The sequence below is a fragment of the Ictidomys tridecemlineatus genome, chromosome 6 (assembly GCF_052094955.1).
Source record: "Ictidomys tridecemlineatus isolate mIctTri1 chromosome 6, mIctTri1.hap1, whole genome shotgun sequence".
NCBI lineage: Eukaryota > Metazoa > Chordata > Mammalia > Rodentia > Sciuridae > Ictidomys > Ictidomys tridecemlineatus.
The window spans coordinates 106,232,356-106,376,534 of NC_135482.1; the positions used below are offsets into that span (position 1 = coordinate 106,232,356).

General features: G+C 37.9%; 1 protein-coding gene across 1 annotated transcript; it reads left to right on the forward strand.

Moving 5' to 3' along the window:
- Positions 1-12,702: 12,702 nt before the first annotated feature.
- Positions 12,703-103,616, forward strand: Parp11 (poly(ADP-ribose) polymerase family member 11). Its single transcript, XM_078015388.1, is given in 10 exon segments — positions 12,703-12,908; positions 50,138-50,266; positions 51,177-51,297; positions 53,805-53,848; positions 53,850-53,877; positions 54,326-54,401; positions 57,364-57,436; positions 57,516-57,646; positions 65,170-65,321; positions 67,027-103,616. Coding segments are annotated over 10 exon segments (1,263 nt in total). The 5' UTR covers positions 12,703-12,716; the 3' UTR covers positions 67,344-103,616.
- The last annotated feature ends 40,563 nt before the right edge of the window (positions 103,617-144,179 follow it).

The window sequence follows — 144,179 nt, forward strand, 5'->3', positions numbered from 1 at the left end:
ACTGAGAACTTCTGTGGATGGAAGGAAGCTGAGGTGAAGAAATCGAGGCTCAGCCTCTGACTGCATGTAGGGAGCAATTCTGAGACTAAGAAAGTAGGTCTGAGCCCTGCTTCTGAACCCGAGTCCTACCAGGCCCTTTCTGAGAAGTGTGACCTTGGACAAGGGACTACATTTTTGTGGGCCTCAATTCCTGAGGTTAAAAAAGGGGTGGTCCCACCTCTGCTGCCCAGCCTCATGAGAATCACAACCCTGAGGGATACAGCTGAGAAGTGAGAAAGAAGACCCTCCCCATCTTCTGGAGGTGACAAAGTAGAAGGAGAAGAGAAGAGATTGGTGGGGAAACCATGGTCCAGTCATGGGCTGGCCAGGCACTGGTAACCAGAGCAAGGCTGGGTGTCATGGGTTCAGGCATGTGAAGGATGTGGTTGGCTTCCAAGGGATAAAATTTCCCAGGGAAATTACTTTCCTTGACAAGGTTAGACAGTGCTCTTTGGGGAGGTATGGTTTAGGTGTTATAATTTCTGGATGACTGATGCTTAAGATGGGGCTGGGGGTTGGGAGCTGATATTCCCATGCCTGATGATGATGTGGCAGTCTAGGTGGCTGGACTGTTTCTTCACACACTTTTATAAGTTCCAGTTTTATCATGACATTTAACAGTTATAAACAATCCTATTTGTTCAGAGCTTACTAAACACCAGCTTTATTTATATTTGCCTGGGAAATTTGTGCTTATCACCTCCAACCAGTGTAATGAAAGGTCCAAATACATACCACTGTGTGGACCTTGGACTAACCTGGTATTTTTCAGTTTCTCACTATAATGTCCACATCTTTGGCCTTTTGGCCTCTTTTCATGGCGATTGATAACTGCCTCAAAGGCAGAGGTAATGACCACAAAATAAGTCAGTGTGTCTCTTTTGGGGAAGTTTCCAGAATAGGAAGAAGGATGAGTATTTGCAAATGCCATACAGGGCCCGCCCTTCAGGAGCAGATATGCTCATGTCCCCCTGGCCACAGTGGACACACAGATCACTATGATAGCATTTCTGTTACCACAGAGTGTTATCCATTTATTTGTTTTTACCCCAACTGAACATTTTGTAAGCAAGACCCATGTATCTTTTATAAATCTCCACTGCATAGGAGATGCTCAGCACATGTTAAACAAATGAAAGATTTTACTGTCTCAGCTGTTTCTGACATACTTCACAATCTTATACGCAACTGATTTCTGGAAAGACTTTATTTTTCTTGTGTTAAAGTCTTATCACAAGTCTTTTCTAATGCCCTAGTACTGTTATGACAATGATGTAATTCTAAATGTTAAGATTATTTAATACAACTTATAATTTCATGGATGTTTGGGGGGAGGACGAATTCTCCCTTTCTATTCACTAACATTTTTGTACAATTTGTGTTTGCTGGGAGGTATGCCCGGTATAATGTAGGGTACACAAAAGTAGTTTTCCCATTGCTAATAAATGTAACTATTCTTCTTACTGGTAAAATATAAACCTGGCTTCAATCCAGAGATTTAGGCTGCTTTGGGACTAGGGTTATAACTCAGTCATGGAGCATTTGCTCTTCATGCATGAGGCCCTGTGATCCTTAACCAGCACTGCCCCAAAAAAGAACCAAAGGAAGGAGGAGAAGGAGAAGGAGAAGGAAAGGGTTTAAGTTTCTTTGGCCAATATAGGAAAAGTTAGGTTAGAACAGGCACCAATGAGTTGAACTTGATCCTGAACATACTAGCAATTTTGCATATTCTACAACTTTCTTCAGATCCCACATCAATTGTATAATAGAATTCTTGTCTTGTCTTCAAAGGAAATGTTATTTTAGTATAAAGTTACCTGAGCAATGACTTGCCTTTCTATGAATCCTAAGATGAAAAAGAAATTTCCGTTTATTAGATAATTACTCAAATGTTCTGATTAGGGAAGAAACTGATAATAGCTTCAAATCCATGTCATTTTCTTTGAAAGTTTATTGAACATCCCAGAATAGTGCTCAACATGCAGAAGGTAATAGGGTAGGGAGAAGCGACCCAAGCATTAAATCAATAGCAATACAATCCAACAGCACACTCATAATCAAATGCCACAAGGCCTTCTTGTTATTTAAGTATCAAAAGATCTGCAGGGAATGCATGGGAAATTTAGAAAAAGGAGGATCCTGCCACATGAAATGGTTACAAAACAACTTTAGAGAGGAGAATTTATAACTTGATGGGGTCTGGAAGGGGAAGTGGAGTGTGACTGAAAGATGTTTGGGCAGATTCTCCACTTTAGGTAGAAGATGACTTAGTAAAAAGCCAGAGGAGCATTCAGAAATGAAAACATAGGGATCAACTAGTTTTGTACCCTGATTGCCATTGTAAGGTGTTTGGATTCTAAATAAAAACATATGTTCAAAATTTTTAAAGATGAAATTTTATGATGAGGATACTGAAAGCTAGGATAAAGGAGAAAAGTCAGCAGGAAAATATTCAATTATATGAGACATTGAGGAGAGGCTGTCCATCAGACCTTGAAGTGACCTTCAATTTCATTGGATCCAAATGTCTTATTTCACAGATGGGGAAATTCAGGCTAAAATAAGACCCAAATCTGCCCATGCTCCCTCTGCTAGTAAATGGCAAAGCCAGAGCTAGAAACCAGAGTGGTGCTCTTTTCACCCCCCTTAATAAATTCAAATTTCCAGACTTAGACAAATCACGTCCCAGGTTTGCTCAAAGAACTCCCAGAACCATTGTCAATAATCTTTGAAAAAGCATGGAGAATAGGAGAACTGTTAACAGACAAGAGAAGGACAAAGTTGTCCCCATTTTCAAAAGAGGGGAAAGGGGCATATTATAAAAACTATAAGCCAGTCAGCTTGACAATTATCCCTGGCAGAATTCTAGAACAGAATTTTAAAAAGCTATTTACTCCACAAACATTATTATAATAATAGAAACGAAGGGGGAAATAACCCACAATTTCGCCACTTTAGCCCATCAACTGAACAGATTATTAAGTAGACTCTTTGTACGTCTTTAGAAAAGCAGAGATCACTCAGAGCCAACCCCAAATCTGAGAAACAAAACATGTCTTCATTTATTCCTTTTTTGATAGGGATATGAGATTGGTGGAAAGAAGAAGCATCAAAACCATCCTTGCTTTCAGCATGAGCTTTGAGGAGATCTGTCATAATTACTCTGTGATAAGACCCACTGGCTGGTGGCCCATGGGGACAATCAGGACTAGGGTAAAAATTACACCTACAGAGGGAGATTTAATGTGCAGATCTGTCTGAAGAAAAGCTGTGGAGGTGAGCCATGGAGAGCTCCCTCGTACCCTTTCAGACTAGTGTGTAAGACTGTGTTAGAGAAGATGTTTGTCAGATTTTCCTATGACACAGACAAAGAGGGACAGTTAGTATAAAGGATGCTAGGCTATTAACAATAGAAACAAACACTTACTGAGCACTTACTGAGTGCCATGAATTGTTTAATATACTTTCCCCACAAAATTATACCATTGAACTTGAACCACCTGGTGGAAGAGTAATAGTATCTCCATTTTAGTGATGAGGAAATTGATATTTTAAGAAATCTAGTGTTTTGCCTAAGATGACACATGCTGCTTGTGAGGGGAGGAAAAGAATTCTGGACCCACATGTGTCTGGCATCAGAGCCAGACTAAAAGATTCTAAGTAATTTTGACAAAAACAGCTTAAATTCCTTTGATCTCATAGGGCCTAACACCTGCATTTTAATTCTAAAAATCAATTGCATATATGAAGATGTGGAAGATCTTGGAGATCACACCTATGCCCTGGAAGCTTTAGTTGACCACAAGCTCCAAAGAGAAAGTAGTGTGTGACACAACTGTATGTATAGTGAACCAAATTTTTGCTCCAAATTTTTGGATTTTATTTTCGTTTTGGATTAAACTGAAGATTTTCACATCTAAGCACACATGCTTCACCACTGAGCTGCATCCCCAGCCCTAAGCATTGTGTTTAAAGAAAGGCAACTAACAGAGGCCTGTTGGTTCTGTGATCAGAACATGTTTTATGATAAAATTACCACATTGTGGCTCTAAGGAAGAATAGTCTATCTCTTGAAACTACCCCATATGCTTCTCTAAGTCATTTTTCTGTTACTTTAAGAGTTTAAACAGACCAGACCACCCCCTATAATGTGGAGGAGATTACTTTGGGAGCAGAGAGGAAGTTAGAAGCCTTGTAAGCATTCCAAATCCCAAATTTTTAGATGTTAGCTTATCAGAACTTGGTTGGTGGTTATAGTTCAAATAGTGAATCTCATCAAACGACTCATCAAATAATCCTCAAATAATTCTACAAACATTAAAACAATTATCTTGTTAGGAAGTACGAAATTGACTTAACTGTAAGCTACCTGAATCCACCTTGGCATTAATTGGCAACGACCATCCATATCATAATAAGAATTTAAAACTTATTAAATTTAAAACTTATTATCTTTTATTATAGCACTCAGTAAAGTTTCCTGACCTCTTATCTCTGCTTTGGACACTACTGAGTTAAGGGACTGATAGTTCCTGTTAAATATCTTTACTCTAAAATAGGCATTAGATCACTTTCATTAAGCCTTGATCATTCGGTTAATTGAGGCTAGAGTGGCACAATTGGATGACTGCTGGGACAGAAAGCCCTTCCAAATTGTGCTTAACAAAAGCTGGTCTTGCTCATCTGGAAACAAAGGAATTCTCTGGCTTATTAGAAACTTTGTGCTCATGGTTTGTTTTTATTTATGTTTTGTTTTTAATTTTAATCAGAGCGGTTGCCTGTGCAACACCGCCATCTTGTGTTGGAAATGATTGCACTGTCCAGTCATGGAGGGGAAAAAAAAAATTGCAGTTTGGGACAATGCAAGGGACCACTCCTCCTTTCTGCAATCTGTAATATTTAGAATGGAAGAAATCCCCACAGATTGAATTCTGAATGCCCCTGTGTCGCCTAGGCAAGATTTCTGTAAGATCCCTCTGAGAGGTAGAGATTGTTCGTCCCTAGAACAAGCGTAAACCTAGAAGACTAGGTGGATTATATATATATAAATAAAAGAGATTCTCCCAGGACACATGAAAATGAAAGACACCGCAAGAAGCTATACCCTTTCTATTTTATTTTACTTTAACTTTTTTAGAACCCCTGGCATGTTAAGGCTGGCGAAACATGTAACTGGAGAACTGGAGATGGTTAGAAGTTGCTTTAGGAAGTGAAATGAAAGGATGAGATCAGAAAATGCATTAAATGCCCACAACACAAGATGAGAAACTTAATTTTTTAGGGCAATGCCTTTTGAGAAATGGTTATCACGCAAATCTTGTTCAACCCTGTAACCATGATAAGACTTAGACTTAAAGTCATTCCATATATAATCTACTGGGTTTTGAAGAGTAGGATATTATATATATTCCTGTTCCAGATACAGGATTATTTAGGATTTGAGAAAATGTTAACAATCTTCTACCAAATAAAAATATTATAAGCTCGAGACAAGCATTATCTCAAGTTTTCCCTGTAGACAAAGGTATTTGGATTGGATGATTGCTGAGATCATTTTTTTTTTCCCTTCGAGTTCTTACTCTTTTACTTGGGTCCATCCACAGTATCCACAAGGAGTGCCTCTGGTTCAGGGTGATCTGGCCCTAAGAGCCCAGGGGTTAGCAGAGTAAGAACTTCCATCTCACTTTAGTTGTACCAAAGCAAGGGATCTGGTCATTCATTTTTTTGAGCTCCTTCTTACACCTAGGGTTCTTCAGATGGCTTGTGTATTTACTCTATATTGTTCTTAAGTTCTACATGTAGGATGGTTTAATCTCCTTCAGGATATGGAAAATTTCTCAAAGACAGGACTGGATCTTTTGCTTCCCACTTTTCAGGGCATCTTGTTGCAGATGTATCTGAGCTTTGCATCTGATTGTATCTCAATATGATATTAAATTATGGACTTCAAGAGATGGCAGCAAACTTAGAGAAAACCTGATCCAATTATCTCATTTTTTAAAGATGGAAAATTGGGTATCCAAAATGGGGGATGAGATTTATTCAATATCATGCAGCTAATTATGGCCAGAAACTCCTGGGGTTCCTGGTTTAACCATGAACAGTGCGTCTTAGCCTCTCTCTCCTGACTGTGGCAGAGAATATGTGTCCTCCTCATTCTAACCTAAAGCATCTAGCCACCTGCTTTAAAAATCTTACGTAAGTGAAGTCTTTGTACTCCATAATAAACATATTTGTTTTAACATAAAAACAATGTTAGAATTTTTTTACTTTTTATCTTTTTTTTTTCTTTTTGTTACTGGGAACTGAGCACAGGAGTGCTCTACTGATGAACTACATCCCCATTCCTTTTTATTTTTTATTATAACAGGGTCTCTCTGAGTTACTGAGGCTGGCCTCAATATTGCCTCAGTTGCCAAGTAGCTGGGATTATAGGTGTGTACCACCACGCCCAGAGAAAACTTTTTTTTCTAATATGGGAAATGGGTATTGAAGGTATAATGGGAAAGAGTCATTTATTTTTCTTGGCATAACGGTGTAATCCTGCAGTCAATAAAAGGTAATTCTGGGTGGAGCACTTGGGGCTTAGCAAAGATGAATATCTTTCAGAGTATGGTTCTGCACCCCCTGAAGCTATGTGAAGGAGGATAGCGGTCAGAGGCAGGGCAAATAGGGTAGGAGAAAGTCAAGATTCTTTTTTAAAAAATAAATTGTCTTAACAGCTTCATTGAGGTAAAATTCACATACCTTCCAATGCATCCATTTAAAGTATGCAGTTCACTGGTTTTCAGTATAAACATGCAGTGTCTTAAGAAAACAAATTAGAGAACATAAAGAGTTGTTACAAAGACCCCACCACCACTTAATATCTTTTGGATTGGAAGAAACGGCAATACCTACTTTTAAAATTCAACTGATGTGAACTAAGTGATCTGTAGAGCACTATTAATTCACAGAAGCACCTCCCAACCCCACAAACTGAACCAAAGCTCTGCCTGTAGACCTTAGCTTGGTTTGCTAGGAAGATGCAATGGACTCCAGAAATTAAATTGCAGAAAAGAGAAGTTCTTGAGTTGGGGGTTGGGGAAAGGAAGAAAAGGCCAGGGAAAGGGTCCTAGGTGATTTTAAAAAACACTATAAATTTGGGCTAGGGATATAGCTCAGTTGGTAGAGTGCTTGCCCTGGGTTCAGTCCCTAGAACTACACACACACACTCAAAAAAAAAAAAAAAAAACCCCACCAGAAATTTATCCTAGGAGGGCACCTCAGTCTAAATGAGGTTGAGCAATCAGGGTTGGTATCAGAAGTATATGACATTGAGAGATGACACAAGGTGGCAGCCACCAAAGGCTCCTTCACCTTAGGTGAGATGATTTCTCTCTCTGTGCCTCAGTTCCTTTGCCTGTAAAATTGGGTTAATAAAGAGTAGCTACCTTATAGGATGTTCGGGAGAATTATATTTGTTAATATGTATGCATACATGTGTATGTGTGTGTGTCTGTGTGTGTGTACACACACTTACAACAGTATCAGGCACATACTTAGCACCATGTATTTGCTAATGCTAGCATGTAATTTTCATTATAACAAGGATTTTTAAAATCTGTTTTGTTCAATGACCTATTCAAGAGACAAGAAACAGTGTCTGGAATGTAGAGATTGCTTGCTAAATATTTGTTCAATGAAGAATTGAAGAACAATTCATATTAGATAATCTGCTGTAATTTCTTGACATCCCTGGGTGTGCTCATTAGGAAAGGCTAACCCTCCAAATGCCTGGAATGACCTAAGCCCAGGCGGTACACCCTCTGGCTGCCCTTTTCACCTACCAAGACTTTTATTTACCTCCCTCTTCTCCTAATTTTTAAAATATTTCTTATGTTTTCCTGCTTTCTGCTTTTAACCTCAAAACTTCTAACACTCTTTTCTAAGTCCTGTCTATTGTCCCCTGCCGGATCATTCCTATTAAGTTCTTTTTTTACAACGTGATGACCAAAACCCTAATGTGGCATTCCTGGAAGGAAAGCCCCAGCCAGGAATGTCACAGCTCCAGAGTCTTTTCAGAATTCTCCATCCTCTAATTAGGATGGCCACACATCTCAGCTGCTGCTTTTGACTGCTGCTGTGAGCTGAATGTTGATGCCCATCTTTGTGCTTAGATAATTTCCCTGAGCAGCTAAAACTAATAATCAGTGGTATTTTCAATAGGGCCTTTCCATTTAGTGTGGCTGAGTTATTTTGCCCTTCATTTTTTTTAAGGTTGAATTTAATTCCTTGTCATGTTTCCTAATTAAGAAGATTTGTGAGATTCATTTTGATTTTTTGAAAAATTCCTTCCCAGGAATGCTTATCTTCACTTCACTCAGTGTTTCATCTGCTTATTCCACCTCTTAATTCCTGCTGGGGTTGTTAACGTGTCAGACTTCAACAGCAGGGTTGGTTCTGGGGCCGCCTCATTGTTGGCTCTTTTTCAGACTGAGGCTGGGTCTTTATATTCAAGGCTGATGGGCACAAATGCAGCTTTCTCTCCACTACTCCTTCACCCTGTTTTGGCCCCTAGTCTCTCTTTTTGCGCCTTCTTACAGGTTCCTATTTCTTCTTTCTGTCTAACACAGCCTGTCTCTCATATCCATTCCTAGTGCTCCCCAAACGCTGGCTGCAACTGTGATCTCCTAAAACAAAAACAATTATGATCATAACATTAAAATAATAGTTAATATTGTATCTTGGACTCACCACTTCTTTTCTTTTGTTTTCTTCTATCGTCTTAGGGGTGACTGATCCCCCTCTCCCCTAAGTTCAATTTGCCCTGCTTTTCATATGTCAACCCGTTTTCTCCATTAGATTATTTTCATGTTTGCCAATGAGATGTCGCCTCTGCTCTTTTTCTTCTCCTCTCTCCTTTCCCCTAAGGCATTTTCTCCTAACCCTCTTGACATTGGAAGATCTATAAAATACTTAGAATCATTCAAGAATCCCTAGGCTGGGTTTAGCATGGCTTAAGATATCTCCACCCAGAACACAGAGAAAATGTGAAAGATAAAGCCAAATGTCTGATCTTCCTGAGAAAACTAGTGACCATGGTCAGTATACATAGTTTCCACTACTGTGGCACCCTGCCTGGAACAATGATGCAGAGGGAAATGTTGCTGTTCTGGGCACTATGTAACAGGGGGAATGGCAGGCATGACACACAGAAAGTAATCTTCTGAAAGACTGTGAGAGGTTGGGCTCAAACGATGAGGCCATCCTTGAGAAAGCTGTGGGAGAGTGTGGGCCAAGTCATTTTCTATGAGGATATTTGGCAAAATCCTAGATCCATTACATTTCCTCAGCCAAATGGGGTGGATCCATCACTGGTTGCAAACTAAGATACCTAAAATGGACCAGGCAGGTAATGAGACAGAGAACCCATTTCTAGTGTAAAATGGTCAGAGTGGCTCCGTCTAGCTGTTGGCACAGGGGAATACAGTTCCAAGGTGAAACTAGAGTTGCATATAGTAAAGGGTGAAATTTCCCAGTTTTAAAAACGTAGCCATTTTTTAATCAAAAAATTAAATATTCTCTGTGCATTCATTAAATCTCACCAATTTGTGACCCTAGTACTAAGTAATCATTTGCACAATTCCTTCCCATAATTAACTCTTAAACTCATTAGTTCTAAATCAGTAATAATAAGAAAAAATTAACACTAAAATTTGTATAGCTATTTTTAGTTCCCTTCATGTTACTTTGGTATATAGCAGTATATTTTAAAGGTCTATCCACCTAATATATATTAATATTCATTGCATTCTCTCTATCCTGTTCTCCTATCACTAGCCAGACAACACCAACATCACGTCTTCAAGGAAATGAAATATAACTGAGAGAGAGAGGGGGTGGGGAGGAGGGAAACACAGAGAGTTGAAGAAAAGATTGAGGACCTGGTTCTAATCTTCCTAGACTTACTTTATAAAAATCCACTGCACCTTTAAGAAAAAGCTAATTTCTAAATTAATTAAAATGCTGCTATTTACTAGCATTATTTTGATGCCAAAACTTGTTAAAGATAATCACAAAAATGACAGTAGTGATGAAAGATTTTCATTCATTGTAAGTAATTTTTTTTTCAGTGTTAGGGATTGAATCCCTCATGTGTATGCTTAGCACATGCTCTGCCACTATACTACACCCCCCAAACCAGTTACAAGTACAATTTAATCCTAAATAAGAGAGGAACAAACTGAATCAAGCATGATATTCAAGATATAATTTAACAAAACAGAGGATGAAATGTAAGGATGTAATGGAATGTAAGGATGGCCTGAACATTAGATATATTAGTGTAATTCATTATATTTACTTAGAGTAAAAATAGTAATATAATAATAGAGTCTAAGAGACAGTTGATAACAATTAATATCCTTTTCCAATTAGAAGCTTAGAGTAAACTAGTAATAGAAAGAATTTTTTAAAAGATAATAATGTATTTAGGGGCCGGGGATGTGGCTCAAGTGGTAGCGCGCTTGCCTGGCATGCGTGCGGCCCGGGTTCGATTCTCAGCACCACATACCAATAACTAAAAAATAAATATTAAAAAAATGTATTTAAAGAATATGTATCATCATCTAGGAGCACAAACTTGTTCTATTGCATTACAACTGAGTGCCAATTATCTAGTTCTACATTATTCAAAAATTTCCTGGTATTTTGGAGAGTGCAATAAGGAAAAAGAAAACTAAATTACTTGCTGATGATATAATTTTCTATATACATTTAAGAGAAAAGCTTATAAACTATTGGAATTAATTAGGTATTTTCACAGTTGAAAATGATAATTACACAAAACTCAATGGTTTTTCTAAATTGCAGAAGTGAAAAATATCTCATTCACAAAAACTGTAAAATATTTACAAACAAACTTCACAATAATTGTGCGAACTTACATGAAAGATATTTTAAAAATACATTTAATGATGTAAAAGACCTAGGGTTGAGGTATATACAGCTCAGTGGTAGAGCATGTGCTTGGACGTTTGGGACTCTAGGTTCAATTCTAAGCACTGAAAGAAACAAAGAAACAAAACACCACCTAATATGTTTAGTGATGTGTTCCTGAATGAGAAGACTCATGATTTTGAAAACTCTAAAAAAAAAAAAAAAAGGTCAGGAAAGGAGTTCTTTATGAAAGAGCAAATATATTACTAAGCTATAACAGGCATGGCATAGGAAAAAGCATATATTTAATAGAATAAATAATAAAAATGTTTAAACATGTATGTATATATACATATATATGCAAATTTTACTTGTGATTAAGAATGGCTCTCCTAGCTGGGTATGGTGGTGCATGCCTGTAATACCAGCATCTCTGGAGGCTGAGTCAGGAGGATCAAAAGTTCAAAGCCAACCTCGCACCAGGGAGGCAGTTAGCAAATCAGTGAGACACTGTCTCTAAATAAAATACAAAAATAGGGCTGGGGATGTGGCTCAGTGGTTGAGTGCCTGAGTTCAACCCCCAGTACCAACAAAAGAAAAAAAAAAAGAATGGCTTTTCTAAGTAGTGGGAAAGGAATGAATTTTTGATACAACTGATTAACCACTGGCAAAATTTCTGTAATCTTTTATTGAACAATTTCATTTCTGAGAATTAATTCTAAGGAGGTTAATGGACAAATGTGAAAAAATGCCTGAATGTTTATTGCAGTATATTTTTAAGAGTAAAAAACTAAAAACCACTTAAATATCTATCCACAGTAGATTATTACAAATATGTGGGTACATACCAACTATGGAATGCCATCAGTCTACTTGGAATGGAGGATATCATAAAAAAATCACTAAATTATGTTAGTTACATGTACTGATATGTAACAATGAAGCCCAATATTATGTACAATTATAGTGCACCAAAAACTGATATTTAAAAAAAAGAAAATCAGTCCTTAAATCTATAGGTATTTTTTGATCACTTGAAATATGTGAAAGTATAAACATGTCCAGAAGAATATATAACAAGCTGTTATTTTTCATTTTCTCTAGGCAAATACTACTTCTTTGCCTTTCTCTTAGCTCTCTTTACCCAGTAACTAAAGTAGGAGTACATATTGTGCTCATAACTTCAACTTCTTGCAGGAGCTTTGAGACATTCTATCCTAGATAAGAATTACTCTCATAGAACCCTATACTTGCTATACTATTTATGAGCCATATTGTACCTTTTTGCTGCTTCTCTAGATTCCAAAATCCATGAAGGCAGTGACTGCGTATTGATCAGTGTCATTTGAGAACCTAGTAATGTCTATTAACTGTCACTTTTTAAACTTTACTATATGCCAAACAGTGTGCTATCTATACTCATCTTCCAAATAGCCCCTGGTCACGCTGTGATCAATTTTCAAGCCTGTGTGATTCCTGGCTACTACACTCACTAAAAGGTGCTCAATAAATATCGGTCTTACAGGAAAGAAACACAACCAGCCACAGCTCGGTGGAGGTGTAGCAGTGGAGATCTGGCGCTGGAGGACGTTGGTTGGATTAGAAGTCTTTTAAACTCCTTCACAGGCCAGGTATTCCCAAGCCCCGCCCACGAAGACCCACCGGTGGAAGCCCGGAAGGGAGCGACTGGGGCAGGGCTAGCTTCCGGGAGTGGGGCGGGGCCATCGCTGATTGGCTGGTTTCGGGCGGAAGTCGGGATGTTAGGTGGTCTGAAGACGCTAGCTTGTGACAGGGAGGGGGAGAAGGAAGGCCTGCGTAAACTGTGCCTCTCGGTCCCTACGCTCCCGGGGACCCTTGGAAAAATCACAACACCCCGGCCCCCGCAGCTAGCTCCTTCCCCCAGGCTCTCTCCGCTCGATTTCGCCACCGTTATGTTGGAAGCGAATCCAGTGAGTAGCCGGGCGGGACGGGGCGGACCCAGTGGGCGGGGTTGATGGGAGAGGGGCGGGAGGGGGTTCCTGGGAACTGCCCCCCTCACCCCAGTCAGGCTGGGTGTTTGAGTTCCGATGGCGCCAAGGTCCCAGACTTTCTGGAGGGGCTTTTGCCTTTTTTAGTGGTAGAGATAGCTCCGTGGGTTCTTCAACGCGTTTTTTGCTTTCTTTTTCGAGTTATTTATTTTACTTTCGTTGGTTTCTCCACCTTCCTTCCTTCAAGGGTCTTTACTTTTTGAAACTTTGTATTTTTCTTTCTAATTGGAATTGCTGGTCGTGGAACCTGTTCTCCCTTTTCCTCAGGAGTACCTTTCAGCCCCACCCCACTAAAGCGAGGGAATTCAACCCCTATGGTTTGAACAGACCCAGGGAGAACAATCAGTACCCCTTTTCCCTTCTTAGTGGAAACCATTTAACACTCGAGGATCAACTGTTTTTTTCCTAAACTTCTGGATGGTGAAGTTTTTAGATGTTTTCTTCTGTCTCCTTCCTTGTTTGACTCGGATATTTGCATTATTCCTGCATGTGTTTTGTCTACTTTGCTTTTATCCATTTATTTTTTTAAGGTGCAGCCCACAAGCAATGGAATCTGTTTGCCAAGAGTATTCCGTTCTTCTCTTGTTACCGTTGAAACCACCTAGTATTATGGCACCTATACACTTTACAACTTAGGAGTTGACTGGGAAAATAACAATCATATTTCAAGTTTCTGGACTCAATATGTGAAACTAAGCCATATGCTGAGATAACTGCCAAAATGTACTCTAAAACCCCTCAATATCGATACTTGAATTAATTTTCTACAAATAGTACTCCTCTCTTTTTATTTCTGGAATGTATTTCCAGAGAAGTTAGTTTATCAATACATTCTTTTATGTTTTCATCCAGTAGAACTAAACTAGTGTTTTGGTCAGGATTTGATAGTTGCCTGTTGTGGTTCCATCCCAATCCATCATATAAAAGTAGTCTTCATTGAAGTTTATTTTTTGATTCATACATATAATATTGTAATCAGGTCATATTAAAGGAAAATAATTGCTTGTATTTAACTTTAGTAAAAATAATTTGGAATTATGAGAACATGTTCATATATACTTATATTCAGTTTCACAGTTATCAATAATCTTCATTTTATATGTTATCTGCACATTTCTATATATGTGTGTGCATATTATAGACGTATTCAGTTGTTATGAGCAGTCTGTTTTGATTCTTCATAACAACTTCTTTAGTCATCTTTATATTTGTCTTGCTCAAGGTTACATGTTCTAAATTCTTCAGTGTATTGTAAGCTCCAGAGGAGCATGAATTTTTTTATGCTTACTATAGTATCTTCATCTAGAGAATAGATGCTGGTGCTTAATAAATATTTGTGAATTCATAACGGTGATTGGATCAGTACTGTACTAGGGTTCTTTGCTTTTTATGTTCATTTTCTTCCTGTATCACACATACATCAGAATTTACAGATCATTTGTTTGTGAGAATTATAAATGCATTTGTGAATGTTTCACATTTGGTTTGTAAAATTATGATCCTGTTTCTTTGTAAGAAATGTTCAGTTTTCTCTGAAATTACTTTGATGATTTTTTAAAAAAAATTTCAGCAGAACAGGCTGACTTTTGTTTAATAGAAATGAACCTTCCATATTTTCTTCTTTTGAACTTTATGGCACCCTCATATGGCTTAATGCTTCTGTGTTTTATTACTTACCAATAATGTTTTTTGTGTGAGCATAGGAATGCTGTGAACAAATGAAGTTTACTTTTATTAGCTTAAATTTTTTAAAGATAAATATTCTACTGGGCTTTCTCTAGTAATTTGTTAATTTCTTTTAGTAGAAGGGGTTTTTGGATAGTCTAATTGTGTTCATGGAATAAAAATTAATGGTACCCTAAGTCATATACAACTGGGAAGATTTCAAAATGCCACTAAGCAAAAAACATAGTGGATAAATGCAGATGACTTTTGCATTACAAATCAGTGTAAGTCACTGTTTATCATTCTTTCCATTGAATGAAATAAATGTTGTTTTGTGAAGGAAGGCTATTGTTAACTGCTTTAATTGAAGAATTTTATTTAGTTCCTTTCTGTATATTCTGGTAGCATCCATGACCTTAATATATACCACCTATGGCCTGCAAATATACCTCCTGTTGCTCCTATTGCAAATATACTTACTTTGTGATATTGCATTCCACTCACAAGTATTCTGATAAAATATTACACTGACCCTGGCCATGTTCCTAATCAGAATCAGCCTCCCCTTCCCTGTGAAAAGTTTTCAGGAAATGGTTTGAGTGTGGAAAATCACCACTGACCTTTCAACATTTCCTTTGGCATGGTGGAGACCTAAAACAAGGGAACCAAGGAATAAAATAAATTTTATACCTGTCTTCAAATATAAAATTGTGAACTCAGATAATATTTGAAGACAGATATAAGGTCTGTGGTGATGCCTTTCACTGACCAGGAACTATGAGGTAAGCATAAAGTTCTTGCCAAGGTAGGTCAGATTGACAGAAGCAGGAGGCAGTTCTCATATGTGCTCTTGGCATTTCTCTACCCACCTGGGGGAGGGAGCCCATGACTAACATCTCCCAGTTTAGGAAAGTGGTGTAGTCTGTGGGATGAAGTTGGAGGGGTTGCCATCACTGTTTTGACTTTATGTACCCTGATTTTATCCTGCTTCTCTCTTTCTCTTTTCTTCCTTGTCTTCTGTCTCTTTGCTGGGATTGGAATAAGTAGTTCCTTGGAATTAAACTAGATAGAAGTTAATTTTAGCTTTTTGTTATTACACTGATGAAGAGAATTATGAGCTTACAAACATTTGTTCATGAGAATAAACTGTCAATTTCAAAAATAGTATCTTACTTCATAGAAAGTACTCTTCCAAAATTGTTTTTCATTTATTAACTCATTATTAGAATAATTTAATATGTTAGTTAAGAGAGAAGAAAATGGTTTTCCCAAGATCATGGAGCAAGTAAGCAGTGTGTCGGTACCCAAGTCATCTTTCCACTGCATTCTGACTCTGCTGGTGACAATGATAACATTTGTTTATAGTGTGATGCTTTTTCTGCAGAGCCAACATCTTCTGTGTTATTTTACATTCATGGCTGTTTCTCACCTACCATTCAATATCTTCTTTTTCTGTTAAACTGCTTGAAAAAATAATCTTATGCTTTTGTCATTCTTACCCATACCTCAGCTCCTTCAGTCTAACTTCTTCCCCTAACACTTGTCAAAAGGTCATCAAGAACTTTGAGTCACCACATAAAATAGCAACTTACTTTTATCTTTTAGCAACTTTGATGCAATCACAGGTTTTCCTCAAAACTTTTCCTTTTTGGTGTCCTTGGAATTGTACTCCTTAGGGTTTCTTTTTATGATTTGTCCTTGAATTATAATCCCCACATGGCTGCATGGCTTTCTGCCCCCGAAATGTCCTACCTTTTATCTTATTTTTTTTTCAGCATATCATTTTTTGGTGAGCTCCAAGGCTTGAAAATATTATTATAATAAGTATTCCTGTCAGGTGTACATCTTTAGTCCTAAGTTCGTCTGAGCAAGGTGGTGGACACCTCTATTGGATGTCCTCTAATAGTACAAACTTAGGATGTATGAACCAAAATGACTCAGACATTAATTCATTTATTCATTTCACTCAGCAAATAATGTAAGTATCTAACACATGAAAGAAACACTATTTTAGATATTAGGGATGGGGGATATAAACATGGATCAAATCAGAACCTACTCCTGAGGGGGCTTGCAGTATAGTTTTGGGAGAGAAAGTGATATCTGGGTACTTCAAGCATTCACTGAAATGATTTATATTTAAGCTAGCTCTTTAAATTATAGAAGTGGTTTTATGGGAATATCAAAGGAAGCAAAATAACCAAAGCCTATGAAAGTAAAAGAGAATGGCAAGTACAGTTTGGATAAAGGAATGAAGTGGAGAAAGTACAGATCTCATGATTAATTTCTCAGAATGGGCATTATTAGAGAGAGAAGATGGAAAGGTATGGGCAGTGGTAACTAACATGGAATTTTTCTTTTGAGTCTGGCAGTATATTATACAGAGATACTCACAGACTGAGTTGAGAACCGAGGTAGGATGTGTTCCTGGAAATAACAGTTCTTTAGGAAACATAGTATCTATGAAGATGTGTTCCTGACAGTGTAATTTATTACAGGACCAATCAACAATTCCTTTAATCATATCTTTATTTTCTTGTAATTCTTTGTAACTGTTCTAACAGTGATTAACTAAGCTTAAAGTATGACCTATATCTATCTGAGGCTCAAAACAAATTATTTTCTGGGAAACAGAAATCCTTTACCTGGGAGATAAGATGTTAATGACAAAGTATCCACACAAGAGTGGACTTTTGGGGGTCTGGGGCAGTGCTAAGTAAGGTATGTCTTTACCTGAATCATCTAATACTTCTATTTTGAGGAAATTATTAAATTATTTTTTAGTGATGATACCAAGGTTCAAAGTTTGGTGAACTTTATGAATTTAAGGGATCCAGGTTTTAAACATAGAACTTTCCAGTTCTAGCATACATACTTCCTAGTCTAACAAAGGCTATAAGATATGTGGTGAGTAGAAAAGGATCTTTGAGGATAATCACAGGGAGTCAGGGATTAAAAGAAAATTCTTAAACTTCAAGAAATACTTGGCTTTAACATGGCACCAGTGTTCATGTTTTTGGAACATTTTTTTCTATTGGTGCAGCACATGAACAAGAGTGGCAAGGATTGGTATGGCAGGTCCAGTGCAAGGTAAAGGAAATGAGTCTAATAATTTTCAATCAAGTAAGATAACAGAATTTGGTATATAGGCTGAAGGCTCAGGTTTGTAAAAGAGGTTTGAGGGTGTGTGTGGTGGAGGGTAATGAAAAGACTGGCTGAGTGTGACCCACTGGACCGGAAATGCTGAAGCACATTGAGGTCTTTGGCTTATGAAGTTCACCCTCCAAGAGTTATTCTTGCTTTTGAAATAACATTGTTGGCACTCATTTAGTTATTGAGCATCTGTCTACTGCAAGTCCATTAGTGCTAAGTCCTGGAGTTTATTGTGGTGAACAAAACAGATTAGGCCTCAGCCCTCATGGGTGTACTTTTTGATGCAGGCAGGCAGATATTACACAATAATTACATAATTAAATTCATCTGCAACTGTGATAAAAGCAGGAAGGTAAAAGTGCAATGACAATGTAGAAGGAGCTAGTATAGACTGGAAATTCAGGGAAGACCACCATGTGAAAGTAACTTTTAACAGAGATCTGGAGGATCAGTCAAAAGTTAGTCAGATAATGATTGCATGGGAAGTGGGAAGATTGTCCAGACAGCAGAAGTAGAGTGAGCAAAGACTTTGAGGCCAAAAGGAGGTTGGTGTGTGAGAACCAAGAGAAGCCTGTGTGGTTGGAGCACAGAGAACCAGGAGAAGAGCATAGGAAATGGGAACCAGGCCATGCTTGGCTCTATGGCAAAAGAGAATTGAACAACTAATCAGCTTACTATAAAATAGGGAGATTATTTTTTATTATCTGGAGGGTTAGAGGGGACCAATCTAATCATAAGGGTCCTTAAAAGTAGAAAATGGGGGCAAAGAGATGTGACTGTGGATGAATGTTCAAAGAGATAATGTTGCTGCTTTGAAAGGGGGAGGGGTTCAACAAGCTTCTAGAAGTTTGAAAATTTGTGTTGTTTTAAGCCACTAATTTTATGGTAATCTGTTCCAGAAGCAATAAAAAAAAAACTATTTAGAGGCATGTAAGAGATTCTGAAAAGACCAGTGAGGAGGCTATAGCATAGTCCAAGGTAAAGATGAAGAAGATTGGATTGAGTGGGAAGAGAGAAAGAAGTAGATCAATTCTAGCTGCTCTTTGGATCATGAATGCCAGGTTTTTGGCACAGGCAACCAGAAACTGAGATGTATTTTCACTGATATGAGAAAACCTAGAAAGGGGGAAGATGGGAGGATATTAAGAATCTGGTTTTTGGCCCATTAGGTTCAGTGTGCTCATATGATTTGGATATGGTCTAATTTTATCCACCAAAGGCACATGTGTTAAAGGCTTGGTCCCCAGGATGGCACTGTTGGGTCATTTAAGAGATGGCCTTACGTGAGAGGCCCTTACGTCAGTGGGGCATAAGGAGTTCTTATAACCCCCTAAGTTTCTGTAAGAAGGTAGTTATGAAAGGAGAAAGCATGGCCCATTTCATCCCCTTTGTTCCTAGTTTGGGATATATTCCTTGCTCTTGAGTGCTCCCTCCATTGCCATCTACTATCCATCATTGGTGAAGAGGCCCTCACCAGATCTGAACTGGTACAGGTGCCTTGCTCTTGAACCTTTAAAACTGTAAACTTTTTATAGGTTGAAGTATATTGTAACAGTGATGAAAAGCTGACTTATTTGTGCACCTCTGAAACATCAAGTATTGAAGTGAGGAAGGCAGTTGAATAGGTAGTAAATGGAGAAGACTAGACTATTGAAATTTAGGCCTCAGCTTTTATAGATAGCCTTTAAAATCATCAGAGTGTATGAGATCTCCAGGAAGGTGTTTTTCAAATGTTCAGCACCCATGCAGACTACTAAATAATAAAGCAGTATTTAAAAAACTGACTTTTTTATTATCATTGAAAATGGCCATTTTTTGTAGCCCTTCATGAAGTAACTATGTCTAATTTGATTATAGGTAGCTTGAAGTTTTGATTTTTTTACCCTATATTTCTACTAGATTAGGAAATCTCATTCCACAATTATAGATTATCAATATTTATAACTTGTGTTTCCTGGCTTTGAGATGTTTTGAACTATCAAGATCAAACAGAGCCTGAGAAGGTAAAGGATTTCTCCCTGAAGACGATTTCTAGTGCTCTGTCAGTTGCCAAACTGACACTTAAAATGTTAAACAATAGGTATGAATGTTTTAACCAGGCTGAATATTTGGAAAATAGGAGCAAATGGATTCTTAAGTCATTTTTTGACTCCATCATTTTCTACAAAGTGTTTCCTCATGTTTTATTGTAACATTTGAATGTATTCTTTATATATTCACAATAATGTTACTAGCCTCAGTCCTCCATGAGTGAAGAAAACCATTAGATTTGGAGAAGGAATCAGACTGGAGCAGTGGAAACATTTGTACCATAGTTTGGTGACTTCGAAATCTGATCTCTTATTCTCAGCATTAAAAATTGGGGTGTTTTGACCCTGAAATAGTAGTTTCAGGTTATTTACAATTCTAAATCTATCTCCACTCTCCTACATGTAAGCAAGTCTCTAAAAATCATAGGATGACTTTGTTGTTATTAATTAGCATTATGAAAAAATTTATCTGATTCCTCATTTCAGAAACTCATGTCAGCACTTTTGTCTTTGGCAGTTAGCAAATTCAAGTAGGAAGGAGAGTAATCTTGCAAACATTGCCATTTCTTTCCACATCTGAGAGTACAACCCATTGTCAAGATTTGATGATATTCAATTTCCATTATTTCCTTCAACACTCACTTATAATCAGAAGGCATATTTTTGTCTCCTAACTGTTCCATATGTTTAAAGGATCTTTTAGTTATAGCAGCACATTTTCTTGCTATCTGTATAGCTCATGCTCTGTTAGTTTTGAATGTTAGACCTGTTTCAGCCTGTGCCACAGCTCATAAAAATGTTATTGTCTAAATGAAAACTGTCTTTCCTTATACTATGGATTTTCAATGATAATCAGAACAAAAAGTTGTTGAGTACTTTTACCTCAATATATATTGTACATATGTCAAGGACTAATTCATATTTTCTCCACAAATAGTTGGTTCAATTATTAAACAGAATATACACGGAAACCCTCATGTGGTAGTAATTGCTCTCCATATCATTTGTCATTGACAGTATATGATATCCAACAGAATCATTTAGTAAAGAAATTTTTCCAGGCATAAAATTTGAATTTACAAGCTTCTCAGAAGTATCAAGATTTTATCTGTTTAAGCTGAGGAGGAGCCCTTTTATCTTGATGGGGTTTTTTGTCCTTGCTAACAAAGCAAGTGGATTTTGTGCTTTGTGTGCAAAAGATGTGAAAGATAACTTTGTTTTATTTCCCCATATTTGACTACTAGGTGATATGAACCAACCAAAAAGACCATAATAAAATTTTACAGTGAGTGATAGCTTTAAAGAAAGTAGATTTTCATGAAAGTCTTCATTAATTTTAAATTTTAACTGTGTGAAGTGTATATGAACAAATTTCTTTCATTACTTTTGTATCCAAAAATGCCTTTCAACTTTCTTATAATCCCTGAGGAATTTTTTTTTGGTAATTAGCACATTATAGTTATACATAATATTAGATTTGTTTTGACAAAATCATACATGCATAAAATTTGATTTATTCCATTTCAGTCCCTGGTCCTCCTCTTTCCCCATAGTTTCCTTTCTGAAGACTCTGTTTTAAGAATGCCACAAAAGGAAAAAAAAGGGGGCTAGTCCTCAGGAGCTCTAAATATTACAGGCTAAGTAGAAGTTAAGGAACAAAGGCATTGAGAATTTGTGGACAGAGATATAACATAATCTGGAGAGTGTGCTGTCATGGACCAAGAGAAGAGTAATTTAGGACAGGGATTAAAATTATAAAATGTTACTGAGAGTTTAAGGTGGGGAGTGAAATTTTTGTATAGGATTTAATTTCATGAAGCTTATCACAAACTCTAACAAGAAAGTTTTTTTAATTTGGTCAGTTTTTGTTTTGTTCATTTGTTTGTTTTAATTTTAAATGGTGTTTGGGTTGAGAGAAGTTAGTCCAGAAGTTAGAAAAGTTAAATTGGAGTGGATGTGAGAGTGCATAGAAAGTGAAGAAATGAAGTGCAGTGTGTATGGACAGACAAGTGTTACAGTTACTAAGCCACTGAAGAAGATAAAATTGAATCCTAAACGTACCCAATCTGAAAGAAGGTAGCAAAACATTAAACAGGGAACAAAGAACAGGTGGTACCCAAACCAGCAAATAGCAAGATGATAAACTTAAACCTAACCTTGTCAATAATTGTACTATAAGTAAATGCTCTGAGCACCCCAATTAAAAGACAGATTGGATTAACAATAAGATCTAAATATAAGTTTTCTTCAAGAAGCACATTTTGAGTGTAAATACACAAACAGGATAGAACTAAATAAAGATATAATGTTGACACTATTCAAGAAAAAGCTTCAGTGATATGAAAGTAGATTTCAGAGATAATATCGTAAGATATTATTAGATAAAAAATATCATTTCCTGGGGCTGGGGTTGTGGCTCAGCGGTAGAGTGTGCGCCTAGCGCGTGTAAGGCCCTGGGTTCGATCCTAGCACCACATAAAAATAAATAAAATAAAGGTACTGTGTCCAACCCCAACTAAAAAATAAATATTAAAAAAGTAATTTCCTAATGATAAAGAGGTCAGTTAATCAATAACAATCACAAACATTTATATACCTAGTAATAGAACTTCAAATTATGTGACACAAAATTAATGGGGGCTGGGATTGTGGCTTAGCGGTAGAGTGCTTGACAGCACCACGATCCTCAGCACCACGTAAAAAACAAAAATAAATAAAGGTATTGTGTTCAACTACAACTAAAAAGTAAATATATTAAAAAAACTAATGGAATGTTAATAGAGAAGAATCGCCCATTATGGTAGACTTCAATAGTTCTTTCTCACTGACTGAAGGATCAAATAGATAGAAAGTAATAAATGCTAGAGAAAACTGTAACAACACTATCAACTTGACCTAATTGACATTTGTAGAACATTCTATCCTCCAAAGTTTGAATGGGTTTGTTTGTTTTACCAACTAAAAATAGAACATTTAATAAGATATATCATATTCAGGGCCATAAACCATGTCTCCTATAAAATGTGCTTTTAGACCAAAATTGAATTAAGCTAGGATTAATAACTGAAAGATACTTGTGAAATTTTCAAGTATTTGGCAAATAAATAACAGTTTAACCCATGGGCCAAAGAACTAAAAAGGGGAAATATTATGAAAACATAGCCTATCAAGTTTGTAAAATGCTGTGAAAACAGTTGAGAGGGAAATTTATAGCTAAAAGAAGAAATGTCACAAATCAATTGACCACAGCTTCCTTTTGAAGGAACAAGAAAAAAACTCAAGTAAGAGCAAGGAACTGAAAGGTTAGAGTAGACATCATCAAAACTGAAAACAGTAGTGAAAATTAATGAAATCAAAAGCTGGTTATTTGTGAGCATTGGTACTATTGATGAACTTCTAGACAGACATCAGGAGGAAAAGAAAACACAAATTACCATATTGAGAGTAAGAGAAGTCACATCTCACATACTCTAAAGACATTGAAAGAATAATAAGGATACATTAAAAACAAATTTATAGTCAATCAGTATGACAACTTGGATGAACTGGACACACTCCTACAAAGACATGAACTACCAAAGCTTGTTTAAGAAGTAATTCACATTATTTAAAGAATTTCAATTTGTAGAAAAAACCTACTTTCAAAGAAAACTCCAGGCCCGGGAAGTTTGACTGACTAATTCTACCAAGTTTTTAAGGAAGAAGTAATACTAACTCTATACATAGTTATGGAAAATTAAGGTGTAGGTAATATTTTGTAATAGAGTACAATATATCAAAACCAGTCAAAGAAAACTACAAACACAAATGCAAAAATTCTAAGAAGAAATTTGGCAAAATGAATATAACAGTATATAGAAGAATTAATACATCATGACCCAGATGTTGAAAAATGCAAGGTTGTTTTAATATTTGAACAACAATTGTGTCATCACCATATAAAATAAAATAAATGATTGTTTCAATACATGCAGAAAAAATATTTGACAAAATTTATTTATTTATTTATTTTGGTGCTATGGATTGGATCCAGACATACTCTACTAATAAGCTATATCTGCAGCTCTTTTTACTTTTTGTTTTGAGACAGGGTGTCACTAGTTACCCATACGGGCTTTGAACTTACTATCCTCCTGCCTCAGCCTTCCCAGTAGCTGGGATAATAAGTGTGTGCCATTGGCAATTGGTCAGCAGTATGTGAAGTTTTTCATTGTAATGACTTGCACATCTTCTGTTAAATTATACCTAAATATTCTGTTCTTTTGGTGTTTCAAGTAGAATTTAAATTTTTTTGAATATTCCTTGTTAATGTATGTGTATATAATTGAGACAGATACAGATGTATATAATTGAGACAGATCTTGTGTGTTGATGAACTTGTTTAATGGTTCTGTTTTTTAACTGTATTCCGAAGAAGTATCTACACAAAATTATGCCATCTGCCAAGAGATAGTTTTACTCTTTCCTTTCCAATCTTGATGCATTTTATTTCTTTTTCTTGGATAATTGCCCTGGTTAGCACTTTCAGTACAATGTTAAATAGAGGAGGTTGTTATGCTCGAATTCAGGACCCCCAAAAGACCACCAGAGACCAAGATCAATGTAAACAGCAAAGAGGTGTTTATTGCGAGCTAGCTCAGTCCTCCCTGCACACACAGCAACTGGTGACGCTGAGAGGCCCGGAGCCCAGAGTTTGCAGCAGTTTTATACACTGTTTGGAGAAGGCAGGGACCCCCACATACATCATAGCATCTCTTAGCAAATCATCACACACCACGGGAAAATCAAATAACAACTCTAAAACATGATTAGCACATTTACTGGCGGGAACAGGTTGGGTAGTGGTGATTGGTTACTACAAGAGGGGGATTCATTTGAACTGATTGGTTTAAACCCAGAGGGGTGTTCCTGCTGAACTTCATGGTTTCCCAACACCATAAACTACTGGGAGAGTCATCTGGCATCCCAGGTATTTCCCTGTCTCATGCTGATTGGTGGCTGCTAGGGGGTTGCTATGGATCCCCACCTAGCCTGACTGAATCAGGGACACCTAGCGCAGCAGATCTCTCCTGTTATTTGTAGATAAACAACTTAGCAGGGTGGGAAAGTGCCTAGGAGTGCTCTGTGGGTCTTTTCAAGGACAAAGGTCATTGTCCCTTCCTTGGACGGGCTTTGTTCTGAGGTAGAGGCTGGTTTTTCAGAGGTAAGAGCGAACATTCTTGTCTCTACTTTTAGGGGAAATATATTGTTTTTCAATAGCAAGCTTTAGCTCTGGATTTTTGTAAATGCTGTCTGACTGGAAAAGGTGTCTCTAGGGTCCCTTGCCCCCTGGAGTTGGTCAGGGGAGTTGGCTGAACTCCACCATTGGCCAGGGGGTCCTGCTGATTGACAGGCATTAGTCAGGAGATCTGGCTGATTGACAGGCGTTTCCGCTGGCATCTGATTGCTGTTCTTTTCCGGGGCAGGCTCCTTTGTTCTAAGTCGCCACTAACCTAATGCTGTCTATCAAGTTGGGGAAATTTCATTCTGTTTCTATTTTGTTGATTATTTTCATTGGAGTTAGTTGAATTATTTTTGTCTGCATTGAGATGATGTTAATTTTTTTTGTTCCAGTAATATGCATATATCTTAGTCTGCTCAGTGATCATAACAGAATACCATAGACTGGGGGCTTATCAACTTCAGAAATTTATTTCTTATAATTCTATAAGCTGTGAAATGAAAAATCAAATTTGTATATGCTGGGAACCTTTTATTCTGGTTCATACATGGTTGTCTTTTAGTGTCCTTATGTACCAGAAGGGACAGGGAGGGAAGTTCTCTCTGGGGTGTTTGTGTGTGTGTGTGTGTGTGTGTGTGTTGTTTTGTACTGGCCACTCTATCACTTGCCTATATCCCCAGACCTTTTTATTTTTTATTTTAAGACAGTTGCCTATACTAGTTTTAAAATCTTCCTGCCTCAACCTCCCTAGTCACTGATATTACAAGCCTGTGTTTTGTATGGTCATTAATTCCATCCACGAGGGCTCTGCCCTCTTACTTAATCATTTCCTAAAGGCCTTACCTCCAAATATCATTGTGGTTAAAATTGGGATTAAAATTTGAAATTATAAATGTTTGGGGAGTTATAGATATTCAGTCTGTAGCATTCTGCCCCTCGCCTCCCCAAACTTCAAGTCACTCTTACATGCAAAATGCATTCTCTTCATCCCATTTACCCCCCAAAGTCTTAACTCATTCTATAAAGTTTAAAGTTTTACTTCTCATCTCAATATCTTCTAAATCAGATATGGGTGAGGGGTGAGACTCAAGGTGTGATTCTTGAGGCAAATTCTCCTCCAGTTAGCACTCTCTGAAACCAGATGTTATGTGTTGCCAAGTTGCAGTAGTATGATAGGACAGACATTCCCTTTATAGGTATAGGATAGGCATACCCATTCTAAAAGGGAGATAAAAGAACGAGGTCTCAAGAAAGCTCAGAGATCTCAAGACTGATGAATAATTCTCTTTGGCTTGATGCTGTGCGTTTTAGGCCCACTGAGCTTTGGTTAGTCCTGCCCTTGTGACTTTGGGGAGAGGCCATCTAATTTTTTTAAAAGTAAGATGATGGTTTCCCTTGTGAAAGGAGGAAGCCAGCCTGATCCTTGAATGACCTCTAGGGTCATTCTTTGCTAATCTTGAAGGATTACACATATTTGAAGCTGAACAGCTTTAGGGTTCCATCCTGTAAAATCGGAGAAGACTAACAGCCCTTCCTTCATTCCTTCTTGTCTTTCTTCCTCAGTTCAAACTGGCAATTTTCCTTTGTGGTGGCTTATTAAATCTGCTATGACACAGATTTATCTTTTCAAACGGACATTTGGCGACACACTTAATGTGGTCTTCTGAACAGGTTTTCTCAATTATTTTCTATGTGGATAGGTTAAGAATTTTCTAAATAACCAACAGCTCCCTTTTACTTAACAGTTTTTTCACTTAGTGCAGGCTCTTTTGAGCATGCACCTCTAAACTCTAATAGCTTCTACCTGTTTCCCAGCATCAGAGTTGATTTTACATTTTTAGGTTTTTGTTTCAGTAGCATCTCATTTCTGGTACCAATTTCTCTCTTAGCCATTTGAGCTTGTATAACCATAGACTGGGTGGTTTATATATAACGATTTAGTGTTCACTGTTGTAGAGCTCTGGCATATTCAGTGTGTTGTGAAGACCTTTTTCCTGATTTATAGATGGCCATACATCCTTGTTACTGCTGTTGACCGGTGATGAGTCCTTGCTTCCCCAATGTTGAAGAATAACACCAGAGAAGCATGCCGAGGCAAGGTCAGAGTGGAAAGTAGAAGTTTATTAAAGGACAGCAGAAAAGACTTCTCCCAGAGGAAGAAGGGGACCCAAGAGATGGAATCCATGGAAGTGCGGTTGTTTCCCCTTTTTATAGTTCTTTCAGTGATGGGATGTAGGTGGGAAGGCCGGAGGGGTGAGACACAGGTGGGCCAAAGAAGTAATCTGGTCAGGAAGGACTTCTGAGTCAGCACCTTCAAGTTTGCTGGGGGCTGTTCATTAACACTTCTTTGGGATGGGCTCTGGCCTTGGGCTTTTGGGGGACTTCATTAACATTCCAAGAGTTGTTCAACTTTTCCCGGAATTCATTCTAAACATGGCCTCCATTTTAAATCTTACTTGATATTAGACCCGATTTACCTAACTACACTGACTACCTAACTTAAATCTGGCTTCATCCTTACCTGGTAAAAGGAACAAAGGGTACCCCAGAGTGTACTGATCCCATTCATGAGGACAAGCCCTTGTGACTTAATCACCTCTCAAAGGCCCCATCTAAATACCATCAGTTGGGGCTAGGATCTTAGCATATGAATTCTGGAAAACACAACTTGTAGTAATATATTATTTATTTGTTTGTTTATTTATTTATGGGGGAAGGAGTAATGTAAACCAGCCTTGCCAATCTCATTTGTAATATATGTCAGATCAGGCTGGGCAGGCATCAACCAAAGAGGCAGATTTAAAAGGGCCTCTGAACAGGCTTTATTGAGATATCACTCCCGGGCGGAACTCGATCAGACCCACAAGAGGGGACACGAGAAGGGTCTGAGGAGAAACCTCATGGAAACTCCACCGGACTGGACTTTTATGGGGCTTACAGCAGGAAGAGAAGGGCTTGGGACAGGAAAAGGTGTTCTTAGAGTCCCTTGCCCCCTTAGAGTTGGTCAGGGGAGTTGGCTGAACTCCAGGATTGGCCAGGGGGTCCTGCTGATTGACAGGCATTAGTCAGGAGATCTGGCTGATTGACAGGCGTTTCCGCAGGCATCTGATTGATGTTCTTTTCCAGGGAAGGCTGCTTTTTTCTAAGTTGCCACTAAGTTGCCACCAAGTCGCCACTGACCTAACATTATATATTCCAATTTATATGTTGTTGTGTTGCCAAAAGCTCAGTCCTTGTCTCTGTTGCCAATTTAATAATGAGGACATGATTTTGAGAAAAAGGAAAAGGATTTATTGCTTTGCTAGCAATAAACTCAAGTCCCAAAGGCTCTGTTTGCCCTTCAGCAGGAACAGGGAGCTTTTAAAAAGGTGATCAAAGGCTGTATTCCATGTATTCTCTGTCTGGAGTTGTAATTCACTTGTTAATTTGGGAGATAGTCATTTCTGAGATCCTCTGGTACTATCCCCAAAGTCTGGATTACTTTGTTCCTATGGTGAGTATGTATTGGGGACAAATAACTTTGCCTCCATCCAAAAGAAAAGCAATCCTGTTTCCCCTTAGGGAGTGAGTGGGAGAGACTAGGGAGGAGTAGGGAGAGAGAAAGAGAAAGAAATGTCTATTTTAAAAATAAGTTTCAGTGGCAGATCAACAAGGGTTATATTCAAAACATAAAGTGAACCACTGTTACAGCTGGATTCCTTTTGTTGAGGACCCTCTTGCCCCCAATATTCATAAGAGATAATAGTGTCTAGTTTTGTTGTATTGTGATGTCTTTTTCTGGTTTTGTGTCAGGGTGCTATCAACCTTATAGATTGGTTGAGAAGTGATCCTTTCTGTACTGTTTTTTGGGAGACTTTATGAAGCATTTATATTGATTTTTTTAATGAAATATTTGACAGATTTTACCAGTGAAGCCATCTAGGACTAGACTTTTCATTTTCTTTATGTATTGTTTTTAGATATACATGATATAGAGGGTATTTTGACATATGATACATACATGGATAACTTATTAGGATTCCATTCTTGTTGTTGAACATGCTATGGAGTTACTTTGGTAGTGTATTCATATATGCACATAGGAAAGTTATGTTCAATTCATTCTACTCTTTCCTATTCCCATCTCCCTCCCTTCCCTTCATTCCCCTTTGTCTAATCCACTGAACCTCTATACTTCCCCTCCTTATCCTCCCTTTTATAGGTTAGCATCCACATATCATAGAGAACATTTGACTTTTGACTGTTCTTTGTGGAAAAATTTAAACAACTAATTTGATCTCTTTATTTTCTGTAAACCTATTCAAATTTTCTTTTATAAATCAGTTTCAATAGTAGTGTTCATCTACAAATTTGCTGATTTATGTGGATTATTGGCTTTATAATACAACTACTGTTAGTTGTTCATTGTATTCCTTTATATTCTTTTTATTTCTCTCCCATCATTAGTAATTTCCTCACTTTTTGTTCCTTATTTGAGTCTTCTTTTTTGTTTCTGTCCAGTCTAGCCAAAGTGTCATATTTTTTCGAATAAAGAAACTTTGGAATTTGTTGATTTTTCTATTTTCTACTCTCTATTTTTTTTCCTAACTCTAAAACTTACCTTTTCTTCCTTTGGATTTAGTTTGCTCATCTTTTTCTAGTTTAATGTAGACTGTTGTTAGGTTGTTGATTTGAAATTTTTCTTTCTTAGTATAGTCCTTTACAACTATGAATTTCCTTCTAAGCACTGTTTAGCTGCATACAATCAGCATGTTATATTTTGATTTTCATTCATCTGAACATATTTTAAAATTTCCCTGGTAATTTATTATTTTACCTTTTAGTTATTTACAGTGTGTCATTTAATTTCATATATTTGTGAATTTCCCCAATTTCTTTTAAAAATATTCTTTATTGATTTTTCTAATATGTGACAGCAGAATGCATTATAATTCATATTACACATACAGAGCACAATTTTTTATATCTCTGCTTGTATATAAAGTATGTTCACACCATTCGTGACTTCATACATGTACATAGGGTAATAATGTCCATCTCATTCCACCTCTTGCCCCCTCCCTTCTCCATCCTCCCCTTTGCCCTATCTAGAATTCCTCTAATCTTCCCATGTTCCCCCTCCCAACACTACTGTGAATCAGCTTCCTTATATCAGAGAAAACATTTGGCATTTGGTTTTTGGGAATTGACTAATTTCACTTAGTGTTATATTCTCCAGCCCCACCTATTTACCTGCAAATGTCATGATTTTATTATCTTTTATTGCTGAATGATATTCCATTGTGTATGTATACCACCTTTTCTTTATCCGTTCATCTACTGATGGGCATCTAGGTTGGTTCCACAGTGTAGCTATTGTGAATTGTGCTGCTGTAATCATTGATGTGGCTGGGTCCCTGTAATATGCTCTTTTTAAGTCCTTTGGATATAGACCAAGGAGAGGGATAGCTGGGTCAAATAGTGGTTTCATTCCCAGTTTTCCAAGGAATCTCCTCACTGCTTTCCGTATTGGCTGCATCAATTTACAGTCCCACCAGCAATGTGTACCTTTTCCCCATGTCCTTGCCAGCACTTGTTGTTTATCTTCATAATAGCTGCCATTCTGACAGGAGTGAGATGAAATCTTAGAGTAGTTTTGATTTGCATTTCTCTAATTGCTAGAGATGATGAACATTTTTTTCATGTATTTGTTGATTGATTATGTATCATCTTCTGAGAAGTATCTGTTTAGTTCCTTGGCCCATTTACTGATTGAGTTATTTGTTTTTTTGGTGCTTAGCTTTTTGAGTTCTTTATATATCCTAGAGATTAGTGCTCTTTCTGATATGTGAGGGGTAAAAATTTGCTCCCAAGATGTAGGCTCTCTATTCACCTCACTGATTGATTGTTTCTTTTGCTGAGAAGAAATGTTTTAGTTTGAATCTATCCCATTTAATAATCTTGATTTTAATTCTTGTGCTATAGGAGTCTTATTAAGGAAGTAGAGGCCTAACTCTATATGATGGAGATTTGGGCCTAGTTTTTCTTCTATTAGACATAGGGTCTCTGGTTTAATTCCTAGGTCCTTGATCCACTTTGAGTTGAGTTTTGTGCATGGTGAGAGATAGGGGTTTAATTTCATTTTGTTGGATATGGATTTCCAGTTTTCCTAGCACCATTTGTTAAAGAAGCTATCTTTTCTCCAACGTATGTTTTTGGTGCCTTTGTCTAATATAACTGTAATTGTATGGGTTAGTCTCTGTGTCCTCTATTCTGTACCATTGGTCTACCAGTCTATTTTGATGCCAATACCATGCTATTTTTGTTACTCTTGCTATGTAGTATAGTTTAAGGTCTGGTATAGTGATGCCACCTGCTTTACTCTTCCTGCTCAGTATTGCTTTAGTTATTCTGGGTCTCTTATTTTTCCAGATGAATTTCATGATTGCTTTTTCTATTTCTCTGAGGAATGCCATTGGGATTTTGATCGGAATTGCATTAAATCTGTATAATGCTTTTGGTAATATGGTCATTTTGACAATATTAATTCTGCCTATCCAAGAGCAGGATAGATTTTTTTCATCTTATAAGGTTACTTATTTGATTTCTTTATTTAGTGTCCTGTAGTTTTTGTTGTGTAGATTGTTCACCTCGTTCGTTAAGTTGATTCCCAAGTATTTTATTAATTTTTTTTGTGTGTGTGGGCATTGTAAATGGGGTGTTTTCCTCATTTCCCTTTCAGAGGATTTGTCACTGATATACAGAAATGTCTTTGAATTCTGTGTGTTGATTTTGTATCCTGCTACTTTGCTAAATTCATTTACTAATTCTAGAAGTTTTCTGGTGGAACTTTTAGGGACTTTTAGGTATAGAATCATATCATCAGCAAATAGTGCTAGTTTAAGTTCTTCTTTTCCTATGCGTATCCCTTTAATTTATTTCATCTGTCTAATTGCTCTGGCCAGTGTTTTAAGAACTATGTTAAATAGAAGTGGTGAAAGAAGGACATTGCTGTCTTGTTCCAGTTTTTAGAGGGAATGCCTTAAAATTTTCTTCATTTAGAATGATGTTGACCCAGGGCTTAGTGTAGATAGCCTTTGCAATGTTGAGATATGTTCCTACTATCCCTGGTTTTTCCTAGTGTTTTGAACATGAAGGGATGCCCTATTTTGTCAAGTGCTTTTTCTGTGTCTATTGAGATAATCATATGATTCTTATCTTTAAGTCTGTATTGCTGTGATGAATTACATTTATTGATTTCTGTATGTTGAACCAACCTAGCATCCCTGGGATGAATCCCACTCGATCGTGCTACAGGAACTTTTTGATATGTTTTTGTATTTGATTTGCCAGAATTTTATTGAGAATTTTTGCATGTATGTTCATTAGAGACATTGGTCTGAAGTTTTCTTTCTTTGATGTGTCTTTGCCTGATTTTTGAATCCGGATGAAATTGGCCTCATAGACTTCTATTTCCTGAAATAAACTGAAGAGTATTGGTATTAATTCTTCTTTAAAGGTCTTGTAGAACTCAGCTGTGTATCCATCTGGTCCTGGGCTTTTCTTGGTTGGTAAGCTTCTGATGGCATCTTCTATTTCATTGCTTGATATTGGTCTGTTTAAATTGTGTATATCATCCTGATTCAATTTGGGCAAATCATATGACTTAAGAAAATTGTCGATGCCTTCAATATCTTCTGTTTTATCGGAGTACAAGTTTTCATAATAATTTCTAATCATCTTCTGTATTTCTGGAGTGTCTGTTGTGATATTTCCTCTTTTTTATCACCTATCTTAGTAATTGGATTTTTCTCTCTTTTTCTTCATTACTGTAACTAAAGGTTTGTCAATTTTATTCATTTTTTCAAAGAAGCAACTTTCTGTTTTGTCAATTTTTTTAATTGTTTCTTTGTTTCAATTTCATTGGTTACAGCTCTGATTTTAATTATTTCCTGTCTTCTGCTATTGGTGTTGGTTTGTTCTTCTTTTTCTAGGGCTTTGAGATGTACTGTTAGGTCATATATTTGTTTAAGGAATGAACTCCATGCAATGAACTTTCCTCTTAGTACTGCCTTCATAGTGTCCCAGAGATTTCGATATGTTGTATCTGTGTTCTCATTCATCTCTAAGAATCCTTTAATCTCCTCCTTGATGTCTTTTGCAACCCATTGTTCATTCAGTAGCATATTGTTTGGTCTCCAGGTGTTGGAGTAATTTTTATTTTTATTTTGTCATTGATTTCTAATTTCATTCCATTATGATCTGATAAAATGCAGGGTAGTATCTCTACTTTTTGTATTTGCTAAGCGTTGCTTTGTGGCATATTATATGGTCTATTTTAGAGAAGGATCCATGTGCTGCTGAGAAGAAAGTATATTCACTTGATGAAGGCTGAAATATTGTATGTATGTCAGTTAAGTCAAAGTTATTGATTGTATTATTGAGATCTATAGTTTCTTTATTCAACTTTTGTTTGGAAGATCTATCCAGTGGTGAGAGAGATGTTAATGTCACCCAAGATTATTGTGTTGTGGTCTATTTAACTCTTGAACTTGAGAAGAATTTGTTTTATGAACACAGTTGCTCCATTGTTTGGGGCATATATATTTATAATTGTTATGTCGTATTGGTGTATGGTTCCTTTGAGCAGTATGAAGTGATCTCCTTTATCCCTTTTGATTAACTTTGGCTTGAAGTCTACTTTATTTGATATGAGGATGGAAACCTCTGCTTGCTTCTGTAGTCTATGTGAGTGGTATGCTTTTTCTCAACCTTTCCTCTTCAGTCTGTGTGTGTGTTTTCCTATCAGATGAGTCTCCTGGAGGCAGCATATTGTTGGGTCTTTTTTTAAAATCCAATCTGCTATCCTATATCTTTTGATTGGTGACTTTAGGCCATTAACATTCAGGGTTATTATTGAGACATGATCTGTATTCCTAGCCATATTCCTTTATTTTTGCTATTTAACTTGACTTATTTTCTTCTTTGATTAGTTTTTCCTTTAGGGCATTATCACCCTTTGTTGGTTTTCATTATTGTTTTTTGTTTCCTCTTCATGGAATATTTTTCCAAGGATATTTTGTAATGCTGGTTTTCTAGCTGTAAATTCTTTTAACTTTTGTTTATCATGGAAGGTTTTTTTTTTCATCATCAAATGTAAAGCTATTTTTGCTGGAAACAAGATTCTTGGTTGGCATCCATTTTCTTTCAGAGCTTGATATATGTTGTTCCAGGATCTTCTCATTTTCAGGGTCTGGGTTGAAAAATCTGCCATTATCCTAATTTTTTCCCCCTATATGTAATTTGATTCCTTTCTCTCATGGCTTTTAATATTCTCTCCTTATTCTGTATGTTGAATATTTTTATTATAATGTGCCTTGGTGTCGATCTGTTGTGATTTTGTACATTCAGCATCCTGTAGGCTTCTTGAATTTTGTTTTCCAGTTCATTCTTTATGTTTGGAAATTTTTCTGATATTATTTAATTGAATAGATTGTTCATTCCTTTGGTTTGGACCTCTATGCCTTTCTCTATCCCAATAACTCTTAAATTTGTTCTTTTTATGCTATCCCATATTTCTTGAATGTTCTGCTCATGGTCTTCACTGTGTGGTCTACATTCTTTTCAAGATTGTGAATTTTATCTTCATTGTCTGATGTCCTATCTTCCAAGTGGTCTACTCTCTTGGTGATGCTTTCAATTGAACTTTTAATTTGATTTATTGTTTCTTTCATTTCATGGATTTCTGTTTTTTGTTTTTGTTTTTTTGAACCTCTATCTCCCTGTTGAGGTGATCTTTTGCTTCTTGTATTTGTTTATGTAGCTCTTTGTCAAAATGATCTTTTGCTGCCTGAGAGTGACAGAGGACCTCTGTACAGCTCAGAAATCACCAGTGCTGTGCCCCCTCACAGAGCTCTGGGCCTCAGCATTCCAGAAGTACTCCCAGCTCCTGACACCACTCCTGAAGTTCCTCTTATATCTTCCTTCAGTTCACAGAACATTTTAATCATGGACATCCTGAACTCCTCTGTTATTTCTTCTGCTGTGGTTGCCATGGATTCTAAAAATGTGGTATCTTGATTTGTTTGGGGCATTTTCTTCCCTTGTCTTTTCATGTTGCTTGTATGTCTTCCCTTCTAGTTCTGTGGGTCTGGGGAATTATTGTTTTTACCCTGTAGGTTTGTAGTGCTCCTATAGAGTTCTAAAATCTCTCCTTTGTGGGAAAGGAAATGTTAACAGGTCAACAATATAACACCTATGAACAAATAATTGCTATTAAAACATTTATGGTTTGGTCCCAATGTACAGAAATGTTGAATTCAATTATTATCTATAACATAATCAGTAGGCTTTTAAAAGGTTTACACTTTCTAATTGTGGACAATGAACGGGGGGTGAGGCATAGGATGATAAGCTGAGGAGGTAGGATGTGAGGATATAGAGTTAATATAACTTAGGAAGTGTGAAAGACTAATCTAATGAAGAAGGTTAGTAGCAAGAGAATAGACAAGAAGTAGTTTGGGTAGACAAGTACGTGGGAAGACAGTAGAGTGCATAAAACAAACATGCATATCTATTTAGAAAAATAAAGGATGTTAAAATAGTAAAAATTGGAAGGGAAAAGAAAAATACAAGAAGAGGAAAAAATAGAGCATATACAATACCTCTATATTATATTATTAAGATGTCCCAGTCTTCAACATCCTAATTCATGCAGAGTTCTTGGTTTCACATATGTTGGGGATGTGAGGGCAGGAGGATAGAGAGAGAGAAGGAAAAAAAGAATTCCTGAAGAAGAAAACTAGGATTGTTGCTAATTTTAGAGATCCATATCTTTTCTGCTTCCCTTCTCATCCAGTAGGTAGAGTTGACTGTTGTTAGCTGGTGTCTGTGCCCTCAGGATGGTGAAGGTAACTAGGGTGGGAAGGCTGGTCCTCCTGCAAGGTGCCTGGAAGTGAGGAGTAGCACCCGCCAGTTCTTGCAAGGAGAATGCACCTCAAGGGTCTCTTTTAGGGTCTGCTAATAGGACTTGAGCACCCGGTCCTATCTCCCTATCTTGCCTGAAGATTTCCTGGTTCTTGGTCTCTCTGTTATTCTCCAAACTTTTGCCCCATTTCCCTCTCCCTTAGCAGTTCCCAATTGAGAGACCTCTCTCCCCAGGGCTACGTATCCTGGTTGCACTGTGCACCTGTCCCACTAAGAGCTGTTTTGTGTTGGGAAGCTGCTCTTGCTAGATTACCACCACTGGAAGAGGGGAGTGTTAGAAACCAGGTACCAGGCCAGCTGAAGTACCAATTTGGGAGCTGTCCCCACCAAATATGTCAAGGAAGGTGAGCCAAGATGGAGGCAGTCTGCTTCCAGAACCGTGGTGTTGGGTAGGGTGGGGGAAGCTGTTTGATGGTGTTGTGCTAAGGATAGGTAATAGCTGAGTGACCTGTGTGGAAGTGGAGCAACGCTGAGAGTTCTGCAGCAGTGCTGATAAATGATCCTGCTAATATACTGGTGAGCCCTGTTGGCTAGAACTTCAGGAGTTGGGTGTCAGGAGCCAGGAGTATTGCTGGAATGTAGAGGTCCAGAGCCCTGTGCGGGGGCACAGCGCTGGTGATTTATGCATGAGAGCAGCTAAAAGGGGTCCTCTGTCACTCTTAGAGATGCAGAATTCCCACTAGGTGAGATCCGGGTCATGAAGTGACACAGAATGCTGCTTTCCCTCTGGCCCGCCATCTTAGATTCCTCCCAATTTCTTTTTTGTTATCAATTTGTAATTGAATTCCATTTGGTTAGAAAACATTTTATATGATTTAATTCCTTTTAAATATATTAACACTTATTTTTTGGCATACTGTATGTTTTAACATGGAGAATGTTCCATGTGCACTGAATAAGAATTTGTATTCTGCCACGTATATTGCCGAAAGCTCAGTCCTTGGCTGCAATGCCAATCTAATAACAAGGATATGGTTTTGAGAAAAAGGAAAAAGAAGGTTTATTGCTTTGCTGGCAAAGGAGAAACACAGGGGACTCCTGTTCCAAAGGCTGTGATCCTGACCATCAGCAGGAATAGAGGGCTTTTATACAGGTGATTCAGAGAAAATGAGATTAAGGAGGAGAGATTAGGAAGGAGAAGATCAGGAAAAAGAAGATCAGACAAGATCAGAGAAAAGGTTAGGGAAAAGAAGATCAGGAAGGAGAAGATTAGGAAAATATCAGGAAGGAGAAGATCTTTCAGAAGAAGGTTGGGAAAAAGAAAAAAAAACACATAGTTTCAAAGCCACAAGGGATGTAGTCAGAGCATCAAGTGAATCCCTGTTACAGTGCCCCACTGTCAATTTCTAGCTTCCATTTCTATGGAAAGTTAGTGATGACATCTCTAAGCTAGTACTTGCCGAGAGGGGGTGAAGATTGGGGAAGTAACCCCAAATCCCTATTCTCTATTGGATAGGGCATGGGCAGTTAAGGGCATTCAGTATTAGAGCAGTCCAGAGGCCCATAGTGGAAGATGGCAGGTGACTGGACAAAGCATAAGAGCATGGCTCATGTTAACACAACAATAAATGCAGCAAAGCATTACTTTTTTGTAAAAAATTAGCACAAAACAATTGTATTTCAGCTAGTCTCTGAAAACCATGAGGACAGTAACTTACAATCTTATCAGTTAAAAACAAATCAAGTTCATCAATGTAGGAGGTTAGGAAGATTTGTACGTCTGTAAAATCAGACTCAAATTAACTCAGGACAAATTTGCATCTCTTGTGATTTTTTTTTTTTTGTGTGTGTGTGTGTGTGTGTGTATATTATATATATATTTGATATTTGTATATTATATATTATATATATATATATATATATATTATACATATAATAATATAGGACCTTTATTTATTTATATGTGGTACTGAGAATCAAACCCAGTGCTTCACACATGCCGGACAAGTGTGCTACTGCTGAGCCCCAGCCCCAGCCCTGTGATCATTATTTTTAGTCACTCTGACACAAGAACCCTTCCTTTATAGCCTCCAGCCTTACTTTTGGTAGGGCTGACACAAATGTACATCTTAAGTTAAATTAAAAACAATCATTGTTTTTCCTTTTAAATGCCCATGTAGGCTGTGCTTAGTCTGTACTCTCCTGCCAGGTATCTAAAACGAAGTTGGTCAAAACTGACCTGTTCCTATCTATTCTTAAGAGTCAGCTGAGATTCCTCAGAGATCACTCTTGGGGACATGTGCGAAGCCTCCTGGCTCCTTTAGCTTTCTTTTACAGTGGTGCCACTTGCCAGGATGGGTTGGGGTCTGACTGACCATATGTGGCCTCTCTTGGGAGCATCGGGGACATTTCTGTCTCCAATGACCCTCCTCTTTGTAGAATGTGCACTGGTTGGCTTCCTGTTCTCAAGGTTCCTTTCGATTGCCTTGATGAGACTTATTAGAGTTGCAGGGCCCAGAGTAGAGTCCCTTCTTTCTCTGCATCCTGGCTGAACTTAGAGGGCAAGGGCCAAAGTGTTGGCTGCTTTTTTCTTGGCCTTTTTACATTCTTGACTTTGCTCTCCAAGTTTTTGGTTTTAAACAGCCAGCAGGCCAGTTTCACCAGTTTTAAAAAGGGACTAACAAGTTATAACTTAAATCTATAATTTTACAGATATCCCTTTTGTTTAATTAGGATTAGTATTATTACTGGAAGTCAGCATTTTATACTATCTGTATTTATAATTATATAATAGGTAATGGCTTATTATCTCAAAATAACTGAGGTTTTTTTTTTTTTGTTTTTGTTTTCCAAGAAGCATTCCCTCCCAAAACAGTAACAGGCAACAATTATAAAATTTACAAGGAACATGCAAAGTTTAATTAGCAGAGCAAAAACATTCAGTTTGTGTAATCTTGAACCTTTACTTATGTTATATATTACATTACCTGTTTGAGATCACAGTAATCCTTACAACAAAAATGAATCTTTTGAACACAACTTTAAATGAGCTGAAGTCTATACTATTTTGAAGCCATTCTAATAAGGAATAAGGGGGAAACAGAGCCTTATCTCAGGTAAGGCAGGGCTCTTCACAAATAAGCAATACAACATTACATCTGATATAAAGAAAGGCTAAGAGAGCTTTTAACTTTCTTTTAATGGAAAGAGTAGCAGAATGCTTCCATGTTTTACAATGTCACCTTTAAATAGATCACACTCTCCTTAATACCTTCCAAAATACATTCAAATTCCATTTTCAGTGTGAAGAGTAACACAAAATTGTATGTATAACTTATTGACAACAGGTTACTTTATTCAGTTATAAGACATCACATACATGAATAAATACCAATCAAATTTGTTATTTGCATACAAACCCAAGACTTCTGCTACATCTAATTTTAGTTTGGAGAACACCAACTTGGCAAAGTGCTCTCTGAAGTTTTACATTTAACTAAGTTTAACTTCTAAAGTACAATTTAGAATTCATAGTGTATGGTAATGACAATCACAGGTCTGTAAGGGTTAACCAAAATCAAAGGATAACTTTAAATATCTTATACATTTAGGAAAGAATGTTAATGATCAGAAATTGACTTAGTCAAAGCAAACAAATGTAAGACAGGTCTTCAATGACAGAGTGGCCCTTTTACTTCAGATAAAATATATAAAAGAGAGCACTTATTGGTTATCTTACTTTTAAACTTACATAAACTTTTATTTTATAAGCTTTTACATTATACTTAGACAAGGGTTAGTGAGATAGAGTTCTCAGATGCATACGTATACCTAGTCAAGTATATTTAGGGTGTCAACCATATTGTTATAACCTAAGTAACAGTTGATTTTTAACCAGTTACAAAGTAGTCATTTATGACTTTAAAACAGGTACAAACCCAATTCCTTTAAGACTTGGTTTCTCCAAGTTATAAAACCTAACAGGTACAAGAAAATTATCTCAATAGATAAGAGCAGATCAATGTTTCAGATGTTGCTTCATATCAATACATTAAAGTCAAGTAACTTTGTGCTAATTATAGCCAATTTAATCACAAACACAAACTTTTTGAGATTTACCTTCTACAAACCTTCTGCAACATATTTAGACATTCACAACTTTACATCCTTAGTTTTGTCCTTTTTCATCTTGGAATTTAGCCCAAGAATATTACTTCACCAGACAAAATACTTTCTCACGTAGAAACATTTCTTCTAATTTTCCATACTAAAATATATTTCCATGCCTATAGCTTTCTTTTATCTTTTCTAGTTTTGGACCCTTTCTTAAATTTATATTCTGAAATAGACCTTATATTCTGAAATAGACCTTATAAATGTTATCTATGCATTTAATTTACATAGCAGATTTTATCCCAGGAGAGGGTTGGATAATCCAGCATATGCAAACACACGCGCGCTCGCGCACACACACACACACACACACACACACACACACACACAAACAAAAACAAAAAAACAAAACAAAAAAACAACTGTGCCTTAATCTTTTTTCTCCCAGGTTGCATTCCAGGGGTTGGAGCATAGGATATTTTTGAGCCTGACCTGTCTCCATTATCATTATCACAATGCCATCAACTTTAAGTGAATTCCTCACTGTCACTTGTACCCAGAGGCTTCTTTTGGGCCTTTTCTTATACTAAGCATACTGATATGCAGTGGAGGAGGCCCATTCCATCCTTTTCTTTAGGTTTCCTTGAGATCCTTTTACAGAAGCTGCCTACAAAACAAAGGTTGGCCTTAGTTTCTTTCTTGTATTTTTTCTGGGTACAGTTATTTATTCTGCCAGTTTCCCCAGGCATTTAGTTTGATGGGATACTGTTATAGCAAGAATTGCTTTGCCCCAGTGATGACTATCCCCTGGACAAATGGGGTATTGGGGTGTCCTGTCAGATCTTAAAAGGGGAGACTATTCCTATCCCCAAGTCATAAGCTATGATAGTACTAGAACCTACTACCACATACTTTGTGTCCAGCAGCTTCCACCTCCCCACCCCCAGGGGTAAAGGGGGCTGAAAGGTAGGGCAGAGGCCAGGTTCTCTTTGGCATTTTTCTGTAGCCCAGGCAGCTTTTCTGAGATTTTTTTCTCCCCCAGTTGAGGGCTGGTTCCTTGACCCACAGTGAGATGATCTGTGGCTGTTTGAGGCTAGGCTGAGAAACAGTGCTGGAGTGCCAGCACTAGGTTTAAAAGATTGAAATCTTTTTAACCCTTTGTTCTACTAGTATCTTGCTATCTTACACACCAGAGGTACTTTCTTTTGGCACCTTCAACTTTGTTCCTGACAGTTCAGACCTCTTATCATGCAACTGCATAAATGCCTGTACATCCAGAATCTCTTTCATATACTTTACCCCTGACAGACCAACTTCAACTTGAAGATTGTATAATAATCTAGAAAAACCATTCAAAGTCCAGATTGTGTTACATACAGTAAACCATCTTTCTCTTAGACAGGCTTATCCCTATAGGTGGCCCACACAGCCAAGATCTCTCTGTTCAGGAGAAAGCAGCTTGGCTGCTTTTAAAGGGCCAGTAAAATACAAAAAAAAAACCACAGATGAGAGGATCACTGAAACCAGCACTGACAGACAGAAACCTTTAAAACAAACCTGAATGTACAAATTTCTTCCACTTACTTTACCTTTGACAGAACAACTCCAGCTGCAAGATTATACAATAATCTTGAAAGCTATTTAAAAGCCAAATTGTTATAGTAAAACATTATCTTAGACTTATAGTTGACTTTCAACTCAGTTTACCTCTGACTGATGAACTCCAATTGCAAGATTGTACAAAAAGAAACAGAGACAACCAGAGAGGAGTCTCAAAACCATGGATGACAGATGGGAACCTTTAAATTGACCAGCTAAGATCTTTTCCAAGAGACTACCCAGAGAATCAGTGAGGTACTGGCCATGTCTTAAAAGGGGCAGTAGCCGATTCAAACAAAACAGGCAACCAGAGGGAATTCCCAAACCATGGCCAAAAGATGGGATCCTTTAAAACAGACTAGATAGGGGAAAATCCCAAGTTCCCAACTCTCACTTAACTGTGAATTCTACCTCAGTGGAACCATAGATGTCCCCATGAAGAGGGACCAGTTGTTCCCACAAAGGGGAACCAGATGTGTAGAATTGAGTGTCTCAGTATGCACACCAGGGGAGCTTACTGAATGGCTAAAGTTGTCATGACTTTACCTAGTTTAGTTTCCTTTTTCTCAAGAGTGGATCATGATGGAGCAATCTGTACTGTTCAAGGAGAGAAGGTAGGAGTTTCCTGAAGCAAAAGGAGCTTTGGCAGCTGCTAGGGAGGTCCCTTAGTCCCTCCCTTTACTAACAGGATCAGCTCTTCTGGTTTGACCCGAGACTGACTCACCTGTCTCCTAACACTCCTGCAGTTGGCCCTCACAAGTTCACCAGCACCATGAATCCTCCACCAATAATCATGCAACTACATAAACGATGAGGACATGGTTTTGAGAAAAGGAAAACGAAGGTTTATTGCTTTGCTAGCAAAGAGAAACACAGGGGACTCCTCTCCAAAGGCTGTGATCCTGCCCATCAGCAGGAACAGAGGGCTTTTATAGAGGTGATTCAGAGAAAGTGAGATTGGGGAGGAGAGATTTAGGAAGGAGAAGATTAGGACAAAGAAGATCAGGGAGAAGAAGGTTGGGAACAAGAAGAAAAAACATGTAAATTTCAAAGCCATGAGAGATTTAGTCAAAGCATCAAGTGAACCCCTATTACATGTGTAGTATTCCATATATGTCTGTACATCTAATTGGTTTATAGGGGCTTTTTTCCCCAAGTCTCCTAATCTTGATAATCTTTTACCTAGTTTTTCTATCCAGTGAAAACTGGGTATTGGAGTCTTCAACCTGTTTTGGAGGGAAAGGTAGGAGTCCCTCAAAATTAAGCAAACATGGTTTTAATAAGAGATATATTTATGGAAACAGAAGAAAAACAAAATAATAATTAGAGCTGTCTGTAAACTGGTTGAGTCTGAAAGGCAGTCAGCTAAAAAGATTTTTTGATTTTCAGTTTGAAGCATCTTCAATTGCAGTGGTACAAGATGGTGGAAGTAGGGGAGATTTTCCTGGATGCAGTTTGTAGTGATTTCTCTGGAGTCTAGATTTATTATCAACCTCAACTTGTAGGGCTTTAGGAGAAGCAGTTTTAATTTCAATGAATCCAAGTCAGAAAATTTGAAGAGAAATTTGACATATTAGTTTTATAGCTAGGAAAGAAATCACTATACAACCCAAATTGAAGTAAAATCATGATTAAAAATGCAGGACTAGAAAATAGTAACAAATACAATGAAACGTAATTTTCCTTTCTCCAGACCCTTAATCCAATTTTACCAGAGATAACCACAGAAAGATCAATTTGTAAAATAAGTTTAGTCTCATTATGGGAGATTTACTTTCATAAAGTACAGCAAGAAATGATTGACTATGAGGCACTTCTGAAATTTGCTTTACTGGAACTTTTAATAAATCTTAGATTAGAATCTCAGACTTTTCAAGAAGCCTCTCAAGAGTAGGAAGCCAAGGCAAGAGCTTGTCATTAGTTTTAACACATAGTATCTAAATGAATTCTTTTCCTCAAGTTCTTGGTGTATCAGAAGTAACTTTTTGTTTTTTTTTCAAGACCTTGTCTTGCTAGATTGTACAGGCTCTTCTTGGGTCTTGAACTCCTATATTATGATGCCCCCTGCCTCAGCCACCCGAGAGCTAGAACTATAGGCTCTTGCGACACTGTCCAGCTGAAATGACATTATTTAATGCAAAGTCATGAAGCCTGTAGGGGAAAACATCCAGGTCATTTTTCCTGGGAGCTCCTGTTGGCTTTAGAATACAACTGTGATTTACAGATTGTTTATTTCTTCCTTTAATTCTGTCAGTTTTTAGTTTTACTTGTTTTATTTTTCTGTTGTTAGGTATATATCTGTTTATAATTGTTATATATTTATGGTGGGTTGACACTTTTATGATATCACTGTTTATTTCTAGTAACTCTTTTAGAATTTATTTTGTCTGACTTCAGTACTGACACTGTAGTTCTTTTATGATCGGTGTTTACGTGGTGTATAGACTTTCCGCATTTTCTACCTATTTGTATCTTTGGATCTAAAGTGTATTCCTGGAGATGGCTTTTAGTTGAATCTTTTAAAAAAATGTACCTGAACTCTGTCTTTGAATTAGATTGTTTAATTCACTCACATTTAATTCTATTGTTTATTTCCACATTATATTATTAATTACTTGTGCCATTTTGCTTTTGGTTTTTCATATTTTTATGTCATTTGTTCCTCCATTTCTCCTTTATTTCCTTTTTTATATTCAGTAGATATATTCTGGTGTAACATTTTGATTTCTTTTTATTAACTTGAAAGTAATATTTGGAAGCATTTTCTTAGTGGCTACTCTAGGACTTAAAATCTTCATCTTAACTTATTGGAATATTCTTTAGACTTACACTGACTTTAAGTAAAATATAGGAATTGTACTCATAATACTTCCATTCCTTCTCTCCCTTTTTAATGCTGTTACTTCTGTATATATTACAGTCTTGTGTGGTATAATGATTTTTAGTCAACAGTGGACCACAAAGATGACAGTGAACCCATAAGATTATAATGGATCTGAAAGTTCCTGTCACACACTTATAACCATTATAACATGATAGCATAAAAACATCACTCATATGTTTGTTGTAATGCTGATATAAACAAACCTGCTTCACTTGGGCAGTAATATAAAAGTATAGCAATAAAATTATGTAGAGTACATAATAATTGATAAGTGACTATATTTCTGTTTTATTTATTTACTATCAATAGTTTTATCATTATTTTAGAGTGTACTCCTACTTATAAAAAGAATTAACTATAAAGCAGTATTCCCCATTACACCAGCAGCAACCTCAAATATCTCATGTTTAGTGTCTTTCTTAATTGCATCAAGAGGCCACATCAAGTGACTGACTTATACTATCTAGATGTGTGTAAGTATACTTTATGGATGTTTGCACAGCTACAAAATCACTTAATGACTTTCTCAGAATGTACCTGTGTCATTAAGAAATGCATAACTGTATATATGTGACATAGTACCTATTGATCTCTTTTAAGTGTTCCGCCTCCTTTTGAGAGCTCCAATCTAATATTGAGCCTCTTTGGTGACATTTTTATATTGGCTATTGTATTTCTCAACTCCATAATTTTAAAAAATTTTTTTATTTAATTAGTTTTTGTTCTGATTACTTATACATGACAGTAGAATACATTTTGACACAACATACATAAATGGAGTATAAGCTTCTCATTCCTCTGGTTGTATATGATATAGAGTCATAACAGTTGTGTAATCATATATGCACATAGGGTAATAATGTCCAATTTATTCTACTATCATCCCTCTCCCCATTTTCTCTCCCCTTCTTTCACTCCCCTCTGTCTAATCCAAAGTATCTCTATTCTTCCTACCCCCCCTCCTTATTGTGAATTAGCATCCCTGCATATCAGATAAAATATTCAGCCTTTGTTCTCCAGAATTTCTTTTTGGTAGTATTTAATAATTTATTTCTCTTTATTGATATTCTCTATATGCTCAAACATTGATATCATTCATTTCCCTTAATCCTTGAAGCATGCTTTTACTTAATCCTTTGAACATATTTGTGATTTGCTAAGTCCACCATCTGGGCAGCTTCTAGCTACTTTTATTTCAGCTTATTGTCATATTTTCATTGGTTTTTTTCTTTTTGTATGTCTCCTAATTTTTTTTTGAAAATTGAGTATTTTAGAAAATATACTTCCACAGTCGGGGAGGTGGAGGGAGAGGAATTACATATGCCAGAGGTAATAGAGCTGGTGGAATGAAGTAGTGGTTCAGATCATACATAACTCAGATGTCACAGGTGTTTACCTGTTCTGAGATTGAGCCAGTTTTTTTGAATGGATGTTTCTCCATTTGTTACATGTCCTTAGGACAATTCCAGAGAGTCCAAATGTTTGTTTTTCAAAATAATTTTCACCAGTTAAAAATAGATTTGCTGGAGAGGGGGTCCATAGCACTCCTTACTTTGTTATTCTGGGAATTCTACCCCATTTTTCATCTTTTAATATCAGATTTTGGATCTTTATTTATATAGAGACAAGGTCTCTTTTTAGTACCAATTATGATTTCTTCGAGGTAGTCTGTGTATGCTCTCAGAATAAGTTAAATTTAGTTGTCAAAATCTCTTCAGAAACTTTTAGTCCGTGAGGAAAGCAGCATTATTTTTCTTATACAAACCAGCATTTTGACTTTAAGCTAATTTTCCATATAGTTTTTCAATTCGATGATTCTGACTGGTTGTTTCCAGGTTTTATAAATAAAGTTTCTTCTTAGAATAGATAGCGTTATAGACAGATTCTACCAGCATACCCCTTGTATCTGAAAATGCTTTGCCAATTTATATTAGCTTTTTTTTTTTCTTTTCTTCACAGCTGCTGTACAGAAAGTGTCAATATCTTCCAATTAAAAGCAGGGAAATCAGGCAGAATATGATATTGTAACTGAAGTAACTCATTCATTTAACATTTATTCGATGCCTACTCTATGACTGATAACTTGCACATGTTCTTTTTGTTACCTATAAATATTTTCTAACTAGAGCCATTATTACATTATGGTTACATTATTTAACATTTATTAAATAAACCTGAATTTCTCTTTGAATCTAATTTTACAAAATAGCCATTCATTTGGAGAGAAAATTTATTGTAGAAAATTATAAGGTTTTATATTATGAAATGAATTTTTTTTTTTGGAGGGGGAACCAGTCTATCTGTGAAGCTAAGCAATTAAAATAAGTTTGGCAGAAGAGAGAAAAAGTATCTATCAGTCTTTGAAAAAGGCTTGTTAACTTAGGAAAGAAGCAGTGTTTAGGAAGCCTTGGGTGTTTCTTTAATCTTCTTGGACTGCTATTTGTGATTATAGACAAAATAATTATATTACTCTCTGCTTTACTTTCTTTCTTGACTTTAATTGGAAAATAATAACTTCTTGAAGATTGGGTTGTGGAGGAAAGAAATAGTATAAATTGACAAAGAATTTTATGAAAAGTGCTTTACAAATGTTTGATATTATGGTACCTGTTTATAGGTACATTGTTCTACAGTAGAGATAAATATAAGATGCCTGGCTAACAGGAGGTTCAGAAAGGCCTTTGTTCAAACTCATTCTTTTTTATATATTTATTTACTTATTTTGTTTGTGTGAGAAGAAGTTTTACTATGTTGCCCAGGCTGGCCTCAAACTCATGGTCTTAAGTTATCCTCCTGCTTCTTGAATATTTGGAACTATAGGCATGCACTACTGCACATAACTTGTTAAAACACTTCCAGTTGTAACCTGGGCTAAGGTGAGATCATAAGTATAATGTATGTACCAGAACACTGATATTACATCGTATGCCATATAAAGGATAATTTCCTATTTTTCATTCCCTTTTCTAATAGAGAAAAGATGGAACTCTTAAGCCAAATATTTATGTTAACTATTAGCTTAAAGCTCATCTTTCCAAATTTTTTGATTACTTTCAGAAGAAAAACTAAATTTAGGTCACTCTCACTTTTCTCCTTCTCTCATGATGAAATGGCCATAGAAGGGATGAAATAGAAGGAAGAACCAGGAATTGTAAACTGGGAGAGTAGCTCAGTAGTGGAGCACTTGCCTAGCATGCTAGAATTCCTGGGTTCTAACCCTATCACTGGAAAAAAAAATCATAAAAGTAGTTAACTGTATAGTTGAGCTTAAACTTTAAATCATTGTCTTTATTTCTTGGTTAAAATATTTAAGGTAAATAGTGAGTTCTAAACCTGAAGCTCTTGATCCTAGGGTCTTCTGTTTTTCGTTTCCTAGCAGCCAATCAACTTTAAAACATGAAGGAATAAAAACCAGGAAATAATCATAAAGCATTCCTTGGAGAGAGTTTCCAAACATGAATAAAAAATCAAAACTAACGAGCCCCCTTCACTGAGCTCAGGTACTGTATTGGTACTTTACTACATTATCATTATTGTTCTAACAACACCTAATGAGGAAGGAGCCTTGAATTTTATATTTTGTAAAGAGGAAACTGTGGCCTAGACAAATAATGGAAACTTACCCTGGATTGCACAGCTCCTAGAAACAGGATGAACATTTTTTAGTTTATCCTGTAGTATATATTTATAGAAAAAATTCAAGATGTGGGAAAAAAATTTTTTAACAAATCAGTAATAACTATATATGTTTGCATATGTATCTGTGATCATACAAAAAGCCCTCACACCGATCTGAAAAATACATAGTAAATTGATATCATTTGGTAAGCCTGAAGAAGAAAAGTAATGTACCAGGAGTGGTGTTCAAATAAGTCTTTATTTTGAATTTTTTGATTTTTAAAAAGGGAATGCATTCCTGTTTTAGTTTGCAAATTTAAATAATTTATAAATTCTCATAAAATGAGGATAGAAAGCTGAATTCCAGATAATTTAAGCTTTTTTGACCAGCCTCTTTGTCCCCTTTCTAGTAATTTCTTCTTCATCAAAATATCCACCCAAGAATATTTAATAAAACTTTTATAATAATGTGTACATGAGTTAATTGGTATGGTTAACATTATAAAATCATTTATAATGAAGTATAAGGCATTATTACATGGTGGTTAACCATGGTAATGGTCAAACCATGGTGGTCTGACCCTGGAGCCAGACTGCCTCAGTTTGAATCTTAATTTTCCTATGGTATGAATTCTCTGTTTTGATTGTTATTAGGTCTAAATGAGGTATTATCTTCACAGTTCTTGGCAAATAGTAAGAACAATGTAAGAGTTAACTGTTATCACATCATCATCATCTTAACACTTAGAAAAAACTAGGCAAGTTATATTTATGTATGTATTGCACATACACATACATATATATGCATGACTTCATGTGGTTAATAAAGATATTTTTTAAATTAAAATTAGATTGTAATATTTCTGAGTTTTATAACCTTCTTTTGTATCCAACACCATATCTTAGAAACACCTTTCCATGCCATTAGATGAAATCATGAGTGTTTAAAACAAAAATCAGACGGATTTGGTCTTAAGTAGTTGTGATGGTCTGGATCCTTTTGACCAGACACATGAACATATAAAAAAATATGTTTAACAAATCAGGCACTTTGGGGCTTTGGACCTTTGGATGAAAATTTGCAACTTCTCCTCTAAGATTTTCCAACCTATAAAAAGCCGTTGGGGGTTGGGGGTGGGTGGGAGCTGGGGTTGTGGCTCAGCGGTAGAGCAATCGCCTGTGTGAGGCCTGGGTTCGATCCTCAGCACCACATTAAATAAATAAATAAACAAATAAATATTAATAAAATAAAGGTATTATGTCCAAGTACAACTAAAAATAAATATTAAAAAATGCTGTTACCATATTTAGCAATGTCATAAAATGTAATGAAAATATATGACAGAAATAACATTTCTTTGTCATTTATAACTGGACAAGTAGAAATAAAAATACCCTCAAAGGGAAAAGGCTCTATACTATATAATAGTATGATTTAGAAAAGTCCAATAACATCAGTTTTTTCCAATTAAATAAAAACTGTAGTCTGATTAGAATTATTAGTGAAAAATGATTTTTCTGAAATCTTTACTATCAAATCTAGTGTTTACAGGTCTGTTTGAGGTAACTTTAAAAAAGTTTTGATTGCATTCCTTAAGATGAAAAAGTGTTAAGCACCTCCTATGCCAATAAAATGATGAATGCTGAATCAAAAAAAAAATACTTTGGGGCTATACTGAAAACCTGAGGTGCTCATAGATGTTGATGTGGCTTATTTAAAGGGTTCAGTGGACCCTGCTATATCTCACCTCACATGAGGATTGTTTGTCTGATTTGTTAAGCAATAATATACAACATTTTAAAATGCTTTTCTTCAGAGCCAATACAAAGATAGAATGCTGTTTTAAACTACCACTCTGGAAAAGACATTGAAATACCATTCTTTTAAGTAAAATGATCCGTACAAAAGGACATTGTTAATTAATAGAATTATTTCTTTCTTTACTTCTTCCTGGCTTTTCAGGAGATGTTTCACAAAGCAGAAGAATTCCTATCCAAAACGACGGATAGTGAAATGGATGACATGGACACATCAGATACCCAGTGGGGCTGGTTTTACCTGGCAGAATGTGGGAAGTGGCATATGTTTCAGGTATTTCCCATCTTTGAATTTTAGCAGAAGGGGTTTGAATCACTTATAGCATCATCTTGCTGATGTATAAATGAGCATGAATGCAAAACTTGAAAGAAATTAAACCCTAAGGAAATCAAATAGCTTACATAATAGAAAACTTAGAAATTCTTCCAGTTCTTTTCCTTTTCTTCCCCCAGGTTTTCACAATAATTTATTTAGAAGAAACAGTATGTTTACAGTATGTTCAGAGTGTCAGTGTTACTAGAGTTGCATGATATCTGACATCTGAGCCAGCTCCAAGTTTGACTTGGTAGACAGAGAGAGAGAGAGAGGACAGAGCAAGTTTACATTAAACACCTTTTGTATGTCAGTATTATGTTAGGTGCTGTACACATATTTTTTTCTCTTATGCTCATAACAACTCTAAAGCAGATATTAAAACTCATGTCTTCTAGTCAAAAAAAGTGAAACTCAGAAAAGTTAACACAATGTGTCTAGAGTCACAGAGGAGTTAAACTGAGATTTGAACCTGTTCTCAAGCCTGTGTGTGTGTGTGTGTTTCCTCACCAAGCTGTTTAAAGTTAAAGATTAAAAATTTGAACCATTTAGAAAGTACAGTTAGTGTAATTATTAGAATAATTTGTGAAGAGTGTAATAATTTGTAAAAAGGAACATTTACCCAGGTGTTGAAGGGGACCATAACCTGTTGTTGTTTCTTTGCTGGACATCTTTAAACCATTTTCAGTATGAGGATTTAGTTGAGATCTTCCCTGTGTGTTGGGAGATAGAACAGATGGTTAGTAAGTTTCCCTCATTCTTCCATTTTCTTTTGCTATGACCATAGTATCACTTCTCTGGCCAACTTAGAATTTCTAAGTTTTCATATTAGTGAACAACTGATAATGAAACTTTCTGATTTATCTTAAAGCCGGATACCAACATTCAATGTTCAGTTAGTAGTGAAGATATTGAAAAGAGCTTCAGAACAAACCCTTGTGGCTCCATTTCTTTTACTACTTCCAAATTCAGCTACAAGATAGACTTCGCAGGTATGTTTTTTTTTTCCCCCTAATGGTTATGTTTTTAGTATATTGATAGAGTAATCTATAGCTCTGAAGATCAGGATTAGTTGTTACATTTACAAACAGTGAAATAGGGAAGTAAATATTTTTTGTGGCACATGAAAATTGCCCCATAAATATTCAAGTCTTGAATCTTCTTGAGCAACATTGCCTTTAATAAAGGCATGTTTCTGTGCATATATATTTATATATATATATATATATATATATAAATGCTTGTGAAAATTTTCATATATTTTGAGTTTATGTCATACTTGTTTTCTAAAATACACGAAGTATTTTATAGATCTTGGAATTTTTTTTTTGTTTGTTGGTTTGTTTTTGAGATGGAGGTCTTGTTGTTGCCCAGGCTGGCCTCAAACCCTGGGCTTAAGTGATTCTCCTGCCTCAGCCTCCTGAATAGTTAGGATTACAGGTAAATGCCACCACTTATAGCTCTTGTTTTATTCATCATCCAATCCATCTAGAAATAAGTTTGAAGCAGTTAGGAACTGTTTAATTTTAAAGGTCAAACATGTAAAGTGAGAAAGTCATAATTAGCTAATGATAGTTTCAAGACCAAAGTTTAGCTGAATGACCCTTCTCTTGGTGTCTTGGCCAGAAAACTAGTTCTTTAATGGAAATTGCCTTCTGCCATTTCTGATTTCATTGGCCCTTTCATAGATTAACCAGCTAATCTGGAAATCTGCCACACTTTTTATTTCATCTATGATTTGTGGTCAGGTTTTTAGGTAAACCATGAAAAACCTGTTGGATTCGGAAAGATCAATAGCAGGAAGGGAGCAGGGAGTGGGGAGGAAAGGAAAATATGAGGTACTGGATTCTGAATTAGAATAAGATATATTCCGTGCTTTTATAATTATGTTAAAAAGGATTCTACTGTCATGTATAACTAAAAAGAACCAATAATTTTTAGAAAGTCCCTTAAATTTTAAGTTGTTGGTATCCACTCTTTTTTTTAAAATATTTATTTTTTAGTTGTAGTTGAACTCATATATGGTGCTGAGGATCGATCCTAGGGCCTCGCACGTACTAGGCGAGCGCTTTACCGCTGAGCCACAACCCCAGCCCTAATATCCACTCTTTACTGCTTAGAGGCAAACAAGACCTAGATGGGGAGGCTTTCTTAACAAAAGTACATTTTGATTGCTGTACAGCTTAGTCTTCTATCTTTTCTTTCCCGATTTCTGGGAGTAGTATCTTTCTGACTGTGTTAGTAGTGTGCTGTAGTTAGGGTGCTAAAACGTTTGAAATTCCTTTGGACGAGCCAATGCCTAGAAATGGTGAAGGAGTTTTGTCCAGGTAGAGGATGATGCAAACAAATATCTAATAATTACTTTCCTCACCAAAATTATTTTTCTTGCTTTTTTTTTCATTATCATGAGTTAAAACTTAGATTCTCAGTCCTGAATAATCATAACTTCTTTTTAGTGACATTAGGCAAATAAACTGCTTTTTAGAGGATCCTGATATTTTTGACTTTCTGCTACAGTATAGGCAAACAGTGTGTGGTAGACATTTCTAGACATTTTTTTGAGGCAGTAGTAAAATAGAATGATATATACAGGCTTCAGGCTTCATGAAGAGGATGAGGTTTATTAAAGCATTCAGTAGATAATTTATCAAGCCACATTGATCCTAAAAGAATATTTGCTAGAAAAGTACATATTTTGAAAGCTTTCTGTCAGAAAATTAAGTTTATCAAAAAATATCTTGCCAGGTGTGATGGTACGTATCTATAATCCCAGGAACTTTGGAGACTGAGGCAGGAAGATTTCAAATTTAAGGCCAACCAACCCCGGGCAATTCAGTGAGACCCTGTCGCAAAAATAAAAAGGGCTGGGGTTATAGCTCAGTGTTACACCCCTGGGTTCAATCTCCAGTATCACAAAAAGTAAATATCTTTATCAAACAAATCGAGTTACATATACTAATAACTCAAGTTCCCCAACCATCTATATAGTGATAGTACTTCAAAGATAGTTATTAGTACTTAACGTACACTATTTCAAAGTTATTAGCCCCAACCATTCTGCTACTAGTCAACTCAGCTTCTCTCTATAAACTGAGAAAAGTAAACTCAAAATGAGATGGTTTAAGAAGATGGCACCATAGGTTTTGCACTATGTGCTGAGAAGATCTTGCTTTTTCCCTTGAACTGTAATGATGACAGTATGTACCGAGTCTAGGAGAATACAGAAAGCCAGGACAAACTTTACACTAGCACTTGCCTGGGTGGGTGAACTCTTTGTTTAGGAATGAAATGCTGTCAAGTAGACAAGATAACCTGGCTAGAATCTTGAATTAAGACTTATGTGGGAATGAAGACATGGATCTGGTAAATATTGCCAAGGCTGACATATAGATGAAAGAAGAAAATGATACATTTAGTTATTAATTAATATTTTATCACTAGAATTGGTTATATAAGTATGTGTTGGGTCTCGCCAGGTTTTCTATTTTTTTTGGTTTAGGTATACAATTTAAAGAGAAGGCAAGAAATATACAAATTTTTGAAATTCTGTGAGTTGTGCAAGTTTTATAATGGTAATGTATCTCTTTTCTCATTTCCAAAATTCTTGGAGAAATAAATCAAAGTATATTTTTCCATTTAATAAGCCAAACAGAAGGTTTAATATGATAATTTCTTTCTTTTTCTAGTACTCTTAACTTTCCTAAACTTAGAACTATTGTATTTTATTGTCAATATAATCTAAGCACAGTACAGAAAGGAATAGACCCTGCATACTGAGCAGTATATAAAATTAGCATGTTATGAGCTTAGGTCAGGCAATGAAGCTGTGCTCCCCTGAAGAGCACCTTTATGACAAGATGTATAGATGCATGGTAAAGTATCTTAATATACTCTGCTTGTCAGCTGCTCCCATATCTCCATGATTCCTGGTCATCATGTAGTTTGACTACTAATCTTCGTGATATTTTATAGCACAGTTTGTTTCTATGGCTTATCTAATATCTTTGTCTTTGTGTACAGAAATGAAGCAAATGAATCTCACCACTGGAAAGCAGCGCTTAATAAAAAGGGCTCCTTTTTCTATCAGTGCTTTCAGGTATTGTAAAGAGAATGGGGCAGAAAGGGTATTTTGCCATTTGATAGAGAAACGCATAGACTAACAATGTTTTGTGAGTCAATAAATGACTTTTTATATATTAAATTGACTTTTTAAATATTAAGTCTCTCATTTGTTGATAAAATAGCCAATCATCTTCTGTCATCATTTCTTCTATTCTTTCCCCCTTTTGTTGTTTATTTATTGTTTTCAATTCTTGAGAATAGTGTGCACAGTAGTTACAAAATGTCTTATGGCCTTTGTAATAAACCCTTAAAATAATACACTGGTAAGTTTGAATTTTAACTAAAGATATTCTCAACAGAACCATCCACTTATTTGAGTTATAAGTCCTGGGTAATTGCCCACTTTGTATCTCCACTGATTTCTACTAGGCAACCCTTAGAAGTAATTTCAAGTCTTTAGCAATTAAAAGAGACCTAAGGAAAATGTTTGCACAACGGGGCAACAGGACTACTCCCTGGATCTACACTGAAGATTTTCTTTTTGCTCTCTCTGGCTGTACATAATCTGAAAAAAGAGGTGTACATGCCAGATTAAATATTTGTTATTCATATGAATGTAGTTGAAGGGAAAAACCTTAGAGCATGTCTCCTTTTTTTTTAAAATGATTCCTTAAGCAAATACTGAAATTCTTTTTTTTCAAAGAATTTAAAATGAAACAAAACAAAACTAAAATAGTAGCATGTGAATTGTACAAAATACCTGTTTGCTTCCTCCAAGGAGAATTTTTGAAAGGATTTGAGCAAAAGAAAGAAATTGAAAGAATTAGGGCAAAGGAATAAATATTTTAAGTTTCTATCAGTTCGTTTCTCAGTATTTGTGACTTATAATTTGCATTATGATTTAAAAGTTATTCAGATATTTATCTGATAAATGTGCTAATACATCTATGGAATATAGAGAATATTTTTCTTCCACCTACATCATGGTCACATTCTTTAGTACTAGGAATATAAAAAGGAATTGCTTATATTCAAAGAGCATGTAATCTGGGAGAAATATGAGACATTATAATGGAAAATATTATTGGGTGTGTTTTATCTGGTATGCCTTTGATGGGGGTAAGAAGCACAAGTTGGGGTCAAAAACTGTGTTATCCACACTGTACAAATAATATAACAACAGCAGGAGAGGGAGAGAATTAATTAAACAGAATGGAGGACAGCATGCAAGATAATAATAAAAGGGGAGGGTTAATTAAAGAGGAAAAATAGAGTGATGAAGGTCAGGTGCTGACATAGAAATGTTCATTGAAGACTATTAAACATTTATTTCAGGTAAAGCAAATAATTTATACCTCCTATTGACAAGGAATTAATTCAGGCTTTGGGCTATAAAATTTTGTCTGTTTTTACTAGCTAAAAGATACTTAAGACATTTAGGAAAAATTTTTTGCTTGTTATAGTGAAAGAACTAATTTAGAGTTATTTTAGAATTCTCTAAGACCAACATGGATGAAGAATTTGAACATTCACACAGCTACAAAAGAGAAATACAAATCAATATCAGGCTTAAAAAAAACCTATCAGATTGACAGAAATTTGAAAGCTTAATATCACACCTTTTGGGAGAGGTTTTTGGAAAATAGGCTTTCTCTATATTTCTTGTGAGAATGTTAATAAGGTGGCATTTGCACAGTATCTGTCAAAATCATGAATAAATATATACTTTGACCAAAAATTTAATTTCAAAGTGTTATTCTTCAGATAGACCAACGGACATGTAAAGTGATAAATAGACAAACTTGTTCTTTGTGGAGTTCTTAATACAGTAGCAAAAAGTGAAAGACAAGCTGAATATCATCAATAGGAGTCTGGATAAATAAACCACACACACACACACACACATTCATACAGTGGAATGCTGGGCATCTGAAAAATATTTAGAGTGCTTTTATTTATTCAACCAGTATTTATTGAGTGTCTACCATATGCCAAACTCTGTTGTAGGCCCTGGGAATGAGAATACTTTCTATGTGTTGATATGGAAAGATCTCAGATTAAGTGGATAAAAAGATGCAGAAATGTAGGCTATTTATGCTGCCATTTGTGTGAAAGAATAATTTGGCTTATATTTACCTAAAGAGATTCCAAAAGAACAAACAATTAAAAACAGTAATTACTTGGCGTAAGCAAGAAGAAAGAATTGGATAGAACAAGGACTGGAGTGGAGGGACACTTCCCACTGCATTCTTCTTTATGCACAGTCATTTTTAATGATGTTGTTTTTTTCCTAAAATTAAAATGAGTTTGAAAAAATAAACTAAAGATAGGTTTGAAACTAATTTTTTCCATTAAAATTTTTTCTATTTCAATCACCAGAGAGGATTAGCATTACTAATAGTAAATGCTAACTAGTGTTAGCATTTACTATTAAACACCCCATCATCACTATCTTTCTTTGCTCACATCCAGTGGTTTGGACACTTTAGTTTTAAAAAGATTTCTGACTGCAGTAAGCGAATTAATGTGGATCACGAAAGAGAATTTTAGATTTGACTCAGATCTTGGAGTACATAAATGGCTGATAGAGTTTCACTTTTATTCAGTAGGCAATATAAATAAGAGCTTAGGCTTTTTTTTTTTTTTTTCCTATCAGGAGTTTAATTTTTTTCCTTAGAAATACCTTTTCTCTAATCTTCCTTACATTTTAAAGAAATTTTAGAAACTTAAAATAAGACAGAACTATATAATTATTTTTGAAATTTATTGGTGTGTAAGATTGGATATTTTTCATCAAAGTTTACTATTTAATACCTGAAAAACAGCACACAGTGAGCATTCAATACATATTTTTAAATAAAGAAACAAATGGTTGCACTTATTGCATTTGTCATCATACCATGAACATGAAAATTTAGCTTCGGAGAAAATACTAAATTACTGGCAGTAATTATAATCAGCTTCTAATATTTTGTTTTATTTTTTGCTGTTTTAAGTTATATCTGTGAAAATGAGGCTATCCCTATGCCACCACACTGGGAGAATGTGAATACTGAAGTACCATATCAGGTAAGAGCAGGTCTGACTATCTATCCCTTGAAGAAATTAGAAAGGAGTGTAACAAAACCATGTACTCTTTTCTTCCCAGCTTATTTCTCTGCACAATCAAACACATGAATATAATGAAGTTGCCAGTCTCTTTGGGAAAACAATGGATCGTAACCGAATTAAAAGAATTCAGAGAATTCAAAATTTAGACCTATGGGAATTCTTTTGCAGGTAAGATGATCTCTGATCTGAACCTTCCTATCTGTAAAACTTATATAGTTAAACATCAGTGTTTAATTGTATTAATTTTTACTGATGTCGACATGCTGATTTTATTTTGGCATATTTCTACCTGGCCTCTCAGTGCACTTCTTTAGCATTCCTGGAGGAGTAAAAGAGAGCTACTCTTCAAGTGAATCCCTGGCATTATAACTCAGAAAGCTTTCCCTGGGGGCTTAAAGATGTGCATCTTGACTGAAATGGACATTATAAGTCTCAGGAGCTGCTCAACTTTGTTGATGTGATTTTGTTTGGCTTAGCTTTTTATGTCAAATTAGAAACATTGTTGACTTTTTTAATAATTATACTTACACTATATTTTTTTTGGGATGGGGGCACCAGGGATTGAACTCAGGGGCACTTGACCTCTGAGCCACATCCCCAGCCCTATTTTATATTTTATTTAGAGACAGGGTCTCACTGATTTGCTTGCACCTTGCTTTTGCTGAGGCTGGCTCGTGATCCTCCTGCCCCAGCCTTCTGAGCCACTAGGATTACAGGCCTTTGCCACCGTGCCCAGCTACTTACAGTATCTTACACAAAACTAGTCATTGCTTGTTTTGATTTAAAGAACAGTCTAAAATATACCTTCAAAATTCTTACTTAGCTTAGAGTTTATGTAGGTTTAAAATTTCAATTTAATTTTAGATTTAAGTTAAAAATGACCTATTAGATTGCTCATTGTGCACAAAACCTAAAAATAAATCCCATTACAGAAAACTTGGAGGTATTGTTCAGATTAACCTGTTGTGCTGTATTTTTATAACAAATATTACTTAAAGTAAGTGGCTCTCTGAAATATTTTAGTTAACATTTGTAGATGAGATTGGCTTCTAATATTTTTACTCTGACTTTGAATTTTTTTTCAGAAAAGTTTCAAACAAAAAAGTAGAGAGTCTAATATAAGGAAACCCATGTGCTCATCATCCTGCTTCAATATTTATCAAGATTTACCTCACATAGTCTATCTCCTTTTTGTTATTGTTGTTGGTGAAGTATTTCAAAGTAAATCCCAGACTGTAACTCATTTCATTTCCATATACTGGACATTTAAACGACTTTTGTTTGGTAATGGTACATGGAATTCTTTCTTGGTTCTAACTGATTAGTTAAATGTGGCCCATGTACGTTCCAGGTATAATTCTCATAGTTGTTTATAGTAAAATAAGCTGTGTTCAGCTTGTGTTTTTATAGTTTTGACTCTTTGTACCAAACCATCTTTTATTTCTGACAATAACTGTGTCTGACTTTGGAACATTTTTTGGATCTTGTTTGGAGGATTCTGTTTATAGAGGAAGATAGAAAAAAGCCTTTGCCCCCTTTGATTTTATTACCTCAGTGACTGTTTTTCTGAAATGGGTTGTTGAAAACTTGATTTTTTATTTTTAATCAGACCTCTGAAGTAGAGCTCATATTGATCTCCATAATTTGAGTTCCAAATAAAACCTACTGTAAAAAACCATCCCATTGGGGATATGGCGCAAGCGGTAGCGTGCTCGCCTGGCATGCGTGCGGCCCAGGTTCGATCCTCAGCACCACATACAAACAAAGATGTTGTGTCTTCCAAAAACTGAAAAATAAATATTAAAAATTCTTAAAAAAAAAAAAAGATAACACCTCCTAAGGCAGGTGTCAGTTAAGCTAGACACAGATAGAATAGAGAAAGGACATCCTAGGCTTTGGGAACAGCATGGGCCAAAGTCTGGATATAAGAAAAGAATATAGAAAGTTGAGAGAATTTCAGATTGAATAGAAAATTACCATGAATGGTGAAACAGGAGGCTAAAAAAGTAGTCAGTAGGGAGAGCTTGCGGGAGTTTATATCAGAACCACTGGGTGGTTGTATAATTTTATTCAGTAACCTTAGTTGAATTCAGTTGATCCAGAGAGTTTGCAGGTGCCAGACTTTATAAGGGCTTTATAAGCTAAACTAAAAGATTTTCTTTCCCTGGAATGGTAGAAAATCCTTGTAAGACTTTAAGCAAGAGGGTGATGGATCTGATTTGAATTTTAGAAAAATAATTCATCAAGCCATACTGTGGGGAAGGTTTCAAAGCAGTGGTTCTCAACTGGAGTGATTTTACCTACCAGGAAACATTTAATAATGACTGGAGAAATTTTTGATTGTCACATGGTGGGTTGGAAGGTGCTAATGTCATCTATTAGATAGAGACCAGGGATACTAAACATCCTACAATATATAGGACTGCCAGAACAAAGAGTTATCCAACCCCAAATATCAATAATGTCAAGGCTGAGAAACTCTTATTTAAAGGAATCACAGTTTGAAGCATGGAGATCAAGTTAGAAAATTATTTCAGTAATTAAACTGAGACATAGTGGGTGGCCTAAACCAAAGTGATATCTATTGTATATAGGCAAAGGGGACAGTTTTGAGATCTTGAGTATGTAAAATGGTGGGACTTGGTGCTTGAATTAATGTGTGTGATGGGGTAGGTAAATAAGGCAGAAAAGGTAACTCCCACATTTCTGGACTATTTGTTTTAGTTGACTAAAGGATATGGGTAGAAACAGGCCTTGGTCTTTATAGGGACAATGGAAGGTTCCCTGGTGGTTGATGTACAGCATTTGATATACAAGTCAGGAGCTTAGGCAAGTAGTTTAGAGACAAAGACTTTGGAGTTTTTAGAAAATATGGGGCAATATAAACTATAGGGATGAGTAAGATGACCAGGGAATATGTATAGATTAAGGAAAATTAACCAAACTCTGGAAGGAATGAACAGAGAAAGAGAAAACCTAAAGAGGAAAGGAAGAAGTATCAACCACGGAAGGTAAAAGAAAACCAAAAGAATGTGGAGTTGCAGAAGCTGAATGAAGAAAGTAGTTTATCCAAATAGACATCATCTGCCAGGCCCCATACTGAAGAAATGCCAAGAAAGATAAATATTAAAAATGTCCTTTGGGCTTTGTAACCTAAAGATCATTGGTAACCTTGATCAAAGCATTGGTAGATGCTATATTGTGTGTACAAGCAAATGTCAACAACTCTTAAGAAGCTTGGCAGTGACAAGGATGAGCAATGTGAGAAGATAGAGAAAATGTTCAAGGAAAAGTGTTTTTGTTATTTTGTGTTGTTTTAATTTAATGATGAGTGAGATCTGAGCTTTGTGATTGGAAGGAACCTATAAAGGAGAGTTTAGAGACATGAGAAAAAGGGGGAAGCATAATTGATAGATTAAGACTCACAAAGAGGCATGACAGAATGGAATTCAGAGAACACATGTTAGAAAGGAGGGAGAGAGAGTGTCCAGTTAGATTGGTAGGTAAATAGAGATAGAGGATGAGGAGAAGAGCTAGGTTAGAGTCTCATGCCTTCAGTTTCTATGTGAAATAAGAAATGAAGTCAGCTACATAGAATGAATTGTTGTTAGGAAGGTGTGGATAAAGAGGGAAAAGGAAAAGGGATAGGAGAGATTTGAAATGGACACTGTGGAAAATGGGAGAGAAAGAGCTAACTTGGGAACCATAGGATTTTTATCAGTGTTGAGGATTTAGCTGAGATTGGAATATGTGAATTTCCAGTGGAAATCATGGGAAATTTTCTGTGATTCACATCAGCAGTATAAATATAAGAGTAGGTAGGAGAGATGATGAGATTGATCCACAATTGGGAAGTATAAGACAGTTAGGAAATAAGATCTGTGAAAACTTCTGTCTCCTTAAGAATGTAGATATTGATAGATCAGATATTCTCAAAACTGACTGCATATCAGTGTCTCCGTGGAGCTCTTTAGCCAATAGAGATGCCTGATACTTGTCCTAGATTCAGCAAATCAGAACCTTTGGGTTTTGAAAATTTCCTCTCTTAAAAGGTCTATAGGTGTTTCTGATGTTCATCCAGAAGGGAAGACCACTGATCTAAACCTAGGTAAACTTCATTGCAGCACATGAAGACATTCCTGCTCCAGTGCAGAGCATGTGACATACACAATTTAGCTTTTCTGGCACTCTGGTCCCTAAGATGGAGGGTAATATTGAGATGTCTTTGAGAAAGGGTGCCACAGTACTTTTAGTAAATTCAGAAGTAATTGTGGGTTTGGACACAGTTTGGCAGGGCTGTGAAGAATTTAGTGTAGTCCTGTGTCTTTCCTTGCAGGTTTAATTGAAGTTCAAGAGGCCCTGAAACTCAACTCTATCCTTTCTGGAACCCTAAAGATATAGTCTGTGAGTGTCCACATTTCTTGCGTGCCTTCATCATGGACACTTAAATAAATAAAACTTGCTGTGGGGATATGGAGCTTTAACCAGCTGCCCAGCTCTGCCTCCAGCAGAGATGTTTGCTCCATCCAATCCAGTAACCAGTTTATCATTGCCTGCTGATGGCCACACTCCAGGCTGTTTAGGCCACAGTTTATTTATAATATCTAAGATACACTGGAGTAAATTTTCAAACCAAGATTCATTTTAATCTGTGCCTGAAATATAGTGACAAGTGAACATCCTGATTTTTTAGAGTGAATTCTAGTCATCGTAGCTCATGGAACTTGACCTTAGAGGGATGTGTTTTAAACACATTTTTACTTTAAAAAATGGTATGAATTCATGAATGCCAAACTAATAGGATTGCCATAGTGGTAATTTGGAAAGTTCCTTACAGTCTAACTTGATTTTTATGAAGTAGTGGAGAAAGTTTCTTATGTTGAAGACATGGTATGCCAGGTCATAGTACAAAGAGAAAAATTAGTAGAAGTCATGCAAAGAGTAACTTGAATGGTATGCATGCTTTCTTCTTCAACATTTTTATCAGGAACTTAGATGAAAATGTAGAGGACTTGCTTATCATTCTCGTGAAAGATTCAAAACTAGAAGGGGTAGTTTATTTGTTTCATGAGTGAATCAGTAGTCAGAAAGACCTTGGAAGGTTGTAAGTAGGTCAAAACATACACTATCTTTTTTATAACTAGTTTTCTTTGTTAAAAAAGGAACAGACGTACATTATAAGAAAAGAAAAAGTGAGACATAAAGTTCTAAAACAGAAAGTTGGTATGTATAATTTGTTCTTGTAAAAACCTGTGTTTTTTGTGAAATAAATAATTGCTTACTGCATATCCCTCTAATGTCAGGCTCAATGGTCTGGAAAGATTGTTGCAGTAGATCAAAGCATATGCATTTAATTTTGATACATATTGTTGAATGACTTGAGAAAGATCATAGACATTTTAATTTCTGTCATTTAAATGAATTACATTTCTCCACATATTCACTGAGCTTCATGTTGATAAAATTTGTTGACTTGAGGGATGGATAAATTTGTTGTTTAATTTTTACTTTTTAAATTACTATATCAAGTTTAAAGCTTAACTGCAAGAAGTCTACAGATTAGATTGTACAAATTCATCAAGCTCAGAGGTCTGGTTTGAAAAGTCTTGGGAGTTTTAATTGACTGCACACATTAGATAAGCAGTTTTATGCCTCTGCTACAAAACTGAATTCAGTGGTTTTGGTGAAGTCAGTGCTGTCTGATGATACCTGAACTCTATTTCTATTTCTATTTCTTACCAACAGTTATTAACTAGAAGGTGTCTAGCAGATTTATGTTAGCTAGAGAAGGTCCCGTAAAGAGAAAGACCTGGAAGCATTGCTGTGTGAAGACTAATTGAAGGAACAGTATATGTTTAACCTACAGAAGAAAGCCCAATGAGATGTTCATACTTATGTGGGGGTATTTATAGAGTTGTTTTAAAAGAGTGATTCAAATTGTTCTGTGTTCAGAAGAGAACAATGACAACTAGTCAGTAGAAATAATGGGAAGGCAGATTTTGGTTCAGTGTGAGAGTACTTGTTGAGAGCCACAGCCGAAGGGGCCCCAGCAAACTTCCAGCTGCCAGCTGATGATTGGCTCACAGCGGCCCCAGCAAACTTCTAGCTGCCAGCTGATTGGCTCCTCTGTGGTGATGCTCATTGGGTTGTTTCCCCACCCTTTCAGACCTCGGAGCTGCTCTTTGGGAGACCTTTTTTGGCTCTCTAACAATTACAGCTGATCATAAATAGAATGAATATTCTGTCTTGCAAAGCAGTATGTCCTTGATGCTGGAATGAACTTAAACAGGCATTAAATAGTTAGCTATCACAGGTGTAAAGGGGAGGGAGTATTTTTAAAATGTCTTTTTAATGAAATATTTTGAAAGTAAAATGCAGCAGATAAATTTTCAGACACCTGTATGCCTACCAGATTTAATGCTTTAATACTTGCCCCACTTTCTTCATCTTTGCATATTGTTCTTTTAAAAGTATAAAACATGATATATACAACTGAAGTATTTACACTATCTTCTTCTGGTCTTCTTCTTTACTTTTCTATAATGCCTTCTTGTTTATATTTTCATAGTTTTTTACTACATACATATCTCTATTTACAATATACAGTATTATTTTGAGAAATGTGTGTATATTTGCAACATTCTTTTTACATCCAAGATTATTTTTCAAATCTACTGTTAATGCATGTCAGTCTAGTTTATTACTCTTAACTTTGATATGTAAATATATAATTATATATTCATTTTTCTGTGAAAGAATTCAGGGCTTTTAGTTTTTGTCTTTTCAGTTACAATTCGTTCTACATTGAATGTCTTCTTATGTGTTAAAAGAGATGTGCCTGTTGGAAGAGCTGGGTGTGGTGGTACATGTCTACAATCCCAAGGACAGGGATGGGTGGGGGAGACTGAGGCAGCAAGATCACAAATTTGAGGCCAGACCCAGCAATTTAGTGATACTGTGCCTTAAAGTAAAATACAAAAAAGGCTAGGCATGTAGCTCAGTGGTAGAGCACCCTGGGTTCAATCCCCAGTACCAAAAAAAAAAAAAAAAAAAAAAAAGATGTGTCTGTTTGAAAGAAAGTTAAACTTGATGACTTAATGTTCCTTCCATCCATAATATCCCAAATTCACATCAATTCAACTAACATATTCTAATCTCTGGAGATAGAAAGATGTGGCCCCAGCTCAAAGAATTCGCTGTCTAATGACCCTGTGAGCTTTGTATTTAATTATTTATAATCTCATTTATAGGCATCTGTAAATCTTAGCTGGTTTAAGCCTTCAATTACCTTTACTATGATGAAGCATAGTCTAGATATCTATATTTTTGGGGAAATTTTTAAAAAAATTTTTTCTTTGTTTTTTGGTAGTGGGCCGGGAAAGGGGAATGCTGGGATCAAACTCAGGGTTCTGCACGTGCTAGGTGAGCATTCTAACACTGCACTACATCTCCAGCCGCTTTTGGTATAATTTTCAACCTTTAAGCTCAATTTAATTAATAATTTTTGAGGAGATGATTTAAGTGTCCAAGAGCATTGGAAATTATGTCTTTTCCAAAACTGCTTTGTCTACTTAGGATTTATATTAAAGATGTATTTTCTATTGAACATTGTTCTTTAAAAAATTACTAAATGCTACTTATGGTCTGTTTCTGTGTGTGCTTTTGTGTCTTTCTGTGTATTGTGTTTTTAGGAAAAAGGCTCAGCTCAAGAAAAAAAGAGGTGTCCCTCAGATTAATGAACAAATGCTATTTCATGGTACCAGCAATGAATTTGTGGAAGCAATTTGCATTCATAATTTTGATTGGAGAATAAATGGTATACATGGTGCTCTTTTTGGGAAAGGTAATTATCAGAATTCCAGGTCCAAATTTAGTTCTAGGATTCTCTCTCTTCTTTAGAGATAATTGACAGTTATGTAATTCAGTAGTAGTTAAAAGTTACTGTCCTGGGTTTCAGGCACATCCTCAGAGTTTCTGAGCTGCAGATAAGTCAATTCTTATGTGCACAGGATGAAGTAAGACTCTTACACTTCTGTCAAATTAAATAACTCCCCAAGTTCTAATTATTCATATGGGGCATCATGTCCATGTTGAAGAATTTTTGCATTATATGTAACATCCAGATATAGTCTTTTATATGTATAAGCCTACACACTAAATTGCTTTATGGAAAAGATAGATAGATGATAGATGATAGATAGATAGAGTGATAAAATAAGTTAATTATATTATGCACCAGTATAGGTACTAGTGATTTTATTTTTATTTTTATTTTATTTTTTACAAAATAATAGGTGAGAATATTAATGGGCAATAAGGAGTAATTGGGGGAAACTTTATCTTATTTCTAATGTTATGAAAGTCTAAATTCTCTAGTTTATGCCCACAACTCAAGCAAATTAAGGAGAGATGAGGGGAAAAGGTCAGGGATGGATATTTATTTTTCTAGTCTTTACTCTGTACCTTACTTCAGCAAAAGAATTACGATGTAGGATCAGGATATGCTACATTTTGAAAAAGTAAATTAATTTAAAAAACCTACAGAAAAGGCCATCTCATTTATTGAACTGTAAGAGGGTCAGAAAAATCTTAACACAAATCCATTGATATTGAGTAAATATGACACTTTGTAATTCCAAAAATGTTTAGAGTAATTGTTGCCTTAATGATGATTTTTACTGTCTACCATTTCTAAAGAGTCAGCTTCTGTTGAGTTTTCATGTTTAGAAATTGAACTGGTCAAATTGTTATAAAATATTCTGACAGGAACAGCTATGTTAGTCAGCTTTATGTTACTATAACAAAATACCTGAGACAACTTAAAAAGAGGAAAGGTGTTTTGGCTTATACTTTCACAATTCCCTTTGAGAGTATTCCCTCAGTGACCTAAGACCTCCCACTAAGTTCTGCCTCTTTGCATCAAGCTGGGAACTAAGCCATCAACACATTGCCTTTGGGGAACTTTTAATATCGAAACCTTAGCAATAGCTTTGTACTCTCAGAAATCTTTTTCTGGACATAAAGTTCTGTTATTTCCAGAATTGTTATTGGATTATAACCATGTATCTAGAAGTATGGTTTCTTGGAATTTGAACTCATCTCTGTTACTTGAAGTTTTCTGTCATCTCCAGAGCTTAGCTGAGGGAGGAGTCTTAGTAGAAAGAAATAAAAGTGGGAAGAAGGTCCACATGATAAAAATTTAGGTCCTGCCACACTTTTAATCACAGAACAGTTTTATTTACTGGGCTTCTTTGCAAGACTTTTTGAAAACAGAAGTCTGGTATCTGCAGTTTAGTGGGAGTGGAGGAGGGTATTGGCAAGGTCTGGCGTATACCAATAAATCTATGCCTCTGGCAGTCTGCACTGCAGCTGTCCCCAACAGATGGATTTCTGTTCTTTCCTTAAGGATCTGCAGATGAGGAAATTCCACATCTATTTTTGTTATACAATTCCATGAGTCTATTCTCCTGACAATTAGAATGTTTTTTGTTTATGTTTAGTATATTCTTAGGAGTAATCTTGGCTCTTTTTGGTCCTTTTTGTTCAAGGAACCTATTTTGCTAGAGATGCTGCTTACTCCAGTCGCTTCTGCAAAGATGACATAAAGCATGGAAACACATTCCAAATTCATGGTGTCAGCTTGCAACAGCGGCATCTATTTAGAACATATAAATCTATGTTTCTTGCTCGAGTGCTAATTGGAGATTACATAAACGGAGACTCCAAATACATGCGACCTCCTTCCAAAGACGGGAGCTATGTGAATTTATATGACAGCTGTGTGGATGATACCTGGAATCCAAAGATCTTTGTGGTTTTTGATGCCAACCAAATCTATCCTGAGTACTTGATAGACTTTCATTGATTTCACTTCCAAATCTCAGTGGTCAAGAAGTTTTGTTCTTTCTTGCAGGAAGATTTGCTCTCCTGTCATCTAGCCACTAAATGTTAAATATCTGATACTTTTGAAACAGATATGAAAAAAAAAAAGTGGCCTCCATGTAAAAAGACATACTGACTATAAGGTTGGTTTTTTGTTGTGTTGTTTTTGTCTGTTACCCATAGTCTTGTTAAAAATTAATACCATTGCCATTTTAACACACAGAATGAGAGATACCGTTCCAGATTGAATTAGCTGAGTCTCAGTTACCATGGTCATACAGTCTTTAAAGTTTACATATGTGTGATCAGGATAAATGATTTTAGTACAGATGGACTTATTCATCTATGTTCAAAAAATAAAAATATAGACATATATGTCCCTGTAGAGGAACTGATCCTTTATAAATTGAATTTTGATATTACTGTTTATCAATTGACATGTTGGTTTTTTGGAATTCTGAAGGGGATAATTAAAATCCTGAAACAGTCTGGGCACTTTGATAGAAATAAGAAACAAAACATTATTTGCAGTGTTATCAGACACGCCAGAAGGAGAAAACCAAGACAGTGCTCTGCTTCTAGTTACCTTAGGATACAGGCTGCAGTCTCTGACTTACTCATGTTATTTTCTTCTGTCTCCTGCACATGAATTGACAATTGCTGCAGACCGTAATCAGCCTACAGTCCATCCACCAGGGCTCTTGAGTTCTTGAACCAAGACTTGCTATACAAGGTTTTTACCACATCTTCAAAGTGCAGCTTTTACTTATTGTTTAAAACATTTCTTTCCCCTTTGTGTTACAGTCCCTCCAGTGATCACCTCTAAGATGTTTTTATCGACCCTACTACAACACACATAGCTTTTCAACAGTGATTCCTAAAATTCACATTTCTAAGTGGTATCTCTCCATTTTGAATGATTGCAGAAGTGGGATGCTTGGAAAAAATCTAGTTTATCCTTTTGAATAGCACTTGACAACCTCCTAATCCTCTTGAACAGTTAGATACAATTAATGATTGTTATTTAATGGTAGTTGGTTTACCTGTTCCATCTATTTTGCTGTTCTGTTGTAAGGAAGAATATGTAGTATTGGATCAGCTTCCTTCCTGTCCGTGTTCTAGCAGAAGCTAGACGACAACTTGGCAGGATGTCGTGCAGTTCAAGTATAGGATGAGGAATTGCCCATGATTGTTGAGAGTCTTTCCAACATTGATTTTTCCGTGATTCTTCCTGAAAAGGAGAACAGATGTGCCAAGCCTTTCCCGGAAAACCTTTTTCTCACTTCATAATACTGAATTCTCTCTCCATTATCCTCACTCAGTGAGGCTAAGTGTTTCTGAACTCAACTTAACTTTCAGTAAGTATCCATGCCTGTATTTTTCTCTCTAATCATTTTAATTGGGGGGCATCTAGAAATAATAAAAGTAGAATATATGATTAGGGATGGTAATTCTTTAAGTGCAATATATCAGCAGATTTGCATTAGAGCCCAGAATATATATAATTGTGCAGTGGTAAGAAAATAAGTAGTGCACAGGAAATTGTGTACATAATACGTTGAAACAAAGCAGCAACAAAGATTTCCTGACTCAAATATGCACGTTTGCTGCTGGTTTAGATGAAGTGCCGGGAATATGTAGAAAGAACCTATTTTAAAAACATGCAAAGAGCATCATGGAAGTCACTGGAGATAAAGCCACTAAGCTGCCATGGAGAGGTAGCCCACCATGTCTCTAGACTAATCCAGAAAAAACAATGTCAGAGATATTAGAAATTCAGATTTTCAAAATCTTTCTATTCTGTTTATTTATTTACTTATAAAAAATGTTGAAACATTTTCAACATGGCCATCTCTCCTCTCCCCACCCAACTTAACATGCATACCTGTCTCTGCACTTGAATAACTGCTAAAGTATTGGGGAGTTATTTTTCTTTTAGACATGTGTAGATCTTATCTCCGGCTGACTAAGAGCCTAGAGTTAAGTATTTTCAAGCATACTTGTGCGAACTTTGAGCCTGCTTGGTTTATGTGAGGTAAGTATAATGTAGACTGCAGCAACCATTATAAGAAAGTACTGTACTATTCTCATCTGAGAATGTGCTGCCAACTCCCCTTTTATTAAAAAAAACCCCTGATTTTGATATGTATTATAAAATATGATAATTTCATCTAAGTTAAAATTTTATTTCTTTGTTTTAGTCAGTAAGTGAAGATGAAAGTCATGATTGGTTGAGAAATCAGGCTGGACATATTTGTTTGCCATCATTTCCTCTGGTCATTACATACTGTGGGTTAGGAGAGTAAGGAGAAGCTATTCCAGGTTAATGACAAAAGGTTTTTAAAACTCTTCATTGGATAAATTCCAGCTAGTAGTGACTTTCCTGTTTTTCACTTTGGTGATACCAGCCTCAGGGTACAAATAAATGTGTTTATATAAAAAAATTCCATGGATCTTTTAGTTAACAAACAGGAAGGTTTTGTATTAGTACATCATTTCATTTCTGGACTATTGATAGTGATGATTTGGAACTATTTTAAATATATGGATATGTTGTTTTTACATTTGGTGATTAAAGCTTTCTGTAGTAGGTTTTGGTTGTCTGTGTATGTCATATATTTGTTTCTTCAATCTCTGTCCACCTTGCATTATTTAAGCACAAGTTTCAGCTCTAACTTAATGGACTCCCAAGGAGTTTTTTGCCTATAGGCTCCTACGTACCACAGTTGTTGAAGGGGAATGTCCCTCGTTCTTAGTTTGAAATACCATGAGCCACAGTTAATAACCTGTGGAGAAAATAATTTACTCAATCTATGCTGTTGAGAATTCTAGAACAGATCAAGGCTGGAAATCAGTAGCTGTCCTTTCCTTTGTGGGTGCTCTCCTGGCTCAGAGGAGTGGTTCTGGGGGTGGGGTGCCTGTAGTCATCCAAGGAGTACACTTCCTACAGCCCTTCTAACCTCCAACCACTCCCAGTATGTCCCTGACAAAAGTAAAAACATTCCATTTAATCTGTAAGCTTTGATTGGCAAAAAAGGAAGATCTCAAAGGATATCCTCATTTTAGAGCTGAGAGAAATAAGGACATAAGAAATAAGAAATAAGGATTGAGGTTTGCCAGTGGACACAGTCTAGTTTTCCACTTGCTAAATGTCATGTCTCAAATGTGCATAAATTTGAACTAGTTACTAAGACTCATTGTGATGAAAAGTCACTCAAGCTTTGATTGATGGCGAAAAATATGACATCTTTACAAATTTGTTGCTAGTACATTCAGGTCGTTGAGGTCACCTCCCAAGTTGCCAGGAATAACATAAAAAACAATCCTCTAATGACCGCAACCATTTTAGCTCCCACATTTTTCTCTCTTGTTGGGGAAGTATTTTCTGTTTTGTTTTCTTTTTCTGTACACATTTTTTTAATTGGTAATTATAGTTGTACATAATGGTGGGTTTGTTGTTACATATTAGTACATACAAATACACATAAATATAATATGACAGTATAATTTGGCCAGTTCATTTCTTTTTTGTTTGTTTGTTTTTAAAGAGAGAGAGAGAGAGAGAGAGAGAGAGAGAAATTTTTTTAATATTTATTTTTCAGTTTTTTGGTGGACACAACATCTTTATTTTATTTTTATGTGGTGCTGAGGATCGAACCCAGTGCCCCACGCATGCCAGGTGAGCGCGTTACCGCTTGAGCCACATCCCCAGCCCAGTTCATTTCTTTTTAAGTATACATATTTTCTTTGTTTAAAACAAAAAGTCAGTTCTTGATGAAATTTATTTTCTTTTTATGGTAAAAGAGAAAAATAAACGATATGAAAAATAGCAAAGAAAGGAGAAGCGAAAGTATTGGCACATTCAAGTATGCTGGTTCATGCCTATAATCCTGGCTACTCTGGAGTCTGAGGCAGGATAATCATAAGTTTGAGGCCAGCTCATAGGTCAGTGGTACAGTGCTTGCCCAGTGCATATGAGGCCTTGCATTCAATTCCCATTATGTGGGGAGGGGAACCAGAGAGAGAGGAGAATGAGAGATGGGGGTCTCACTATGTTGCCCAGGCTGACCTCAAACTCCTGGGCTTAAGTGATTTCCCATCTCATCTTTCAAGAGACTGGGACTACAGGTGTACACCACTACACCTGGCCAAAAAAAAAAATATTATTAGAAACTTGAATAAAGTCATTTAACTTACTTTTATCTCTTTGCACTATATGCAGAAAGAGTTTTGATGAAGTAGCCTGCCTCACTTCCCTGTATCTTTGACTTAAAACCCATGTTCCTATCTCATGAGAAGCCATTTAAAAATGAATAAGGCCAATGCTGAGTTCTTAGATACATCGCTACATGGCAAAAAAGCTCAACTGAAAGCTCAATTTTATGATGTTGCTTGGTATAACATGATAGAAGAAATGAACATTTCAAACAAGCATGAAGTACACAATTACTTGGGGACTGCCTAGTTTCTATGAGTTATCTATACAAGAAGAGGTGAGCCCTAAATATCTGGGGAAAAATTCATCTTTTCACCTTCACCTTTTCCAAAGTAGTTTATGTCTCATATCTTCAGACACTGAGATGAAAGTGGTTTTGAGAGCTCATGTAGTCTGTCTCTTTCCCCTGCCCCTTCCTATGCTGAACTGTGCTTGATCCATCACAGATAAAAAGATGCCTAGTTATTCCTAACACCCAGGCAGTGAATTCCTTCCTATCGCTGTTCTAAGTTTCCTGCTGTAAGGTTACATAATCCATTTTCTCAACTTTAATTGCTTGGCTGTCATTCTTCAGTACTGCAGGCTAAGAACTTGGCTTTCAGTTGAACTCTTTTGCTGTGTGGCTACGTATCTAAGAGCTTAGTATTGGCCTTATTCATTTATAAATTTTTACACCACTTTTTTATGAGATTGGAACATGGGTTTTATGCTAGAGACATTAGTGTTTCCTGCAGCTTCTTAGCTTTGCTGTACCCTCTCCCAAGAGGTTAGACACTAGGCTACTTCTTACTCTGTGGCTTAAACAGACTTCACTGTCAAACCACAGTACAAAATCTAATTAAAATCATTTTTGCCATAACAATTATAAATCCAGACTGGTTCTGTTTAAAACATATATTTTTTTCCTGAAAGGCTCCTTATGCTGTGAAGTGTCTCAGATAACATGGAAGCTTCAGGTATTACAAACATGCAGCAGTTTTTTGTTTAATTTTGTTTTCTTCTGATATGAAGTCTCACTGTGTTGCCAGGCTGGCCTCAAATTGATGAGCTCAAGTGATCCTCCTGTCCTAGCCTCCCGAGTATCTGGGACTAGCAGGCATGTGCCATCACATGAGCTATAAACCTGTGTTTGATGAACACTCTCAGAAAATCAGTGTTCAGGCATGTTTCCTCCATACGCACCAATTTTAGAACCAAATAATCTGAATTTTATTTGTTTTTGGGTACCAGAGATTGAACCCAGGGGTGCTTGATCACTGAGCAACATCTCCAGCCCTTTTTATTTTTGAAACAGGGTCTCACTAAATTTCTCAGCCTCACTAAGTTGCTGAGGCTGGCTTTAAACTTGTAGTCCTCTTGCCTCTGCCTCCTGAGCCTCTGGAATTACAGTCATGCACCACTGTGCCTGGCCTCTAAATTTAATTTCTGACTTTGCTGTTTGACTCATTGTGACCTTGGACAGCTCACCAGAGGAGGGAAGGTAAAATTCATGGAAGACCACACTCTTGTTAAAAAGACCTGATAGAGCACAATTAGATTTTCCTAAGTAACATCTGACCCGACTGAGGGTGACTTTTGAGTTTGGGTCAGGAAAATGTATTAAGAAAGAAATAATGGCTTGGAGTAGAAAGGAAAGGGGATTGACCTGATTCTCTTTGAAACTTTGCCACTAATTAGCACCTCTACTCCCCTTCAAGTTCACCATTCTGGGTTCCTGTACATGCTGCTCCAGGCAGTGAACAAGTAAAATATGGCCTCTACTCTTATGGGACTTCCAAGTCTAGTGGGGAGGACCTACTGGTGAGAAAGTGACAAGCTTTATCAAAGGGAAGTTCACAAGAGCCTGAGGCAAAGGGATTTAGCCTACCCTAGGGAACTAGGGAAGACTCCCTCATGAAGTGACATTTGAATGTGGAGATGGGAAGAGTCCTGGGTGTTAATTAGATGAAGGATGGTTTATCCCCTTGGCCACACCCACCTGTGCCATGTCAGGCTTTGGGATGATGAGAGAAACAACCTATTGGTAAAGGCAGGTTGGAGCATTTTTGTCATTACAACTTAGGACTGCAGTCAAAGCCATCAAAATGTCTTGCCCTGAACCCCTGCACCTGGTCCTAGGGGGTTAGCTTTAAGGCATCTGTGTGTGGAGAGGAGAAGGGTGTGAAGACCTGTGCAACTTATAAGAGAATCGAGTGCTTGTTAGATCCAGGGGTTCATTTTGTCTGCCTTTGCTCATCCCTTTCGACCCTCCCAACCCCAGAACACACACTTTCCTCCCTTCTTCCTTGAAAATGCCATTTATTGAAGCATGCCTGTGCAGTCAGAGATGTCCAGGTTGATCCCTGGCTTCACCACTTACCAGATTTCTGACCTTGGGGAAGTTACTGAATCTCTTGGTGCTTTGTAAAGTTGGGATGATAGTAATAGCACCTACTCAGAGGGTTGTGTGAGAATGAGATAAAGTACTGTCTGGAAATGTTTAGGAGAATGCCTGGACAAGCCTCCATTAAGATTCGCGGTATTAATATGTTCGGACCCTCCTCTTTCAGGAAGCATTCCATTTCTAAAACAACCCTCACAAAGCTAGGATTCACATGGGAATCATATTGTGCTTTGAATAGGGGCATACTTCCCCCTCCTTAGCATTTACTTGGTCAATACATTTCAGCTAAAGGAGCAACTCTGAGTTAAGTCTTGTTCACTGTAGCAAAGAAGAACACAGTATGGGTGAGCTGTGGGGAGTGTTCCAGAAAAAGGGTATTAGAACTTCTTGTAGGATTTGAGCTTTGGTTTTGTGTTTGGAGGGGAAATCTGAAGAATCAGGATTTCACTCTAGATTGGATGCTGTCAGAAAACAGGAGCAGTTCTGTGGTTTGGTTTGTCTATAAATCTTATCTGTAGGGAAAGAAGGCTAGATGAGGATAGGCTGTGATTGGTAAGGGAAAAGCAGTCATTCATTTTGTCTGAGAAAAGGGGTGTTCGGTGCTTTGTCACTGGTACAGTGACTTTATTTTTATTTGTGTTTAGACAAAATTATGAAGTAGCTTTGCTTTGTCTCATTTTCTTGTGGTCTTAAGAGTCACCTTGTTTGGGGTTTATTTTTAATGAGAGTTTGTATTCAACAGAAAAACATGGCTTAGCTGTGTTTATCTAGTTTCTAAATGTCAGGGCTGTTCTTTCTTTCCCTTCTTGTCTAACTTATTTGGTTTAGTTTTCTTCCTCTACAGAAATTGTAAGTGAACATATTCATTGAAAATACTGTTAATATCTGCTATGTACCAGACCATGCTAAGCATAGGACACACAAGAACCCTGCCTTCAAGGAACTCAAAGTCTAGGATGATAGACTTAGAGATTGTCTTTTACAGTTATCCATTTTCCTTCTTTAAATGCCACCTTCAACTTTTTTACGACGTACTCTAGCCTATATATGGATGCTTCCAATGACAGGAAACTCTGCCTATGTGGACAATGTTGAGTGTTAGAAAATGGATTTGTATGTGGATCTATAATCTCCCTCCCTCCCTGTACATTCTAGCACTTGGACCTAAACCTACCCATTAAAGCACACAGATCAAGTTCTCTGTGGTGCCTCTATGTGGTTGACCCACGGATGGTATAGGCAAACTCTGATTCTCACATTTCAGTGCTGTACTACCTACTTTTATATTCTTCTCAAAAGAATACTTTAGTTCAATACATAAATTAATGTCATTTGCAAACTGAGTGGCTTTACTGTTTGGGTCTACTTGGTCCAAGGACAAAGACAAATATATTATTGAGGAGTTTTCCTAGTAAGATCAGTGACTAGCCAGTTAAATGTTATTGTGGCAGAGTAACCACTAGATGGCAGCATCTCATCTCTACTGGCACCATAAAAATCTGGAAGCTCTGAGTTCATATCTCAATTTTGGAGAACAGGGTCAAAGAACCCTCCAGAAATTATTTAGTCAATTCTCCTGCCATTAAGTGTAAGATCCCCTGGTCAGATCTATCTAGGTATGTATTTATCCCATTTATAATAATTGCTAGAGAAGCGAGTCTCTTCCCAACGGTAACATAGTCTAATGTGTTAGAATCTTGCCTGTTGAAAGTTCTTCCTAAACAACCACATAACATACTAACAGCTAATTTTCTTTTTTTCCCCTAGTGTGAGATTGGATTTAATTCAGAAAAAAAATGTTGGGCACTTTCTGAATCTATAAACACAAAGCCCTTTAACAGTGAGTCACCCTTTAAACCTTACTTCTTCACCCTCGCTTCCCCCCCAAATCTGTGGTCCTCTAGCGTCCTCCTTAGCATCTTCTCCAACTCTTTACCTACAGTGCTGCCTCCTGGCTATGATGTTTGCCATCCCCAAGTTATAGAGCTTCCAATTTTCACCTTCTCTTTAGTGCAAACAAGGTAATTGAGTTCTCACAATTACAAAGTTAATACCTGAGAACACCATGGGCTCTCAGAGATGCTATGTTCTACACTCTACAAAATGTGTTGGAAAAGATGGGCCCAAAACAAGTTTAATAAACTTGTCAACATCACATATTTCTGAATACGTCTCTCAAGGTCTGAGGTATTGAACTTAGTATACTACAAAAATTTAAACGTGTAATTTTTATATCATTCCTACAAAGTTTAGGTGAGAGCAGATAATTTGCTCACATGGAGGCTAAGCAGTACTGAGCCTGAGGTCATGTTTCAATGCCAACACTAGGCATAGACCCAATGTTATTTTGTGATTCCTATTCCAGTGGTCTCTTTCACTGTTACTTTGTTGCACTGTGGACATACATTTTAGCACTGATACCTTTTCATTTTAAAAGTACACATATTGTGGGGTTTGCATTTTAAAAAGACACATGTTATAGGATTTTGTGGTTGAAAGCAGTGTATTTAATGAAAACAGAGGGTTTAGAGTCAGAACATCTTGGTTACAGATTTGCTGCTTTCTAGCCCTGTAGCCATTGTTTCCTCATCTTTTAATGGTGTTATGAGGATTACCTGAGGCTATTTAAGTGAAGCACTTTGGCACAGTGTCTGACAAAAACTAATTGTCCAAAATTTATGTATAACAATTATTACTAACAGGGTTTGTTCTGAGAGAAAGCCCAGATGGTCTGGGAGAAGTCATTTCATGCTGCTGTGGTATCAGATCTCACTACCATCCCTCACCTCTCAAGAAACATAAGAAACTTGGTAGATGGGATAGAAAGAGAAGGGGGGGGAGGGGGGATAGTAGAGGATAGGAAAGGTAGCAGAATACAACAGTTACTAGTATGGCATTATGTAAAAATGTGTATGTGTAACCGATGTGATTCTGCAATCTGTATTTGGGGTAAAAATGGGAGTTCATAACTCACTGGAAACTAATGTTTGAAATATGATATGTCAAGAGCTTTGTAATGTTTTGAACAACCAATAAAAAAAAAAAAGAAACTTGGGATTCAGGGGAGAAAATCTAACCAGAGAAAGGCCACGCTTATAAACCAGAACAGATCTGTTGTGATTTAGAATCTTTAATGTCCATTCCCCTAGTTCCCAGACTGATCTGTATCTAATCCATTCCAGACTACTGTCAATGGGCTGGGAGGCAGGCAGGGCTATAGAAAAGGAGAGTGGGATTTTGGAAATTCCTTGGACATTTTTATTACCAGTGTCAGCAGAAGCAAAAAATAGCTACCTAGTACTTTTGCAATATCTAGATCGACATAGATTTCGGGTAACTATTCTGCCATCATTGCTTGGTAAATTATTCACATGCTTTTTCTGGTGGTACCTATACTAAGTGTTTCCAATATCCACATTTATATCTGTTGGTTTTACAAATAATTAGGTCAAGCTTCTTCCAACTTTGTATGTCACCTCCTCCTCCTGGGCCTTGGTTCCACATCTGTAAGATGAGGGGATAGTCTCAAGGTTCTTTCTAGCTCTAACTTCCTGTGTGTATAGCTTCTGGTCCCCCTTTATTCTCTCTGTGATTTCCAATTTTACAAAGAAACTTATGTTCATAGGCCTCCCACTTTAGGATCAAATTTGGATCACAAAATGAAGAGTAGACAAAAAACTAAACAGTGTGCAAAAATAATGGATGAAGTGGCAGAGGTGGAGGGTATTTTGAGAGCAGCCTGAGTTGTTTTAGAGAAAGTTGGCCTTCTCTCTTGTCAAATGAAAATCTAATCCATTCTAATAAGAAAATTGACACTGGAAGGGTCTATAGGATCCAAAGTTCACTTCTCAGTTGTTCTCCCCTACTAGATGATATCCACAGTCAGAAAACATTCTCATAGGTATATTTGGAATCTGAGGAATTGCTCCCAAATATGTGGGGCAGTGTAGCACAAGTTGTAGTTGACACAACTTGATGGAAAAAATCAACTATAGCAGAGATAATAGTCTCTGTAGGAGACTATTGTAGGAGGCAGGTAGGTGAACTTCATTGCCCATGTGAGAATGCAGATTGGAGAGAATGAAATGGGGACAATCTTGAAGTTATATCATTCATAAATGAAGGTTCTTTGTTAAATAACTATTTATTATAAACCCCATAATGGTTTGGGATCTTTGCTCTTGAAATCTATCAATCTTGGGAGAAGACTAATGACTAACATATTCAAATACTGTAGTCTAACATGTGGCTTGCTCTATAGATATATGTTGTTCATTCATCTGCTGGTGGTATAGTGGACATTTTCAAACCTAGGGAAGAAAAAGATTCTATCTACATTTTGTACTAACATGGCAAGGGAAAAAAGTATGTGTCAATACCAAGTAGTGAATGCTGCAATAACATTAGATAAAACTGAAGTATTTTAAATGAACGTAAACCAAATTAACATTCATTATCCTTTAATCCACTCTCATTTGTGAAAGGAAGGGATAAAAGAGGCTTAGTTTTATGAATATGTGGTTTTAGTTATTAAAGTACCAAATTAATCTGAAAAGTTAGAAAATTTTAATTGTTGCTCTAGTCATTAAACATTTAGTGACCAGTCTCTGTGTGCTAGTAATTGCATGCCAGGCAAGTGTGCTAGTAATAACTTCAAGGACAAATAAAGTGCAGTCCTTGCCCTCAACACCTTGGCCTAGTGAAAAGATGGATGTGTAAAAACAAAATGATAATTCTATGTGATAAAGTCTAGTCAGAGATAAGAATTCAGCATCATGGAAAACACAAAGGGTCAAGAGACCCAGTGTTCCTGGATAATAGGCTAGGCTTAACCTAGGAATAGGGCCCAATTCTACATAAAAATTCTACATTTTCTTGAAGGAAAATGCCAGATTACTAAAGCCAAAAGGGAGAATCCAGCCTCAACAGAGAATGTTCATGACAATATGTAGAGCTTGGAAAAGGGTCTGTGTGTCTGAAGACTGGTAGCAGCTGCAGCAAGAATATATGTTTGTGAGCGGGGGCAGGGAGTGCAGATGGCACCAAAGGATTTGAGGCAACAAGGCTAGGAAGAGGATTGGGGCCCAGTCAAGGACTCTGTATTCTAAAACTGAGGTGTCTAGGATTTGTTTGGGACTGACCAAATTTTAAGAAGCTGGGACACGGTTTGGTAAGAGTAGGTAAGTAGAGATGTTATCAGTAGAAATAAAGACTACGGAAGCTATAGCATTATTATAGTGCAGGTAATACCATAGTACCATCTCCCATTGCTATTCACAGTTTCAGTTATCTGTGGTTCATTTTGGTCTGACAATATTAAATTGAAAATTTTTGAAATAAATAATTGATAGATTTTAAATTGAACATCATGCTGAGTAGCATGAAAAAATTTTACACCATCATGCTCTGTCCTGCTGAGAACATGACTGGAAAAGCAAGTAAACTCTCATGTCTTTTTATAAGGGCATGAATCTCATTTGTGAGGGCTCTACATTCATGACTTAATTACCTCCTACAGGTCTTACCTTCAGATACCATCTCACTGAGGCTTAGGATTTCAACATGGGTGAATCTTGGGAAGACACAAGCATTCAGTTCATTACAAATCTTATTGCCCAGAGTACCCATTGATTGACTGGAAGTTAAAAGACCTGAATTCATTTAGTGCCTCAATGAGACTTAACCAGGACAGATTACCCAAACTCTTGTTTTCACGTCTGCAAATTAGCATTTGCTTTCTGCGAATATCCTTATATTGATCTGGTCTCAGAAGACAAGTTGTAATGCAAGCAAGATATGCTTGGATTCTGCTGCAAGAGAAGAAAAGTAGATTAGAACAAAAGGTCTTTCATCTTAAATATTAGGTTCCTGGAAAGAACTTTAGATGGGAATCAAGGAGCTCTGATGTCACAAGGTGGAAAATAAGAAAGCAAAAGAGGTAGACATACTTTTTTGTTGTTGTTGTTAACTGCCACATCCCCAGTTTTTTTTATATATTTTATTTGGAGACCAAGTCTTGCTGAGTTGCTTAGGGCCTTGGTAAGTTGCTGAGGCAAGCTTTGAACTCATAATCCTCATGCCTCAGGCTGCTGAGCCTCTGGGATTACAGGCGTGGACTACCAACCTCAACAGGAAGGTGGAAATCTGGAAAAAACATTGAGATGCATATCTATAGATATTTTTTATTGTTTCTTTTTTCATTTTTATTCTAATTTGTTATATGTGACAACAGAATATATTACAATTCATATTACACATATAGAGCACAATTTTTTATATCTCTGCTTGTATATAAAGTATATTCACACCATTCGTGACTTCATACATGTACATAGGGTAATGAAGTCCATCTCATTCCACCATCTTTTTTACACCCCTTTCCCCCTCCCTTCTCCTTCCTCCCCTTTGCCCTATCTAGAATTTCTCTAATCTTCCCATGTTCCCCCTCCCAACACCACTATGAATCAGCTTCCTTATATCAGAGAAAACATTCGGCATTTGGTTTTTGCGGATTGACTAATTTCACTTAGTATTATATTCTCCACCTCCACCCATTTACCTGCAAATGTCATGGTTTTATTCTCTTTTATTGTTGAGTAATATTCCATTGTGTATGTATACCACCTTTTCTTTATCCGTTCATCTACTGATGGGCATCTAGGTTGGTTCCACAGTGTAGCTATTGTGAATTGTGCTGCTGTAATCATTGATGTGGCTGGGTCCCTGTAATATGCTCTTTTTAAGTCCTTTGGATATAGACCGAGGAGAGGGATAGCTGAGTCAAATAGTTGTTTCATTTCCAGTTTTCCAAGGAATCTCCTTACTGCTTTCCGTATTGGCTGCATCAATTTACAGTCCTACCAGCAATGTGTACCTTTTCCCCATGTCCTTGCCAGCACTTGTTGTTTATCTTCATAATAGCTGCCATTCTGACAGGAATGAGGTGAAATCTTAGAGTAGTTTTGATTTGCATTTCTCTAATTGCTAGAGATGATGAACATTTTTTCATGTATTTGTTGATTGATTATGTATCATCTTCTGAGAAGTGTCTGTTTAGTTCCTTGGCCCATTTACTGATTGAGTTATTTGTTTTTTTGGTGCTTAGCTTTTTGAGTTCTTTATATATCCTAGAGATTAGTGCTCTTTCTGATATGTGAGGGGTAAAAATTTGCTCCCAGGATGCAGGCTCTCTGTTCACCTCACTGACTGTTTCTTTTGCTGAGAAGAAACGTTTTAGTTTGAATCCATCACATTTATTAATCTTGATTTTAATTCTTGAGCTATAGGAGCCTTCTTAAGGAAGTAGAGGCTTAACCCAATATGATGGAGATTTGGACCTAGTTTTTCTTCTATTAGACATAGGGTCTCTGGTTTAATTCCTAGGTCCTTGATCCACTTTGAGTTGAGTTTTGTGCATGGTGAGAGATAAGGGTTTAATTTCATTTTGTTGGATATGGATTTCCAGTTTTCCCAGCACCATTTGTTAAAGAAGTTATCTTTTCTCCAACGTATGTTTTTGGTGCCTTTGTCTAATATAACTGTAATTGTATGGGTTAGTCTCTGTGTCCTCTATTCTGTACCATTGGTCTACCAGTCTTATTTTGGTGGCAATACCATGCTGTTTTTGTTACTCTTTGCTATGTAGTATAGTTTAAGCCCTGGTATGGTAATGCCACCTGCTTTACTCTTCCTGCTAAGGATTGCTTTAGCTATTCTGGGTCTCTTATTTTTTCCAGATGAATTTCATGATTGCTTTTTCTATTTCTCTGAGGAATGCCATTGGGATTTTGATTGGAATTGCATTAAATCTGTATAATGCTTTTGGTAGTATGGTCATTTTGACAATATTAATTCTGCCTATCCAAGAGCAGGATAGATCTTTCCATCTTCTAAGGTCTTCTTTGATTTCTTCATTTAGCATCGTGTAGTTTTTGTTGTATAGATCGTTCACCTCTTTCAAGAGTTAAGTTGATTCCCAAGTATTTTTGTTGTTGTTGTTGTTGTTGTGGATATTGTAAATGGGGTGTTTTCCTCATTTCCCTTTCAGAGGATTTGTCACTGATATACAGAAATGTCTTTGATTTCTGTGTGTTGATTTTGTATCTTGCTACTTTGCTAAATTCATTTACTAATTCTAGAAGTTTTCTGGTGGAACTTTTTGGGTCTTCTAGGTTTAGAATCATATCATCAGCAAATAGTGCTAATTTAAGTTCTTCTTTTCCTATGCATATCCCTTTAATTTCTTTTATCTGTCTAATTGCTCTGGCTAGTGTTTTAAGAACTATGTTAAATAGAAGTGGTGAAAGAAGGGCATTGCTGTCTTGTTCCAGTTTTTAGAGGGAATGCCTTAAAGTTTTCTCCATTTAGAATGATGTCGACTTGGGGCTTAGTGTAGATAAGCCTTTATGATGTTAAGATACGTTCCTACTCTCCCTAGTTTTTCTAGTGTTTTGAACATGAAGGGATGCCCTATTTTGTCAAATGCTTTTTCTGCATTTGTTGAGATGATCATATGATTCTTATTTCTAAGTCTATATTGATGTGATGAATTACATTTATTGATTTCTGTATGATTTATTGATTTCTGTATAAACTTGCATCCCACGATGAATCCCACTTGATCGTGGTGCAGGATCTTTTTGGTATATTTTTATATTCGATTTGCCCGAATTTTATTGAGAATTTTTGCATGTATGTTCATTAGAGACATTGATCTGAAGTTTTCTTTCTTTGATGTGTCTTTGCCTGGTTTTGAAACCAGGGTGAAATTGGCCTCATAGAATAGGTTTGGAAGTGCTGTCTCTTTTTCTATTTCCTGAAATAAACTGAAGAGTATTGGTATTAGTTCTTCTTTAAAGAATTGTAGAACTCGGCTGTGTATCCATCTGGTCCTGGGCTTTTCTTGATTGGTAAGCTTCTGATGGCATCTTCTATTTCATTGCTTGATATTGGTCTGTTTAAATTGTGTGTATCATCCTGATTCAATTTGGGCAAATCATATAATTTAAGAAAATTGTCGATGCCTTCAATATCTTCTATTTTATCGGAGTACAAGTTTTTATACAATTTCTAATTATCTTCTGTTCTTCTGGAGTATCTGTTGTGATATTTCCTTTTTTATCACATATGTTATTAAATGGAATTTTCTCTCTTCATTAGTGTAATTAAAGGTTTGACAATTTTATTCAGTTTTTCAAAGAAGTAACTTTTTGTTTTGTCAGTTTTTTCAATTGTTTCTTTTGTTTCAGTTTCATTGGTTACAGCTCTGATTTTAATTATTTCCTGTCTTCTGCTGCTTTTGGTGTTGATGTGTTCTTCTTTTTCTAGGGCTTTGAGATGTACTGTTAGGTCATATATTTGTTTAAGGAATGAACTCCATGCAATGAATTTTCCTCTTAGTACTGCCTTCATAGTGTCCCAGAGATTTCGATATGTTGTATCTGTGTTCTCATTCATCTCTAAGAATCCTTTAATCTCTTCCTTGATGTCTTTTGCAACCCATTGTTCATTCAGTAGCATATTGTTTGGTCTCCAGGTGTTGGAGTAATTTTTATTTTTATTTTGTCATTGATTTCTAATTTCATTCTATTATGATCTGATAAAATGCAGGGTAGTATCTCTACTTTTTGTATTTGCTAAGCGTTGCTTTGTGGCATATTATATGGTCTATTTTAGAGAATGATCCATGTGCTGCTGAGAAGAAAGTATATTCATTTGATGAAGGATGAAATATTCTGTATATGTCAGTTAAGGCTAATTTAATGATTGCATTATTGAGTTCTATAGTTTCTTTGTAGAGCTTTTGGAAAGTCTATCCAGTGGTGAAATAGGTGTGTTAAAGTCATCCAAAATTATTGTGTTGTGGTCTTTTTGACTGTTGAACCTGAGAAAAGTTTGTTTGATGAACATAAACCCTCCATAGTTTGGGGCATATAAATTTTTTATTGTTATGTCTTGTTGATGAATTGTTCCCTTAAGCAGTATGAAATATCCTTCTTTATCTCTTTTGATTAATTTTTTCTTGAAGTCTACTTAATTGATATGAGGATGGAAACCTCTGCTTGCTTCCGCAGTCCATGTGGATGATACGATTTTTCCCAACCTTTCACCTTCAGTCTGTGGATGTCTTTTCCTATGAGATGAATTTCTTTGAGGCAACATATTGTTTGTTGTTTTTTAACTTTAATCTGCCAGTCTATGTCTTTTGATGGGTGAGTTTAGGCCATTAATATTCAGGGTTATTATTAAGACATGATTTGTGTTCCCAGCCATTTTTGTTCATTTTTGGTTATTTATCTTGACTTGGTTACTCTTTTGATTAGTTTTTCCTCTAGTGTAATACTTCCTTTTGCTGATTTTCACTGATGTTTTTCAATTCCTCTTCATGGAATATTTTGCCAAGGATGTTCTATAGTACAGGCTTTTGAGTTGTAAAATCTTTTAACTTTTGTTTATCATGGAACATTTTTATTTCATCATCAAATCTAAAGCTTAATTTTTCTGGATATAAGATTCTTGGTTGGCATCCATTTGATATATGTTGTTCTAGGATCTTCTAGCTTTCAGAGTCTGGGTAGAAAAATCTGCACATATTCTATTTGATTCCCCCAATATGTAATCTGATTCCTTTCTCTCATGACTTTTAATATTTTCTCCTTATTCTGTATGTTATGCATTTTCATTATAATGTACCTTGGCATGGATCTGTTGTGCCTTTGTACATTTTGCATCCATAAGCCTCTTGAATTTGGTTTTTCAATTAATTCTTCATGTTTGGAAAATTTTCTGATATTATTTCATTGAATAAATTGCTCATTCCTTTGATTTTGAACTCTATTCCTTCCTCTATCTCAATAACTCTTAAATTTGGTCTTTTTATTCTATCCCATATTTCTTGAATGTTTTGCTCATAGTTTTTTACCATTTCCACTGTGTGGCTGGTCTATATTCTTCTCAAGATCATATATTTGTCTTCATTATCTGAGGTCCTGTCTTCCAAGTGGTCTAATCTGTTGGTGATGCTTTCAATTGAACTTTTAATTTGGTTTATTGTTTCTTTCATTTCAAGGATTTCTGTTTTTTTTTAAGAATGTCTATCTCAAAAGATTGAAATAATCTTTTGCTTCCTATATTTGTTTTTATAGCTCTTTGTCAAAATGATCTTTTGCTGCTGTATTTGGTCTCTTATATCATCCTTTAATTTGCAGAACATTTTATTATGTACATCCTGAACTTTCTTCTGCTGTGCTGGCCATGGTTTCTAATAATGTGGTATCTTGATTTGTTTGGGACACTTTCTTCCCTTGTCTTTTCATATTGCTTATGTGTCTTCCTTTCTAGTATTGTGGATCCTAGGCATTACTGTTTTTACCTTATAGGTTTGTAGTGCTCCTGTAGGGTTCTAAAACCTCTCCTTTGAGGTGAAGGGCAATGTTATAAGATCCCAATATAAATAATATACACCCTAAAAACAAATGTTTGCTAATAAGACATTTACAATTTGGTCACAATGTACAGAAGTGGTGAATTCAATTATTATCTACATTATACTCAGTATGTTTGTAAAGGGGTTTACATTTTATTGTGGTAGATAAAAAACCGGGGGTGAGGATTTAGAGTTGTTATATCTTAGGAAATGTAAAAGAGAAATCTAAAGTGGAAGATTAATAGCAAGAGAAGAGAGAAGAAGTAATTTGGGGTAGACTAGTAAGTGGGAAGACAGTAGAGTACATAAAATAAACACACATATATATCAAGAAAAATTGAAACTGTTAAAATAGTAGAAATTGAAGGGGGGAAAAAAGGAAAAATGTAGAATACAGCTGTAATATACCATTCAGACATCCCAGTCCTCAAAATCCTAATTCATGCAAGGCACTTGGTTTCACATATGTTGGGGATATAAGAGCGAGAGAAAGGAGAGGGAGAGGAAAAAAAATCTTGAAGGAAGACACAGGGCTTGTTTTGGTTGGACATCAAAATTTGGTTGGAGAAGTATAACCAAATCTAATCTTTTCTGCTTCCCTTCTCATTCCCTTGGTGGGGTCATCTGTTAGCTGGTATCTCTACCCTCAGGATGGTGAAGGTAACCAGGGTATCACTGTGCTTAGTTTAGCAGCTGCTGGGGAGAGGGGGGGGAGTTAGCTGAGTACCTGGAAGATGGTGATTAAGGTGACCTAAGGTCGAGGTTCCTGCTCTCAGCAGTGGGGTGTAAGATCGGGTTGGGGGAGCCGAGATAGCATTGGTCGATGCATTCAGAGACAAGCTCTGTGCCTTGCATTGTCAGCTGCCTTCAGAGCCTGAGTGATGTTCCTGAGTGCAGGCAGGCTACTGTGCATAGAGGACTATCTCTGCTGCTGCAGAGTCCCAAGATGGTGGTGAACAGGGGAGCCCCGTATTGGTAGATGGGGGTCTACATAGGAGTGGTGGCCAGAGTTCCTGTGTGTGGGAAGCTTCCAGGTGTCCTGTGTGGGAGCGGTGTAGTGATTTCTGTTCGGATGGGTGGCAGAAAGTTTTGCACCCATGATGATGGTCCTGCTTAGGTACCTGGTAGTCCTGTGTGGGCCAATTGTTGGGAGACCTACTCTGACACTGAGGTCTGGACCCCTGGATGGGCACGGTGGACGTGATTCTCACATGGGAGCAGGAATATCACTCACAGAGAAGCAGTATTCTCACTACTTGAGTCCCAGGTCACAGAGCGACACAGAATGCTGCCTCCCTCTGGCCCGCCATCTTGGATCCTATTTTTCATTTTGATAACAGCAAAAGAATGATACTTTTGCATACTGTGTAAGCACTGCTTATACTTAATAAAAATCCATTTCTTTTCATAGTTTTCTTAAAGGACAGAAGAGACCTTTGTGTCTTAATTTCTCTCCTTACCCCTCATTTTACAACCTGTTATCTCTAAACAAAGAAATGATGAATGAGTTCCCTTCAGAATACTTCTTGGAAGCTGATGTCTATAAAATAGCAAGGTTCTGGGAGAGAAGTATAACCAAATTTAAGGAAGTTTAATGGCCAATATATAAAAAATAACAAAGCAGTTCTTGGATTGCAAGTGGCTACCCTAATAATGAGTATTATTACCCAACAATATTCAGTTGGTTTAAAATGACTAGTCTTTGGGGCATATTACCCAATGATTTAAAAGTTGATAAATTATTGCAAGGTTTTTAACCTGTTGTTCTGGTTTGAAAGTTTTTGTCCTCTGTAAAATTTATGTTTTGGAAGCTTAATCCCCAATGATGCTGGGAAGCCTAATGGGAGATGTTTAGGTCCTGAGACTGTCACTATAAAAAGGATTTGCAGTAATAGATAGGTTCCTTCTCTTGTCTTTTGGCATGCAAGGATGCAGCAAGAAGGCCCTCACCAGAACAGTTGCTGACACCTTGATCTTAGACTTTCTAGAATCCAAAACTCTGAGAAACAAACATCTGTTCTTTATAAATTATCTAGTTTCCATTATTTTGTTATAGCAGCACACAATTAACTATGATATTTATGATTTTATTTTAACAATATAGTATGGTAACAGACATGGAGAGGTCAATACTGTTGAAAGAAGTTTTATTGTTAACATATTCTAAGAGAAGAGGACATATCATTCCATGGGAAAGTATGTCCTGGAGACTTTGTTGTTTTCCAGTGAAGAATGGGTGAGGCAAAAGAGGCCAGTTTGAGGAAGTATAGGATTGGACAGTTCAAATAGTTTTAGCAGGCTTTGGGTTGTAAAGGTGGTGTCTGGTCATTTGACACCTAGCCCTAATATGATTCAGAGAAGGAAAAATGTTGCCCTGCTGTATCAGAATTGAATAAAGAGGGTAGTTGGGGATACAGCCTTCATATTTTTTGGTTTGTATATGAAAGGCATGCTTAGAGGAATCCTTTGCTTCTCTAGGAATTAGCCAGCTTCAGGAGGGACAGTCTCCCTGGCCAGCAAGGTTCCCAAGATGTCAAAGCACCATAAAATATAGAAAACAAAAAAGCATGATTAAGACATAAATAGATGTGTCTTTTTAAGCAATGGAGGGTATGTGATCAAATCAATTAGGGTTGAACTAAAATACAGTCTTGATTTCTCTCTTTACCCTTCATTTTATCACCTGTCCTCCCTAGGATGGTGACTGACCATCAGGATGGGGAGCAAAAATCTCTTGTCCTCTAAAACTAAAGTTTGGGTATCAATTTGGGTGGGTTTAAGAGTAATGAAGTGTTCTCCAGGTTGCAGCATAGTCTGTTTACTGTCCTTGGAAGAAAGTCACTGACTACCAACATCTTATCTGTGACCAGAGGCAACTTGCACTGTCCTCCATGTCACTGCATTCCCACAGGAACTCATTTGCCACGAAAATGAAGTACAATGTTTGCATCCTGTCTTCTCGTCAATCCATGATGGATTATGTGTCCAGAGCTCAAGAGGAACTTAACAGTCTCCAACCCCCAAAGGGTTATTATGCAGAGTCTATGGCCAGCTGCTCTCCATCTATGAGAACAAGAGTAGAGAAATTGTATTTAAACTACAGTTGTCCACGCTTTTTTCTCGGGGACTATGTTCCAAGACCAGTAGATGCCTGAAACTGCAGACAGTACTTGTTTTAGCCAGCTTTTTCACTGCTGTGACTACAACACCTGACCAGAACAATTGTAGGGGAGGGAAAGTTCATTTGAGGGCTCACAGTTTCAGAAATCTTAATCCATAGACAGCAGGCTCCATACCTTGGGGTTTGAAGTGAGGCAGAAGAGTGTGGCAGAGGGAAGCAGCTCACAGAATGATCAGAAAGCAGAGAGGCTCCTCTCTCCAGATACACAAATATGTACCCTAAGGCACACCTCCAGTGACCCTTCTCCAGCCACACTCTACCTGCCCACAACCACCACCCAGTTAACCTTCACAATTTGATGGAATATGCATTATCATCATCATCATAAGTTTACAAATAAGCAAATTCAAGCTTACATTATGGCAAATCCAAGGTCAAATTGTATGAAAACTCACATCTGATTTTAAAGCCCAGCCACAGAACACAATGTCATTTGATTTCTCTCACTTGGGAATATGCAAAAAAAAAATGCAAGGAGGAGAGCCTCAAAACATTTATTTCCCACAAGGGGACAGGGAGCCCTATTTACTGAAATGAATGAGACATAAATTGATGTACGAAGAACTGAACACCCCACCTACATTCAAGACCAACCCTGGTATCCCAACTGCCCAAGCCTTCCTATCCCTCCCAAGCTGCTGCTGAGAGGCCTCAGAATGCAGACAATCCCCCAGGTTGTCTGCTGGGACAAGGGGGTGCCAAGTGCTTAGGTGCTTAGGGCCCTGATATATACTGTTCATCCATCTAAACGTTCATCCCTCCCTATGTGGCAGCTTAGCCTCTCAACAGCATAGTTTGACAGCCCATCCTGTATTTCTCCAGTTATATTTCATTTTCATCTTTGGTCACTAACCCATTATGAGAGAAATTTTGATCAAACTTGGATCACAGAGGACCAAGACTGTGTTGTATCTATCTGCTGTATCAGAAATAGCCAAGTACTTAAGTCTATAGCACACACTGCCCACAGGCCTTCTGCATTGAGTTCTGTCGATGAATCTCCTTTCTACCAAATGTGTTCCTCTGCCCAGACTCCTTTTAGAGAAAGCAATAAATTCCCTCCCTGCAATTATAGTGTAATTGTGTAATTCATTGGGAATGTGATTTAATTTGTATATAATTTTCTTGGATCGAATCACCCTAAAGCAATCTCCAGTTGAAGTTTTGTTATTACAAAACCCAAGAAGATCATCCAGTTATCATTTAGAGTTTGTATTGGCCTGTTCCACAGTGGGAAGCAGAAAAGGGAATATGGTTTTATTTTCAGCAGCCCTTATCTTGATTTCCAACCACCACCATCCTCCATGCTTAAGAGATGATAGGGCAGGAGAAGCTGCAACTTGGAGACCCACTTTGAAATGATCCCACACTCAGATATATACTTGCTTGTTTTTAAAATTATTTGAAAATAAAACCTAGGTTATACATTTGTATCCAAGGTAGCAGGGCATATAGGGATATAGACTCTGAAGCCAACCTGAATTTAAATTTGGCCTCTAATACTAGCCAGATGTGTGAAATTTTCTGTACTTCAGCAGCATCACTAAAAGTGTACCTGTCGCCCAGGGTTGCTGTGAGACACCATTAATATATTGGAAGTACTTAGGACATAGCCCATGTAAGTACCAAGTATCTGACACAGGGCCTGGCACCTGACTTAATGTCTGTAAATGAGTAGGAACATTCCATTACTCACCTGTAATAATTCCTTCATGGCAGCATTAGACTAGGTCACAAAAGTAGGGATAAGTTTCTGGAAAGAGAAGTTTTAGTTTGAATTATGACTAAGGAGAGGGTAAAATATTTGTGGAGGCGAGGGAATTCTTATAACAGTACTCATTCTCCTCAATCAGGGATTCCTGTGCCATAGTCTCATACATTAAAAAGGAGCTAGAGGCCTGGGAGAAGAAATGGCACTGTGAATTCTTCACAGAGAAATAATTGTCCTCAGCTCACATGTGCAATGTGCTAATCCATTTTGGAAACAAGCCTCTGGGTCCCACTAGGGGGCACAGCAAACTTTCAGCTTGTTTGTTAGTACCTGAGTTTGACAGATCCTGAGCCAGTGAGTGCTCAGACCTTCCCAGTAGATTAGCTAGCTTTGCTCACTTTTAGGGAGATTTCTAACTGAATGTCCCAATTGTGATTTTTGGTTGCTATTGTACTTTTATCTCCTGATGCCTGCCTCTTAGTCATTTAGTTCCCTTCATCCTCTTTCAAGGGAACCCAAGCCTTTGGTTAAGAGCAATTTAGAGTTAGGTGCAGGGGTACACATCTGTAATCCCAGTAGCTAGGGAGGATAAGGCAGGAGGATCGCAAGTTCAAAGCCAGCTTCAGCAACTTAGCAAGACCCTAAAGCAATTTAGCCAGACCCTGTCTTAAAATTAAAAAAATTTAAAAATGGGCTGGGGATGTGGTTCAGTGGTTAAGTGCTCCTGGATTCAATCCCTGATACAAAAAAAAAAAAAAGCCATTTATAATATGTAGAAATTATGGGAAACATGAGTCTGTGATCCAGTAGGGGGCAATTATCATGTTGTCTTCTAAGCACAGATATGGAAGAGCCACTCCAGTATGTCTTCAGTAAGTGTGTCTGTATGGTTGTATACATGTGCAGAGACACATACATGAAATTACTCATTCATGTGTGTTTTTTAAAATATGGTTTTTGTATCATGTTGTCTTAATATAAACAATGCCTTGCTTCTCTCTACTACCTAGAGCTTTCTATTTCCTATAAAACCTTTTTATGATTGTAATCTCTAGAACATGCACATTACACCAAGTGTTAGATATAGTTCAGTGAATGGAAGTGAAAGAAAAGAGAAGGAGAAAATTTGCCCCATTTTATAGTCTATTAGTATGAGAACATTTACTGAGTAATATATTGTCCATTTTCTATGGGCAAATCTTCCGAGCATTTTTGAGGCCTTCTAGGGTAGAGACTGTGTATCCACACCTTCCCTAATCATGCCCAACATGATTTATTATATAAGGTAGGAATCCTAATTTTCTTGATTGTGTGTGTATGGTATGCTTGTGTGTTCTGATTACAGAACAGAGGGTTACTCCTGCTGTCTCAAGAAAAAAGTTGTGTGTAGGGGGGTTATTGTAGACCGACAACCAGAGCTGCGGGGGATGGGAGATATCAGAATTTCAGCAGTTGTGAGATCCTGCTCTTGCTGGGCATGGTAGCACACACCTGTAATCCCAGTGGCTCTGGAGGCTGATGCTGGAGGTTCTCAAGTTCAAAGCCAGCCTCACCAAGAGCTGTTTTGGGGGATGTAGCTCAGTGGCTGAGTGCCCCTGAATTCAATCCCTAGTACCCACAAAACAAAAACAAATGATCCTGCTCTTTTCTCTCTCTGTCCAAAGTATTCCATGACAAAATTTCTCATCTCTGCATATTTGTTCTTCTTTCTTTTGATACTCACTGATCCATTCCCTCCATATTCTCCAACTTAAATTCTCATTGGTTTAGCTAATTTCTACTTCTCTTATTGAACAGCATCAGTTTTTGTCAGGCTGCCTCATGGATTGATACCCAGTCTATGGTCAGACTCCCTTAGGTCAAATGCATATTTTCATTTAATTAGTGATCCCTTGTTCCAGAAAGACTGCTACTTTGAAGGATGGATGGGGTTGGGGGCTGCTGAAAACAGTGTAGTTAGAGGGAGCAATAAATGAAGCAAGAACATTACAATTCACAACAGAATATCCCTGAAATAGAGTGCTAGTATGCTGCAGAAAAGAATTACTAAGGAGCTGGGATGTAGCTCAGTGGTAGAGAGTTTGCCTAGTCCTGAGTTCAATTCCTGGCACTGGGGGAAAAAATAAATAAAAAGCATCACCAACTGCTGGATGATTGTTATATGCTAAGTTTGTTCCAAGCCTTTCATACACACTAACTCAGTTAGCAAATAAAAATACAGAAGGACATACTTAATTGAAGAAATGATTTGTTGTTTATCTGAAATTCAAATTTAACTGGGCATATTGTATTTTATCTAGCAACCCCATTTATCCCTATTTTACAGATAAGGACACTGAAGTACAAAGAGACAACTTGCCCAAGGACATGCATCAAGGAAGTGACAAGGCCACTTCCTAAGCTCTTTTCCACTGTACTATATTGCTGCTTTGAATTCTATAGTAATGGCAGAACACACACATACACATACCCTAATTCTCTTTTTCCTTATTCTTACTTGTATTTTTTATTATTGATTTTATTTTTTAAATACACGACAGCAGAATGCATTACAATTCTTATTACACATATAGAGCACAGTTTTTCATCTTTGTATATAAAGTATGTTCACGCCAATTCATGTCTGTATATATGTACTTTTTTGCATTACAATTCTTATTACACATTTATACCACAATTTTTCATATCTCCATTTGTATATAAAGTAGGTTGACACCTAATTCGTGTCTTCATACATGTACTTTGGATAATGATGTCCATCACATTCCACCATCCTTGCTAATCCCCTGCCTCCTCCCTCTCCCTCCCTCCCCTCTCCCTATCTAGAATTCATCTATTCTTCCCATGTTTCCCCTCCCTACTCCTCTATGAGTCAGCCTCTTTATATCAGAGAAAACATTTGGCATTTGTTTTTTGGGGGGATTCGTTAACTGCACTTAGCATTATCTTCTCCAGTGCCATCCATTTACCTGTAAATGCCATGATTTTATTCTGTTTTATTGCTGAGTAAAATACCATTGTACACATACCCTAATTTTTTTAAAAAAACTCCTTTTTTCTGTCATCTTCTTTCCAAAATAAAAATCTAAGCCCAAAGTTTCTTTAGATGTTGTTCTAATCTAAGGCAGAAATTTGAACAGAGAAAATTTAATGTAAAGAATTTTAGGTTATAGAAAGGGTTGTTAATTTAAAAGCAGTAAAAGAGAACTCTAAGGGGCAAAGAGACTTTAGCTGCAGAAAGTAGTAGTTCTTATCCCTGGACTAAGGAAAGAGTGAACAGGAAGGAACTTAGATTCCCAGAACCCTGCAAGGTTGGAGTCCGACCTCTGAGGCGAGTTTCTGGTTTTCACAGGAGCATGCTGCCTGCAGTATTAGTGGCAAGGAAGCTGGCTGGAAGCTGGCTGAGGGTACCTGCCATCACACAGCGTAAGGTGGCCTGCCACTGCTGTAAGCCGTGGCTGGGACGACTGCATGCTCATCTGCTTGCCATTGTGTGGAAAAGCAAAAAGCTGTGACAGAAGGGAAAGGCCCCTCTCTTATCCAGGCGTTTGTTGTCCCTCCTGTACTCCTTATTGTCAAAACCTAACATTGAGCTGCTGGCCAAGGAGAAATATGGCCTGAAAATTCAGCTCCAAAACAGGATAAAGAAGCTGGGTTTGGATCTGGAAGACAATAAATTAATAACTGGTAAGGATGAAAAGTAAGATTTTTTATTCCAAGGTTGGAAAATAGCCCCAAACATTATCACATAAAAAGAAAATAGATTGACAAAGAGAGGCATTCACACAAAAAACACACATTTCTTGGAGTAGAGCTATAAAATTCAGTCTGCCTCCAGGGGATTGGATGAGCAAGACAAGGTGTTATAAAGCCCATTGTGGGAAAATATACAGGAGGTTTTTCATCTGAACAAATGCCCAGCACAGAGTTAATACAGCTGAGAAATTCAACCTTTACAAAATTGAGTGAAAATAAAAAACCAACCATGAAAGAATAGGTCATTCTTTAGGGAGCCTCCTTAATTATTACTTTCTAAAGGGTAGAAATAAACATTTACTATGCAAAATAGCATTTACTCCCTGAACTCTTGACATTTCTAGAGAGTTCAAGACAGATGTTTGTAGAGGCAAGGTGACAGACGTAATGAACTGTGAAGACCCCATTCCACTGCCAGGAGGGAATAAGCCTGAGAGGATGATAAATAGACAGTTCTCTCAAGGTGAAGGAGAATAAGTCAGGCATTGGGTCTGTTACCTTTAGTTGTGAGATTGTAGCTATTCTATATAGTCAGCAGTTACTTCTTTTTCTATAGAGCCCCAACTTTCTTGCCTCCATAGCAGTCCTCTAATTGCAAAGTGTCCTTTCTGATTTGCCTCTAGACAGTCATGTCTGTCCTGCAAACTGCTGACTCCCAGCCTTGCTGGGCAAATTAAGCACATCACTCCTTGGAATGCTGATGTTGTCAAGGTCAGTCCAAGGCACCTTCTTCTATATTGGAAGCATGCCTCATCCTCCCTCCTGTCTACCCCAGAAGTGGTATCTCTTAGTATTTATGGAATACTTACACTCCCTAACCCACACCAGGTTTGCTTTAATTGAATTAAAGCCTAACTTATCCTGCAGACATGAAAATAACTCCTATATACAGCCCATAGCTTAGTATTCAACCTCTTCTTTAAGTTTAAGGCCAGGTCTATATCCTACTCCTTTTTCAAATATCTTAGGGTGCTTTTGAGACTACTGTATTTCTAATACTTACATGAAAGGTAATATAATATACAGCTCAAAACCATGGACCATATTTCCAGGGTTCAAATCCCAGCTCAAATACTTTACCAGGTTTTAAATTCAGGTGAAAATTTAAACTTGTCTATGTCTAGTTTCCTCATCTATAAATAAACATAGTGATAATAGCATCTATCTCAATGGGCTAGTATTAATATGTATGTGAGAGAATTAAAATAGAATCAGCTACCTTGGTAATTTCCTTTTTGCACCAAAAAAAAAAAAATACAACACACTAGACAATAAATAGTACAGTGTGGTTATAACCTGAAAAAAGAGAAACAATTGATGTGAGCTCTGTGATTGCCCTAGCTCCCTGACTGCAGATGGTTTATAGGCTGTAAAGGAATCCATCGGAGTCCAGTGGTCTCACCAATTGCAGAGACATTCAACAGAGTTCAAGGAGGCCAAGGCAGCTTGAATTTGCAGTTCAGAGTGATGAAGAGAAGGTAGCTACCCAAAGCAGAAGCTTCTGAAAGCTGCAGAGGGGTTTTCTCACACTTTTGACTAAACAGTGTTCTGAATTTGTGTGGACAAAAATCCCACAAGGCTGAGGAAATAATCTCCAGAAAGAACTAGGTCAAGTAATTCCAAAGCTCACATAAAACAAGGATTATTTCCCCATTTCAACCAACCAGAATGCAAAAAACTGAAAGTATACAGAGCATTGAGCAAAGTTTTTAGAAGGGCCATAACTTTATAGTTTGCTCTGGACCCATTTTATTAAACTAAAAAAAAAACCTCTAAAGGAATAATCATGCAGCACTCTTCAAAGGAATACAACAAAATTCAGCACTGCACATCATATAATTCACAGTGTTTGCCATATAACAAAAGATTTCCAGGCATTCAGAGTCAAGAAAATGCAATCCATAACCAGAGGAAAAATAAATCATTATAGATTTTTTCAAACAAGAATATGAAATTAGAAGATAAGGACCTTAGAACACTATTATTAAGCTAAAGGATGTAAAGAAAAGCATATAACCATAAAGTTGGATTCTAATTAGAATAAGTCATACTCCATGTATGTATACTATGTCAAAATACACTCTGCTGTCGTGTATATCTACAAAAAAAAATAAAAGCATGAACATAAGAGAAAATGGGATATATGACATAGGACAAAGACAAGTAGAATTTCTTTCTCTCTTTTTTTTTTCTTTTGGTACTGGGGATTGAACACAGGGGCGCATAACCACTGAGCCATATCCCCACCTCTTTTTTTAAAAAAAAAATATTTATTTTGAGACAGGGTCTCACTAAGTTCCTTAGGACCTCACTAAGTTGCTGAGGCTGGCTTTGAACTGTGATCCTCCTGCCTCAGTCTCCTGAGCTGCTGGGATCACACCAAGCTCAAGTAGAATTTCTAAAGATGAAAGTTTTAAAAGGACTTTTAAAAAACTCATGGAGAAAAGTAAAAAATGAAGACAAACAGAGTAATAAGACAAAAGAAAGAAAAGTCCTCCAAATTGGAAAGGAAGAAATAAAATTATTTCTGTTTGTAGATATGATCACATTTGAGAAAGCCTTAAAGACTCCAAACATACATCCAGAAACAATTAGAACTAGTAAATTTAGTAGAGTTATAGGATAAAAAATCACCACACAAAATCAGTTATATTTCTGCACCCTTTCCAAAAAGGAAATTAAGAAATCCTACTTATAATAGTGTCAAAAAGAATAAAATGCCTTGGAATGAACTTAACTAAAGAGATAAAAAGATTACACACTAGAACTACAAAACATTTATGAAATAAATTAAAGGAGACACAAATACATAGAAAGACATTCTGTGTTTTTGAGTTGGAGGACTTAGTAATATTGTTAGTCTACGCTATTCAAAGTGATTTACAGAGTCAAAGCAATTTCCATCAAAATTCTCATGGCATTTTTTTACAGAAATAGGAAAAACTATTCTAAAGTTTATATGAAACCACAAGGACCCAACAGAGCTAAGACAATTTTGAGAAAGATAAATCTGGAGATATCACACTTTCTGATTTCAAAATACATAACAAATCCACAGTTATTAAAGCAGCATGGTTGCCAGGTTAGTTGGCATGTGCCTGTAGCCCCAGATACTTGAGAGACTGAGGTGAGAGAATCATTTGAACCCACAAGCTCAAGAGTAGCCTGAGTAATATAGCAAGGTACCATCTAAAAACAAACAAGCAAACAAAACCAAAAAAAAAAAAAACCTATTGTGGTATTGGTATAAAGACAGAAACACTAACCAATAGAACAGAATAGAGAGAGCTCAGACATAAACCGAAGCAAGCATGCCAACTGATCTTTGACAAGGGTGCCAAGAATACACTATTGAGAATGGATAATCTCTTCCAAAAAATGATGTTGGTAAAAGCTTACAAAAAAAAAATTGTATTCCTATTTACCTCCATACACCAAACATCAACTCAAAATAGATTGAAGACTTATACTGTAAAATGTCTAGAATAAAATATGGGTAAATGCTTCTTGACACTGATCTTGGCAATAATGGTTGGGTACAACACCAAAAGTGCAGGCATCTGAGGCAAAAATAGACAAGTGGGATAGTATCAACCAAGAAGCTTCTGCACAGCAAAGGAAAAAATAAAGTGAAAAGGAATGGGAGAAAATATTTGCAAACCATATGTGTGAAAAAGAGTTAGTATCCAAAATATATAAGAAACACCTTCAATCCAGTTTTAAAATAATCCAATTTAAAAATGGCAAAGGAACCAAATGCGCATTATGATTAATGCATACAAGAGTCATACAAATGGCCAAAAAGTATACAAAAAAATGCTTAACATCACTAATCAGGGAAATGCCTATGAAAAGAATGAGGTATCACCTCATATTTGTTAGGGTGATTATTACTTGGGGAAAAAAGGTAACAAGTGTTAGCGTGTAGAGACATTAGACCCCTGTTATACTATTGGTGAGAATGTAAAATAGTACATCCAATATGGAAAAAAATATAAAGGTTCCTCAAAAAATTAAAAATTGAGATATCACAGAGCAATCTCACTTCTGGACATTTATGAAAAGAATTGATATCAGGACCTCAAAGAGATACTAGCACTCTCATGTTCACAACAGCACTATTCACAATAGCCAAGATGTGGAAAGAGCCTAAATGTCCATTGGCAGATGAATAGATATAGAAAATGTGGTGTGTGTGTGTGTGTGTGTGTGTGTGTGTGTGTGTGTGTGTGTGTGTGATGAAATGTTATTCAGCCTTAAAATCCTACCATCTGCAACAGAGTGAATGAAACTTGAAGAATTATGTTAAATGAAAAACTGAATACTGTGTGATAACACAAGGAAGCAGAGAGTAGAATGATGGTGACCAAAGGCTGGGAGAGGCAGGAAGGGGGTTATTCAACAGCTGTAAACTTTTAGTTATGCAATATCATTAAATTCTAGAAATCCTATAGCTAACAATACTGTATTATACACTTAAAATTTTGGTAAGGGAATAGATCTTATATTAAGCTCTTTTTGCCTAAATAGAAAAAAGAAGGTAAAGTCAAGTCAAAACGAGGCTTTTTTCAGATAATTTAAAGCCAAAAGAATCTATAGCAGACCTGCACTAAAAGAAATCTTAAATGAACTTCTTCAAGCAAAAAGAAAGTGATAACAAATGTAAATTCGGATCTAAAAAAGAAGCAAAAAATGCTGAAGATAGAATTATGTGGGTAAGTATAAAAGATATTTTCTCTTATATTTTTAAATTTTCTATGTAGACTCTTGGCTGTTTAAAGCAAAAATAAAATATATCATGAAGTTTATAAAATATGTACCAGTAAAATGTATGACAACAGTAACACAAAAGAGAAGAGGAATAAGTAGAAATAGAATATTGAATTTTTCTTCTTTTACTGATGAAGAGGTATAAATTATGAAAGGTAGAGCATGAAAAATTGAAGATGGATTTTGTAAATACTGGAACACCTTCTTAAAAATAAGAGGAATAGTTAATCCAATGATGGAGACAAAATGAAATTATAAAAGTTATTCAATTATCTCAAAAGAAAGAAAAAAATAAAAAGGATCAAAGAATCGATGGAAGAAATAGAAATTGGTAACAAGATGGTAAATTTAAACTCAGAGGAATGAATAAAATGTAAAAGTCTAAACTACCCATTTAAAACCAGAGATTGTAAGAGTGAATAAAACAGAAAGGCCTAATTATATGCCATATTCAAGAAATCTACTTTTTATGTATAAAATACAAGTTAAAAATATAAGGATGGAAAAAGATACACTATACAAATACTAACCAAAAGAAAGCTGGAATGACTATATAATAATAAACAATGTATATTTCAGAATCAGGAAATAGAAATTATCTATTGTCTATTATCAAAAATAAAAAGGGATGTTTCATAGTGATAAAGGGGTTAGTTCAACCAATAAGACAAGACAGTCCAAAGTATATATGGATTTAATAACAGAGATTCAAAATACATGAAGCAATATCTGATGGAACTGAAAGGAGAAAGAGGCAAATACACAAAAATAGTTGGAAATTTCAACCTCCACTCTTAGTAACTGATTAAAGAAGTAGAAATAACCATAAAGCCACAGAATACTATCAACCAGTATGACATGACTGATATTTATAGAATGCTCTACTCAGTAAAAGAATAATATACATTTTCTTCAAGTCTACATGAAGGTTTTGTCAAAATGAACAATATACTGGGCTATAAAATTAGTTATAATACATTTAAAATAATTGAAGTCATGCAGAATATGTTATTCAACCATAGCAGAAATAATAACATAAATATTCTGGGAAAAATACCCAAATAGTTTGAAACAAACACATTTCTACATAATCCATGGCCAAAAAGAAATTAAAAAAATAAAATTACAATTTGTGAGATGTAGCTAACACAGTTACTAGAGAAAATTTCATTTCATTTAATGATCTTATTAAGAAAACAAATATTTTAATGATCTTTTTCTCCTCTTACAAACCCATAAAAAAGAACAAATTAAACCTAAAGTAAGCAGAAAGGAGGAAATATAAAGATAAAAACATGAATTAATGATACAGAAAACAGGATAACGATACAGAAAACCCAGTGAAATCAAGAGCAGATTCACTTAAAAAATCAAGCTTCTAGCTTGCCTATAAGGTGAAAGGTGAGAAAATATGAATTACCAATCTCAGAAGTGCAAAAAGGGACATCACTATAGATTCTACAGACATTAGAAAGACGACCAGGGAATATTGTGAACAATTTTATGCCAATACATTTGAATAATTAAATGAAGCACATTCAAGAATAAAAATTCTGAAAAGCTCTATATTTATTTTAAAATTTAAATCTATAATTTAAAACTTGTTTTCAAACTTTAGACCCAAATAACTTCTCTGGCATATTTTATCAAATATTTAAGAAATAAAATACCAATCCTACACAAATGCTTTTATATAAAGTAGAAGAGAAGGCTTGCCTCCTAACTTATTTTATGAATCCAGCATTATCCTGATAGCAAAACCAAAATTATTGCTACAAAGCTATCAATGTCCCTAATGAACATACATGCAAAAATCCTCAACAAAGTATTAAGTTAAATGCAGCAATATATAAAAAAGAATAAATACTATGGCAAAGTAGGGTTTATCCCAGAGATGCAATCTTAATTTAACCTTTGAAAATCAAGTAATGTGATTCATATTAAAAGACAAAAAGACAAACCTATGTGATAATCTCAATAGATGGAAACCAAGACTGGAGAAAAATCAGAACTCATTCATGATGGAAGCACTCGGGAAACTGGAATAGAATGAACTTCCTTAAACTGATGCATGGAAACACTAAGGATCCAATGTCTAACATCATGCTCATCAGTGAACACTGTATGCTTTCTTAAAATTGGAAAGAGGCACTATTATCCTCTCTCTCTGTTTTTTTCAACTTTATACTAGAAGTCTTTAAAGGAAATGAAGTAGGAAAAAGAAATAAATTTAAAAGGAGGACGTAAAATGATCTTTATTTACAGTGAACATAATTTTGTATGTAGAAAATCTTAAAGAATCTACAAAGAAGAATAGAAATAATCAGAGTTGACCAAAATTACACAATGCAAGGACAATACACCAAAACTCAGTGGTATTTCTATAGTCCAGCAATGAATAATTGGATATTTGGATAAAAGACTATCATTTAAAATAGTGTTAAACAACATAAAGCACTAAGAATATATTTACTAAAGTTTTTGAAACATTTCTATGCTAAAAACTATATGCATATGAATCAGAAGACTGAATATTGTTAAGATATCAGTTGTCTTCAAATTATTCTATGGATTCAATAGAATATCAAGCTGATTCTTAAGTTTGTATGAAAACTCAAAGCTCTTAGAATAGCTAAGACAATTTTGAAATGGAAGAAAATTTGGATGGGTATAAAATACCTAATTTTAAGAATCACCAAATGCTACAGTAAGCAAGACAGCATAATATTGGAATAAAAGAAAACACAGAAATAGACTCATACGCAGATGATCAACTAGTTTTTGTCAAAGTTTTTGTCAATTCAATGAGAAAAATGAGTATTTTTAGAATAGTGTTGGAATAATTGGTCATTTGAAAAACAATGAACTCTGGCCCTTATGGCACATCATCCATTAAAAAGCAACTCACTTTATAAGTAACTTATAAAAGTATAATGAATTATATACTTAAGTGTAGAGTTAAAATTGTGCAACTCTGGAAGAAACCTTAGGAGAAAAATTCTGTGACCTTGGTTAGGCAAAGAGAGTTCTTAAGACACAAAAAGCACAAACCAAAAGTTCTGATGAGTTAAACTTGGTTAAAATTAAAAATTTTGTTCTTAAAAAGACAGTATCAAGGAAATTTAAAAAGTCACAGACCAGATAAAAAAAATTTGTAAAACATGTATCTCTAAAGAACTTGTATCCTGAATATAAAAAGAACTCTTACAACTAAATAATAATAAGAAAAATGGCCTGATTTTTTCAAAGAAGTGCGGAAGAGTTAAACAAACTTCACCAAACAAAACATATGAATGACAAGTACATGAAAAGATGTTCAACATTTATTTGATCATTAGGAAAATGCAAATTAAAGCCACAGTGAGATAGTATTATACAACCACTGGAATGACCAAAAAAAAAAAAAAAGGTGACAATACTAAGTGCTGACAATGATGTGAAATAACTAGCACTTTCATACATTGCCAATGGGAATGCAAAAATTTGATACAGACACTTTGGAAAACAGGTTTACAGCCTCTCATAAAGTTACTTTATGATCCAGCAATCCCACTCTTACATGTATACCCAAGAGGAACAAAGACATACATATATCAATCAGCACAATGACTTATACGTGGGTTTTCTTGATAGTTTTATTCATAGTAGCCCTACACTAGAAAAAAATCACAATAAATAGCTAAACTATGGAACTGCCTAGGTACCCTTCAATAGATGGATAGATAAAGAAAATGGGATTGCTAATTCACAATAAGAGCAGGGGTGGGCGCTAGGGAAGAATAGAGTTACTTTAGATAGAGTGGGGTGAAGGGAGACAATATGGGGATAAGAAGGATAGTAGAATGAAACAGACATTATTACTTTATGTATATATGTGACTGCATGACCAATGTGATTCTACAACATGAACAATCAGAAAAATGAGAAATTATGCCCCATTTATGTATGACATATCAAAGTGCCTAAATGCATTCTATAGTCATGTATAACTAATTAGAACAAATTAAAAAATTATAAAATAAAAATGTTCACCAATTAGTAAATGAATAAACCCATAGTGTGTATGTGTGTGTGTGTGTGTGTATATATATATATATATATATATATATATATCTTTCATTTATTAGACTACAACTCATTCATTGAAATACTACTGATGCACACAACAAGGATAAATTTAGAACTATTATGCTAAGAAAAAGCAGATACAAAAGACTACACAGTATATAATTCTATTCATACAAAATTCTAGGAAAGACAAAGGTATGGTGATAAAAAGCAGATAGGCAATGGCTGGAGTCTTGGGTGGGAGAAGGGATTGATGGTAGGAGGGGAACTTTTAGAGGAAATGGAAATGTACTGTATTGTTTACAGTTGTGATAACAGTACACACCTTTGTCAAAACTCACAAAATGCACTTTTAAAATGGAAGATGGAAAAATAATGGAATATTTGTACCATTACAAAGATGCAAACTAATGATATATGTAAAAATGTGGACAAATCATGCAGACATACTGTGAAAAAAGCCAGGTACACAAGAATAATTCTATGTTATTTGGCTAATTTGAAGTTCTAAAACAGGAAAAAATTATCTACAGTGAAAAAAGTGGAGATGTGTTGCATCTGAAGGAGGGCTAGGAACTGCAAAATGCTTTAGGTCACTCTCTGGGTGGTGGGAATATAGTTTGAGTTTTGAGAGGCATGAGTTACACATGTTTATGTATTTGCCAAGGCTCATTGAACTACACACTTAAGAGCTGTAATTTCACTGTGTGCAAATTAAACCTCAATAAAATTCTCTTTAAAATAAATGCTTTCATATGCTCTATTTCATTTGTTCTTTACAACATTTGTTCTCTGAAAGAAAGGAAGAAAGCAAAACTTTCTCCATTTCACCTTTGAGATACGCAGCACTCAAGTCAATTTACATGACTTGCCTGACATTACCCAGCTGGGATAGGAATTCTGCCTTTTTACTCCTGTTTGACTCTTCATTCTGTGTACTGTGATAATTAGTGGTTTTAACTGTACCATGGAACATAATGTAGATTGGTCTTTTATAAATAAACAAACGGAATGTGGTGTTCCACTGCCAAACCAAACCTGAGGTTTCCTGAGACAATGGGACTCAAATAAAAACAGGGAACATAAAAATACCCTCTGCAGTGATATTTCACATGGACACAAGTACAGTGTTTCATGACAGTCCAGGTACCATCATTTTCTCCACTTTTTGTTAAATTGTAAAAGAAAACCATTGAAACAATAGCAGATAGTAATTCCAGTTGACAACTCAGTTAATCAGCAGAGTTGTTGATTGCTGCTGTCAGGCACTTGGACTTGTTATGAAGCTCAGAGAGATGTGAGGCAGACTTGTCTTCGACGTCACTATCACTGTGGTGATAGTATACTTGTCCAGGAACTCTTTCTTTCTCATGGACATTTCTCCTGAAAGCACTTAGATAGAAGCAATTGATTTCCTCAAGAGAGAATTGTCAGTTCATCACTTGTACACTATGATATGAAAGGAGCTGGAACTTACCTAGTAAGTTCACAAGGTCTGATTATATGAAGTCATATATTTATACAATCAAAAAATTCATTACTGTCAAAGAAGACTACCAACTTAGTAAATTCAGACCTCATGTGACTTGATGTTTTTTGTTTTGATTTTTCTCATAAGTATTTGGGAAGAATTTTTTTATTGTGAACTGATTTCTAGATATTGTTGATTGTCTTCTTTAAAAAGTTCCTTTTGTGTGGGGAATTTCCACCTTTGCTTGGGCAGTGGTTTATATTTAGGGGTTGGAGGGATTGGTGGGATCAGATTTGGTCCATCCTCTTATTTTTCTACCTCTAGATGGGGCTCTTTTCATTTCATCTCACTTTTCACAGTCTCCATACACGTCAGGGAGGAAGATGTCACAGAGGGCTAATTGCCATGCACTCTTCTTTTTGGGAAGGTCTCACTAAAAGAATAGTCCATCTGTCCTTCCTTCCTTCCTTCCTTCTTTCCTTCCTTGTTCAACATATATTAGCACATACTGTGTGCCAGACATTGAAAATGCTAATAATGATACAATCCTTCTCTTTAAGTTAGGTCTAAAACAGACAGATGTATACTTATGTAATTATAATGCATTTTTAAGTGCAATGATAATTGGGCAGGTCAACTTGAAAAGCCAACTTGGGTCTATAGTGTGAAGTAGTCTGTACACTGTGCTAAGAGGTTAAACTTTCTTGAGAGGGCAATAGAGAAACTTGGAGTGTTTTAGGCGGGGAGGAATGATGATCAGAAGTGGGATCAGAGTGACTCACTCTGGCCTCAGGGAAGATATTGTTGATTGTCTTCTTTAAAAGGTTCCTTTGGTTGAGTTGGTAGGATCAGAATTGGATCAGATGGGCTAGAGAAGGACGACTACAGCCTCCTTTGCTGGCTCCCCTTCATTTTCCTGGCCTCTCGGTATTGTAGCACCTCCACACCCAGTCCTGCGCCTTTTCTTCACTCCCTTTCTCTTCCCTTTCCTGCCCTACCTATACCCACTTCCACTTCCCTAGTAGTTGAGCTCAACTCATCTCACTGCTTTGAACAAGATCTACTCCCAATTTTATATCTCCAACTAGATCTCCCCATACCGTCCTATATCTAAAAACCTCTTCGATCTTCATTTGGCTGCCTTAAACCTTTTTTAATATAGTAAATATCACCAATATCCAACTAGTTAGTTATCTAAGCCACACTCCATTAGAATCTTCTTTTCCTTCACACCCCCACATCAATGCATCGAGTTTGGTCTGTGTCTAAACGCACCTAGAATCCATCCACTTCTCTCCATTTTCTCCACCATTGTTCTAGGCAAAACACATGATCTTTCGTTGCACTTTTGCACTAGCTTCTTGATCATGCTTTATACTTTCTTTTTGACCATACACTTGTCAAGAGTGATTTCTCAAAAGCACAATTACTCCCCTGTTTAAAACTTGTCAATTATGCTGGGTGTGGTGGCATACGCCTACAATCTCAGCGCCTCAGGAGGCTGAGGCAGGAGGATTTTGAGTTCAAAGCCACCCTCAGCAAAAGCAAGGCACTAAGCAACTCAGTGAGACCCCATCTCTAAATATAACAGACAAAATAAGGTTGGGGATATGGATCAGTGGTGGAGTGCCCCTGAGTTCAAGTCCTCTTACCAGTAAATAAATAAATAAATAAATAAATAAATAAATAAATAAATAAATAAAAACTTGTCAGTTAGTATTCATTGTATACACAAAAATTTCTTAGCCACAATCTGGAAACCAAATCTATCCAGCCTCTCCCTGGACCATTTTATTGCTCAATCAGGCCTCACTGTTCTTTCACTCCTCCAACACTCTGTACTTACTCTCCCTTCTTCCTGGAATTCATAGTCAAGGACGTCTTCTCCTCCTTCAGACTTTAGCTCCCATGTGTCCATGTAGCCACCTTGTCTGTGTAGGCCTTCAGTCCTCAGTTACTCTTTCTCACATCACTCTTTTCATTTTCTTCCCAGAACATTCCAGAATTCATTTAGTTGTTTTATTAATTTAGTTGTTTTATTATTATTTGTTTTTCCCACTGGAATATAAGTGCCACACAACTGGGAACTTCTGTTACTAGCCATAGTGTCTTTGGAGCCTAAGACCTTGGTACAAAATGTGCAACTTCAGTACATGGATATGGTTCATTTAGGAGTCTGTGGCAATAGTTCAGATGAGTGATTATGAGAGCTTGGACTATACCAGTTAATAGAAGCAAAGAACTTTCAACATACACATAGAAGACTGAATCAATAGGACTTGGTGGCTGAATAAGTATGGGGGCTGAGGGAAAGAAGTCAAAGCTATTGCCTGATTAAGTGCATAATGATGCCATTTTTGTGATGCAAAATTTAAGGGGAGGAGCAGGAATGAACAAGAGGATATGCAGAGGCAATGAGGCCAGAGTAGGTTAAGAATAACAGCAACTCCATTTATAGAATGGGCTAGGATTCTAAGAAAACTTTATAAGTAGAACTAGATTATAGGTATTTTCATTTGAAGTCCATGTTTTTGCAATGTATTCCTGTGTTGAAGATATTATTTCTGAGTTTAGTTCTTCTCCCCATCTCTATTTCCAATTCCTTAACTCCCTTTTTGTGGTTAGAAATATGTTTGTTTTGATATAATCAAAGAAAATTTGAGAAGGTTATATTACAGTTAATTGTTTTATCAAGGGTTTTCTATTTTTTCCATTTTCTGATATAAAGTTTGTGGCCTCAAAATATTTAAAATTTCCTGAATCACTTGATCTTTTCAGTTCTTTAACATATTGTGAGCCCAGGTAGTGAAATTTGCTGAATCAAAGAAATGGAGAGTTTTCGAAGTATATGGGACTTCAGAGATGACTCGATTCAACTCAAGGGTGGGGAAGCCCAAATTAAGCTTGCCAAGAGCCAACCTAGAAAAAGAACCCAAGGTAGACTGAGTTAATCAAATCCACTGGGTGGCACTGGACCTCAGTTTCTGATTGCAATGAAAGGACTTCAGGATCGGGGTGGCATGTCTTGTAGACTTCCCTGTCTCCACGCATTAGTTCAGTTGAAGTTTCCAGTTTTCACAAGCAGCACCTAACCTAATTTTCCATTGCAGGGCTGTTTCAGCAGCCACCTTTGGATTTATGGAGAAATGACTGCCTTTACGAAATGTGTGTTTTGTTTTTGTAATGACACTGTAGCCTCCTCCCACATTCATTTGACTGATTACATTCATCTCCATCTTTCTGAGACATAGTCGTCGTCCGTCCCCCCCCCCTCTCCCTTTTCCCTTCTGTTTCCACTGTAGGACTTCTGGCCTGAAGGGGTATTTTGTATGCATTATACCAGCTAGCTCTTGTAGTCTAGGGAGTGACCATTGGAAGGCAAAGCTAATAAAGATTTTGCATATTTGTCAGAATTCTCAAGCTCTTCTCACAGTCTGCCCCAGGCTCCACTGTTCCTTCGTAGGATATTACTTAAGAATCTGTATCTATACAAACAGAGTAAATTGTGCTCAGGTCCTAAAACAGCATGGTGCACACCCACTGTGTTCCTCTCTGCCTGAGTCATGGAGACCAGCCCACCTAATATTTGCAACATTAGGCAGACCTCCCCTTCTGAAGGGTCCATGCCTGGTGCAAAAAGCCACTCTCATTTTCCAAGCCTCAGAAGAGGTGCCTTCTGAGAAAACCATGCCCTTGACACCTCTCCAGGAGGCCAGATTTTTCCCTTGTGAGCCATACAGAGCTCTGGCCACGCATGGCACCAAAGGCAGTTTATTTTCCGTTTACAGCTTCCCATAGATCGCCAAACATGCCCAAAAGGCATGTCACAATCCCCCATATTCTTGGGATAATGTTAGAAAGTTCTCTAGTGTAACATGTAGATCTCGTCAAGAAAGAGCCTGAGCCTGGTCTATATTATCCAACTCTGGAGAGCTGGCTAGTTAGACAGGTGGGGTTACCGCCTGTCTACAGATGAATTAAAATCAAAATCGGCATTCACCTTCCTACATAACTTAACTCCAACTTACATATATGGACTTATTTGCCTCTGTTCTTCAGTAAATATTCTGTATTTTAGCAAAATGATGGTTTTTCTCCCAAACAGACCTGTGCTTTCCAGTTTCTAAAACTCTCCACTACCAGACACATCTTTCCTTCTGCCTATATCTCCCACATTCCTGAAACTCTGCCAATCAAAATTATATTCATCCTTAACACCTGGTTTAATGAATTTATCTATTTTGCTCTACTGGGGTTCAAACCCAGGGCCTCACAAATGTTTATGAGAGCACTTTACTGCTGAACTGCATGTCCAGCCCCTTGAGGCCTGACTTAAATGACACTTCCATGAAGACTTTCCCAATTGTTCCAGCTCGAAGGTGTCCCCTTCTTCCTCAAAACCCTGATGGCTAGGTCAGGTTAGTACCTCTGCTAGCACCTGCTACCCAATAGTTTTGCTGTTTGTGTACAAACTTCATCTACTTTCTGCTTCAATTAGATTGTAAACAATGAGAGGGCAAGGTCCTTCTTTTTCATTCCCACAGCACCTAAGACAAACTTTTTCACTTAATAGGAGCTCAGTCATCATCTGTTGTGAAATGAATGAGAATCAAGAAATGAGAAGTTAAGGAAGTTTGAAATGAGTAGTTAAGGAATTCTGGAACCCTGAGAAAAACAGCTGGTTCTGGGTCCAGACTAAAGACAAAAGCCAGAGAAGGAAGTATGCTGGTTTGAGCTCTTTGGAGGAACCCAGCTGCAGCTCCAAAGAAATGTTTTCCTTTTTAAAAAAAATTAAAAACCCAAAACAGTACACAGAATAGGCAGAGGAAGTGATGATGTCAACCTTCCATTCCCTCACAGATGTGTCACTCTAGTAATTAACTCAAAGGCTCAGACACTAAATTGCCACATCTCCAACTCATCTTCCACCTAGGTTTTATTTTGGAACACACACACACACACATACACACACACACACCCCTAGGGGACAAGCTTCAAGAATGTTTTAGAAACTTGATAAGTATGTTTGGTAGGGCAGAAAGTGTCATCTAGGATTCCTCCTGAGGTATATGTTGGGGGAATTGGGTCACTGATGTGTGTGTACAATCAATACATTTTTATAACATTCAGTTTTTTTTGGTAAAAGCAAGATTGTAGATAAGAATTCACTTTAGTTGGATCCATACCATTACTGATATCAAAACCACTTCCATTTAGTGATGCTGAAAGGCAGGTGGCTGGCATGTGGGTTCAGAGGTCTGGAAGGGAACTCTGAGCATCCACTGGGGCGATGGACAGCTGGAAAGAGCAGGACCTGAGCTGGGCTGGCTCTGGCTAGGGTCACAATGTAGTCCTTGAGGTCATGAGGAAAGAGGGAGAATTGATGTCACAACAGGATATCGCTGTCTACACAGCTTGTCACTCATGTTTCCATTCAGAGGTCACAACTCCCTTGCTGAATCAGTACTGAGCATCGGGTTTGTTCATCTGATTTGGTTTTGGTGTGTTTTTTAAAACAGCCTTATTGATATATAATTTACATTATAAAATTAAAATCCACCCCCTGCAAATAAACAGTTTAAAGGTTTTTAATAAATTTGTAGAGTCATACAATCATCACCACAATCCAGTTTCATAACATTTTATCATCCTAAAATTCTATTGAGCAGCTCCCTTGCAGTGAGTACAGATTTCTCTCCTCCTCCCTAAGTAATCATGGATTTGATTTCTGCCCCCATATTTGGCCTTTTCTGGACATTTAATACAAATGGAATTATGTAATATATGTAGTCTTTGCATCTGGCTTCTTCAAGCATACTTTTTAAGGTTCGTCTATGTTTTAACATGTACCAGTAGTACTTCATCCTTTCTGATGCTGAATGGTATTGCACTGAATGGCTATACCACATTGGATTAATATACTCACCAGCTGGTAGACATTTGCATTATTTCTGGTTTGGGGCTGCTACAAATAATGCTGCTGTGAACATTTACTTCCAAGTCCTTGTATGGAGATGTTCTTGTTTCTCTTGGATAAATTCCTCAGAATGAAATGTCTGAGACTTGGGGAAGTTTGTGTATAACAAAGAAGCAATCAAATGGTTTTCCAAAGTAGCTGTACCATTTTCACTCCTGCCAAGGAATGTGCAAGTGTTCTAGTTTATCTATATCCTCACCAGTATTTGATTTGATTTGATCTGTCTTTTAAATTCATAGACTTAGTGGTACAACATTATGATTTTAATTTTTATTTCCTGATAACCAATGACAACCAGCCCCTTTTAATGTGTTTATTAGTCTTCATATGTCTTCTTTGGTGAAATGTTTATTCAAATATTTTATTCATTTTTAACTTGAGTTGTAAAAGTTCTTTTTTTAAATCTTCTATCTGAGGTGTGTTTTATAAATATGTTATCCCAGATCATGATTGATCTTTCTTGAAGCACAAAGGTTTTTACATTTAATTAAGTGAAATTCATTAATTTTTTTTCTTTTATGGCTTCTGTTTTGGACCATAAAAATATGCACAAAATTTCTCAAAGATTTCTCTGCTGTGTTGTTTTCCATAGGTTTCATTATTTTAGCTGACACATAAGACTATGACCCATTCTGAGTTAATTCTTATGTGTGATATGAAAGAAGGAGCTATGTGGCGCACTCTTATAATCCCAGCAGCTCAGAAGGCTGAGGCAGGAGGATAACAGATTCAAGACCAACCTTAGCAAGGCTCTAAGCAACCTAGTAAGACCCTGTATCAAAAAAAAAAAGATATAAACTCATTTCATTTGTATGTGGATGTCCCTATCCAAGCCCAATACTGCTTTCACTGCAACCCACAATTTTCATAAAATTAAACTTTTTGCATTTAATTTTCATTGAATCAAAAATATTTAAAATTTCTCTTGAACTTCTTTCACCTGTGAGATATATAGAAGCATAGAGTTGAGATTTTCCAACTACTTTTATGTCTTATTACTTTCTGATTTAATTCCACTGTGATAAGAACATCGCATGACTTCTATTTTAAATTTGTTAAGGTTTGTTTAATGGTATAGAATGTGGTCTATCTTGGCGAATGTTTCATGTGAGATTGAAAAGAATGCGTGTTTTACTTTCGTTGGATGAAATGGTCCATAAATGTCAATTAGATCCAGTTGACTAACGATGCTCTTCAGTTCCACTATATCCTTATTGATTTTCTGCCTTAGGAACCCATCAATCACCACAAGACGGATGTTGAAATCTCCAATTGTAGAAGTGGATATGTCTGCTTCTAGGTGCACTGCTATAAGTTTGGCCTCACATGTTTTGACACTCTGCTATTAGGTACATACACATCAAGTAACTTTAAGAAGTGATGCTTTTATCACTATTTGATGCTATTCTTTATCCTTCACTCTGAAGTCAGCTTTGCTTGAAATTGATACAGGTTACTACAGTTTCCTTTTGATGAGTATTACCATGTTATCACTTTCTCCTTTAATCCATCCGTGTCTTTATATTTAAAATGGTTTCTTATAGACAACATGAAGTTAGGTCTTGTATTTTTTCCATAGTAACAATCTCTGCATTTTAATTTGTATATTTAGACCACTTACATTTAAAGTGATTTTTATATAGTTAAATTAATGTCTACCACATTTATAACTGTCTTCGGTTTCACTTATTCTTTGTCTCCATTTTAAAATGACTCCTCTTATTGTGTGTTAGCATCCGCATATCAGAGAGAACATTTGGCCTTTGGTTATTTGGATGCTAACACATATTAAGGGGTGGGTAAAAGTAGAAGTTAATTGAATTAGACTAAAGGGAATGAAGGGAAAGGAGAGGGGAGGGGAATAGGAAAGACAGTAGAATGAATGGGACATAACTCTCCTCTGTTCATATATGAATACACGACCAGTGAAACTCCACATCACGTATAACCACAAGAATTGGATCCTAATTAAAATGAGTTATTCTCCATGTGTGTATAATATCAAAATACACTCTACTGTCAGAACAAAAATTGTTTTTCTCTTCTTTTCCACCTTCTCTGATTTGTATTGAACATTTGATATTATTCCATTTTACCTTAACATATCAAAGTATTTTAAAAAGTATTTTAGAAATATCTAATGGTTGTTCCTGAGTTCATAATGTATGTTTACAACTAATATAAATCCACTTTCAAATATGTCTAAGTTTATATAGTCTCAGTTCCTCCCTCCCATCCTCACTGCATTGTTGTCATTCATTCATCTGTATGCTACCATCACCCAATACACTCTTACTATTATTTCTTTGAAAAATGTTATCTATTACATCAATTAAGAATAAGAAAGAAAAATATTTTAGTTGTACTTCAATTATTCTTCTCCAGTACTCTTCCTTTTATGTTATAGATACACTTTTCAAATTCATACCATTTTCCTTTCCTCACTCTCCTCTCTCTTTTCCTCCTATTCTAGTAATTGAACCCAAGGCCTTGCATATGCTAGGCAAGTTATCTACCCACTGAGTTCCACCCTTTTTAAAATGTTATTTTCATACAGGGTCTTGCTAAGTTACTGAGGGCCTCACTAATTTACAAAGCTGGCCTCGAACTTATGATCCTCCTGCCTTAGCCTCCCTAGTTGCTGGGATTACAGGCCTGTACCACCATACTCAACTGAAGAATTTTTTTTTTTTTAATTTTAGCACTTTTGTAGAGCAGGTCTACTGATGATGAATGCCCTCAGTTTTTGTTTGTCTGAGAGTCTGTATTGTCACTTCAGTTTTAAAAAGATAATGTTGCTAGATACAGAATTTTAGGATTTTTTTTCTTTCAATACTGAGCATCTCTCCTTTTGCTTGCATGGCTTCTGATGAGAAGTCTGTGATGGTTAATTTTCTGTGTCAACTTTACTGGACCCTGAGTTTCTCACATATTTGGTTAAGTGTTTTTCTGGGTTTGTTTGCAAGGGTTCTTCTGAATGAGTTCAAAGTTTGAATTGGTGGACTGAGTAACATGTTGCCCTCTCTAGCATGAGTGGGTCTCATTCAAACCATTGAAAGCCTGAAAAGAACAAAAATTGGAGTAAGCGAGAATTTTTTCTGCCTATCTTTAAACTTGGGTTTCAGTTTTCCCTTGCCTTCAGACTCAAACTAAAATTTGCACCATCAGCCCTTCCGGTTCTTGGGCCTTGAGACTCAGACTAGAACTAAACCATTTGTTCTCTTGGTCTCCAGCTTCCTAGCCAGAGACCTGGGACTTACCAGTTTCTATAATTTTGTGAGCCAATTCCTTTTAATATATTTCTCTATTTTTCCCTCTCTCCGCGCCCCCCCCCCAGTATTGGTTCTGTTTCTCTGAAGAACTCAGACTAATACAATCCCCAATGCTATTTTTATCCTTGTTCCTGTACAGGTAAATGCCTCCCCACATCCCATCCCTCCTAACTTCTCTTAAGATTTTCTCTTTGCTTTTGGCTTTCTACAGTTTGAATATGATATGCCTATATGTAGACTTTGGGGGGCAGGGCTGGTTTTATCCTGATAAGTGTTCTGTGAGCTTCCTATATTTTGCTGTGTTGTCATTAATTTTAGAAAATTCTCAGCTATTACTGTTGAAATTTCTTCTGCTCCTTTTTCTCTTTCTTTTTCTTTTGATATTCCCATTATCTTTCATAATGGTTCCATAATTCTTGGCTATTCTATTTTTTTTAGTTCTGTTTTTGTTTTTGCATTTCCCTTTGGGGAGTTTCTATTGACATATCTTCAGTCTCACCAATTCCTTCCTCAGATGAGTCCAGTCTACTGATGAACCCATCAAAGACATTCTTTGTTGATGCTCTAGTATATTTGATTTTTTTAACATTTTCTTTTGATTTTTTTCCTAGAATTTCCACCTTTCTCCTCAAATTACCTATCTGTTATTGCATGTTGTCTGATTTTTCCATTACAACTCTTAACATATTAATCATAGTTATTTTAACTGGCTTATCTGATAATTCCAAAATCTGTGTGATGTCTGAATCTGATTCTAAAGCTTGTCTCTTCAGATTTTTTTCTTGCCTTTATCAGGTCTTGTAATGTTTTGTTGAAAGCCAGATATAATGTACCCCGTAATACTAACTACAGTAAGTCAGCCTTTTGAATTAGGAGCTGGGCTGTGTTCAATGTTTACTGTAACTGTGGGCACCTGAAGCTTTAGTCACCTTGGGTCCCCCTCCATTGCTTTTGGGTTTCCCTAAGAATTCTTACTTACATATGGTTTGTGTTCCACCTTTTTTAGCTGTAACCTACTATGACTATACTAGAGAACCCTGGTGATGTGGTACAGTGTTGGTGAGGTGAAACAATTTATGGTCTTATGATTCAATCCCAGTCTTTCAGCAGGCTTGAGTCCCTAGGATGTGACCTTCAAAAGTTTTCCTTAGTCTTCATTTATTTTTTCCTGTTAGGCAAGACAGGAATGCCATCGAGGGCTAGAGTTGGCTGCTTGTCCTTCCCTCAGGTACCTAAGGCTCTGATACAGCTGGTTTCCTAGGAGAACAGGTTTGTTACAGAGAGTGCTTTGGATTTATTTTAAAATTATTGCTCCCCTTAAAACAAACAAATTAAAAAAACACAAGAAATGTTGTTTATTTGGAACTTCACTCTGAGAATCTAATAGGGTTTCTGAAGGTAAAAATTCATGAAAGTGAGGAGAAGTAGCTAAACTTAATCTAATCTCCCAGAGTTTCTTTATTTCCTTCTTTTTCTCTTTGATACAGTGCTTGGGATTGAATCAAGGCCTTTTATATGCCAGGTAGGCAGTCTACCTCTAAGCTCCATGAGCCCTTCCTTGTTCAGTGTTTACCCTGCTGTAAGGATGAAAGTAATGACCCCCAGGCTCTTTACATGTCATAGCTGACATCAGACATCCTCCAGCCTTTTCCTTTTTTTTTTTTTTCTCTGCTGGGGATTGAATCTGGAGTCAGTTTACCCCTGAGCTACATCCCCAGCCTTAAATATATATATATATATATAAATTTTAGACAGGGTCTCACTAGGTTGCTGAAGCTGTCCTGGAACTTAGAATCCTCCTATCCTCCTGCCTCAACCTCCTGAGTGCCCGGGATTATAGGCATGTACCACCACAGTAGGCCTCATCCTTTCTCTTTCAATCTCTTTGCTTCTCTGAATCTGAGCTGTGTTTCTTGTAGACAGCACTAAGGAGCTTATATAATTTCAGTCTTATCATTTTTATCCAGCTTGAAAATCTGCCTTTTGAGGGAGGTGTTTAATCCCTTTATATTTGCTGTAATTATTGGCATTGTTGGATTTACATCTACTATTTTGCTATTTTTCTACTTTTTTCATCTTTTCTTATTATTGTTTCTCTGCTCCTTTCCTTCTTTCTCTTTTGCTAAATAAATATCTTTAGTGTATCATCTTAATTCTTATGTTGATTTTTTGGTTATGTTTTTATTTATTTTCTTAGTGGTTGCTCTCATAATATACATCTCAATTTATTGTAATTTACTTCAGACTAATATTAAATTAATTTTATTAAACTTGGATGTCATTTATCTTTTCTTTATTTCCCCTCCTTTGTTCCATTATTATCAATTTGATTTATACATGTATTAGGTACCAAACAATACCTTGCTATACCTTTGCTTTATACAATTTTATGTCTTTTAAAGAAATTAAGAAATGAGAAAATTATATTTATGGAGTCTTTTATACTTGCCTACACATCTATCATTCCTAGAACTCTTTATTTCTTATTAGATTTGAGTCCCTTATAGTATAATTTTCTCTCAGCCTAAAGAACTTCCTTAGTATTTCTCATAAGGTATGTCTTCTAGTAAGACATTTTCTTAGTCTTTGGTCATCTGGGAATGTCTTGTCTTTGTCTTCATTTGTAAAGGATAGTTTTGCTGAATACAAATTCTCGATTGACAGATACTTTTCACTGTTCTGCTATTTTTTCTACTTTTTTCATCTCTTCTTATTATTGTTTCTCTGCTCCTTTCCTTCTTTTGTTTGTTTTTTGGGGTGGCATATTTTGAACCCCGGGCCTCATGCATGGTAGGAAAGTACTCTACCACCAGCTATACCCCCAGTCCTTTTTATTATTTTTTAATAATTTTGAATATGTCACTCCACTGTCTTGTTGCATTCACTCTTTTATAATTGATTAATTTATACCTTATTTTTGAGATCTTTTCTTTTTTCATTTTCCTTCTTTCCCTTTCTCCCTCCCTCCCCCTCTCTCTTTCCTTTCTCTTCTATTGGGTGTTGAACCCAGGAGTACTTTACCGCTGAGCTATATTCCCCATTCCTTTTTTTTTTTTTTCAATTTTGAGTCAAGGTCTTGCTAAGTTGTTGAGGGTCTTACTAAGTTGCTGAGGCTGGCCTCAAATTTGAGATTCAGCCTCAGCCTCCTAAGTCTCTGGGATTACAAGCATGTGCCACCATGCCTGGCTGTTTTTAAGATTTTAATTTTATTGTTGTCTACTTTCCTTAAAAGTTCAAACATGGTTTCCTTTAGTTCCTTGGACATATTTCTAATAGCTTCTTTGAAGACTTAATCTGCTAATCCCAACATCTGGGGACATTTAGAGACAGCTTCTATTAATTGATTGTATTTCCCTCTGAATATGGTCATATCTTGTTGTTTTTCCTGTCTCATAATTTATGTGTTAAAAATTGAATACTTTGCATAGTTTATTACAGCAACTGTGGATTTCAGTTTTCTCCTAAGAGTTGGTGTTACTGTTGTTGTCTTGGGAATTTGTTTAATAACTTAGCTGGACTGTCTGTGAAGTCTGCCTCCTCTGCTCTGTGTATCCATGAATGTCTCTTGCTTTATTTTTCTCACTTTTCGTTCTTAAGTCTGGCTTCCTAAAATCATCCTGGTTTACCAAGATTAGTGTTCAATCAAAGATTGATTAGAGGTTGTGCCAGTAATACTTCATGCTCGGCTGGCAGGTATCTGAGTGAACTGGGAAGCCCATCCAGATAAGATCCCCACCCCGAGTCTTCCCAGGTTTCTATTTTTCACTGAATGCTTGCAGCTCCAGTGCATGGGGGTGGCTCTAATGGCCAGGAATATGGGGTAGATTAGGCTATCCTGTCTCTGTAGCATGTGTATACAGTCTTTGATATAAGGAGAGTTCATAATATATGAAGAGTTTATCAATCTCCCTGTAGCTGTTTCACCTCTTGGAAGGTGAAATCTGAGTCCTTAACCTCCCTGTACCAGTCCATTGCTTGTTCTGTAATTTCATGCTACAGACCCTGCCTGTCCACTGAGATCACTACTTAAACTATTACTCCCAAATTGAGTGAGCCCACTCTGGTTGTGACAAAAATACGCTTGTTTTTTTTTTTTTTTTTTCCTTATTGAACTATCAAAACACAGAGCTCAAGGTAGGAGGCAGGAACAGTTCCAGGTAAAAATATCACAGATTCATGTTGATTTTATTACAGAAGCTTTCATAAGCAAACACTTCTCAATTTGTTGCATGTCTTCAGTTAATGTCTAGAGAGATGAAATGGTTATTTTTGATAATTGGTTTTTGAGAAATGGTTTATTGACCCCTTCACGCTCTCATGCCAGAAATTACTCTCTAGATATCAGGTCTTTGTTATCTTTCCCAAGCCAGGAGCCAAGATGTGCAGGAGGGAAGAGCTCTGGCTGAAAGCTTTCCTGTCTGAACCCTGACACCTAGCTCTTGCCCTATGCAGAACTCAGTCTTATTTGCTGAAAAGCAATGGGAGTTGGACCTGACAATTTTTACAATCCCTTCCATTTTGAAATGTTAAGTTTCTAATAAAATTCAGCATTAAGCTAATAACTTTATGCAATAGATCTCAAAAGGTTAATTGCTCTCACCTTTTCAATGACCTTGCTGTCATTTCTGCCTAAAATTTTGTCTCCAAGGAAAGTTATATGTGTTTACCTCCTAAGAAGAGGTGATGGCACCTTTGACTCCAGTGGAAAGACAAGGGTATTGTTTACTTTTTATTATTTTTTAAAATTTTCTTCTCTTTGCTTTTTTTCTCCCTCTCTTCCACCCCTTCATTTTTTTCCCTTCTGACATTGAAAGCCCTGACTAATTACCAGGCACAAGACTAAGTGCTTTTACATGAATTGTCTCATTTACTTCTTACAATACCTTATCAGGAAGGTCCTATCATTAACTATACTTTATAGATAAGTAAGCTAAAGAGCATAGAAATCCTTAAGTCCCTACCTCTCAATCCCCTTCCACTCCACAATGCCAACTTCATAAATAAATTGGATATAAGGCAATGTATGCTCAGGTCTCTGGAAGTAGTCAGGAGCTGAGAGGAAGGACTTCCCCTCATGTTTGGGAGCTATCAGAGGTGTTTCCTGCGGGAGGCAGTATGAGGGCTGGATGTGGCTCTAGACTTTGAATAGAGATGGCAGGGAGGGCTCTGCAGGCAGAGAAAACAATGCTAGCAAAGCATTAGTGTTGGGAAATAAACACTGGGCTCTTCACAGCCTACCTGCTGATAAGTAGTGAGAAGCAAGCTGGGAAAGGTCGTTGAGGGCTTTGAAGGCCTGCCTAAAGGTTTTGGATTTTATTTGTTCTTCAGTAAACACAGAAGGAGTATTCACGGAAGGTTATTTTGTGGTGGGAAGGAACAAACCTGGGCTATGCTTTACCCATATCATCATTTGGCAGCACATATAGGGTAGATTGGATGGAAGAGAAAATCAAAGTTGAAGTTCAAGGTCACAGTCCAAAGAGAGGAAATGAAAACCTGAGCTATAGTAAAGCATTAGGAAAGGACATCATGAAGGTAAAAGGCATTACAGAAGAAATCCCACAGGGCTTTGGAGGACTTAAACATACAACCTCTTAAATCAGTAGAAAAATTCCATCATAATTCTGATATTTTATTTCTATCTAGTTAGCTATTTTATAGCCTCTGGGTTGTTTGTCCTAGAAACAATATTAAGCAGATGTTGTTTTGATTATTTTTGTATTCTAATGGGTCAAGAAATAGTTGCGGATTTTCTAAATAGGTCATTTAACATGCATTTTATCTTAACTTCCAAGTTGTCAGTTAGCATAATTTTCTATGTCTAAAATCTATTATTGGTTCAAAGCACCAGCTAGAAACACCATTTTTTTTTCTCTTACCAATAACAAAGCACGTTCCTAAAAATGGTGATGTTCCCTGACAGACTTGATGGTGGAAGATCTCATAATGCAACTTCGAGCAGATTTCCTTTGTCCACCTGACTTTTAGGAGATAGTTTGGCTCTCCCAAACTTAGACCAGAAAACTACCTTTGGCATATGGCACTTCTGCTTTACCTTCAAAGTTTCTTATCTTCTTAGCTCTTAAATTAATAACCAAGTTATTATGGTTGGTTCTTAGGTCTTACATTCATGTTTTATGTATGCATGAGAAAGCAAATTAGGAGGAAAAAGATCTGTACTTTCCTTTCTCAAATATTTTGTAAACAGTAAACTAGTCAATACAAAACATTCATTTATTTCATCATTCCTGGAGGAAGTAACTATCCCTATTTTTTTTTTTTTTGTACTTCTTGGGCAACACATTACTCATAGTAGGGTCTTATTTTTTTTTAAATTTTTTTGGAGAAGTAATTGTATGACTCCTTTAGTGAACAACCTTGATTAGATGGTGCTTTTTATTTCCCTGCTCCATAAATATGGGATCAGAAATTTGTTATAGTAAAAACAGTATTCCATATAGGGTGGAATCAGGTTTCTGTCTCTCAGAGGATGTTTTGGGAAGGGATGAGATGAAATGAAATTCCTTCATTCAGGTCTTGGGTGGCCACCCATGAGATTAGGTCTTGTTAATCAAGTCACCCTGGGACATAGTTACCTGACCTGTACTACATAGGACTGGATCTAGGACATCTAGTTCTCTTCCAGCTCTGTAACTGGATTTTGAAGCCTCTTGCTGCTGGTTGGAGGATAGAACCTATTGCTCATGTCTTACTTGTCCTGCTTCTGAATGATTCCAAGGTTTTGAATCCCACTAAGGAAATATGTGACTTTCATAAACCTCCTCAAGGAAGTCCAATTTTCCAATGACAGCTGTGAGCATGCAGCCTGAATCGGTCCCTGCAATCTCAGACAAAATGTTTCCTTCTCAACCAAGTCCAACATGTATCCTGGCCAAGAAAGATGGGAGATGTACACAATGATTTCCTTCTGACATTTTCTTGCTCCAATAGAGCTGGCCACCTCTTAAACCCTAGGGAGCTGTTTGATTTGGCCTGTGCTGGTGAGGTTCTGGGAGGTGGGGCAGATGCTGCCACTCTGCAGGAGCCTGGGAGAGTCAATATTGAAAGGTCTCTTTGTTTTTCTGGCCTCCTCCTGTTGGAAACTATAGGCACTCATAATAAGGGTAAAGGGACAAGAGAGGAATTTCTGTACTGGAGCAATAAATGTTTCTACAGTTCCCCTGAGGGAACCAAGAAATAGGAACTGGGCTTAAGTTGAGAATAAAGTGAGTATGAAAAAAAAAGTCAAAGATATCAGGAGGAAGGATGCTATGAATCTAAATGTGAATCTAGAGGTGACACAGGAAGATGATGTCATACTCCTTAGAATTGTCCCTGTACACTTCAAGCCCACTTACTACTAACTACTTTTGCCCATTTTAAGGGAAACCCCCTTAAAACGTTGGATATGGTTTGAGTGTGTATCATCCAAAGGTTCCTTTGCTGGAAGCTTCATCCTCAGTGTGGTGGTGTTGGGAGAGAGCAGAACCTTTAAGAGATGGAATCTGGTGGAAGATGATTATTATGTCCTTGGGTGCTGGAGGGATTGATGTAGTTCTCATGTGAGACCCCACAGCCTCACTCCTGAAATCTCTGTGGCTTCTTGTTTGGTCATATGACCTCTTCTTCTTGCGTGTGCTCCCACCATGATGCCATATGCCACATTGTGATGTATCCAGACAGCCCTCACAGAGCTAAGCAGATTCCTGTATCATGCTCTTAAACCCCTGTCGCTATGAACTAAAGAAACTTCATTTCTGTATAAAATACCCAGTCTTAGGTATTTTGTTATAGCAACACAAAACAGACTAAGACACCCCTTCCCAAGCCCCAGAGGAGTCAAAAACTCACAGCATGTCTAAATATCAATGGTCCACTCAAACCCTCCTTCTATTATCTGTTTTTCTGTGTCACAGAGAAAACAGGGGCCATCATCCCAGTGGTTCATCCATTTTCTTCCCACTGGCTCATTCTTTACCCTCTCTCATCATTACTTTCCTCCTCCTGTTTCTCCAGGGTTCCTCTACCCTGACTTTTGCCCTCTAATCTTTCCTGCCTCTTCTTGAGGGCATCTTTTCTCTCTTCATCAGACCCTTGGCCTCATCCTGCAAACATCTTCAAGTCCCCACCTTGGTTCTCTTCTTCCATTTGCCCAACTCCCCACCCCTTGCCCCATTAGTTTCCTTGAGAGAGGTTCCTTCTTACTCCTTCATTTCCTCATTTCCCCTTCCCAAACTCATTGGGTTGCGGCTTCCATCCCTCCACCAAAACATAAATGAAAACAACAAAATCACAACCAAAAAAATCTATTCTCAGGACAGTGACCTTTAAACTGCTAATTCCAGGCTTTGCCATATGCATTCACCCTTCACACATTCACTCAGTTATCATGACCCGATGTCTGTAATGTCATGCATATAGGCCAGGAGGATGCAGAAATACCCGCAATAAACCCCGTGTCCTTTGGATTTCTCATCACTTGTTTCTCAGTGTGGGTGACTTTACCTTTCCTGAAGCTGGCTGGGTCTGGGTGTGCAGAGGAAACCAGAAGCCAGTGAGAGTCTGGGTGAGCATGAGGGTGTGGGTAAGGAAACATGAGAAAAACTTTGGCTGCAATGATAGTTGTTTCTTTGTGTTGCTAAGACCTGCCAGAGTGGCAGGGTTTGCAGCAGCTGTTTGGGGCTTTAGGTCCTGATGCTAAACCCAGGCCAATTCTCCTAGCAAAGAGCTCTGTGGAAGTAGCTGATTCCTGGGGAGGCTGCATAGCTGGGAAACATGGTTTGAGTGAGTCTAACACTGGCCAAATTCCTATTTTGTACCCCTAGCTACCCTGCCTCTGTCACAGCCTCTATGACACACCCAATCAGTAATTCTATGGCTGACTTACTTCAAAACTGAGAGCTTCCAGGGAAGGGTCAAGGTCCAGAACCAGCTGGACAATTTGCATAGTCCAGTGTAAAATAAAAATTCAGGGTCACTCTTCACAAAGGATTAAGGATTTTAAGAAGGTGAAAGCATGGCTGTAATCCCAGTGGGGGAGGCTGAGGCAGGAGGATCTCAAGTTCAAAGCCAGCCTCAGCAATTTAGCGAGGACCCTATCTCTAGTAAAATATAAAAAAGGGCTGGGGATGTGGCTCAGTGTTTGAGTATCCCTTAGTTCAATCCCCAATACCCCCCCCCCCAAAAAAAAAAGAAGAAGGAGGAGGAGGAGGAGGAGGAGGAGGAGGAGAAGAAAATTGAGCGTTAAACCAAGAATGGAGCCCTAAGTGTGGGAGCCCAGGTGATTTCATGTAACATACCCACGAAGTTGGCTTTGCCTACATCTATTCATCACTACCAGGTGCTCAATAAATACTTATTAAATGAATGAATTTGGGGTCCTTACGCAACACTGGATCAGGAAGGCCATGTAGCCATAGAGTAAAAAGAAGTAAAGGTCCTCATCCTTCCTGAATTTAAGCCTGGACCAATCCATTATATCTACTGTGCCTCAGTTTCCCACATCCATACATGGAAGAATCATCTTTTCCCCATTTCTTCTTTTTTGCTCTGAGCTGAGAGAAAGAGAGCTCTAAGGCACGATTGACCTTTTAGCTCCCACATGTGAAGGCTCTATGATTCTGAAGGCAGTTACAAAGACTCTGTTCCAGGAAAGCCAGTGCCAGCCAATCAGAGACAGCGCCATCACAGCCAAAAGATATGGCCAGGGTTTGTACCATGAAATGTCTAGGGGTTCTGAATTGGGCTCAAAGGACAGGTGTTTTTCTGCCCTGTGAGAAAAGTATAGTGAGACACACAGACATGGGAACAGGAAGCAGAGTGGTGCTGACTTACAAAGACTGCATGGAATTTAGCAAGAAAACAAGTCCCCATGGCAGCAATTTGTCAGATGAGTCTCAGCCTTTCCAAGCTTCAATTATCCTACCTGTGAAATGACACAGTTAACAATAACAAAAATATCAGTCAGAGCAAGCACACATTGCATTTTTCATGTTCTAAACCCTCCTAGGATGCACATTTAAATTCTTAGAACAACCCTAAGATGCAGGATCTGTTAACCACCCACATTTGACTGATGAGGAAAGGTTCAGTGACTTGCTAAGGCCATAGTTAGCAAGTTGGAGCTAACCAGGGTTCAAACCCAGGTCTGCCGGCTTCAGAGTCTATGAACTTGACCTTGATACTTCATGAGACTGTAAGGGACAAATAACCATCAACATGCAGAATTGCTTTAGACATGGAAGGCAATCTAAAGCAGTCAGGCAACAGTATTAATATCATTTATCCACAAGGATAACTGTGGTCCTTACCTCTGATGCCACTGACTTGACCTTCCGGTCTGTTTTCTCCTCTGTAAAATGGGAGTAGTCAGACTGCATCAGATCATCTCTGAGTCCCTTTGTCCCAGATACTGATGATGAAAGCTCTCCTTTCCTCAGCACAGGGCTGAGAAATAGGCAAGTCATCCATCCAGTGGTACCCGTTTTGAGACCTAGAAATTGTGTGTCAGAATAGCACCAGGGTCAGAGGTGGAGTACATTCCACCCTGACCTTGGGAGCTGACACAAACAGGCATGCCCCAGAACAGGACAGAAAAAGTCATGGTATAGAGCAGGAGCACAGCACAGGGAGGGCCCAGGGAGGCCACTGACAGCTTCAGAAACCGGTGGGATGGAAGGAAGTGGTGGGCTAGCTGCTAGCTGGTCTACAAGAAGAAAGGATGCAGAAAACCACTCGTAACAGCTGCTCAAAAAGGGTTTGCTTCTGTCCACTACGGAATAGGGTTTAGTGGGGGTGGGGTGTTGGAGACAGATACTAATATATAAATCAGGCCAAGAATGATGGGCTCACCAAGAAGGGACTGTGGCATTCTGCAAGGGACAGTTTCTGGGGAAGGGTTCCCAAGAAAGTGATGGTTCAGGATTGGTAGGATTTCAATAGGCAGAGAAGAAAGAAGAGGGGCATTCCCGGCAAAGCAGGCGCTCAGAACATCCACAAAGAGCAGTCATCTTTGACAGTTAGCCAGCATGCTTAGAACAGGGGCAGAAGAGGTGAGGCTGGGAAATTAGACTGAGGCCAGAGAGTGTGCAGAGAGGATCTGGATGCGGGGTTATCTTTTAGTCAGGAGGCCTTTGGAGATTTATTTGCTTTATTGACAGATACATGGGGGGAGGTAAATTATGCAAGCACTTGTGTCACCTTATAGAAGAGTCAGAAAAAGATCAAGAAAAAAAATCCCCTTTAGTTTCTGTGTCCTAGGATAACGCTGGAGCAAGGTTTCCATGGGTGCACAGAAGTTCACCTGTCATTCTAGGGAGCCTGCAAGGCCCAGACTGATGCCTGGCTAATAACTCTCTGCCCGGCTCCAGAGCCTGAAACTCCTCGGGAGTCAGAACTGAACAACAGCAGATGAGGTAGAGAGGGAAGATGGGAGGGGAGGGGAGGGGGGATAGTAGGGGATAGGAAAGGCAGCAGAATACAGAAGTCACTAATATGCCATTATGTAAAAACGTGAGTGTGTAACCGATGTGATTCTGCTATCTGTATTTGGGGTAAAAATGGGAGTTCATAACCCAATTGAGTCAAATGTATGAAAGATGATATATCATGAGCTTTGTTTGTTATGTTTTGAACAACCAATAAAAAAATTAAAAAAAATTTAAAAAGTAAATAAAATAAAGATATTGGGTCCATAAATAACTAAAAAAAAAAAAAAAAAGACATAGGGGTCAGGGGACAGAGGGGCCCAGGAGGCCTGATTCCTCCACAAGCTAAGTCAACAGCGTGCGTCCGACAGGCTTCCTGGAGGTCTCAGGTCGCCCGCTGGCGGGCGGGACCCCACCACGCAGCGCGCAGATCCTGGAGGGCGCCCAGGGGGCGCCGCTTCCACTTCGGCGTGGCTGCGGCTGGTCCAGTTGGCGCCGCCCCAGGCGGGAGAGTGGCGGCAGATCAGCGGCCCGGCAAGAGGGTTCCCGATAGCAGGCTTCCAGACAGCTGTGAGCCCTGTGGACCCGTGGTGCGTGCGACAGGTGCAAGGCAGGCGCCAAGGTAATGCGGAAGAAGTTTAAGGGGTGGGTGCTCTCAGGCCCCTCGCTGGCCAGGGCGGCCAGGAGAGCGCTTCCTGCTTGCTTCTTTGGCAGTAGCAGCAGCAGCAAGTGTGAGCATATGTGTGCAGGCTACATGGTGGGAGGACCTGGCCCCAGGCTCTGCGACCCAGGTCCTTACAGCTGTGCTTCCTGATCTGTCCCCAGGCCTACCCTGGCCTTTGCTCCTTTCGTTTTTTAGCCTGGTAGTTCAGGAGGGTGGGGAGCTGCTGAGAAACACTAGGGTTTTGATCAGGAAAGAACTTCAGGGACCCTCAGGCCATATCCAGGCTCTTCATTTCATAGATGAGGAGACTGAGGCTCAGAGAAGTGAAGTGCCTTTCCCAGGGTCCCAGATTTAGAAACCAAAACTCCTGGTTTTCAGGACAGTGCTGCTAGGAGTTTGTGCCATATGGGCTCAGAGATACAGAGCATCCAAAAGACAAAGGGACAAAAGAGAACCTCCCAGAGCAAAGGAAGAGGTCAGGAAATGGGTGCTTCTGGGGCTTGGCTTCCTGCCTGGCCCTGCTTGTGCCCTGGTCTGGCTGTGTGACTCAGCTGGACTTGTGCTGACTCGTCTAGATGTGTGTGTGTGTGTGTGTGTGTGTGTGTGTGTCTGTGTGTGCATCTACTCATGCACCTGGGCAAGTCCTCTGAATCCACTTGTACACAACGTATGTGCTGGGAACCTGCCCTGTTTGGCTGTATGGAGGATACCAAGAATCCCCAAAGTATTAGCTTTCTGCTTCAGAGAGCACAAAGGCTCAATCAGGGGCAGTCCCCAGGGATGGTCAGAGTTCAGGAGGAAGAAGCTAACCTATGAGATGGTGAGTTGCTTGTCTCTGGAAGAAACCAGCATGTGTAGAGCCTTTCTAAAGGATGTAGGCATAGGGACATGGAACCAGGCACATAGAATGGAAATTAACATGAATTCATGGGGAAGCATTTGCTCATGAAAGCTACTCTCTCCATTGTTACTGAATGATGGATGAGAGGCTTCAGGTATGCTCTCCGATATCCCCTTACCTCTCAGGAGTTTACAGAAGGGATTTCTTCTGGAAGGAGAGACCTGGGATGTGGCACTTAGGCCAGGATTTGAAGAGGAGGTTGTGTCTGGTACTTATGGGGAAAGGATATTTGAGCAAAGTTGTCAGGATGTGTCAAAGGAACAAGGAAAGACACAGTATACAATACTGTGAAGAAAGTTGGCTGGGATCAGATGGTAGGAGGCCTTGAGTGTTAGGTGAGGGAACTTGAACTTTATGTTTAAGACTGGGGGTATTTTCGTGGTTTCTGAGAGGAGAAAAGATGTTATTGGAGCTGGGCTCAGAAGCACTGTGATCTGTGGCAGTCTATATCTGAGAGGTGCTACAGAGGGGAAGTTGCAGGAGGCGTAACTGGGAAGGTGATCGTGTGAGGCTGAGCAGGGCTGGTAGTGATAGAGCAGAATGGGCTCCACAAGAGACATTGCTGTAAGAGGTGGGAGGGGCAGTCATCTGTTCTATGTCAGGGCTGTGGTCAGGGATTTAATGATCCCCAAACAACCTTCTGAGGAGATTGTGATTATTGTCTTTATATTGTAGAGGAGGAAACTGTGAGTCGGAAAGGTTAAGCAATTTACCGGAGGTCACACAGCAAATAAGTGGTAGGATAGGGATTTTGAACCTAGGGAAAGATGGAACAGACCTGATCTGGTAACTAAATAAATGTTGGGGGTGAGAGGAGAGGAGGAGACCCATGATGACGGAGACTTGGGTTCCACTGCTTGAGTGACTGGTGATACCACCAGTACAGATGGAGCCCCGGGTACAGGGTCAGGTGCAGTAGGTTAGAGACATGTCATCCCGTGGATGGACCCCAGCACTGGGACAGGAGCTAAAGCAGCTGTCACTCCTGCCTTCTAGGTCCTTGTTGTGATGGCTTGCTGAGCCTGCTATGGGGAAGGGGGATGGAAACTGCAGCCACCTGGGTGCTGGCAAGATGCTGAAAGGAGCTGAGCTGAGGAAGGCATTATGGAGGGGGGTCCCCAGGTCCCCAGGGACTGGCAAGCCAGTCACTGAGTTCATATCACCCCTTGCTTTTCTCCCATCAGAATGAAGGCATCTTCTTTTGTAATGCACAGGGACCCAGTTGCTCTCTCTCCCTTGGTGAGAATTAGTTCAGTTGATCTGTTTTCCCACTCTCTGGTTCCCTCCTATTTCCTCCCAAATAGGCTGAAAGATGCAGTTTCGAATGGAAGAGTGTGGAATTGCAGAATAGTATGGAATTGCTGTTTTAGAAGCCTATGAGCAGGTCCTGAGCTTCTGACAGTGTCAAAATCATAGTGTTCTAGGGACAAGTCTGCTCTCTTTTATAGGGACACTGAAGCTTTGGAAAATCATGGTCTTTTGTTAGTTTTTAGTGAGTAATAGAAATGGGCCTAAACCCTGAAGCTCCCAACCCTTGGGTTTTGCCTTCCCTAGCCACACGTGAGGGGCAGCCGTCCTGGAGAACAGCCTCCAGGCTCTCTGATAGCATAGCTTTATAGACAGAGGTTCTGGCACTGGATGGACCACTTCAAACTTCTTCCCCTAACACAACACACAAGACACACACACTCACACACACACACACACACACACACAAACACATCACACACACACACATCACACACAAAACAGCACATTGTTTCTACTCATCCATCTAGTGGTTAAGTCATTTCTTTGACATCTTAAATTGTTTCTTGCCTCTCTGAGCAATTTGATCAGGCACCATTCAGTGGGAGAACCAGAAAGTATCCATTGGAGTATCAGGGTCGGGGGGAGCCCTCAAGTAAGCCAAAAAGTACCGGTGTGTGATCCCTGGGCCATAAGGCAGCAACAGGGAAAAGGCAGAAAAGCAGAGGATGACTGTGGGAGAAGAGGGAGCAGGGAGGAGGCCAAGAAAAAAAGGAAAGAAGGAAAAACTGGGTTCATGGCATGGACAACTGGTGGCCTGGGCAGAGCTATCTCTGGGGCTTCATTGGGAACCTCAGCCTTCTCATTCTCAGAGAAGCAGCATGAAGCGGAGGGATAACCAGGTAGACATAACAAAGAAAAGAGCTAGTTGGCCTCTTAATATATTGTCCTATCCAATATGGACACTTTTGAGTGAAAGGGAGAATATTAAGAATCATGCTGGGACAACAGGCATCAGCCAGGAGGTCCTAGGCAAACTGTCAACTTCATGGTAACCAAACACAGTAAGTGCCAGACATGGTCTAAGGACTCTGCATATGTTTGCTTGTCAAAGCCTCACTACCACCCCATCAGAAGGAACTGCTGTCATTCCCATTTTACAGAAAATTCATTGAGGAACAGAGAGGCAAGGTATCATGTTCACAATCACACAGCTAACCATGGGTAGGAGCAGGGTTTGAACCCAGGCAATTTGGCTTTTTTAGAGCTCCCCCCAAGCATCATATTACATAAGCTGTTACCTACAAATGACATCCACACAAAGACTCCCTTTTCCCCTCAGGACTCAGCAAGTGGCCTTTTGGGTCTTTATTTCCCCTTCACAATTGCTCTAAATGGCCCATTCGGCATGACTTAATTTGGTGATGGGGAGGAAGCACACTCTAGACTTTGTCCTCCACCAGCTCTGCAACTTGTGCAGCAGGGTAGGTCTTGGCGTCCAGTGTCCAAGTTCTGCTCCATCTTGCTTTGCCCTGCTGTGCCTTTTCAGACTAGATCCCTGAGGGCTGAGTTCCATATAGGAGGGACCTCTTGAAGGCCAGTGTTGGGATTGGCTTCCTGAGGTACCTTGCCTGCCTAGGGTACAACCAGAGGGGTCCACTATGTGATGAACATGCAGGGCCTCTTCCAGTTTGAGGAAGGTAGGGTTAGGGTTAGGGTTAGGGTTAGGGTTAGGGCACATTCTTTTTTTTTTTAAATATATTTTTTTAAAGAGAGTGAGAGAGGAGAGAGAGAGAGAGAGAGAGAGAGAGAGAGAGAGAGAGAGAGAGAGAAAGAAAGAATGAGAGAATTTTTAATATTTATTTATTTTTTTTAGTTCTCGGTGGACACAACATCTTTTTTGGTATGTGGTACTGAGGATGGGCACGCATGCCAGGAGAGCGCGCTACCGCCTGAGCCACATACCCAGCCCAAGGGCACATTCTTGTGGCACATTCTTCTGGAGACAGTGCATTCCATTCTTTGCTGAGGGTCCCAGCACTGGCTTTCTCAAAATGCTAGCAGGGGACTTCCTTCCTCGCCTGATGATTGACACACCTGAATAAGGCTGCTGAAGGAAGCATTTATAGAGGCACAAGCCGGGTGTGGTAGAGCCTGACTCTGGGGATACTCCAGGTGTTCCCATGTGATGCAGGGAGGTGGGAGCAGGCAGGCCTCCCCTGGGGTTCAAATCCAAGGGCCTCTGTCTTTTCCACACCTAAAGATTCTTTATTTACACAAATATCTGATTTGCCTGGGGGAGTCACAGCCTGAGAACTTGTGGGAGGGAGGATGCATTAATTGGTTTTCTGTTGGTAATGACAGTGCCAGGCTGGGTAAGTTACAAGAAAGAGAGGTTTATTCTGGCTCATGGCTTTAAAGGTTCAAATCCAAGATCTTGCAGGCCCTATGGTTCTGCATCTGGTGATGGCCTCACATGGCATGGGACAGGGTGTGTGGGTGTGCATGTGTGTCTCCTCTGATCTCTCTCCCTCCTCTTTTTTATTTATTTATATTTTATTGGCGCGTATTTGTTATACAGGACTGTGGGTTTCGTTATGGCACATTCATACACACAAAAACATAATTTGATCAATTTCACTCCTCCAACCACTCCCCCACCCCCCACCTCCACTCCCCACCCACATCGCCTTCTTATAAAGCCATCAGGATGCAATGATGGATGTTCACCCTAATGACCTTACCTAATCTTGGTCACCTGCCAAAGGCCCCAGCTCTAAACACCACAACTGGTTTAAGATTCCAACCTAGAAATACTTCCCAATGGAGACTAAAGTTCAACAAATGAAACCCTGGGGGGCACTCTCAAACCATATTGAAGTCACAGCAGTGGAAATGGTGCCTTTCCCCAGGGAGGTTCAGCAGAGAGCCTCCAGGGCCTTAGCACCCAGCCCTATGCTCCTAGAATTCCTGGGGTCTGTGGAATGCTCCGCCCTGCCAGGGTTGTCGGGAGAAAGGTGAGAAGGGCAAGAGGCAGCCCAGAGGCTGCAGGTGAGCCAAGGCCCACCTGGCCAGCGGGCAGGACTGCCCCCACTCCTGGAGCCTGCAGTTGGGGTTCCAGCCAGGCTGCTTCCTTCTCTCCTTTCTTAACTCCTGGCAGCGCCAGGGAAAGTACGAGGTTGGCTTCAGTGGCTGCATTACCAGTGCAGACAAGAGGAAAATCTCCTATTACCTGGGCAATTGGTTTATTTTCACTTTATTTACTTTAGACATTGCTCTGTGTTGAGCTCCAGGATTTGCAGCCAGCCAGCATTCTCCTAGCCAATTGATGGAACTTTGCCACATCACCTGCCCTCATAACCACACACCCTCACATGCTGAACAGAGGGTTGGATTGTGCTGATGGGGGAGGGAGGCAACTTCCTGCAGACTCTCCCTGATCAAACAGAACTCCAGGGGCCCTCTTGCCACTGTGCCTTGAGGTTGAATGCACAAAAATGTACGAGGCATGGCCCAGATCTTGGTGTGGATGAACTCATTCAGTCCTTATAGCTGCTTAATGAGGTGGGCACTGCTGTCATTCCCTCATGTTACACAGGAACAGGTCAAGGCTCTGAGAGGTAGAAAAACTTGCCCAAGTTCACACAGCTAATAGGAGGCTGAGCTGAGATTTGAACCCCGGTAGCCTAGCTGCAGGGCCCTGTCTTTACTTCTCAGTCTGCCTCCTCTGACTTGTTCTGACTTTAACTAGTTATGTGTTGTCAGGGTTAGCCCTCTAAACTGAGTTCTTCCCTATTCAGTAAAATGAGATTAGTTTGCTGCCAGTCCGTCTCAGGTGAACATATTAGGGATGGGAGAAGGCACAGTGGTCAGGGCTTACTTGGCCCTCTTACTTGTGATGACTTTACCGGTCTCGAGTTAGCTGGTGAATTCCATCATCCTTTCCTTGTGGGTCCTTCTCAATTCCAGTCTTGAACTGAAGCTCCCCAGAAGGCAGGAATAGAATCCTAATTATCATCTGTGCTTACTGAGTCCCTACTTTGTAAGCAAAGGATCCTGCAGGGGATCCAGTTTAAAAAGGGCAAGTGTGGTCCCTGCTTTGGCGTGCATAGTCCTCTTGAAGTGATGTTCTTGTGTGCTTGAGCTGCCATAACAAACTACAAGATTTTTCTCATCATTCTGGAGGCTGGAAGTCTAAGATTATGATGCCAACTTGTTTGGTTTCTGGAGGGCTCTCTCCTTGGCTTATAGACATTCACTTTCTTGCTATGTCCATACATGGTAGGGAGAAAGGGGGTAGGGCTAGGGAGAGCCTCCTCACCCCCACTAGCATCTCCTCTTCCTCACCTTCATGACCTCATCTGATCCTAATCACCTCCTAAAGTCCCCACCTACAAATGCCATCACATTGGGAGTTAGTCTCTCAACATATAAATTTGGGGGTGGTGGATACAATTCAGCCCATAGCAAGGGATGATCTAAAAAGACAACCAATGATGTTAGCATCTTTATGCAAGTAAGTGAAGCCTATTTGCTGTGGCTTTCCAGAGAGGTGGGATTGGAGCAGGACCTAGATGAATGGGTGGCCTTTGAAAAGGCAGAGAAGAAGCAGAAACATTCAAGTAGGTCCTGGAAATGAACTGCAAGCTTTGTGGGCAAAGGTATGTTAGTGGACACTGGAAAGGCCTGCTTCCTGGAGGGTCCCCCATAGGGTTTCTGTGTCACCAACTCCTCTGGCCAGATTGCAGTAGAGCTACCCACCAGAGAGCTGCCTTGAGGACTTTTAATTTTGACAACTGGAGGCTGGGAAGGAGCCTGCTGGGGAATGCCACTGGACCTCTAGGGTCAGGGCAATTCTGGAATGCAGAAGGCTGGGCAGCATTTGTAGCAGGGACAGCCCTTTGACCCCTATGTATTTTGCTCTAGGTTGGCATGCCCTTCTGGGCACATGAGTGGGTCAGGGAGATCAGGGGGAAGGGGCATAAAGACCCAGGCCAGAGACACAGCTTCTGCTTTAGATAGGTTTTGTTTTCCTGCGGGAAGGAGGAGGTGATGACAAAACTGCCATTCCTATAATCCGGGCAGGAATGAAATTTTAGAAGCTTTCTTCCTGAGGCCAGGTTTTTGAGTAGATGGCATTGCTGCCCTCCCCAGATGAGCACCAGGTGGGATGGATGAGGTTCTTGGGAGTTTCATATCAGGGGAGGAGTCACGGCCAGAAATTACTATCTGGGCTAGCCCATCAGGATAGCCCACTCGTCAGCATGTGGAACTCAAGATCTTACTGCTTGTGGTGGCTTTTTGGCTTTTGAGTCTTCTGGGAGCTGGGGTTGACAAGGCATCCTCAATAAAGATCATGACTCATGCCTCTTCAGTGTGGTACCATGGTGCCTGTGTCCTCCCCAGAGAATCCCATAGATAGGAGGTCATCCCACCTCTCCTTCATGGTATTTTTGCTTTAATGTGTTCGGTGGGCTGAGGTTTGGATTTGGGGTTTTGTCTTTTATTTCTATATTTTGCTTTTTAAAAATTGTGATAAAATGTACATAACATAAAATTTACCATTTTAACCCTTCCTAAATGGACAGTTCAGTGGCATTAAGTATATACACATTGTGAATTTTTCCATCATCCCAAACTGATAGGGTTGAGTTTAGTGCTGGCTGTAACAGGCTTCACGGTGAGCCTCTGCTTTGGCTTCCCTCTGCACTCTAGTCCTCGCCATCCCATGTCTTCTCCACTTCGGCAATCTTTCTGCTGCTATTGCTCATTACTTTCTGATTTATTTTATTTTATATTGTTTTTATTCAATCAAATGAGCTCCTGTGAGACTGCCTTTCTAGGGGCTGAGAACTTCGTCACTTTGGTTTTTTTTTTTTTTTTTTGATACTGGGGATTGAACCCAGTGGCACTTTACCATTGAACCACATTCCCAGTCCATTTTATTTTGTATTTTGAGACAGGGTCTTGATAAGGTATTAAAGTTGTCTTGAACTTGGGATGGTCCTGCCACAGCCTCCTGAGTCACTGGGGTTATAGGCAGGTACCATTGTGCCTGGCTGAGCACTTTGTATGGCACTTCATTTATTTTCCTAAGAGTCCTTTAAGGTAGCTGTCGTCTCTAACCCTTTCCAGATGAAGAAACAGCATTATGAATGTGACAACACTCCCAGAACCATGTAATTTCAGGGCCGGGACTCAATTTGGGCTTTCTGATCTATCGACCTTCATCCACACTGGGGTGTCATTGTAGGGAACCATGCACAACTGCTCCTGTCTGGGAATATTAATTTATACTCCAGAATATTCTAGAATACTCAGGGATTGGCATATGTATCATGTGATCCACGTTCTATTAGGATTCTTAACAGGAGCCTTTAGCCAAAAAGGAATGCTTGAAAATAGCTTAATTATATACCATAGATAAATTGCTAATGCAATTTACCAAACTGCTAAATTAAGTTTTTCCACTAATTACACACGTATTATAAAAGTGTGAGTTTAGCTTTGACCATGTGTCCCTCCCCAGGCAGAGAGCTGGTGAGTCTTCTCCAGCAGGCGGGGGTTGAGCAACCAGCTTCATTCATGTTCTTAATTGTGGCTGACTGTGCTTTTCTGTCCCCTCTTGGTATTTTGCTCTACCTTGATTCTCTGTTTACCCAAGCACAAGCAATTTGCTCCCAGGGTGTGGTTGTCCTGGCCACAATACTGCAAGTGTAGTTCCTATTTCTCCAGAGTGTTCTTTCTAGCATCCATGCCTTCCATGATGTGTGTTATGGCACATTTCCTTATGTTTTGTCATCACCTTCTCCAGAGGCTGCACTGGCTCCTGCTCTTTTCTGGTACTCAGATTTCTTGTGTTCTGCTTTGCTTAGGACATAGGGTTCTGACTTGTGGCAGATGTCTTAATTCTGGGAATGAAGCCAGTTGGGGAGGCAGCAAGACACCCAGTGGACTTTCACATGGGCCCTGTGCTTAATAATAAGGTAATGTATCAGGTGCCTTCCATGCACTGGGCGCTTATACTAATGGAGGTCTTTGCATCCCCATTTTATAGATGAGGAGACCAAGGTTCAGAGAGGTTATATCACTTATCTGAATTCACACATCCAGTCCTGATAGAGACACCTACATTCTGAACTCCTCACCCAGGTAGTTGATCCCCTTGCACCAGACTGGCTCTTTACAGAGGATGGAACGCTAGGAGTGAGAGGCCTGATCCCTAACAGAGCTCTGTTAACACACCTGCGAAATTAAGAGCAGGAATCTTCTAGCTCCATACTGGGTGAACTCTTCCAGGCACAGCACATTCTGAAACACAGGGTAAGAGAGGTCATTAAAAAAAAAAAGCCTAATATAAAACTGCTTTTATAGGAATGCAATTTTAATACATTGAACCACAGCTTGAATCAGAAACAAAGACACACAAAAAGGAACTGATTAGTGAAATGATTGTTAATGAAAAAATGAAAATATTACTAGGTTTCCATTATGTAACCACACTTTACAAATGAAAAATATTTTTTTAACACAGAAGTCCTCTTTATTGGAATTGAAAATAGATGGAAAATGTCTACTTTGTACTGAACAGCAAATAGATTATAGCACACACTGTGTCTCTATTTTCTGGCACTGTATTAAGTCAATGTGTTTTGTTGAATGTTAATGCCAAAAAAGCCAAACCAAAATGGAGTAATAGATACTTTTTGAGCACCCACTATGTACTTGGATGGTACTGGAAGAAAAAGGACACAATGCTTTTTTTGACCAGACCCAAGTGCAAAGAGCATATACAACAATTGCACAGACAATCCACTGGGAGAAGTCAACCCAAACAGGAGATGAGAAGTCCAGGTAAATGGGCCTCCTAGGATGGGAGGGTTCAGCAGGTAGGTGGTGGCAAGAAGTCCTGGGAGGAATGTTCCATGCCAGTCTTTTCGCCCATCTTTATAAACAGTATCTGAATATCATTCTGCTTGAAAATCATACTCAGGAAGTCCCAATATGTGCCTTAACCCTACCACTATTTCTAAGGCCCATCCCCCACTCCTGCTACCTTTTACTGATTCTGTTACAATCAACAAGTGCTTACAGTCCTGTAAGAAGCCAGGATTCCAGGCTTCCCTTCATCTAGACAGGGCTTTGAGTGGGATCCAGCCCAACTGGCCCTACTTTGGTGCACACTCTGAATGGTTTCTAGAATCAGCATGGATTTAGGTGTGTGTTCTATGGACCATGTTCCATTAGGTTGGTGCTGTAAGGCTACCCTGTGGAAATAGAAAGAACCACCCTCTGCTTACACAGTGATCCACCGGGAGAAGTCAACCCAAACAGGAGATGAGAAGTCCAGAGGGTAAGCCTTTGAGCAACAGGCTTACTACTGCATCCTGTCAGGCCTGCTGCCTGGCTGATTTTCTATTCCATTCCAGGGCCACTTGCAACCCATCACACATCTTAGGCCTAGTAATGGTGGTCAGTCATGTCTTCCTTGCCGCAGCCTCAATTGCACATTCAACCTGAGCAACCACATGGACTCTGCAGCCTATGAAATCTGTGGGGCGAGCTGTCCCAGAGGTGCTTTAGAAAGAGATGTTGGCCATCTCTGTGGCAGTCACAGCTGACTGTCTCACACACACACACTCTGTTGCTGATGGCACTTAGCTCATGAACTCCAGGATGATTGGCCTGATTTGTGCTCCTTAGGGTATGTTCTCATTTTCTGGACTAAGACATAAATTGAGTGACTAAACCATGCCTCCTGCCCTCCTTCCCTGTCCTAACCTTAATGCAAATGCAATGTGATTCAAGTCCTGATGCAGTTGCCTTAGGACCTGGGTCCACAGAAGCTGGAAGCAGGGGGACGGATGAGTCAGGGGACTCAGGTAGAGGGGCTGTGCTTGCCAGCAGCATCAGGTGCCTGGTGAGAGGAGCACTGTCCAGGCTCAGCTGCACCACTTGCTCTCTGTGGGTCTCAGTTGCCTCAGCTATACAAGCTGCCCTTCATGTCTTAGGGGTGCTATGAAGACAGAATCAGACAGTGACAAGGTAAAAGACCTTAATAAAGACAAAGCCGCTTCACCAGGGGTTGCTTATTTTGTTTTGAAGTCATGTAATTTCCATTCATTCATGTGTGGCCTGTGTAAACCATCTTCTTCTTAGGTCATTAAAATATATCCATTTAGTGTTAGCTCAGTCTTCAATGGCTTTAGTCAGTAGGGTGAACAGCACAGTCCAGTTAGGGTATTGAGGATAGTCACTGCCCCATAGCTCATAGCTCTCCAGCCTGCCAATTCAAGTCTCTGAGGAAGAAGGGAAAGGGATCTAGGCTGACTGGGACCCTGGACTTTGTTTCCATTCCCAAAACAGCATGGAGAGGGCTGGGGATGTGGCTCAAGCGGTAGCGCGCTCGCCTGGCATGCGTGCTGGCCTGGGTTCGATCCTCAGCACCACATACAAAGAAAGATGTGTTCTCTGAAAACTGAAAAATAAATATTAAAAAAGTCTCTCTCTCTCTTTAAAAAAAAAATCAGCCTGCAAAGTGGAAAAATGAGGCTTTGTCATCTTCAGGAAACAGTAATCCATGGTGTATCCTGATATCCAGAGCTTCTGTCCTCCCTTTGTAAATATTTGCCAATTGTGTGGAGGGTGGAGGCCACCATGGAGAAGAAAGGAGGGAGGAGGGCAGGTGTCAGGGAATGCATATTTATGGTCAGACACCTGATTACTTGGTATAGATTCTAGTCAACTCTCATGCACCCAGGGCCTGCCATGTGTAAAGCTCTGCACCACTGGAGAGCATTGTTACTGTTTTCCTCAGCCTAGAGGTGAGGAAACTGAGGCTTATAGTAGCTCAACAATTTGCTCAAGGTCTCACAGCTAGTAAGTGGAGAATCAGAATTCAAGTCCAGATACTTGGACTTGCAAGAGCCTACTCCCATAACTGGGCTAGTTGTAGCACCTGGTGATGAAGCATCAAATGCATGAAGTGGTTTGTAGTTTCCTCAGCAGCTCCCAGGTTTGTTTTTAAGTCTTTACAGCAAAGCAGTGAGGTCTTAGCAGGGGGTGTGATATACCTAGATATGCCTACTAAATGAAATGATGGATCTGGAAACACTTAGTAAATGGGAAAATGCTCTACAAATAGGACATAATTATTGTCTCTAATTTACAAGTGAGGAACATCAAATCAGAGAGGTTAAGTGGTATGCCCAAGGACACATGAGCAGCTAATGGCAGAGTCAGGACGCCAACCCAGGTCTTAGGAATTCAAGACCAGTGCTTTTTGTTTCCTTGACAACATCAAGGAAAGATTGGTTTGGGTTTATCTGCTTCCCCCACAAATGGTTGCCAAGTGAAAATTAGGCAGACTCTAAAAAAGAGACTCTGCTAACTTTTCTTATCCACCTTTTATTGCTTTGGCTTTTCTTTCCCTTTTCAGACCTCCATGACACAGAAGGTAAAGTTGTGGATGGAGTTGGCAGGGGCTTCAACATGGGACTGGGCATGGCAGACCCTGTGAGAGGGGTCATTAGTGTGACACCATCTCCTAGTTGGAAGGAGAGAGAATTCTGGGGAAGGTTGCAGGGGAGAAGGATGCACAGATATGCACTGTGGTTGGGCCAGGGTGGATTTTATGGCCCCATAAAACAGACCACAAATTATTTGAAAGCATTGAGGTAAACTGGAATCCAGGGTATATCCCTGGGGGTTGTGTGTTCACATGCAGTATTTTTAAATAAATAAATCATAAATATTTTGTTTAAAGATCTTAGGGTCAATATTAGAAAGATGAAAAGAAAATAACCACTGAGCACCAGCTCTGTAGTGCAGATTCATATAAAATATGAATTGTCAAAATTTTATCTTAGAACTATACAGAGGAAGTCATTCTTTGTTGATAACTATATCTTATCTATTTGTTTATTCATTTTCAAAGGGATAAGAAATGAACCTTTATTTTACACATTCAAGATGCAGAATCAATGCTGGGAGCATTTATGTATATTTGCTCATTTATTCCTCACAAAACTTTGCATAAGTAGCACTATTATGTGAATTTTTAAGATGAGGAAATTGAGTCTCTGAGAGATGAAGTAACTTGATTTGAGTTTCTTAGTAAGAGATGGCAGCAAGATATACATCATTACGAGCTACATTATTTCTTCAACAACACACTGAGAAAATCCATTTTTGCTTTCTTTGTTCTTCATCCTTTCTTTGATCTCAGATCTTCTATCTGGGTTCTCTCCCTTCCTATCTGTAATACATCTTTTATATGAGGATTTGCATGTGGGAAAACTCCATTTTTGTTGTCATTGCTGTTGGCGACTAATGTCGTTGTCTCTTTTATTCTTGAAGTGTATGATTCTCAGATGACAGTTACTTTCTTTCGGCATGTTGGAGGTATTTTACTGCTGTCTTTTGGAATGTTCATTGCTAATGAGAAGTAATGCCTAAATGGTAATCACATAAAAGCAATATCTTTTCTCTCTGCTGCCTTAAAATATTGTCTTTGGTGTTCTGCAGCTTCACTGAACTGTGTCTGGACATGAATTTCTTTTTATTTATTCTTTTGGGGATCCTTGGATGTGGGTACTGGTATTTTTCATCACTTTTAGAAAATTTATAACTGTGATGTGTTTAAATGGTCTCTCTTTCCTCCTTCTGGGACTCCAGACAGACATATTGTTAGGCTTTATTTTTTTCAGTAAATATATTTCTAATTGACATATAGTAATTGCATATATCTATTAGGTACAGTATGACATTTCAATACATGAAAACAATATGTGATGACCAGATCAGAGTAATTGGCATATCGTTCACCTCAGACATGCATCATTTCTTTGGGGGAAACATTCAAAATCCTCTTAGCTAGCTATTGAAATATTCACTTAGTTACTAAAACCTCCCAGTAGGCCCCACCTCTTAGAGGTGCTACCACCTCCCAAAAGCACCACCCTGACAACCAAGCATTTAACACAGAGGCCTTTTGGGGGACATTTGGGGATCCAAACTATAGCACTAGTCATTTGCATGGACGGACTGTTTTTCATATCTCTTAATCTCTTTCATATTTTTCTGTGTCTTGGTCTTTCTGTGATGCATTTCTATTAATTTATTTTGACCTAGCTTTTAATTCACTGTTTCTTCCTCATACTGTCTGATATGCTAGTAAGTCTATTCAGAGTTTGTTTTTTCAATCTCCTTTTTTAAATTTCTAAAAATTTTCTGTCCACTTTTCAAATCTTCCTGGCTATTCCTCATGATTTTTTGTTTCCTGCACATATCTTCAAGTTTATCTTTAATTTCTGGAAACACATTAGGGTCATTTGGATTGTTGGCACCTGGTTATTCTTGATGCGGAGTTATCCCTAGCTCAACAATGCTTTCAGAAATATTGATTTTTAAAAATATTTTATACAAGACTCTGAGTGGGATGGCCCATCCAGGTACTTATCTTTCTGTAACGCTGGCAATAGAAGTACAGTATATGTATTTAAAACTGGAAAAATTATGAGAGGGAAATGTTGCCAAATGGAACCTGGCATTTAGGAACCTAGAATTGCTCAAACTGTGCTGAATGCCCTGAAGAGGGCATGGGTTTCTGATGAGAAGCCACTCCTGGTGAGGCTTGCCCAGCCAGGGTGGATTCTGCTCAGCACCCACCCCATCAGCACACGATGCCAGAAGTGGCATGGCCAAACAGGAGGAAGAGACGTTCAGGAGGCCTGTTTAGAAGGAAGAATTGTATCTCTAAGGGATGAGAGGTACCTTGGGATAAGACTCAGTGGACCTGTCCTTTGATTGCTGATTTAAACCCTGTCAAAGTCAGTAGCATTTGACCTTGTTCTCTTGGAGTTCAGGGGACATGAGTTCTTTCATCCCAGTGGCCCTGGAGAATATTCAAGAATGAATATGGAGGGAACCACAGAGTCCAATCTGGCATCAACCCTCTCCTTCTCCCCATTTACCACATCCAAGCAGCCACCAGTTCTTGATTTAACCTCTAGCTCTAGAATCTATTCACCTGCACCCACCTATATGCTGCCTCTGCCCCAATCCACAATCCCACCATCTCGGACTAGAATAATTCTCTCACTAGCACCAATGTATCCACTCCCAATCTCTCCCCTCCCAAATTCTCCACACAAATAGTCAAGTCATCTTTTAATAATACAAATCAGAGAAAGTGTCTCCCAACCTTTTAAGTTTTAACTTCAGTGGCTTCCAGTGGCTTTTGGGGATTGAAGTTCCAAATCCCCACCCAGAGGGCCCTCTTCTGTTGCCTGGTCTCCTTCCACTCTCTTCCATGTTAGACTTGTTCTGTCTACCCTGGTTTCCTTCCATTGGAAAAAAGCCCTTTCTACCTGAGGCTGTTTACACCTGCAGTTCCTTCTTCCCAACTGCTTCCGTTGCCTTACTCCTACTCACCTGTGGACCCAGTTTCAATGTGCTCTCCCCTCTATCGTCTTCCATTGGTCTTGTTGCTCTGTGTTTCCTAGAGCAAGACCTTATATCTCTTCATCAGAGAGATTACCTCTGTTTTGATCCCATAATTATTTTTTGAAATTTCTGTTCATTTTCTGTCTTCCGTACTGGTAAGAATGAGATTCATGTGCATGCTGTTCATCACTATGTCCCCAGCACCAAGCCTGGCACGTGGGAGATTGGTCATCTAAAGAATAAATCTGGGAGTACGTATGGCTTTGGCTTGCATCCTTGCTCCTACTCAGTTCACCCATGACCTCTTTGCCAAGTCCAGTATTTCTTCTAAATCTTAACAGCTGCAACATTTGAAACTGCTGTCAGTCCTTTGTTTCTTGAACCATTCTCCACTGTTCCTCATCTACTGACTTTTGAGATGTTATTTCCTTTCTCTTCTTCTCTCTGAGGACTGATTCTCCTCAGATGACTTTCTCTGAGTGTTACCTAAATGTCAGTGTCTTACACAATTCTAGCCTTCTCTTCCCCCATCCCTGTACCCATTCTGTAAGTAGCTGTAATTACGTCTGTGGCATCAACCATCATATTTAAACTAGTGAATGCCAGACCTATGTGTCTATCTTGGATCCCTCACCTCCCCAGCATCGCCTTCTCTCACACTGCCTCCTAAATACCTTCATCCGGATGTTTCATGGACATCTCAATCTTAACATTTCCCAAGTGGAGCTAGTTCTCTTCCTTGCCAAACTGGTTCTTCCTGCAGTGTTTCCAATCTGGCCAAGTAATTTCACCATCTACCTAACCTTTGAAGCCAGAAGCCATAGAGCCCTCTTAGACATTTCTGCAAGCTCAGTGATCCTTTTCACAATCTGGCCTTGAACTGGTCCCCATTCCTCCTCTCTGCACTGCCTCCACCTTAATGCAGCCCCTGCTATTGTTTGTCTGGATCGTCACATCAGCCTCTTCCTGGATTCCTTCTGTGCTCTTCCCCTTCCAGTCCATTACTGGCACTGACGGCAGAGACCCTGTCCCAACAAACAAAGCTCAATCAGGCCACTGTCCAGCTTCATCCCCACCTTTGCCTTAAAGCCCACACAATAAAACCCATTCTCCTTAGGAGGAGAAGCAAGAGCCTCCCAACTGACCCTAGCTTCCCTCTGACTTTTGACTCCTTTGTACCATTCATACCTTCTGAGTAGGTCAGACCTTCTCATCACATGTTTATGGCTTTCTCAAACATTAGCAGGCCACAGAATTATGAGGAAGACTTGTTAAAACATAACATACAGGATCTTATCCCCCAGAGGACCCAAATCAGTGGATCTGAGATGAGGCCCAGGATTTGAATTGGTAACAAGTTCCCAGGGGCTGCTGCTACCACTTTTCTGGTGACCACTGTGAGAACTACTGGTGTAAACCAGTAACCATTATAAGCCCTGAGACGTACCACCTTGGCTGAAATCCTGCTTCTGCTACCACTTCCTGTATCACTCAACCTCTTCATACCTCAGTTTGCTTATCCATAAAATGGGGCTAATACTCAGAGCTGCCTCATAGGTTTTGAAGGAGGATTAATTATGTTAATACTTGGAAATCACTTAAAATGTTGCTTGGTGCTTTGTAACCAGAAACCGTTAGCTGCCACTGTTGTTTACTTACTTTTATCATTATTTCTATCCTTGATTTAGAAGGTCTGTCTTCCTCACTCTCTTTTGCTTGCAAATTTCTGCAAGAACACATCTGTGTTCAATGGGTCATTGTGCTAGCATTGTCCCAGCCTGGTCCTTTGTGCTCAATGCAGAAAAGTGTGCGTCTGCATAACATTTGCCATCTTGAACTTGTCTATTTACCAAGGGGGTGTCTCACCCACTGCATATTCCTCAAGTCTTCATTTTTATTGAACTATAATTGACAAGTGAAATGGTATCAACTTAAAGTGTGCAAATGATGATTCAGTACATGCATATTTTATGAGAGAATTCCTACAATCAAGTTAGTGATCCCATCCACCACCTCATCTAGTTACCATGTTTCATGTATGGCAAGAACCTTGAAGATACTCTCCTGAGCAGATTTTAAGAATACGTGCAGTATGGTTAACCATAGTTGTCGTGTGCTGTGTGTGAGGTCCCTAGAACTTATTCATCTTGTAACTGCAGTACTCTGCCTTTTTTTTTTTGGTGGGGTGCGGGATGTGGTACTAGGGATTGAACCCAGGGGCACTCAGTCACTGAGCCACATCCCCAGCCCTATTTTATATTTTATTTAGAGACAGGGTCTCACTGAGTTGCGTAGAACCTCACTTTTGCTGATGGTGGATTTGAACTTGTGATCCTCCTGCCTCAGCCTCCCGAGCCACTGGAATTATAGGTGTGCACCACTGTGCCTGCTGATTCTCCACCATTTGACAACCTTCCCTCAGCTACCTGTCCCTCCCCCCAATCCCTGACAATTACCACTCTATTCTTTGTTTCTAAGACTTCAGCTTTTTATATTTCACATGTAAGATGAGATCACACAGTGTTTGTCTTTCTCTGACTTATTTTACTTGGCATAATGCCCTCAAGTTTCAGTCATGTTGTTGCAAATGGCAGTATTTCCTTCTTTTTATGGCTGAATGATACTTCATTATATATTCATTATACACACATATTCCTTACTGCAGTATATACAGTATAATATTATGTATGTGTGTGGGCGGGTACTTCACAATTTCTTTTTTCGTCTATGTTTTTTATTGGTGCTTTATAGTTGTACACAATGGTGGGATTTCATGTCACATATTCCTACATGCACACAATATAACAATATAATTTGGCCAGTGTCACTCCCCTGCACTTCCCCCCTTCTCCCCTCCTTCTATCTCCTGGTCACTTCCTCTAGTCTACTGATCTCCCTTTGATC